We start from the raw sequence: 143,372 nt of genomic DNA, 5'->3' as shown, positions 1-143,372 counted from the left end.
GATGAGGAAATACTGTTTACTGTTGTGCATTTTAAAGGCATTAACTCAGATGAGAATTCAGGATCCGCTCTGTGTAGCATATCTTTTATCAAATGTATTTGAGAAGCCTTTCATAATCTATGGTCACATGTAATATGCAAGTCAGCTCTGGGAGTCTGGAGAGATAAACTATGGAAAATTCATGAGCCCTAAACTGGATTGCTATTCTGTCTCGTCATTTAGCAGATGAAAATATGCCAAATCCCAGAAGCTTTATACCCAAGAACAGATGTCAGCGTGCATACTGAATGGGAAACCTCCCTGTCTAATTACAGCTAGGGCAAAAACAAAATGAGAACTGAATACATCTTTTAATTATAACATTTTATACTTTGGTAATACCTGATCCCCAAGATCCCCAAGCATTTCACAAATGCTAGCTAATTAAAGATCATCATTTTCCTTTTAAGATAGGGAAATGCTGTGTTTTAATCGCAACATTTGTATCTTAAACAGCTTAAAAAGATACCATGAGAAATGTGAGCAAAGTCAGGAACAGATATAAATGATCCTGTTTCTATGCTGCTTAATAACAAAACCATCCTTCCCTAAGATAAGAAATTGGCCCTGCTAGATTTTAGTCTGATGTAACATATCCACACTGCAGCTCCCTTGATAAAGTAATACAATCAAAACAAAAATACCGCCAGAGGCAAAATAAATATTTTCCCACTTTTTCTCCTACGAAATCCTGATCTTTGAGGGGTTTTTCCCTTTACTGTCCCAAAAAGTTCCTTCTCTAAACACCTGTTTTGCATTAAATTTGAAAGGGCAACTTGGCTGAGCTCTTCCATCCCATAGAGAAAGTGAATTCAACAGAACCAGGAGAGGCACCTTCTCCTCAACAAAGGAATGAAGATCTGTGCCCGCAGCCTCAGCCACTTCACCCGTGGCACCTTGACATCGGGAGAGAGGTGGTTTCTTACGTCACCAGAGTCCAAGCTTCCCTCATGGTCTGGACCCACGAGGCAGCCAGTGAAAGTACTGGGAGCTCCTGTACCCCAAAAGTGCCGCGCACAGTCAGCACACTGCCTTATTATCAGCCTCCGACGCTATTTTGGGAGGGAGGGAGAAGGAGGTTCTCTCTCCAATCCCTTCTTCATTACCTCCCTGCGGAGGGAAGGGTAATGTAACCCTGATGTGCCACAGACATAGACATGATGAGCTCCACTCTCCATGCAAACAGGCATTACCACCGTAACAAACTTCCAGCGGCTCTTAGTCAAACACACAGTCCTTAACAGGTCCACAGGGCTGACAAACTGCAGACGTGTTATCAGAAGAACCGATAAAATCGTGGTCACATTGTTGGCCATTTCTGCTGTGTACCCACACTTGCCTAACCGTAAGGAAGGCATGCCAAGGAACCAGTTGCTTTGACATGCTGCATAATAGCACTTGACTGCGCCCTTTTCTTTAGAGGGAATGGCAGGGTTCATCCTGCATATACTTTCCCACACCCTTCTTGGTTGCCTCAGAAACACAGTTTATTATCAACCAGAAGCATTTAAGTGAAATGCGTATGAAATCCACTGGGAGAGAAACGTAATTATCCAGAACTACCTTACAAGATTTCTCCAAGGGAAAGCAGCCATTTCAAGAGCACCGACTTCTGTAAGCAGGATAACAAGGTGCTGTTGACAAAGACAGCTGCAAATACAATAAAACCATGTGGATAAATACTAATTATCTATTGCTAGAGGAAACTGTAATCATTATTGTCTGAAAGGCAAAACTAGGTTGCAGAAAGTAGTACCGAGAAGACATGTCATAAGATAAAAGCAGCCCTTTGCTCAGACAGGCTGTTGGTTGAAATCTATTATGAATCCTTTCCATCTAAGTAACAGAAAAATGTTACGAGTTATTTTCAAAAGGTTAGCAGAAGGTCTTAAAATCTAGCTGCAGAAGATACTCTACGAAAATCACAAGTGTTCTGGCTGGAAAGCTAAAAATACTATTTTGATAAAATAGCCTTAAAAAAAAGTTAAGAGTTGGTTGTGCTTTAGCTACTACCCTAGTTCTGAGAGACGGGCAAGAAAGCACTGAAAACCCACAAACAGAAGAGTGGATTTGAATAGATTCTAAATCACAGAAACATGGAACATGTTTCATGGAACAGCCCAGGTTGGAAGTAACCTCAAAAGATCACCTGGTCCAACCTTTCATGGGAAGGGGAGCCTAGATGAGATGATCTAGCACCCTGCAAATGCATCTTGAGAACCTCTAGCGATGAAGTCTACCGCGTCCCTGGGGAGATTGTCCAGTGAACAACTGTTCTTACTGTAAGAAGTTTCTGACTTAGATCAATATGAAATGAAAAAGCATGATGTGGACACAGTATATTAAGTGCTACTATGTCCTAGGGAAGAGGTAAGAGTGGTGCTTATGGTCATCATTCAAAGACAGAAATCAGATAAACCCCCTTATTTTTGTAACTTCAGAAAGTATGGATGACAGTCAGAACTACTCCTGAAGGAGGAAAAGCAAGGCTAAGGTATATTTCAATAGCAGACCCTATCTTGGTGGTAAACTTATGTAATTTGTATCTCTATCTCTAGCTTTCACTAGTTCTGTGAAAGAACATGCTCTAAAACGTGTTGTGCGTCAAAATGTAATTAGGTCACTGAATGCACAGCCTTATGGAGGAGGAGGCTTTGCTGGCTGCACTGCTCACTCCTTATTTTCTTCCCATTTATATTTTCTTGCCATTCAACATGTAAACAACCTTCGTTTGAATACTCAGTGAATACCAATGCTCATAAAATGCCAGATTAGAAGTACATCATTTTACCTCGCTTGGCTACAAATCGTTCATAGATGTCAGTTTCATCCACAGAATTTAATCTGATTCATAATCAGAGAGATTTTTGAAACTTTTCAGCAATTAAATGTTCTCATAGCGCATTAATGGTGACACATTAGAGTTCAGTAGTTCTCCACTTGCATTTAGTAAACATATACATGCCTAGCCCATGGCGAGGCTCAGCTAGAAGTTAGCACTGCTACAGACCTAGAGCTTCCATCCTTGGTATCCAAACAGCACGCATCTTATTCCTCAAAAACAAATACTTTTTAGTGGAAAGGTAGAAAACTTGGGGTAAAAACTCTTTGTTCTTAGTTGTCAAAGTGTGAGGTGTGGCCATGAAAGCTACCTGGTAAATGAGGGCTAGAAGCTTTTTTTGACACCTGAAATTCTTGAGTGAGAGGATTTAAGCAGATGGGCTTTAAAGACACTCGGTAAGCAAAACATAAGAATGCTGCTTACACAGAATTGCTTCTCAAAAATTAGGATACTAGCACACTGCTAATGGTATACACTTGAATGCATGTTCTTTTCTTTTTGATTTGCAAGAGCCCTTCAGTGTGGTCCCCAGTTCACATGGAGTACAACCAAAATCTTGTAAATATCCTCTGAACAAGTTGTACTCCTTATAACAAAATACACAAGCCCTAGTACTCAGGGCATATTACCGACTTGCATGTCAAGGCTGCTTTTTAAAAACAGTTTCTAAAATTGATTTATTACAAATAAACAGATTCTTTCAAGTATAGCGCTAGACAGTGGCTGTGGAAAAGGAAAAGCACTCTGTGCACCATGAGTACTTAAGTAGAAAAATCCTCTGAAACCAGCAACCTCGAAGAACAAGAGACTTCACCTTACCTTAACTCTGAAATAATTTATCTTCAGGCCCTGTGCTGTAAAGTTCTCCAGGTCTTCTCTCCCTCTCTCTGGTTTTACTACAGGAGTGCTGTTGCCCCCTGCACCTGCCATGTCAGGAACCTAATGAGAACACTGCTTTAAGCCTGTTCTTTCTGTGCCAGCCTTGTGACTCTTTGAAGCTGGAGTCTCCTTTCGGAAGGCTGGAGCAGTAACACTGGCTCTAGAAGAACAGGAAAGTAAAGAGGTGCAGCAAACCCAATACAACTGGGAATTGGTAAGGAGAAAATCCTTGATTGTTAGGACATGACATGGGACTAAGGGCATGGGGGAAAGGAATAAAGACTGAATAGGGATGTGAAATTCAGAAGCTTTAAAATGTGATTCTTGATTTTATTTCTTATAAATTAAGGAACCCTAGAGCTGAGAATCACCTTCAGCTGTTGCATAATCCATTTGCCTGTTCCAGTGGCCAAGTAATTACAGGCGTTTATAGATACGTAAATTAAAATAAATGTGTTGAACTTTTCTTGTTTACTAAATACACAAATCATATTTGGTAAATTCAAACACCATTTCCTTCTCTGCTTAGTCACTAGGTTATGAAATGTGTTAAACAACACAACTAGAGGTGATCATTCCTGCTCAGCTACCATTAGAGGCTGTCTTTTAATTAGTTAGGACATTCATGTCAAAGCAGCTAACATACAGACCTTTGCAAATTAATTGTTGAAGCAAGCTTCCTCATTGTCAAACAAGATGCGTTGATTTGTTCCTTCACCTTGAAATAAAGGTGGCATACAGAAACTAGTAAATAAAACCACAGCTGACTGCACTTTCCGCTGCCTAGTGTTCACACAGCTACAGAAGAGCAAACAAGAAGGCATGGCTCAATCTGTTGATCTCAGCAGAAAATCCAGGCTAAAAATCCATCTGTCTGAAATCCAGTGGATTCTTTACTGCCTCAAATGGGCAGCCACATCTGCTTGGGAAGACAAAAAGAAAAACCTTCATAAGTGGTGGAAGTGAGTTTATAGGGTGGGATTTGCAGGAGGCAGCGTTTAAGGCTTTCAGCGCAGGTCACAGTAGAAGGCTCAAGGCATCCCACTGTGTTTGAACAGACTTTAGTGAGGCAAGACATGAGAAGGTAGAAATTAGACCTGTCTTTTTTTTTTTTCTTAATTAAGTATATTGTAGTGCGACTCTGCTTCGAAAGTAGAGGAGTAAGAAATTGTTTCTGTTGGATTAACAAAGACGTGACCAAAACTTTCTTCCCAAGTGAGCTAATGTTCATATATTATTAACTACCCCCCAAAAGTACAGCAGGCATATGCTGCAGAAGCTGAATGATCCTGCAGACACGATTAACGAAGGAGAGAACTAAATCCCCACAACATCTGGATTTGCTTCTTCTGGGCACAGATGGTTTTGGTTGCTTTTTATTCCAAGTATATTCATTAAGACTAAGCCCGGGGTTTAAACACAGCCTTCCTGTTCCAAGTCTCCATTTTCTGTGGAGAAGCTTCTCATCAGGAGCTGATCCAAGAAGGCATATGTAGTGATTGAAATGGGATTTGCTAAACCATCTTGCACAGTGAATGGGCTGCAAGAGTTCAAAAGGAGATACACAAAGGAAAGCTGAATAGTTTGGAGATATTTTTTCCCCTCTCTCTCAGAAATTATTGTCTTGTCTGCTTCATTTTCTTTCTAGATAACTTTATAAAAAACCTGAGCACCCCTAGGTTTTTCACTTACAATAAATGGATCCCAAAATGTTTACAAGGTTTTCTGTTCATTAAATTTAGATGCTCAGAGCATAAATCCCTCTATCCACTCCCAGCTTCTGACATGGCAAAGCCACGCACCGATACGCCTTCACAACAAAGAACACAATGTACTAGTCATGTCAGCGGGTGTAATCCTGTTAGTCTCCTGCTCCTCTCCAGCTCATCTGCAGTCACACAAGAATTTGCCCAGACAAGAGAAGGACATCAGCTCCTCAACAGCACCAGCCCATCCAGGGGGCAGTTCTCCCATTCCAGTACGTGCTGTGTCACAGTGGGTTTGTTAACGGCGCAGGATCTGCCACAGGAATGCTGACTGGTATATACATTGCAACAAGCATCTTACGGTGAACTAGGAAGCAAGAAACTTAACTTACTGAGACTTATTTGGGTAGTGGTATCTGGACACAGAGTTTTCACTGTCCTTTAAGAGAGCAAATGTAATTAACGGGTATATTACTGACCTCTGCACTGATTTTCATATGCTTACTGTGTTGCTTTCCTATTTGTTAAAGTGGGTAACAAGTAATCTGCTTTTTTAGGTTGTTACCTGGCTTGGGGTCTCTCTAGCTAGTATCTTTACAGCAATTGCTGTATCTTGTGAAACTTATGTATGTCCATCTGTAACAAAATGGGTTGCATTAGCTTTGCTTTATTATACATTATTTGACGTTAACTAATGCTAAAAAAAAAAATAATTTAAAAAAAGAGAAAAGTAAACTCTGCAATTATTGTTGTACAACACATATACACATGTCAAGTGCCTGGCCAAGCTAGCAGCGTCTGTTACATCTCTTAAAATGGTTAACACTAATTTGTATAACATGACTAAACACCCTGGTTGGCTGTAGAAACAGCGCAAAATTCCCAGTCTGCAGAAATTAGAAACTATCCAATATCTCTTTTTGTTCTAAACTGAGCATTTTTATATAATAGTGATCTACCTAGAATTGACAAACTCTTATCAATTCACTAGGAAGTCTGGTTTTCCCAAAGCAACTTAAATGTCAGTGCTTATTTGTCTTTTATAGGAAAGCATAATGCTCACTAGAAAAATTGCTCGCTTTCATATACACATCCATCACTGCAAGTCCAGCTGTTTGCTGTACTGTATTGAACATACCGGCATGTTTACCGCATTAAAGCAGCCCTCAGCAGGAAAGAAGAGATAATTTTGTTACTTTTTTTGATGATGTTTAGCAGAAACCTGTATTCTCCTGGTTATCTATGCAGTTCAACTTTGCCAGATTGGTTTTGACTACAGTTGGCTGCAATAATGTTTGTAAGCGAAATGCAACTATTGCTTTCCTTCCTTTTCTATTTCATAATAAAGTTAGTATTTCCGTAGGCACTGGAATCCTCATTTGCCTGACATGAGAGAAAAGAACATTCTTCTCTTATACAACTTTGAAACATGACGATCAGAAGTATTATCATGGCTCACAGAAAAATCTAGGTTGGAAGGGATTTCTGGAGACCATCTGCTCCAAACTGCTGCTGGAAGCAGGACCATTGAGTTAGGTTGTCCAGGGCACTGTCAAACCAAGTCTTGACTATTTCCAGTGAGGGAAATTCTGCCACTTCCCTGGCAACCCATTCCAGCATTTAATTGTTCTCACAGTGAATTTTTTTACTTAACATCCAGACAGAATTTCTCCTTGAAGCAACTTGTTTGTATTAGCCTTAATGTGTTTTCCCTTGACGTGTTCAGATACACAAATTAGTGCTTGCCTGTCTAAATAACCAACAGAAGAAACAGCAGTGGCCTTGTTTTGTTTCTGCTGTCATGCTGGATATTTAGTAATTGAACTACCTGAAGGCTAGCTTTTGTCCAAGTTATTCATTCCCCTTTTCACAGCCTGCCTAAGTACCGGACAGAATTGGGTGATCTTTAAGTACTGTCAAGTACCAGAGAACCAAGAAATGCGGAAATGGGCAGGAGGTTGAAATCGAGGGCATTAATGTTCTAAACCAGCCACCCACCCCATGTTAAAATGAAGTTTTTCAAGGACTTTGCTTGTATAGTATGATTGAGCTGTAAAGGTCCCAGCCGCTGCCTGAAGGCCTGTATACACCCTCATTTTGTGCACATACATCACTGCTGTAGACTTAAAGCAGCACGCAAAACTAACCTTACAGTCCTGCCAACAATTACCTGTTACTTGGCGCACTGCCTAGAAAAAAATCTTGCAAAAATTTAGATGCTGGTCTCTATTTCTCTGGTATATTTCTATAGCTATTTAAACAATTGCCAAGAAAAAAGAAAAAGAAAAAAAAAGAAGAGACGATAAAAGTGTTTAGATTATGGAATAAGCATGCATAATGGTTTGGCTATGGTTCCCTTTTTTTTCCCCCAATACTTGAAAGAATAACAAGAGGAAATACTAAAAAGAACCAGCAATCTAAACAAAGATTGTGAGGTCAAACTCTCACTTGCTCCTCCTTCCTTCTCTTTATCGCTGCTAGCCACTTGGCTGCTGGCTCTCAGCTGACGGGGTTGGTTGCATTGTTAGTCCATGGACAGGAACAATAAACAACAAAAAAGATTCTGTGAGTGCCCAGTGATATATTGGGCTGTTCCAGTGCTTTTTCCCTGTGCATAATGAAAATCCTCTGAAAACAAGGAAAAACAAACTGAAGTTCACGTACATGAAGTACCAGCCTTGACTCTGGTCACCATCAATGATAGTAATTGCTAGAATGAGTTGCACAAACATCAGCTACGTCTGCTGTGTTTAGGTGCATCTGCAAAGGAGAGTGAGGAGAAGTACTGCATTACCTTGGCAGGACTGTAAATGCAGCTATTAGGTAGGCAGTGGTGGAGGAGAGACACAAAGATGAGTTATAAAGATTTTTACCAGTGGCACACAGAGGTCTTCTTGCCAGTAAGTTGCCATAGCAGTGAAACAGGTGTCAAGTTTGCATATGTGAATTTAAAGATAGCCCAGTGAAAGTTCTGCATCAAGTGGCAACCTGTAGAAATAGGTGATGGGCTGTGGAAGCCCACCAAGTGTGAAGTTGGTTCTAGGAAACACATGATGTTTGAGGATAAGATATGGGTATAAGTAGCTGCCACTCGGCGCGGTTCATGTAAATGCTGGATTGCCATTGCAAAAGAAGTCAGTAGATCCTGTCAGTGCTCCAGCATCCCATTTCCTGAACATTTCTGCTGTCAACGAAGCACAGGCACCCTGTCCTGCTACAGCCCTGAAAATAAACAGAGCCAAAGTCGCAGCCTAGTTGCATGTTGTCTAATTTAATATTCTGGAAGCACAGACAGCCAGCGTTAAGTGTATCAGTTTATAGAGTCTTTGTAAGTGAATTTTCTAGTTTAACAAGGAACTAGTTCACTGGAAAGACTGGTATCAAATGGCTGTAATTGAAGTACTAGAATGACACAATAAAAGTGAAGGAAGCTATACAGTTCCTACTGAGTCTGGTCTCACACATCTAATTATAGAGCAGCGATAAAAATCGTACTTCTAACAGATCAAAGGCTGGAGTCGCTGACATGAATGACAGGAATCAATTTTGAGTCAATATTCATAGATCCTGACTGTTGCAACCCATGTTGAATGCACTAGCTACCAAAATCATGGATGTTCAGTTGTCCCCTCTAAGTCTCGGAGGTTACGCAAAATATAACCTCAAACAAAACTTGGGCTGTTCGCTTCCGATTTTATGAAGATGTTGTCACACCAGAATTACTCCTTGCTGTCTGGCGCCCTCTCCCGCACGTCTACTCGTGTAGGCTGTTCTGGTTACGGAGAAAATCCACATCCTCCTCTTGGTAAGGCCTTTCCGCACACAAGTCCCTCCTGCCCCCGCCAACCTTACCTCCCTATTTTTCAGATACCAAGGTTGTGGCCACTCACTGTACTCTGAAAGGCTCCCAGGCAACCTCAGCTTTGTTAATGAAGAGTTATCAGGCTATTAGTTTTCTTTACAAACCAAAATTACTCCTAGCATCCTCAACTGACCCTGGTCTCTGCTGGTTGTCACTGGTTTATTGACAACAATTATCCTTGCCACAAAATGCACTGAATGGATATTAGTGCCTTTCCCTCCTCAAGGTAATCTCTCTTACCCCTTCCACCTTCCCCTTCACAGAGTTCAGCTGAGTCTCACTGTCTCCTCACCACTGTCGTACCACCTTCAGCCTTCTTGCTACTCCCTGTAGTACCGTAGCAAAAACTACATAGTAGTGACTGTCCTTGCATGCAGCAGAGGCAAGAAAAAGCAGACAGATTTTGTCATTCTGTTCCAAATCTAAGTGTTTTGTGCAGAAGGTCCACTGTATCTGCACCAAGGGAAATTCAGAGGGGTGGGATGACTTCAGCCTCCTGATGGCAGGCCCTCGGGTCACCCAGCTGAGATTGTAACAATCTCGAACGGCAGCTCTGAGACAGAAAATTTGCTCCACATGTGGACCCCTCTTCCCCTGGTGTGAGAGAGAATGAAGCCACCTCTTTATCTGGAGATGAAAACCTATGGTCCTTTTCCCACAAAAGGCAAGGAATGGGGCACAAACCCTGAGGAGTTTAGGAATTTATACAGAAGGAAACAATATGGGGCTAGCACTTAATCACCACATTTCTACATCCTCCTTTTGCAGGCTGATTGCCAAACCACTTTCTCTTCTGTTTCCTTCTGCCCTGTTGTCTTCTTTACACTCTGTCAAGTCACTCACACGGCTTCCTCATCCCTGCTCAGTGTTCCAAGACTTCCCTTTATCATATCTTCCTAGTTTATCATCAAAAAGCTGCAGGAAACTAAGAGAAATTATGTCTTAGAGAACAACACAGAGAATGCTGTGACTTTTGGCTAATGCTCTGCTGCAATATTTATGCTATTTGATCTGTACGTTTTTGAAGGCTTTTTACTTGTAGATTGAGAATGAGACGTAGATGTCTGTTTTCAGTAAAAATTCATAGATAATGGCCATTCATTTTCTATAGACACCTTTGAAAAATCTTTCTGCAGGGTGGCCTATTTAATTATTCTCTGATCAGTGGCTATACAACACTACTGTAAATTATTTCACATGGAAGTACACTAAAAACTTGTTTTCAGCTGCTATGTGGAAACAGGTTTGTACTCTATAGTTTTATTGCCCAAGAACTCTGTATCACTGACTTCTTTAGGCACAGAATTATTTATTTTTTTTCTATAGACTTCCAGGTCCAGAAGCGTCAGGGTGAAGCCTCCTAAAAATGCACTCGTCATATTTGTTTGTCTGACTAACCTACAATGCGATGTTGTATCTCCTAGGTGAACAAGATAGTGTGGCTCCAACTGTTCCTCCTGTCCTGACCAGGACACATGCTAAGCCTGGAAGTTTATAAAAGTTGTTTCTACACTTGTGCTGTGGATTTAGGTCATCCATCCATCCATCCCTCCTCCTCCTCCTCCTGACGCACATCAACCCACTAGACTTCTGCAAAATAAACCACTGAAAGTAGTAGGAAAATGAACCCATAAAAAGTTTAATGAACTGAAACCACCTACTGCATGATTTACTTCAGCATACCTGTTCCTGAAAAAGAGTAGACAGTTCTGTAAAAAATACAGAAAAATGTAACAAAGCTTCCAATGATGCCTACTCTTTTATGGTAGTAAAATTTTGGTATCTATTGGCAGTTCCCTCACACTACCTACTGATGCCTGGAACTCCTTTCAAACAATATACTTTAAGTTGTTTCCAGGGTTTGAAGTAGGCTTATTGTAATTTTTCTTAAGGAAGTGTTCTCTATTGTTGCTAAATTATTACCAAAAAAACCTACTTTCGTGGCTTGGGGGGGGAAGGGGGGAAGATGTCAACTTTCTCCCACCTGCTTCCACTAACTTCGAGGTGTTTCAAAATCTTTAGCTTTGACCTTTGAGAAAATGTAGTTTTCAAAGCGACTCGTGTTGTTTTTGAAAATAGGTATAATTTATGCATCTTAATCATGTCAATTCTATGGAATCGCTACCCAAAGAGAATCACTATGTTCTATTTTCTTCCTTCCTTTCTTCTTTCTCCCTCATTTTTTTTAATCCAAAGTTGTAATTGAAACAGTTTAAAGAAACCCAAACCAACAACAAACCCCAAACTAATGAAGATCTATTTTTAAAAACTTACTATCAGGTTTTTGTCTTGCTAATGAAATCTGTCAAATCACACCTTCCTTGTGTGTTTAGAAGTTAACTGCCTGGAAGTGAAATCCCATAGAACTGAGGTCCTATTTTAAAAGTTGTCAGAATTTTCTATCTTTAGAACAAGCAGCAGAAAGGCTACAACGTATTTAAGGCAAAGAGGGAAAAATGGAACAAGCTGATCTTTCCAGACAGAGAAAATGATGAGTATTAATGTACAGTCATTTTAAACTTTGACCAGATATAATTCCTCACAACATTTGCATTGTGTAGTTAAAAACTGGCAGTATTAATTAAAGCAAGAATTTATCTTCCTTGGCTCTCTAAGCATAACTTCAAATTGTATTGTAGCTTACTTTTACAAGTTTGGACCCGGGCAGAAATCTAGAACTTCAAGTTTAGCTCACTCTATACATTTAACTGAGGTGTGATTTAGAGGACCAAAGCTATCTTGCTAGCTTAGTCGATGTAGAGGCATGTAAGCACAGGGAGGGCAATTCAGAATACCTAAAGTAGGTGCATAGAGCACATTTTGTGGAAAAAAAATTCCCAGCATAATGTTAGGAGTACAAAAAAAAAGCTTCTTTGACCTACTAGTCACCCTTGAGCACTCTCCTGTTCTGCATTCATTGCAATGTCTCTCTCTTCTAGTCAGTCACACTGGCTACATAATAGAAGAGTTCTTTTAGGACTTCTAATTTTTATTGTCATTGTGTTTGCACTGTTATGTTAATTAGATTAAACCAGACTCCCACTGAGACTGTAACAATGGTAAACATTGTAGTAATCTGTCAGCTCTCTCTGAAACTGCTTTTGATGGCTTTGTAAATGTGCTGCCCCAACAGGCCACACCACTGTTTAATGTAAATAATTGTTTTTGATCACACTTGCTCGCATATGTTGCAACAATCAATACAGAAAAATAAATTCATAATGACTGGCAACCTGAGGCGCATTATCAATCTTTACAATTAAGTAACCACGAAGAGGGTAATGGAAACAGAATAATTTTAAACATATATTAATACTGCCAGTTTTTAACTACACAATGCAAATGTTGTGAGGAATTATCTCTGGTCAAAGTTTAAAATGACTGTACATTAATACTCATCATTTTCTCTGTCTGGAAAGATCAGCTTGTTCCATTTTTCCCTCTTTACCTTAAATACATTGTAGCCTTTCTGCTGCTTGTTCTAAAGATAGAAAATTCTGACAACTTTTAAAATAGGACCTCAGTTCTATGGGATTTCACTTCCAGGCAGTTAACTTCTAAATCCACATTCTGGCAGATTTCATCTGAGGAAAAAAGAACAATGCAAGAGGAAGTGCTGAACTGCATTTCTTACTGTATGAAGACATTCAGCCACAAGGTACTCCTCATTACCAGACTGTACTGAGAAGCAGGGCGGAATTCATAAATGCAGGTTCCACAAGTAATGTGGAAACGATTATAACAAATAGTTATGTACTTCTCACTGACCTTATGCCTCACTTAACTGAATCCAAAAGGTTTATGTCTTCTGTATGCAGCGTGCGTGCATCTGTGTGTGTGTGTGCATGTATGGACATACTTGCTGTGTTCATAAACCTGTATTACACATCTCTTTCTCCTCTTACTGCAAATTTGAACCAGATGTGTGAGGCTGTATGGAATAGGTGTAGGCTATTTTTCTCTGAGCTGTGTTCTTGCTGGTCATTTGGAAGGCAAAAATTTTCCAAATAGCAGAACCACAGACTTAAAAAGCAAGTAATGATATACAGCCAAGATCTCACTTTCCATCCCTTAGCCTGAAAATAATGAAAGAATAGTGGAGGTGGAACCCAAAAAGAGAAATTATTTCTTTTTAGACCTTTACCCTAATATAATGTCTGCCCCCAGCACCTATCAAAGTCCACCACAGATCCCTAATCCATAAGGCTGTTTAGAAAATTATCTGACAATTGTTATCTCTGTCTTCAGGTGCGGGAACTGATTCACAAACCTAAAGTGACTCCCTTAGGTTCACACAGTCAGCCTGCAGCACAAGTGGAAATTGGGCTGGACCTCCTTGGAAAGAAACTCTCTATCTGCAAGACTCTACTTAGTATGTTGGACTGAAATCTGAGTGTGTGCAATTTGCACTACCACCCCCAAATAAATTACAGCTCAGACCTATGTGCCCCAAATTCAAGGGCTCCCTAGACTATAGCAGCAGAATTGTCTTTGGGTTAAGCAACTCTTGACATTTACGAGAAAACAGCTGTGTTATAAAGAAGTGGGCAGAAGTGCTTTGGTGAGTCACATGCTGACTTGGAAGAAGAACACTGCTGGCATACACCTATTTTTCACAATTTCTTGATGTCACTACTTGAGTTCAAATAATGGAAAAACAGAGGACTTAAAAGAAAATCTCTCATAGAATCACAGAATGGTTTGGGTTGGAAGGGACCTTAAAGATCATCCAGTTCTGATGCCCCTGCCATGGGCAGGGACTCTTTGAATTACATTTGAAACACATAGCTCAGAGACAGCCTTGCAAAATTTAACCTGCCTCTGAAAAGTATGGCGCAATCATCTGTTGAGCTTCTCCAGTTATGGAAAACAGCTCACACTCAATGATACAGTCCTATGGGCACTGCATGCTTTGACCAGCTACAAAATAAGGTAGTCTGTGCTATGAGAAATCCTTTAAAATAACATATAAAAAGAGGGAAGGAGTAGTCATTAATTTGCTACAACTGATGCTTAAGCCAGGGATGACTAAAACGGTATCCTGATTTTTTTTTTCCCAGGATTTTTTTCCCCCCTTTCTTCTTCTTTTGCCTGCTTCTGTCTTTATCCTTGATTGTCTATTTAAAGATATACTCCTGTTCATCACTTTTTAAATAGTGGTATAGAGATAAACAAAACAGGCCAAGACATCCTCATGCAAGACAGCCAGGACGGATGTGGCTTTGAGCAACCTGATCTGGTGGAAGGTGTCCCTGTCCACAGCAGAGAGGTTGGAACTAGATGAACATTACGGTCCCTTCCAACCCAAACCATTCCATGACTCTATGATTATTTACTTCTTGCATTCTTTTCAGTGCAAGCCTAAACCTTCAGCAATTTCAGCAAAAGTGCTCTTGGTTGGGCCATTCACTGGCAGAAAAAAAAATATCTATTTTTGCACAACAGAAAAAAAATATCTATTTTTTGCAGGAAAAGAAGAATCTGTATTTGATTGCATCTGTTTCACCTATTTGCAATTACAAACGTAACTAAATGATGTGTGCCCTCCATTAAAGAGATCTTTGCAGAAGCTGTGAAGACAAGAGCGAGATACTGCGTTCTACTACTGTTTGATGTGGAAAGCTCCTCAAGAGGGCACCAGATGGTAATCTGAAATCCCACCCAGGCAGCTGCTGTGAAAAAGCCCAACTTCGGGCACCAAAAAGGACTGTTGTGGTTCAACCCCAGCCCACAATTAAGCCCCACGCAGCCACTTGCTTACTCCTAACTGCTGGGATGGGGAGAGAAGCGTAAGGGTAAAAGTGAAAAAATCTGTGGGTCGAGATAAAAACGGTTTAATAGGCCTCTAAAAGATTGTCATCGGTTAACCCCAGCTGGCAACTAAGTACCATGCAGTGGCTGGCTCACACACCCCCCTCCCCCGCCTCCGCTCCAGCAGGATGGGGAGGAGAATTGGGGAAAAGGTAAAACACAAGGGTTGAGATAAGAACAATTCCATAATTGAGATAAAATTATGATGATGACAATAATAATAATGTCAAGGAGAGAGAAGGGGAGAGGAACACAATCCAAAGGGAAGGGAAAAAGCCCCAAGTGACGCACAACACAACGGCTCCCCACCTGCTGACCGATGCCCAGGCCCCAGCCAACTCCCCCCAGTTTCTATACTGAGCACGATGGTCTATGGTATGGAGCACCCCTATGGCTAGTTCGGGTCAGCCATCCCGGCCGTGTCCCCTCCCCATTTCTTGTGCCCCTCCAGCCCTCCCGCTGGCAGGGCCTAAGAAACTGAAAAGTCCTTGACTTATATAAACATGACCCACAACAACTACAACATCAGTGTGCTATCAGCATTGGTCTCACACCACACCCAAAACACAGCACTGCACCAGCTAACTGAGAAGAAAATTAACTCTTATCCCAGCAGAAACCAGGACACTTGCACCTAATTAAAGATCAACAGCTGTATTAACCAACTACAAGTCAGGCCTTCAACACAGAAACATTCAGTGACAAAGCAAGTTCAGTTTCCATCTACACTCAGCTGCAAATTTGCTCCTTCTGCATCACATCCCAAGGAGAGCCTGTATGCAGGTATTGCTTCTACCTACAAACACTGCCCCATTGCTAATCTTACTGCCATGCTGTCTTGCATCACAAGCCTAAAATATTGCACACACCTAAAGTATTGCCTAGAGGTCTAGGATGAGAACAGCAATTGTTGAATTTATTTTCCAGGGCATAGAGCAATTTTTTTTTCACCACAAATGAAAAGTTCATCAGTGCAAGAGACAGCTTTATTACGGGTTAGTCTCAGTCTGTAGAGCTATTCCCCCAAACACTACCACCTTCCATACTTCAAAGGCCTTTGACCTTGTCTTTGCAATGTGTATATATAGTTAATTTTTTTAAAAAAAAACCAAACTATTTCAAAACATTGTGTACAGAATTTCCCCTATGGGAAACCACATTAGATCGGTGTTAATCAGACTTGTTTCATTACTGCAGAGGACAGGATGTTGCAAACATGTCTGCTAAATCACAAATTAAAAAGTTGTAAAAATGGTTTTATCATGTCCCTATTCCTGTTGAAATAACCTCTGCTAGGCACTGGAGCTGGAGCATTCTAAATTATTCTTTGTCCCGAGATTTAATTAGATCCTTCTAAAATTATGTGCAAAATCTCCTCATTAATTTTTAGGAAACCAGAAGGTAAAAAACCTAAAAAATTACCTCTTTCCTCTCAATCCACTTATTATAATGCAAAAGGTAAATAAAGTAATAAAAAAGAAGTTACAGGAAAAACATATGCATCTTGACACCTAGTCTGGATTCTGTCTTATTTACTGCCCCTTTTGCAGAGAAGTGTGACCACAGGAATAGCTTGTTTCACTAAAGCATTTCAAAAAGTCAACTTCTAGCAAATCTAACAAAGAAATGCTAGAAGTCTTTAAAGCAGATTTACAATGATTCAGTTGTAATTATTTTGAAAAAGCTGCTTAATCGCAGAAGCCCCTGCATATCACACAAAACTAGCCTTGACCCCTAGCCGTGATACTAGTGGGATGCATGTTATGGGATGGCAGGACTTGGTCCCTCAAGAAGAGAAGAAAGGATTAAGAATCTTTACTGCACATAGCTACAAGGGAACAGAAGGTGGTCAGTGACAGTTCGCCAGTCACACACATACTCTAATCTCCTTCAAAAGGGAACAAAAATGCTCAGTCAGAAAGTGAAGACTACTCCCAGGCTAGCAGCAGTTACTACAGAGAGTGGAGTTCCGTTTCTGTTTCTAGACATATTCTTAATTAGAAGACTCATTTGATTTAGCATTCAAAAGGAGCAATATTTTATTTCTTTTCTAGTTGCGTATAATGAGTTACCACTCTTTCGTCTTTATTTCCTGGCCCTGGATTTCTGGAAATGGAAGGGTATCCATTAGTTTATTTTTTGCAGCCTGAATTTCAAATATCCATTAGCTACACAGAAGAGGTCGTAATGCACAACATCCCACAAGCACAAGGAAACCACATGTCTTTAGTGTGTTACTCTCATCCCTTGAAATAAACTGGACAAGAATAATATTCTGTTGTCAGAGATTAAATCACTAGTGAATTCAAGCCCAAAAGTTCAGTGTACCCTGAAAATATGGCTTAGAGGGCAAGAAAGTAGGACCAGACAGCTGGCTTCACCTGTAGCAATCTACACCAGAATGTAAACCAGCAACAGCGAAGTCACAGCTATGAGAGGGTACCTGAATGGTTGTAAACACTGTCAAAAAGCTGCTGCTTTGTGCAGATAAACAGCTTCTGTCTATTCAGTTGATTTTCTTTGGCAGCACATGCCAAGAAGAAACAATTATTACCTTTGTTTTTGTTGTGGCTAAATAATATGTTCAGATAAACTGATTTAATTCTCTTGACTTACCATACTAAAAGGATAAAGGAAATGCCTATAATAAAGTTCCCACCAAAAGAAAATATTTTTAACAAGCTAATTCCCTGATTAAATAATTACACTCTTTACCTCTCTCTTCTACATCTGTTAATATATGGTCTTAAATATCAAATTCAGAATTAATACCAGCCATTAAGTGCATGCCACCTCACTCTGGAAGTCCAAATTAAGCCTGTCTTTACCAATGATACCTCTCATTATCCAGTTTTGTTAATTCAGTCAAATGTCTTGATGTGCCTTGAAGACATTTCATAAACTAAGGAGACAAGAAATGTCTACTCAAGGTATGAATATTCTGAAAACACTGTGTATTTTTAAGCACAAGTCCTAAAGCTATAGACTTTGTAAATATGTTTTCAGTCTAAGTGAGTTTGGGTCTTTGCCTTTTGAAATGTTTAGGAATCTGAATTTCATATACTAACATTTTTCATTTGTATAGCCATTTCTGTAATTCAGGGTTGAACTATTTTGAACTATCTTTAATTTTTTAAATTGGCGAAGTCCTTCATTCACTGCATGAAACTTCATTTTATGAAGCGGATAAAATTATCCTGCAGCTACTCCTGGAGTTCTTGGCTAGTTTTGACCTCTGTTTTCACTTTGCTGATATGATTACTTTCAGAACCACGCAGTTTAATGGTGTTAAGAAAACACTGCCTGGAAAATACTACATATGTCTGAATTACTCCCAGTTGCTGATACCACTGTATCACTGTTTTTCACCAGCTGTGGTTGTATGATTGTTTGGCTTGTATCTACACTGTAATGCTTCATGCCCATACAACCACCAAAGCTATTAGACTATACTGCCAGTTAAGAGTTGAGATAATTTTTTGCCTACACTCTCATCTTTGCCACCTTATAAGCAATCTGCATCAGAGAACTTGGCCTGATAGTGTTCCTATCAAAGCTGGTGAAAGATTCTATGCTCCAGCTTGCTCAAAATCTGTCACCATTCTGCACACTGCTTAGGAAGCACATTGCAGTGATGAGTTTATTAAGGCTATGTTAGGGTCAGAAACATCAACATTTTTAGGATACATTGGAGGGGAAAACTTGTCTTTGACCTTCTTAAACAAGATCCACTATGTTACTATCTGCTCCCATCTCTGCTACTCCTAGCTCATTCAGGACTTAGGAACTGCTATTTTTAGCAATATCTTTCCCTGCTGGGTCAGCATTGATCGTCCAAATGCTGACTACATACTGGCTTTCAGTAACTCTTTTGAAAGCAAAAACTGAATGGTGCAGCCTGAATACTGAAGATCCTCTAGTGTCTCATGCAAAACTTCTTTTCCAAAGGAATAAAGCTGATAAAATCCCTAATTTGTGCATTTTGATCTTTGAGTAACATGGATTCTGCTACAACTCTCATTTATTCACATTACCTTTGTGAGCAGTTAATATGCCATGACTTTCTCCTTCCCACTTACTTTTGCCTTCAAGTCTCAAAGTCACAGCCTTTTCAAAGTTATGCAGATACATATGCAGATATTATCTTACCTGATGTCCAGGAAATGAATACAGATGAGAAAAAGAACTGACTGTTTCTCACACACATTTATTTTCATCACATAAACAAACAGGCATCCAGAATGCACGACCTGCTACCGAAACAGATGATAAACCTATGTCTCCAGATGTTTATTACTGCTGAGCATAACCTACCACACCGTTCACAAGTATATCCAGAGTAATTCCTTGCACTTCAAGATGCCCATTTGAATGTTGCATAAAGGGACCTAACTTCTGCCTTGGCACAAAAGGTACCCTCTGTCACTGATTGCTTTGGGTCTAGTAAACACAGCTACAGCCACAGAGCCCTACTTCAAACGTGATGCCTTCATGAAGGTGAACTACCACTTGATGGAAGGGCTGCCTTCACCATTCCTTTTTGCAGCTCTCTCATGATCCAGAAAAGGGCTTTTCCTCTGGATTGCCACTGGATGTTTTCAGCAGATTGTTACAGCTCTAGCAAGAGGAAGAGGGACATTGCAGTCATAGCCACGCTGCAGCCATCTCACATCAACTACCTGAGCTAGTGTTGGTTCAGAAGAACAATCTCAGTGTTCTTCTCAACACTGCCTTTCCTTCTGCCTTGCTTGTATATGATTTGATCCTGAGGAAGGCTGCTCTATATACACACTTTGTAACCTCCAGGCAGAGTAAATGCCTCAGAAACATCTCTTGCTCTGTTTTTAGGCAGACAGCATGGGAAAAAAGATTGAGTATTTTACTAATGCTAGGACAGACCAGTCTCTCAGCCTACCTGGGACACAACCAATTACCCTACCTCATCTTACGAATCCACTGCCCATTTATTTTCCCCTTGCTATCATTTATTTATACACTCATCCTTCTTTACTGGAATGTACCACAGCACAGTAATGCACCAACATGGACATCTCCTACCTTCTCCCACCTTTTGTATATTATTTAAAGGTCTCTGCTTCCAGACTTTTCAAATGGGAGTACTTTATTTTCCTTTTCCCTCCCTCTATATACAGGTTTCTAAGAGGCAGCGAATGGGCAACCTTCAATCACTTTAACAGGTAATAAATATTTTACCTGGAAGGAGGACATGGAAACAGCATATCTCTGTTCTTTACAATTACTTTGCTGCTGTAAGAAGCAGAAGAAATGTTTCCATTACACCAGGAATAGTGGAAACCACAAGCTGATGAAAGCTTTTTCAGCTACCATGCTGCATGGTTTTTCTACCTGCTGCAGAGAAAGCTGCAAAGAACAAAAGTGCTCACAAACACAAAGGTTTGAAATACAATATTATCCATATCTCAGGCTTTCTTGTCTGCACTGTGAGTGCAGGATCACAAGAATGACGGGGTAACGCCAGCTGGAGGTGACCTCAGGAGGTTCCTGTCCAATGTCCTGCTCAGAGCAGGTCAGCTCTGGGGTCAAACCAGGTTGCTGAGAGCTTGAACCAGGTGGGTCTTGAAAACCTCCAAGAACGGAGATGGCACAACCTCACTGAATAAACTGTGCTGCTGTTTGAGTGTCCTCACGGAGGACAGGTTTTCCCTGCATTCAGTCCAAACCTCTCTTGTCTTAGTTTATTGTCGCCTCTCACCTTGCTCCCTTGCAACACAGAGAAAAGCCTGGCTCCCTGTTCTCAACAACCCCATAGGAAGGGGTTGGATGGTGTGGGGTCTCTGCCCCAGGCTGGGCAATCCCCACTCCCATGGCCTCTCCTCTCAGAGCGAGTGCTCCAGACCCAACCACCTTGGCGCCTCCCTGACCTTGGTCCAGTTTGCCCATGCCCTTCCCGTACTAGGAGCCAAAAACTGGACATGGTATCTGGATGTGATCTAAGACGTGCTGAGCAGAATAGACTCATCACCCCCTTGATCTCCTGGCCATGCCCCTGTTTGTGCCACCCAGGATGCCGGCCCCAGGGCCTTTGGTGTCCTGGCTCCTGCGCTGAGCAGAGTACGTGGCATGGAGCAGAACTGTGCATCTGCTCCACATTTTTCCCCTGAACAGGAAACCTTCTTTATGCTGATCTCTTGGCGGACTGACAGCCTGTGCTTGAAAAGTATTCAATGGCCTTTTTTTACATACTTAAAAGCAGCAAGAACACTACATTGCAGAGAAAATCCATAGGGCTACTATTAAATGGTAAATACAGGAAATATAAACCAAAATCAAATAACTATTCTTATAAATATGGTGAGCTGGACACCACCAGCACAACTCAACTGTGCTGAATTTCTTCTTGTATCCCTTGCAGCAAAATGTACTTAAAAATGTTTATAGGTTGTTAATTTACATGCCACTATAGTTTTGCATTTCACCAGATGCTTCCAACTCACCTTATACTCCATCCGCGTTTGGAGATTTGCCTTCCTCACAACTGCATGCTTTCATTTTGCAAGTCTTATTTTTCCAGCTTTCAATGACCTAATATTAATTTAGCTTTCTTCATCTCAAAAAAAAAGCTAATGGTACCGGTGGTACATTAATGTAGGAACTTCTTCACTCACTGCAGCACTGCAGACAATTGAAGTGAAGCAATTTTCACCAAAGCACACTTTCTGGTACAGCAATAGCTTGACAGACGACATCTTCCTTTCCTCAGCACTGATGAACAGCTGAAACATTGGGAAAATTTCAGTCATAAATTCTGACTAGCGTCATTCTAAAGAGAGGAACTTATCAGAATCTCTTTTTCTGTTCTGTACCAGCTTTGAACTTTAACATTTAAAGAGCTCAACACAACCCACTTAAGAAAAATAATTCTTTTAAAAAACCTAATCAAGAACAAAAAAGGACTGTTAAATCCTGTCCCCACTTGACTCCCTCTGAGATTTAGCTGAGACATTTGATCACACTTAGAGAACAGAGATGTTATTGCTGACTACTCTATCAAGCTCTTGTGAGGATTTAATTATATAGGCTGCGGTGTAGGTCACAAGGAATATGGGGGAGTGAAAGCTACCACATAAAAATAGTCATGTACAACCAGGAATAAACTGTCACGGGCTAGAATTTCTTAAAAATACGTCAAGTTTTGCAAAGAGGGAAAAAGTCCCAAAGCATGAGTTTGTTAATATTCCAATTATGAGAATATTAACTGTAAAACTCTAGGAATACGTAAAACAGTCCATATTGACTTGCTTTAAATACTCTATCTTGAATAATCTTAAATGATGTTGCTGCATCATAAAGACTTAAGTATTAATTCAAATTTACGCTTCACAAGGTGCTCTGTTCACTTTTTACTTGCACCAGATTTAATTACACCAAGAGCACTGCTATGTTTTTGCTATAAAACAGTTAATGACAAGACCAGTAAAGGCACCGCTGAAGACCCAAAGCTCATCAACACCATCTGACAAATTGTTATGTTGCATTACGAGCGTAGAGTGGACTGGAGACACTTGAAAACACGTGAAGTGCGTTTTTGTATCTTACATACAAGCACACCGCATCCCACTCCGGTTCCCGACGCCTGTTTGAGGAGCGTGAGGACAGTGGGACGCCGTTAGTCGGGCCTGGTGCCGCGCTGAGGGTCCAACCCTGCCCGGGGGTCCGGCCTCGCCACTGGGCCACGGGCGGCACGCGTGGCCCTCTCTTCGGAAAGGCGGCCGGAGCAAGGCCAGCAGGCGCCCCGCAGCTCCGCGGCCACCTTCGGGGACACGGGCCCGGCAAAGGCCAGCCACAGGCCACGCGCTTGGCCCGCTGGGCCCCGGGGCTGGTGGCCCCGCTCTGGCGGGAAGACAGAACCTCAGCCCATCGCTTCAGCTGGCGACGGGCCGGCAGCGGCTGCTGGGGTCACTCCGGACTCCAGGCAGGGGCACGGCCCCCGCCATCCCGCCGCCCCGCTCCTCACGGCGGTAGCCGCACCGCCGGCTCCCGGGCGGGCAGGGGGGCTGCGGCAGGCTCAGCGCCGCGGCCCCCGTCCCCGCCTCGGCGGCGCCGCCGTGGAAAACATGAGATCGCAGCGATCGCCACCGCGGCTTTACCTCAGGGCGCGCACCCCTCCCCGCCGGCGACACCGCGGGCGGCTGGAGCCGCTCCGGGCCCGCGGCGCCGGCTCGGGGCAGGGGTGAGGGCTTAGCCCCGGCGCGGGCCGTGAACGGAGAGGGATCGCGGGCTGAGTGGGGAGGGCGGCGGCGGGCAGCCCCGCCGGGCTCGGTGCCGCATCGCCCGGCGCCGGCGCCGAGGAAGGGGAGCGGGAGCGCGGGCCGGGCGCTGCCGGGCTGCGGGGAGCAGGGGGCCGCGGCGGCGGTGCGGGGAGGCGGGGACAGGAGCGAGCGGCCCCCAGCCGCCGCCGCGCCCCGGCGGGGAGGGAGCGGGAGGAGGGCGCTGGGCGGCCCGGTCTCGGTAGCCCCATCCGCGCTCCCCCTGCCCAGCCCCGGCCATGAATATGTAACTCCCCTCTATTTCCCGAGCTCCATTGCGGAGCCTGCCGCTCGCCATATTGTGCTGCTGGGGCTGCGGCTGCACCGCCGGCAAGAGAGGGCGGCGGGAGGCAGCGGCGTAGCCCGGCGCGGCGGCCTGAGGCGGGAGCCCGGCGGGCGGTGAGCGCGGGGCCGGGGCGGTCGCGGGCGCTGCCGCTGGGTCTGTCCCCCTAGCGGGACAGGGGAGGGTGCGGAGCCGCCGGCTGCGGCAGGCTGCCCCGGAGGGGTGTCTGGTGCCGGCAGCGGTGCCCGACCCCGGCGCGGGGGAGGCGGAGGAGGGGCTGCGCCTCCGTGAGGTGGTTGTTATGGCGGGGCGGGGGTGTCCCGCAGCGGGCTGCCCCCCGGGTTTGGGGGGCTGCCCGGGAGCAGGCGCCGTCGGGCTCCGCCGCCCGGGCAGTGGCCGCGCAGGTGGGTGCGCTGCCCGCCCCGGCGTGTGGCGGCTCCGCTCGCCCGGAGCCCCCCGGCGGGTCCGGGCCGGGGCCGCTCGCCCCCCGCCTGCCGGCCCCGCATGCAGGGGGCTGGGGGGCTGCGGCGGGGCCCTGGGACGAGCTCCGACCCCTTCTGGTGCCCCCCAACCCGGCGCCTTCGGCGGTGCCGCAGGGCCGCGGGGAGCCCCGCAAGCCTCAGCCCTTCCCGGGGGCCGGCGTGTGGCCGCCAGACCCGGCGGTGCGGGAATATATCTGTGTATATATAGATATATATATGGGGGGGGGGGGGGGGGCAGTATGTGCACATGCACGCGCTGGAAGCTGCAGGGAGAGGTACCACGCACAGCTGCCTGTCACAGCCGCATAGCTAACACCAGCCCGGGGAGCGAGGCATTGCCCAGTGCCTTGCTTGGGAAGGGAGAGCCGCAGAAGAGAATCACGAGCCGTTATTCTCGTTTCTGTAAATTGCCGCTGACTAAAATACAGTATTTGGTGTGATTTATTGCTCTGCGTTCCCAGTCTTTTGTTTCTCTTAAAGCCCGTGTGCATCACTGTGCTGAACAGTGTTCGCAAGGCGTGATGCTGGTAAACTGGTACTGGGAACGACCTGGCTGCTCTTGTGAAAATGTCATCGCTTCCAGCAGGGCATCAGGTGGAGAAAAACACTGTGTCGGGAGCTGTCGATGTGTCTCATCCCTTCACACTCGCTCTCACTCCTTCTGATGTGAATTTAGCACCTGTTTCTTGCCAACTTTTATACTCTGTGGTAGCTAGCTCTTCAAAATCCTTTGACTTCCTGGGACCCGCCCCATGGCATATTCTGTATATGAAATGAACACTGAGCAACATTCTGCTTCTTGGGATTTTTGTTAAGCTGTTTGTTTGTCAGACCATCTTCTATGGAAAAATAATTGGATCAAGTGCCTAAATCCATAGAAATCCAGAGGACAGCTAGTGATATGATAAATTGTAATCCAGTCCTGTTTGGAAGTGCTTGTAGCTCTCTGTAATAACTATGCATTGCACACAGGCTTTTAAGGATTAAAGGAAACTGCTTGCATTTGAAAAAAAAAATGTGACTGGTGTGTGGGGGTAATTATTTTTGCTTGGGGAAAATTCTTTAATCAAATATGCCATTCATTCAGTGACAAAGACTCAATTTGTCATAGGAGTTCCCTGCAGAGGTTCTCTCATTTGTATTCATCTGTGTTTTCATTAAAAACTTCTGTAATGAGATAATTTGACTTTTTAATACATCATGTCAAGCTCAGAGCTGGCATTCAACTTGTCAGCTAAGACAGGGGCGCTCACTTTGAAAGTAGTGGATATCGATAAGCAGCGTGTTTTGCATTAAAAGATACACTTGTTTGAAGGATTAGCTTTGTCAGTTTGGAGATGGGAGGAATTTTCACTGGACAGATGTTAGCATGAGCTGCAGTGTCAGGCAGCAAGCTTTGTGGCTGGATCTGGCACCGTTACAATACACTTCAGTGATGACAAGTTTAAAACATCTTTAGACCTCATTGACCCTGTGAATTGTATTTACAGTGTTTTAATAAATACCTCATTTCTGCATTCAACTTCATAATAATAGCGAGACACAGATTTTGCATTGGAGGAGTTTAACTTCTTCAGTGGCTAAAATTTTGACCTTTTGCTTCCAAGCTTTGAAGCACCAGCCCTGCTGTAGCTGCCAAGAAAAGCACTGCCTGTCGTGTCTTAGTTGAAATAGTACACGAGCGCTAGTGAAATAAATTGCATGGGTCTCCCTTTATCAATGACGCTGTGTTTTAAGAACGATGTATGTTGAGTATAAAGACTTGGTTGGGCATCTTGGTTGATGAGAGCAGAATTCTGACATTTTCAGGGCTGTGTTATTGTTAAATAGAAATATGATTGGTGCTTATAGGAAAGGCATCAGTCTTATATGGGAAATAGATGTTGGGATTGTGAATTTCTTCAGCTTTGAATGTTTCTCTTTCCCTTGCTTGACAAAAAGAATGCAATGCAGGGGCAAGGGGAAGGTGGGGGAAAAAGGAGTTTCAAAAAATGAGATGTAAGTTTGCAACTGCTCAGTTGTATTTTTTTTAAAAGGAGCACTGGGTCTGCTCTTAATGAAGCACCAGTTCAAAGAACATGTATGAAGTATCAGAGTAAAGGGATTCCTTCCACTTCTTTTTTTTTTTTTTGCCTAAATACCCTTTACCTATTTTTTACTGAGGAGATCAGTTTATTAATGATGCAGGAAGGAGAGAGATTGGAGAAGGGATGTTGTTGAGCCCCAGCTTGGTTCTGCTTGTTGATGAAAATAACTGGCCTTTGAAGCTGACCTTAAATTCTTAATTTTCTGAGGAATGAGCAGCGTTCAGTATTATGGAGCTGTTTAGACTTGTTGCAGTGGAGAAATATTTTAGGAATTATCCCTGTCTGCCCGCTCCCCGCTTCTGGATGTGGAGCTTTCTTGCAAACAGCTGGGAGTTAGCAGTAGTATTCAGCTAACTAATTAAAAACCTAATCCATTCTTTACTCTTCACTACTCGGGGATAACGTTAAACAATTTTGTATGATTACTGGGTTTAAACTGTGTAAGTACTGCTCCTGTAGTACTGTTTACAAAATGTACAGTTTTATTTGAGAGAGTTCTTAAAACACAATTTATTCTTAGCTGTCACCCAGCTTTAGATGAAAGCTGTCTGGCTGCCAAATTAACAATTTTGTTTCTATATGTTTATGTCCTGAAACCAGGACATAATAGCTATTAAGTCAATCATACATAAGATGACTTGAGTCTTTCTTTTTGTCTCTACAGGTGTTGCGGGGGAGTTTATTTTCTGTTTATTAATAACCAAGCCATCTTTTGTTCTCATTAAGAGAATAAAAAATGACATCACTATTGGTTGTGGCTAGCTAGCTTCACGGTGATAACTAGGTGAGAAATTTTTGTGACTATTTAACATACCTCTGGAAAAACTGAAAACCAAACATACATCTTGATCTGACGTTCTCAGAATTTCTCCCACAATATAAACTCATGAAAATATTACTGCTTACTGCCATTTATATTAATAAATGTGATGGATAGTAAGTATGTTGTATGCTGAAGAGAAGGATAATGAAGTGGCTCATTTGACGTGATCCCAGTAGCCCGAGGAGAGCAGTATACCCGAATTGCAGTATATTTGGCTTGAGCTTCTACAATGTTTCCTAAAATTTGTTTAGGAGCATCTTGGATCCTGTAGCACTGTAACAAAGCAGCCAAAGCAGTAGTCCAAGAAGCTGATGAGCAGGCTTTTATGTTTTCTGCTGGTGGAATGCAAAATAACAAACACACGTTGGGTTCCCGATGGAAGTGAAAGCAGATCTGTGCTGGCTCCTCAAGCATTGCGGTTCAGGGTCTATTGTGATCATTTCTATGTGCCTTCAGTTTTAGACTGTCTTGGCAAGCTGGGCTCAGGAGGGGCATCTGTGGGTGGGAAGAGCCACCGCAGGGCAGGGAGCAGGAGGTGCAGCCCTGAAGAGTATTCTAACAGATTAAATATGGAAGTAATGTATCCGTTCTGTAGCTCCTGTTTGTTAACATCGTGGTAATCTTCGTGTTTGCAGTCAAAGTACAGGTTTTTGATGTTGGTGGTGCCTAACACCACAGCTGCCAGGAGGGAACCTGGAAGCCTTGACTACACTTACCTCTGGCAGGAGTTTGGTTTTGTTGTTTTTGATCTGAGTGAGCACTGTGTTGTATTAAAACTGCAAAGTCCTGAAGGTGAAATTGAATCAGTGTGTTTCATTATCACCACCAAAAGTAGGTTGAGCTGTCAGGCAAAAAACAGCTGTGGGTTGTTGTTTTTTGGGTTTTTTTTTCAGTTTGGTTTGGTTTTTCCCTTGGTGTAACTGTAGCTGTAGAAGTGATTTCTGCCAGCAGTCACCAGTCAAGGACTGCGTTTCTCCACGTTTGCAGTGTAAAAACTAAAAGTAGAAGACCTGTCTTCCAGAGACCTAACCTTTGCTGCTGAACTGTTAATGGCATTTGTGGGCATGGGAAAGATAATTTGAATTGTAGTGCAAGTACTTTCATAGGATTTCTATTAAAATGTATGGCAAACTGAAAGGTTAACAACAGGGTTACTGAAGTGATCAAACTTAAGCTTGTTGATTGGAGTGGTCAATTCTTGCTTTCAGCAGCTGTTACTTCAGGGAGAGGGCAAGGAATTGGCTAGCCTCGAAAAATGTGCCAGAAGTGCTGTGAGGGTAAGAAAGTACTGTAGAAACAAAAGCACTGGTTCCCAAGCATAATTCTGTGGGGAGGGGGTGCGCTGCACAATAGCAGGGTACATGGTGTTTTGATACAGTCACACCCGTGTAAATGCAGTCTTTTACTGCGTACTGTGAGGTCCAGTGCACTATAAACATGCTACTAGAGAATGAATTTTAAAAAGGAAAAAAAAAAAAATTGTTTGATTAAGAATATCCTAAGGCAACGTGTATCATTCCTGGCCTGTTTGTATGTATTTAGTTGCTGTGACAGATTCAACTTTTCTGGTGTTTGAAGGTTTACTTTTGTTTGCTCCCAAAAGTTTTTAATCCTTTATCCTTCCTGCTCTGATCTGATACAGCACTGAAATGAATTTTAGGCAGGGTTTTAGAAAGGCATTTTTGCTTTTCTCCTTCACAGTTGGTTATTAATTCTGAAATCTAAGGTTGAAAGAGCTTAAGAACTTCATTTTTTAAAACTCACTTATACACACAGTATAAGTAGCATGCTTCATAAAACGAGAAACACTGCATAAAATTTAACAACTAACAGAGAAAATAGCAATTGTGCTCACTCTGTCAGAGTGTCAGAGTTCTGCTTAATATTGTTACTTCACAGGGCTAAATTATGGCTTGGTGATAGCTGTTTTCCTTTTCATGTGAGTTGTTGGTGCAGGTCTTCGGCACGTTTGAGGTCAAGTGCTTGCCTGATCTATTGACCCACATCAAGAGTGAAAAGGTACTGTTCCTGTAACAGATTCGTTTTGGCTGCTGGCAGAAGGCATTAATGTTTTATCGTATTTTAGCACTCACTTTTCACGAGGTATAGATGGTGTGAAAGGGTAAGTACCAGGATTTTTTAGCTTTAATAATTAAAATAATCTTACTACCTGTTGCATTAGAACAATGGGCAATGTTTGCTTTTTTTTTTTTTGGTGTTACCAAAAACTGAAGAGTTTTCTACTTAATCCCTCTGAGATTAAAAAAAACCCCGCAACCTAAGCTTTTTGATTTATAAATAGCCTGGTTTTGAAATGTGATGAGTTTGAGCATTTGTAGGTATGACAGCTAGAGGGAGGTGGATGAATTCCGGACTACCTGGAGGTAGCTAACATGATATAGAGGGAGTTCTTTGGCAACAGTATGATAATTTTATGTATTCCAGTTTTTGTAGCTGAAGAGATGCCCAGGAGGGTATGATACAAAACCGTAAATAAGATGTTGAACGCTAAGGACTGAGATTATTGACAGTAATGGAGCGATCCAGGAGGCAGTGTGAAAAGGCTATTGATGCTCATGGCATGGAATATAGAACTTGTATAGAATAAACTCAGATTTGAGCATCAACTACGTAAGAGCAATGTACTTGAACATATAGTGCTGATATGCTGTTACACTTCACTGCTATAAATATACAGAGAAGCACCAATTTAAAATCAATTACTATTGTTACATCCAATACATGACTGTTCTTAACACTGTGATTAAACACACTTGAGTATGATCAGAAGTTTAATTTGGTAGGATTTTTTTTCAATTCCTTAATGCTCTTAACTTCTAAAATGGGAGGATTTTCCCTCTTCGGTCACTTGTATTAACATTAGATTCATTAAATTGTTCCATAGATGTACATATGTATAGCAGATGGTTTGCATGAGGCCACAGCACAAAGGTTTCTAAAGGCCAGGATGAGCAGCTTGACGGCCAGATTGGAAATGCTGCCATACTCCCTGGATCAATTCATTTCAGGTCCAGTAAATTGTGAATGGCAATTAACCGCATAAAAAGATCCTATGTCTTAAGGCACCAGGCAAAAGCTTTCTTCTTGAGGAAAATAAATACAGTGAAGAAACTGTAAAAGACCATGTGCTAGCAAAAGCTAGTGGGTTTCAGAAATGCCAGTGTTACTTTCTTTCCCCTCTGTCGGATGTCATCTGTCTGGTAGCCTACTGGATGTTTGATAGTCACAGCATTAGGTGTCGTTACTTCATGTTCGAGAGAGGGTTGGGGTTTTTGTGTGTGTTGAAGAGAAATGCCGTTAAGCTTATGGGGCAGGTTGTAGGAAAATGGGGAGTTCGGGACTAGTTGTCAGGAAAATGAAAAACTCAGAACCAGTGTGATTGAGAGGGACAGTCATGTTGGGAAAGTGTCTGTAGCGTTACCGACTGTTGAGGCAGTTGAACTGCGACGATGCCTCAGATTTCTTTGCATTCCTCAGTTTTATTGGCTGCTTTGGGACATTTTTGAGGTTGTGGTCTTGAATTAATTTTGCAGCCTACACGCCCCCCACACCTGGTAGTGCTCTAGGGCAGAAATGAGGTTGTCTCTCTTTACTAACTGCTGTTCATAGACTGACAAAAAATGGATTTTTCAGTTTGACCATCTGAAAATGCAGAGCTTTATAATATTTGCTTCGGGAATAAATGCAGTTTCCCTAATTCTCATGTACTTCCAGTGCTGAGTGCCATCAAATAACTTCTCATGTAGTCACGTCCCTTCCAGATGAAAAGCTTTGTTATTGAAAGTAATGGGATAACAGGAAAAAATATTGATCTTTCTAGGGTGACCTTTACAGTGGATTTCAGTAAGCTTCACACTTTTAGAAATCTAGATTCAGTTTTAAGTGGAAAATGAGAGAATCTGACAAACAGTCTTAAAGATCATGTGCTTCCAAGCAGCCTGTAGAAATGCATACTTGAAACTTGTAATACGCATTCTGGTGACACAATACTACTAAGAAAAGGAGAATATGTTGTTTTTTCATACAGAACAGGCTGTATTTGTATTTTAAATGTAGAATTTGGCACAACCTTGAGTGTGGGGAACATCTGGCATTCATGTATGTACAAATAGTTCTGGTTTTATTATAGTTAAATTGTTTTCTCAGCCATAGTGGGGCTATATTGATATAATAGATCAAAACATATGAATGTTAATCTCTTCATTTACTTTTGTCCCTGCCCATGGCAGGGGTGTTGGAGCTAGATGATCTTTAATTTCCCTTCCAACCCAAACTATTCTATGGTTCTGTAAATAAAGCAGGAAAATAGGATGGCAAAGAACCAGAAGCAAACATTGTTAAAATGGGATTGTCAGAATGGTTATCACATTGTGTTGATTTCTCAGTGTGCATGGTGCTATCCTTCAAGTGTAACTGAAATTGGAATGACTTAAAGTAGTGAAAGGGTAGACCTGCTTTAGGTTGTTTAATCACATTAAACATCGACCGTAACATGCACCACAGTCATATGGCCTGCATTAATACACATTATTATTTACAGTAACATAGCCTCAGGCTAGTCCCAGCCATTCTTTATTTTCGTACATTTTTATTCAGATTTAGTTTCTGTTTATTTTTTTAGCTCAAAACCAGGTTTCCAGGTTTGCTCTGTAAGAATGAAATACCGAACCCCTTCAGAATAGATCTAGGGAAAAAAGACAGAGGATTAACTATATGAGTGCCTATGGCTAATGGCTATAATGCCTGCCTTCTTCACACAGTGGAAAATGTGGTCTTTGTACCCTTGTGCAGTTGTCCAGGGAAAAGTGTAAGGGCAGCAGCTGAGTCTGCGGTGGAGGCAGATGGGTTTCTGTCTGGGTTGGCATGAGTTTTGCTTTTGCAGTAGGTTTGGAGGGACATGGAGGAGCGGAGGCTTCCTGCAGCGCCTGGGAGGCTTTGGGTGGTTGCAGGGGGACAGAAGGGTGACACTGCCTTTCCTTGGGGCGTTCGGGAAGAAGCTGGAGGAGGACTGTGCTGGCATTTGTGAGGATCTGGGGGGGGGGAGTGAAGGTTGTGATTAGGGTTGTAATGATGCGGGTGGTTTTAAACACGCACAGTCAAAGCCCAGTTCAGGATCCGAGGGCGATGCCCTGCGAAGAGTCTGATCCTTATTTCTCAGCAACACTGTTGCTCCTGGAGCTGCCGGGTGCTGATTTTGTGCTTTCATGGAGCATGTAACAAGAAGCTCTAGCAAGGTTTCTTGCTCCTTGTTTGTTTGTTGGGTTTTTTTTGTTGTTGTTGTTTTTTTGTTTGTTTGTTTTTTCTTTAGTTCAGTGTTTCTGTCTCACAAATACAGTCCAAGGACATGTTTGTTTGCAAGCTGATATATTGTAAGGGTGGAAAGCATGGTGTGAATATTTTTTATCTGTTATCAGATTTGACTTCTGGAGCATGTAATTGCTGTTTGAAGTTTCAGCTTCATAGCTTCTATTAATTTGGCGTCTTTAATAGTCTTTTAATTGGCTTTGATTGTGCTTTGCAGATGATAGACTTCTAGTTAGTGTGTACAAAAGTATTTTAAACACTGGCTTTGTGTAAGTGGAGCTAACCCCTCATATTTAAATGTAGTAGGCATTTACAAAGGAGTTCACTGACAGTACTGCAGAGCATTAACTGACAGTGTTTGGTAATAATTTTGAAATTAGCCCATGAATGTACTTCTAGGTGTTCTGTGATAGTAACTGAAACTATTGCCTTGATAACATTTATTTTGTAATCTGTATCTGACCCTCATAAGTTTGCAGATTGACTAATCCGTCACCAGTTACAGCCCTATTCTAACAGCTACAAATGTTAAATTTGGGCAGATCCCTTCAGCTCTCAAGAGACCCACTTTTCAGTAGGTCGTCTAAACCCAAAGCATTTTTGCTTGCTGTTGGTCTATTTAAATGTGGGTACAGGAGAGAGAAAGTGTATTCTCAAAAAACATGTAGTGTTTTGGGCCTTATTTGTTAATTTTCCAATTTATACAAAAATACCTAGTTGTGAATTTTACTGCTGGTTCCACAAGTTCTTAGAAGATATCGAAGGAAAATGTTCTTTTTCTTAAATATGCGGTTATATCATGTGTTTACAGAAGAAACTCCCAATTTAGGCAGACCTGATGGGTATTTTCTATAACATACTAGGTATCTGAAGTTCTAATTCCGTTGTTGCTGTTTTCACACAGTTCAAACAAATGGATTCTACTTTGTATAAAGCTAGTGGTCACTGTAGTCCCTTCTGATGTTTCTTTTGGGGGTAAGGAGGATGTTTGTGTGGTCATAGTCAGCCACATAGATTGTAAAAGGTGTGTGGAGTAGATCAGGTTTCTTCAGCTTTTTATTATGGCAGTGGTTTATTCGTTGATTACTGTTAGTTGCCATCGGCTTTTCTTGGCTGTTTCACTTTCTGTACAGCAAAACTAAGTAAAAATGTTTCCGATCATGAGATAAACCCATAATTAGAATCACTGGGGTTGGAAGAGACCTCCAGAGATCATCTAATACAACTTCCTGGTAAAAGCAGGGCCAATTAAATCAGGTTGTTCGTGGCCACATCCAGTGGAGTGTGCCTGTCTCCGAGCGTGGACATCCCACAACCTGTCTGGAGAGACTTTTTATTAGTGAGTGTTTTGCTGTAGCTTTATGCTTCCAGTAGAGAATTAGTTTCTCGTGTGAATTGTACTGATCAATGCTTACTCTGTCCATATGCCTTTTGCCATGACAAATAGGTTCTCATTTTTGGTTTTGGTAGGTTATGTACTTGTTGCTTTATGTCTGGCTCATGGTATGAGTCTACAGCACAAGCTCCTAAAGATTTTAAATGGGGCTTTAATGACTGTGAGAGATAATGATGGATACCAAACCATATCTTATCTCTTAGATGTCTTCAGGACTGACAACTTGAGCCTTCCATGTTGGAGATGAGCTGCACTACAGAGGCACTGTGTTTTGATTGCAACTCTGAACGTGAATCAATGAGCTTGAATTTGTTGCTAGCATAAATCATGACTGATTGTGTCAGAAGACGATTGTACACGTGGCAAACGTAATATTGGATTCAACTTGCAAATAGAAAGAAGTGAAGATCTTCCCAGTAAGGGATGTTGTGACATTGAACTTGATATTGGGAGGACAAGGACTGATAGCTAATGAACTAAAAACACTTGAGCAAGACATTCCTCTCTCAAGTTTATCCCTTTTTGAGATCAGTATGTAATTGTAGTGAGCGCGATATAAACTTGCAAAGAGGCTGTTTGAGGAGTGGTGACGATACGAGTCAACAGGCAGGAGAGGAAGGGGAGGCATGGACAAACGCGGTGACATACTTGTTCAGGATCATCGACCAGTTAATTTCAGAGCTGGGAACAAAATCAGCTCCAGGCCAGAACCTGATTCGGCTGTCTCCCAGGGATTTTGACATCTAGGGAAGAAAAAAATAACTTCAGAAAAGAGTGAATACTAAAAGTACTAGATTGTAACCTAGCACTAGTTGTCCTAGATTGCTTAACATCCAGTTGTAATCTGAGCTGCTAGTGAACTGCAGTGAAGATTAATCCCTTCAAATAGTGTCTGTCTATTCAGAACTGTATGGGGTTTGTTGGTTGGTTGGGGTTTTTTTTCCCAAATTGAGCTCTTAGGCAGAAAGTAAAAGCAGAAAAAAAAAATATCAGAGTGCTTTAACTGAACAAATTGAAATGAATGACTGAATTGAATACTTTGTCAAAATACGCAATTTGTCCTTAATGCTAGTCACAATATCAGAGAGAGTAAAACGTAAAACTCTAATCCTGTTAAGCTTCCAAGTAACTGCACTATGATACCTCTTTTTACAAGAACTAATCCTTTGGAAAAAAAAATGGGAATGGTTGAAGGTGCTGTTGAACTTGGCATACCAAATAGAAGCCTAACTCTCTTACTGTTTTAAGTCTAAATATTTACCTTTAAAACTTTGAACAAAAATCACTTTCTAAGGATTTAATACTGTGTAGAAATGTGTGTATTATTTTTTTAAAGAGCCTGGTGCAATTTTTTTCCCTCTAAAGTGTTTTTTCATGAAAGTATTGGAGATCAGTAGGCGAGTGCGAGTTAAAAGGCAGCTGGTATGGCTGTGGCCACACCTGAGCTGTGTTTGTGGGTTAGTTGTTCCAGCTGCTTGGTACCATTCCACCGTTTCTGTGATCTCAAGGTATTCTGACACAACCACACATGCAGTTGCACTTTAGCCATTGCCTGGGCTACAATAGACACTGCAAAGCGTTTTGGAGAATAACTCCGGTTGTGTGGGATCTCTGGTGTCCAGTAGAAAGTCCCCTGCTCCCTGGTTAAAGCAGAACCGCTATCAAGTTAAGTTCCAAGCTAGAGCTAAGGAAATCTTGAATTTTCACAAATGACAAATTTTGAGAAATAAGATTAAGGAGTGATTATACATTGGTGAATCTAAGGGTGGTAGATCTCTGAAAGGGTAAAGTAGGGCAGCGCAGGAGCAGTGATGCGGCTGCTGAGCTTCTCTTTTGCTTTGTAGCCAGTACAGCCTGCCTGCCTGCAGCGCTTGACTGTTCCGAGGTGTATTTGCTGCCAGTTGGATTTTATTTTTACTGGATGGTTTCAGGAATGGGATACCCAAATACCCAGTCTACTGTGACTCACAGCTACATTTGAGCAAATAAGTGTATTTCAGTTATAAGAGCTTGTAAAGTGGATGTGGTGTGTGACAAGTGTGGATGTTGCTCTGCTGGAGTTTTGCTCTAAGCATGCTGGAAGGATGCTCCAGCATAAATTCCCCGGTCACTAAGCAGGCAGGAGGTCAGAGAGGGGCCTTTTCTGATGGAGTCCTTCATAGTGCGATTTTTTCCTATAACTGTCTGCCTGTTCTCCAGGAACAAGGCTTATTTTGTTGTAATGTTTTTAGGCCCCAGCCATTTGTCTTCAAATTTATTTTGGAAAATAGTCTACAGATGGATGAGCACGAAGAACAAGATTGCATAAGCCCTGTTTTCCAAGGAAATCAGGCTTAAATAGCAAGGCTTTCAAATGAAGTGATGCGATGCTCTTTACTGAAGCTGGCAGACTCATCTCACAGCTCTAGTTAGGGAGCTATTTAACTTGGGGATAAAGTTTGGTTTTCTAAAAGTCAATCAAAAGTTTCCGAAGCGCTTTAAGAACAGCACAGGTGTATCTTGTTTTCTTTTGGTTTTGATGCTCTGGCAATGTGGAGAACTGAGAAACATCCTGGGTACAAAGGAATAAAATTCTACATGTTCTGATAATCTTCAGCCATCTCCCTGTTTAATCTTCTGGTTTTCTTCTGTAAAAGACACAAAGCAACTAGGTAAGTTTTATGACTAAATGCTAAATGTTAGCTTGTTTCCCTCTTTTTGTATGTTTTTTGGAACTGGGGAATGACAAGGAATCAAACCTGAAAAGATTCATAACATCTCTGGTTCTCAGATTTGTCATATGTTCTTCTGGTTATATCAGGTGGCTCTTGCTTTGATAGTGACAGATGTGCGCACTCTGTAATTACAAAGTTTGCGCTGGAGTTTTACTGTGCTTGAGGACCGAGTTGGTCTGAAGGACTGCAGGTGTCCCTGTTGGTTAGGGGGCTTTTTGGTTTTTTTTTTTTAATGGCTGACAGGAGTAGCCCTCTGGCTATAGCATAATTCACAACAACTAGTACTTGTTAGTGGCTCTGGGAGAAAGATGTTTGATCTGCCTACAGGAATGTGGCTTCTCCCCTTCATACCGCCCTGTCATCATTTGACTGGTTGCTTTCCTTTTATATCCAGAGGGTATAAACAAGGCATAAAGGTAAAAAAATGATAGAAAGTATAAAGTCATGATATGTTAAAGTTTTTTGCAAAAACTTAATGATGAAAGGCTCACAGGGGTATCTGACTTCACATTGCTCCTAATGCTGGCACATGTAACCTATGAAGAGATCCCATTGTCTTTGTTTATAAAGTGGAAAAGATCTGAAATGTTGAATATGTATTAATATGTTTCAGAAGGTTTGAATTGACCATGTTTCCAGCGTTCCTCAGATTTTGACTTCATACAAACCAGGGGCAGAGGAGGTGTTTGCTAGTGATAAAGCGCACTCTGTGGATCGCTCCAGCTTTCCGCTAGCTTTAAGGCCAGTATTTTTCCTCTTAAAATCTGAGACTGCTATCACTGCAGACCTTAGGGTGAGAATAAAGCACTCAGCATCTTGGATTAGAAGCCATTAAAAATAAAGATGGTCAATTATTTATCATGACACTTGTACCCTGTCTTCTGCAGTGTAGCCTCAGGCCTGTAGGGAAGGTTGCAAAATAAATGATAGTGTTAAGACACTTGTTCTCCAGATTAATAGGTTTGCTGACAGTCTGGCATCTGGAGAGCTGCCGTTCTGTGTCAGCAAGTGTAAGCGTGCAAGTTTGGGCAAGATACTGCTTGTGCTTGCGATGATCTCTTTACCTGGGGCCGCTTTGATGGGCTCTTTACTGTGATGGAGTTGCATCATGTTGGGAGCAGGGTTCTCTTTTAAGAGAGGCTGGATTTACTGGGATTTAGTTGTCTTAATCTGCTGCAGTCTGACTGAATGCTTCAGCAGATTTTTGGGGAAGGGTGTGAATGATTAGCAGCTGTGTGAGTTTCTTCCAGTAGCTGAAATGATAGTTAAATGTGTCAGCTTTAAAAGCACTCAAGAGTAGTATCCAGTGCAGACACAGAATAATAATGTTGGGTCTCTGTTGGAACAACCCAGTGGCACCAACGCATAACAAAAGTCCTCACCCTGGGGGACTTGACTTCCCAGAATTACCTTAAATGATAGGGGAGATTAGAACACAGAGAAATACTATTTCCTTTCTTTGCCACTAGTACGCTTCTCAACATTGCTTCTCTGCTGAGATGTGTCACTTAACACCATCATTAAATTCATACCTCTGAATAATTTAAATGAAATACCTGGAATTCTAACAGGACAGTGCAATGCTTGGCCAGACTGGGAGCTGGCAGCCTGCAGCAGGGTTGTGGTGGCACGTCGCTCTTCGTGGGGAGGTGAGGTCCTAACTGGACATCTTACTTTCCTGATCCACACAGAGAAACATGTCTCTTGTGACAAGTAAACTGTATTTTTAGGGCACAATATTTATATAGTAAAAATTGGAGTTGACAGTCTGTCATCTCCTAATTATTTCTTTTGATGCCTCTTCAGATGCTTATTACTTATTAGACGTAATAGTGGACGTGGCTACTTCATGTCAGGCTTCCACCACCACCACCACCTTTTTTGGTAAAGTAAGAAAACTAATTTCTGTGCTTGGGTGAAAGTAGGTATAATAATCTTTGCTGCACTGCTTCTCTTGCTTTTCCCTCCACAATTAATTAAAGCTTATAAAGTAACCTTGTTCTCCAGAGAGGTTGACCCTTTCATGTAGAGCTTGATGAATCAAAAACTGGATTATAATGTATCTGGTAGATGACAATAGGATCTGCATTTGGCTGCTGATTTCAAGGGTCTGAAATACAAACCTAGATTTAAAAAAATGAAAGTGATAAAAAAGGAAGAAAGTGCTTCTGCTTTTCCCACCTAGTAGAAATGTCTGCAACTGCAATCTTGCCTCTTAGATGGTTCCATTCATTTTTTTAAACATAGCCCACAGTCTGGGATACATTTTCCTTCTTAACGCAGGTAGTTTTTGAGAGATGGGGAAGATTGCTCCTTCTTCCCCAGTGTGAAAACATTTTCTGTTCAGAAACATCATTTTCTTCTATCGTTTTGACCCAACTTTCTTTCACATCAATGGTGACCATGTGTGGTCATTTTGCCTCATCTCATATGATAATCCCAGAATTTGGATGGGAAAGCATGATGGTTTCTCTGTGTTGGTTTTTTTTTTTGTGTGTGTGTGTGGTTTTTTTAATGAAAAGGTGATGTGTGCCTTTGCCTGTAAGCAAATTCTGCAGCAGTGGTTGTGGAGTGTATCAGTCGTCTGTTGATGCGGTTAGTTCTAGCTCTGTCCATTTCCAGGAATGCCTGTCTACCACTACTGATTAAAAAAAAAAAAAGAAAATTGAGAAACCCCTAGTAATGTGTGTATGATTTGGGTTTCTGAAACTTAAAAACTTCTGACTTTGTCCCCCAAGTCATTGCAAATCAGGTGTACATCTGCTGAAGCCCAGCAGGACTCAGAAAAACTGAACCTCTTGGTTGAAATGACCCAGCAATAATCTTCCAGCGTTCTCTAACTTGTGCTAACCCCTAGCGATGCATTTTCAGGAGGAAAAAGAAAGGCATTATAGTGAGCTTCCAGTGAACGTGTTTAGCTGGTTTTCTGTGTGTGTGTACAATTTGGACCTTCCACTTGGTTAGGAAGTAGACTGTACTTGACCCATATGCACGTTTGTAAGTGGATGTTTTATGGATGTTTTCCGCATCAGGTGGCATTTGCAGCTTTCACATCACACAGCCAAAGTTTTATGGCCTTCAGTTCTATGTCACTTTTGTTTAACAACCTTAATTGATTTTCACAAAGTGTTCATGGCTGACTGACTGCCTTAATTTTTCTGGAGGGGTGTTGGGCATGGAGTTATCCGCATGGCATACAGTGGAGCCCGGTACTTGGATGAACAAGTGTTCCCCCTGTGCTTCTGCTTTGTTGGCACAGAGACTGCTGTGTCTGTGTAGACCTGGGGGCTCCCTGCTGGCCAGAGGAGCCTGCCTGGGAGCGGAGCTGGCTCCTGCCCCCAGATGTATGGGACTCTGCAACTTGTTTCTCTTTTTCTTCCCAGCCATGTCTCAAGCCGTGCAGACAAACGGGACGCAACCTTTAAGCAAAACATGGGAGCTCAGTTTGTACGAATTACAAAGAACACCTCAGGTAATACGTGCTTGAGAGCTGGCCTTTATGGCAGGGCTTTCTTTTATACTCTGTAGAATGTGAAGCTTGATGTTTAAGATTTTCTTTTTCCTTTAGGACTAGTGTTAAATGCCTATTCTATATGACAGAATATATAAAAGAAAAAAAAAAAGTCTTTCCAAACCAAAACCTCTCCCATAATGTTAAAAGAAAAAGTTTCATCTTTGCCTCTTTTTCCCTTTCTTTAGCAGTATGGGTATGTGTGCTTTACGTGGTTATATATGTGTCTGGGTTTGTCTTTTGTCTATGTTTCTCTTTAAAAGAATAGTACAACATGCAATCTTTGTGAGGAAGTTACTAAATTCCATTAAAGAACTTTTACGTTGTTTTACACTAGGAAGCAATCACCGATGGCTTGGAAATAGTGGTGTCGCCCAGGAGCCTGCACAGTGAACTGATGTGTCCCATTTGTTTGGATATGTTAAAAAACACCATGACGACAAAAGAATGTTTGCATCGCTTCTGTGCTGACTGCATCATTACAGCCCTCAGGAGTGGGTATGTAAATATTATTACAGGGAAAAGGGGTTTCACTTGAGATGAAAATGTGATTGAGAAAATTCTTGAAGTCCTGGGTACTGATGGGGAGCAGTTCCTTGCCTGTGCACTGCAAGTTTCTGCACATCTTCTGTATTTCACTCTTGTGTGTTCAGCCAGCTGCGGCAGATCCAGATCTGGCTTTTTCCTCATGAAAAATCATCCCATAATTTTGTTTCTTGCAAGGAGTTGAAAACCTTTTTTCTTTTTTTTTCCTTTTCTTTTTTTTTTTTTTTAAGATCCAGTAAAAGCAAAAAAACCCCACCTACATTACTTACAAAAATTAGTCTTGCCTTTTCCTAATAATAAATGTCAAATTGTGTGGCCCTTCAGCAGTAGTTCTGCTTTCAAGCTTCACTACCAAAACAGCCTATGCTAAAGGACAATTTTTTCTTGTATTCTTCAGTTACAGGTCCATATTTCCCAAAAGCTATAGAATTCTGCAGTTATCTATTTCTGATAATGGCAATTACCTGTGGTCAGAGGTCACACTTAATTTGCTGTGCCTGTGTAACTTCTGATGAGTAATTAGCAAGAATACATTAGAGGGAAACAAGAAAATTATCAGCAGTAGACATCTATGTTTCAGCTACGGAGGCCTCTTCCTCTTACAGCAAAAAAATTGGGTGAATCTGATGTTTTAGTTAAATGAGAACAAAATGGTAGGAAGGACAAGGCTTTTTAGTTTTCCCAGTAGTTAGTACTTGAACTATAGAATAGTTCCTTAATCTTTGTTTTATTCTCTGTGTGTTAGAAAGACTATGCCTTAGTATCATTTGCACTAGACATGCATTTTTTTCTTGGTGAAAATCCAGCCAGACGGTTAAGGGAAGGAGCAGTTTGCAGAGTGGGACTTTTGAACTCTTTGGTCTAAATACAGTTTAGATACATATATCTAAAAACTAGACACATGTTTGGGGTTTCTGTTTAAATATCTGTAACTACCTGATCTGTCAAAAGATAGACGCCCCATTCCAGATTTACTGTAAATATCAAGTTTTAGTGAGCACTTTGACTATGAATTGCAGCATTAGGGCAGGCTTTTGTTATTGCAGGGGAGTTAGTATTGTTTTCTTCCTTCTTGTTCATGTCCAGCAACAAAGAATGTCCCACATGTCGTAAAAAACTAGTTTCAAAACGATCACTGAGACCAGATCCAAATTTTGATGCTCTCATCAGTAAAATTTATCCAAGCCGAGATGAATATGAAGCTCATCAGGAGAGAGTGCTAGCAAGAATCAGCAAGCACAATAACCAGCAAGCTTTAAGTCACAGCATTGAGGAGGGATTAAAGATTCAGGCCATGAACAGGTACGTAATCCATGTCACTTGTCCACAGGTAACCTTGTTTGCCTTAACACTAAAAATACACTGTCTGTCCTCACTCCCTGTATAGCTTGATATTCCTCTGCTCTGAAGTCTGCCAAACTAATTTGTAACCTTGGGCAAAATAATTTTTAACCTTTTTTCTACTAATAGAAACCTTTGTATTGCTCCCTGCCACTTCTGTGGCAGCCTGACGTAGACATTTCAGCCTAGCTTTGCCAAATTATAGCTATCACGTCTTCAAAAATAAACTGTAATAGAGTGAATCCTGTACAAGCGTATTACCTTTACATGCAAATAAATGCACTTAATACCAGAGCTTAGGTTTTAGTTGTGACTTAATTCACGAGGCTGGAATATATATGGTTTTTACACAGTAGTGAAATCCAGGGGATGCATTTAAACCTAAGAGAGCCATCTGGGAAAGAAGCCCCAAACTTCATGTCATGCTGAATCATGGTGTGATTTATATTTTTAATCACCTGTGGATTCATGTTTAGATCAACGTAATGGTCTGAAGTTGCCTGAAAAATAACTGTATGAAGTTAAAAATTTTCTTACAACATGTTTAAAAGGTGTTTGAGGGATAGGAAAAAATCCATAGTTTTGTCTGTGAGTATATTTTCATAAGAAAGAACTAATTATGGTCTTTTTTAAACTTTAAATATCTCTGAAGAAACATTTAGTGCTTGTGTGTGCATATGCCTGACTTCTGGCTTGGTGGGGACCGGGAGAGGGAGGAGTTGTACGAGCCTGTGGGCCTGTGTTGGGTGAACTCTGAGTGCAATTAGTGTTTATTTGTACCTGTTTCTGACCAGGTTACAGAGGGGCAAGAAACAACAGATTGAGAATGGCAGTGGAGCGGAAGATAACGGTGACAGTTCCCACTGTAGCAATGCCTCAACACACAGCAATCAGGAAGCAGGGCCTAGTAATAAGAGGACCAAAACATCGGATGATTCTGGGCTAGAACTGGACAATAACAACGCAACTGTGGCAATAGACCCCGTAATGGATGGTGCTAGTGAAATCGAATTAGTTTTCAGGCCTCATCCAACCCTCATGGAGAATGATGACAGTGCACAGACGAGGTAAATGTCTCCTATTCCTCTTCATCTATTCTGCTGTTATTTTTTGGTGCTTTTGTTTTCTGTCGCTTCTTGGGGCTTTTTAGATTCAATTTACTTTAGTCATACCACATCATGTTTAACCATATGCACTCTTTCCCTCTTTCTGCTCCAAGTCAAGTAGATGGTACTGCTCAAGTATTACCCAAAATACAGTAACAATCTGTTTTAAGCCTTTGATCACAATAAAGATATGTTTTTAAGGGTTTTGTAGTGTTGCAGTTCACAGCAGGTGCTAGGATGATGGTATAATATCAGTCCCTTTTCTAAGATTCTTTGGGAATAAGCAAACCTTGTGTAAGTGTCAGCAGTTTTCAGAGCTTTGTGTCAGTGGGATTTCTACGCTGGAAGCTTTTCCTGGCATTTTTTTCATGATCCAGTCCAAGCACAGACTGCAGATTTTGGATTACAGCAATGAGCAGTCTCAAGGAGTTTCCTCAGGTCTCTTCCTGGTGCTCTCTCCTAATGAGACATCTCTGTAGTGTTTAGAAATACGTTATACGCTTCAGCCAGCTTTTCTTTTTTGGTTTGGAATTGCAAGGGAGTTCTGGGGGGGGGGGGGGTTATGAAAGGCAAAAGGAAGGCTAAGCTTCTGGGAGAGGCCTCTGCAGCATTTGCCAGCCTTTAATTCTTGCATGAATAATTGAAGTGAGAATGGTTAGTGAGGCAATAAGGAAAAGTAACGGGGAGCAGAGGTGCAGTGTGTCATGTTCGTAGCTTGCCCCTTAGGGTTTTCTGTCCAGGCACTTCAGACTGTATCTGTGCTTGGAAGATTTCAGCAGTCATGAGTAGTTCTCAAACCCCTTGGCAACATGTTACAGGTTTTTTGAATTTGAGCAGATGACAGTGTAGTGCTGTGCTCTCTACAAAGAGCAGGAAGGCCTGTGGGAGAAGTGTCAAAAATATGTATGGGCACTTTGGAACAATAGTTTGCAAAGTTGCTTGCGTGTCTTGGGTGAAAGCAATTAACACTGTTTGTGAACTGTCTTCAAAGGCCTTTTCACGCTTGATGCTTAATATCTGGGGGTGTTCCACATGTCTTTTTCCCATACCTGCAACTCAGACGTCTGATTATCTTTGTGGTTGTTGTCACAGGTACATCAAGACCTCAGGCAATGCCACCGTTGATCACTTGTCCAAGTACCTAGCTGTGAGACTGGCTTTGGAAGAGCTTCGTAGCAAAGGAGAATCAAACCAGATGAACCTTGACACAGCCAGTGAGAAGCAGTACACCATTTACATTGCTACCGCCAATGGGCAGTTCACTGTAAGCAGAACTTTTAACCGAGAGTAAAACTGAGCATCAGCCATCTTTGATACAGGTTCCATTAAAATCCACTCAGTTGGACTTCTCCTGAGTTGGCTTAGGTGTACAATTCATAACACCATGTTTTAGGTGTAGAATTCATAACACCATGATTTATTTAGAAGCAGAGCAATTGCTTTTTAGGAAAATTTATACAGCAAAAGTTTGGTTAGTAGAAAAGGAAGGAAATAAATTACTTGGGGGGGGGGGCGGGGGGGAAATCCAGGGATGCCAGCAACTACTAGCTGACTCATGCCATTGTTTTACAGTTAAAATGGAAGAGGAAAAATACTACTTTATCTGAGGCTCTTGTTTCAAAAGCAGATAGCTGTAGCACCAGGAGGCGTCTACTGTTAGGTGGCGTTTCTCCACGTCTGTGTAGGCTTCCAGTATTCTACTGTGTATCAGCTTAACGGAAGAATCCCTCCTCTTGGTTGCTGACTTCAGAATACACAGATAAAACAGCAAGGCAGTATCACAGTGAAATTGAACTCTGAGCCTGCTCTTGGCTGGGGCGTTTATCTGAACAAAAGTCTTCTGGTTAAAGAGACGGGCAAATGCTTTGCAGTAAAAGTCTGTTTCAAACAGCTTTCAAACGCGACTACAGATTGTCCCTTAGAAGCAGAGATGCTTTTGGTGTAAATACACTACTACTCCCTCTGTAGAGAGAGCGGAAGGAGGAAAACTGAAGTTTACTTTATTTGCAACTAATACTCACTTTGCAGTAGTGTGTTTTGGTGCTGTTTTAGTGAGATCAGCAGTTCAGAATCGCTTGCGTTGTGGGGTTTTGATGCCAAGTGGCTAGCTAGTAACTTGTGCCACATTATTGGCGACTTCTCCAAGTTCAGCACGTTTCTCCGATTTACATAGTCTGTTTCTACAGCACTACCCGTGCAAGCCATCGGTTACTTCATTTCTGTTTTGGTGTTCTCTTCTAGGTATTAAATGGGTCATTTTCCTTGGAACTGGTCAGTGAGAAGTACTGGAAAGTGAACAAACCCATGGAACTGTACTATGCACCAACAAAGGAACATAAATAAGCTGTGGTGGAAAACTGAGATGGGACTAACTCTTTTTATAGCTATGACTTCTTTAATATTAAAAAGAAGGCACCACCATTATCTTCATGGACAATACACATGATGCCTTCAGGCTCTCTCAGTATACTTATTAATATGATTAGACAGTATTCTGGGTTGTATTTAATTTAGTCTTTGGTTTGGGCTTTTGGTTTTTCCCTAGGAGACTAAATGACCTTCTCCAGTGCATTCCAGTGTTTGACATGCTTTTTTGTTCCTAATGCATGATAACTGAACGAGTGTTCCGGTTTGGAATGTCTTAATTTTGTCCAGGTAAATCTGGATTTCTAATACATTTGACACAGTTATAGTAGCCTCTGTGAAGTATTGAGCATTGGATGGCTGAGTAAGTCTATTCAATAGTAACATATGCCAAGGAATGTGTTAAATGTTGTAATTTGCTAATGGCTGTCCATATAAAAGATTGGTAGAGAATTGATTTCTGATAGTCTTGCAGCTAGAGGTAATCCGATTCCCTAGAAAAGATGTATTAATAATTTTCTTGTGAAGAGAGCTGTAGTGAGAAAGCGGACACTTTTAAAACCTTGCCGTTTACTGGGCTTAACACTTCAGTGCAAGGTGATTTATGAGATTGGTTTGCTTTTTAACAAATATTTCAGTCGAGAAAACTCCCAACAACCTAACCCCGTAACTCCTCCCTGTGTCGAACACACCAATCTTGATGCATTCTGCAGTTTCCCGTCTGGCCCTGTTGCAGTGTTACCCTGTCCTCGCAGGCTTCATTGAAGATGATCTCTTGGAAGTTCTCTGCTCCCTAGAATAACAAATTTGCATTGTGAATGTATTGGAATGTTCTCTAAAGAACTGTCCTGAAAACTTTTTTTTTTTTTTTTTTTTTTAAAGCAAATCCCCAAAATTCCAGCACACAGACTTAATGCAACATTGAAATGCTTTGCTTTGTGGAATTTCTGCTACCCCAGCTGTGAACTTACCTGGGCTTCAGTTTGAGTAGGGAGGACTTCAACTGTAAGCTGCTCAAAGATTTTAGGTTTCTGTTTTGTTTCTTTTCTTTTTTCTTTTTTTTTTTTCCCCCCATAGCTTTAACAAATGTGGCTTAGCACTTTGGAAGATGATTTTAGTACTTGACAAAGTTTACCGTTTAGTGTCTTAAATTTAGGTTCAAGTTTTAAAAAACTTGGCAGTAGGCTGTTGTGTAAAAGTCCAGTAGCTACTTTTTATTTGCATGTTAAATTCCTCTCCCCTTGCTCTGGACCTTGCTGTCACTTACTGGGGGTTGCTTTACCTATTGGCATTGTGTCCTAAGGGAAATGACGCCACCATGAGATTCCCTTTGCTGTAAGACTTGCTGATGAAGCCTTCACCCATTTGCACCTGAAGCTAGCAGGAAAAGTTGCTATGATAGGTGGGAATATACTTTAAACCGTACGGTTGTGCTCCTTCTTTGTCTTGCCTGTAGTTAAGACTGGTTTTGGCATGTGGTACGTAAGTATTCAGATGCTTGGGGATTCTCTGGGGAGGGAAATGCCCTTCCATCACTTCTGTCTTTCAAGCTTAGCACTTGTAAAAATGTGTCCATTCCAACTGATGTTTCAGATCAGCTTTATCCCAATGTGAAAACTGCACAGGCTTCTTTGAGTAACTTTTATAATTTCCTTTTACTGGAAACTTTTTTTGTGTGTGACATGAAATGGCAGTTTCCAGGCCCCAGAATGCCGAGGGGGCAGCTTTCAATGACATGCGTTATTCATGACTTTCTGGTGAAATGTTGCATTGTATAGACTAGTAGTGCATGTCCACTAAGTATAATCTGGGGGGTGGGGGATTATAAACGCTTTAAAATTTATGGGGAAACTTCTAGATTAGTTGCAGCATACCTTCCCATTGTGATAGCTAAGGTAATGTCCAGTCCCTTAAGCAAGAGAGGTGTTTGTGAAGCTGAGCAGTCTGTCTAGGAGCTGTCTGTCACTTTGTCCCCAGTTCTTTAAAAAGCGTGGGAGAATGTGAAGCTTTTATTTTCATGTTGTAGTGAATTTACTGAATATTTATGTTCTTTAAATATTATATATATATAATGTAGTTGTTTGATTAAACCATTGATTGCACTGTGACTCTTAGTGCTATAAACTATTTTATTTTCAAAATGACTTTACTCTTCCACCTTTTAAAGCCATGCTATGTTAGGTATGGGTTAGCCTAATAGCTCTAGTAGCCAACTAACTCATTCTCAAATTGACAATAAAAGCAAAAATGTTATCAACAACCTGTTGGAACTTCCAGTGTTGCTTCCTCTTACAGTTCATAAAGCAAGCCCTTTGGACAGCTTTTGTTTGCTAATGCTGCTGTGGTTGTGGTGGCCAGAAGGAAGGGCGAGCAGGCACAGCTGACCTCCACCAGCATGGATGCAAGGCGTCTGGCCGGAGCACTGTTAAAAGTCCCTTGAAAATGACTGAACTCCCCTGGGCATCACATGCTTTGAATGAGACAGAGGCGCAGAGAAGACAGCGGCTCTTCCAGTCATAGGTGCTGGTGTGCCAGTGGGAGCCTGTAGCCCGAGCAGCGGCGTCAAGGGGTTTCACAGCACTCGGGTTAACCCCAGCAACTCTGGCTGCCTTGAACTTGTTAAGCAGCTTCAGCAGAAAACAGTGTAGGGTAACTAACAAATCGCTCGGGCTAAGGTACTTTGTTAAAAAAAGTCATGTTCTGTTCCTTTCCTTGTTTTATTTCTACAGCTACTACAACTTTTAACCAGAAGGATGCACCTCGAGTTAAGAGGCAATGCTTGTGTACAGTAAGCATAGGGTTTCTTGAGATGTACTGAACGTAAGCCATCTCTGATTGCAGGAGGTTCCTCTCTCTGCCTGTACTCCCGCTGCTCGCTGTGCTGACACTGATCTTCAGAGCCTCCTCTGAACAGCTTTAACTCTCTTAGAAAGCTTCCCTCAATCACAGCTAAACAGAAAACACCCAGAGCGCTCACGGGCAGTGGCTCAGCGCTGTATGCAGCGGGTAGGTAAACGTGCTCCTCGGCTAAAAAGCATCAGAGGTGCCACTGTACTACCCATACCGGTAACTAGATCATATCCCAAAACTTCATTTTCCATCATTCTCTGGTGTTTGTCTTCCAGCATGCTGGTCAGCTGATAACCTAACACTGATTTCAGTACCCTAATGGTTCCAGCATTTACTCAGTTCTGATTTTCTGTTGAGCACAAGCCACTTGCAGTTAACACCTCGGTGCAACAAAGATTTGTGGCATGCTGAGGGTTTGTCATTAGTGATGGTGGCACAGCATGCATGGCAAAGTACTATGCCAAGTATCAGCTCAAGCTCCGTGCTACAACATCGGCCAGCTCTAAGAATTTCAAGAGAATCAGCAGGAACCTTGGCCACCAACACCTGCATTATTCTGATTTTTCTTCTCCTGTATTTACTTCTTAGCAGCCAACCATGGCAATATGGATTGCTGATCGCAACAGCTTTGGGTCATGCTGCTGGGCACAGAGCGCTCTGCACTGCTGTGCTGTTAGTGACTTGTTTTGAGATGCAGCCAAGCAGACTGCTGTGCTCCCCAAACCCCATTTCCATGCAGCATGAGAACAATGTAGTAGTCATACCGTCTAATAGAATCAAGAAATAACAAGGAGAAGCCCTTAAACAACAGCCTTGAACCAATGCTACTGTTCTGTTAACTCATTAATGCAGGGCTGACCCTACCTGATGGGAAACTGAGACAACTAATTGAACAGAAGAATTCTCATAGGCCTGAGTAACAAAACACTCTGCCTGCTGGCCACTTAAACCAGGCAAAACTCCCTGTCCCAGATTGTAATGGCTCCTGCCCATCTGACAGAAGAATCAGAATTGTATGGCCAAGCCCGAACTTTGCTTTCTCTGCTCCTCCTGCTCTGCTACAACCACCAAGGAATAGTTGCTTTGACTTGGAAAAGCTGCACAGTACCTTCTGTTACTTGGGAGGAGCTGTAGAAGTAATTGAAAATATTTCCCATAACAGGCTTCAGTTAAACTTTTGTTTTAGCCTACTTTACTATTATACTTTATCATTACTACTATAATTGGAACACCATCTTTTGTTCCACTTAACTGACTTCATGACTGATTCTATCCCACTTAAATTGACACTGAAGTGAGCAGTGTGACATCTGCAAGCAAAACTTTCCAATAGTGTCTCTGCTTAAAAAAAATAAATGCTTAGTTCAGAACTAGGGAACACTAACTTTTCTTTCTCCTTCTATGTCTTTTTCCAATTTGATCCCAAGTTATCTTTGGAAAAGAACCATAAACACCGAATTTCTGAAGGAAGCTTAGATTGTTGCTGTATCACTGCTGAAGTACATTCTGTTATCCCTTTAGTGGTAATTTTATTTTTATTTTTTAATTAGGGCAGAATGAAAATAACTCATTACCAAAGCAGTCCTGAATTTAAGATGGTATAAGAGGCAGTAACTTAATTCTGGCCTGATGGGAGCTTAGGAAGTTTTGCTTAATAAGGAGTGTATCGGTCATGTTACTCTTGGTTGGCACTCAGATGAGAGGCAATACTCTTACTGTGACATTTCAGAGATGGGCAAGAGTAATAACCCCTCATATCCTGCTCTTAGATAGCCTGGCCCCCACCGTGCTAAGTTTGAGCACCAGATCTGTGAAAAACTGCATCAACTACTTCGATTGTGATAGCTATTCCCACTTCAAGTGAAATAGACAGAGGTGTCTGAACAAAGTTTGGGAGAAAGGAAGGACAAAGTCAAGCTTATTTGGCTGGAATGCTGCCGTATATTTAAGGAAACCAGAACCAACTACCAACACACAGCACCTTTGCTCGTTTGCAGACAAGATCTTTTTAACAGCTAAGATTGTATTATTGACAGATCAGAGCAAAACTTCACCTAGAATTTCAGCTTGTGGAGCCTTGTCACTGTACCTTTTTACAGCACATGACCAACTGTAATCCCCGAACTAACAACTACTTAGGGTGACTAACACAATTCATTAAAGTTCGGTTATAAACTGAAGTGTCAGTTAAGTTGTGTAACCATTCCTTTCCGTTCTCACTCCAGTTAGGTCCTTGATGGTAGGCAGAACTATGAAAACAGAATTGCATGCCAAATTACATGGGCAACTGGAGTTACAGTCCTCGCGTGGTGCACTCCTCTGCCTTGCTTAAACTCGGATCGCATTTTATGCTCTTTTATTATCTTAACACGACCTTCCTCTGAATTGTAAGCAGTAAGGTTTTAGGAATGATTCGTTTTAGGAGTATCTGTTTCACATTAACCTCATGTTCAGAAACACTTTTGGCCCCATCCACCCTCCTGTATTCCGTGCTAGCGGTAAGGCTTTAACAAAGACTCAGGAGCAGCCACAGTGCCTCAGGGTGAAAGTGGATGTGAGCATAAAAGCAAGTAACTAGTCCTGGAGACCTCCTCACAGTAACAGCGCCTTGACCGCACATGCTGCGGTCAGGGGTAAGTTCTGCTACATAATTCTAAAACGTCTTTTCAAATCAAAATAGCAGGCAACTCAAATTTTAAAAATCCAGTTTGGTAAGAAGTACTGGCTTACTTGAACAGGGTGTGCTTGCAAGTCTGTAACACCCTCACGTATGAACCAAATTACTTGCTTTAATCAGCTGCACAGTGAGTAGGGTAGTCGTTCGGGAACATGGTGGCAGCAACATCTTCCAGAAAATCAGCATCCTCTGCCTTGATATCTGCAACAGCTTGAACCTGCTCTGCTGCCTGGAGCCCTTCAGTGAGATGGACAGGGCCGTCTGCCTGCCCGGCCGTGTACGTGGGAGTGCTGTACTTCATAAGAATAGTCTTAAATTGTGCCAAGGGCGCATTCGTGCGAACTCCCATAGGATCAAAGTGGGTTCTACTCACTCTGTATCCAGCTTCAGAGAGATAGTTTAAGAACTTATTTAACCTGAAAAAGACCCAAACCGTTTAAAAAGGAGTTAATGTTAACAAGGCCGATTCAATACAAGCTATGTATCGGTCGTCACAGCAATGTAAGACTGGAACGAAAACCTTACTTTGGCATGTTCATTCCTTTAATACTGTGTCTGTGGATATTGTAGTAGAACGCAGGGTGCTCAGCGCTGCTCTCAGATTTTTGCCGCTTGGCTGCATTTCGAATCACTTCATCACTTTTTCTTTTTCCTGGACCACAAAAAATGCCAGTGAAGCCAAAGACAGTAGGATCATAGGATTAATTTAGGCTGGAAAGGGCCTTTTAAGATCATCAGGTCCAACCATTAACTCACGATTGCCAAGTCCAGCACTAAACCATTCTGAAGCGCTGCATCTATATATTTAAACACCTCCAGGGATGGTGATTCTACCACCTCCCTGGGCAGCCTGTTCCAAGGCTTGACAACCCTTTCAGTGAAGAAACTTTTTCCTAGTATCCAGTCTAAACCTCCCCGGGCACAACTTGAGGCCATTTCCTCTTAACCTATACCTTTCTGTCTGCTTTTGTAAGCAGTATTCTGCCAAGCTAACATCTAGCCTGATTTTAATTAACGTGCCATTTTTAGTAGTAACAAATGAAGTCAAGTAGGCTTTATGGAGTATTTAGCATTCTACTTTTATCAGTAAGTATGATTGTGTGTAAAATCAGTAATTCAGTGGGAAACAATCTGAGTACCAGTAATTAAACATAAAAAAAAATACATGAACGGTAGGTTGTCTTAGCCATCACTTAAGCTGTAGTTTACTTTGAAAACTGCTGCATCTACACTAAAATGATCTACTTACCATGTACCAAGGAGGATTCTGCAGAAGCATTTGGTGTTTTAATATATACGCCGCACTCTTCTAGAATACAATTTGACAAACATTAATTCTACTGTTAAGACAGCAGAATGGCAAAATACATTTGTTAAAAAGAAGGAAATAATCCCACACTCTGGCCTGAAGAAGGAAGGGTAGTAAGAAGCATACATATGCATAACTTTTACATATTAGCTCAGAACTTGAGTTTAGAGGGGATATTCAAAATATGATTTCATTTAATGAGCAGAACAGCGTTTCTGTACAGAAAGCCATTGCTTTTAGCACGCTGATTTGCAATCCCTGCAGAGTATGCAGAGCGTGACGGCTGGAGTCTTCTCTTCCCAACAGCACATACTCTCAGGTCAGGGTTGGAATACACCAGAGAACTAGCAGACACTTCGTATTTCCATCTCCTTCAGGGAGCATACTGGATTTCCTAGCAGTCAGCCTGCCTGCATTATGTTTATTTCATTTAGGATCTGCCATACTCATTAAAGATGTGTAAATTCAGTGCTCTGCCTCTGACTGCAGCACCAGAGGCTATCTGACGAGAAACGATCAGTCCCATGCTACCTTCAATTTTATGAATACAGTGCTGTTAATAGTAAGTTATCCAAGAGCAGCATCTCTAAATTGCCACAAAGCCAGTCCTGTCCTTTTTGCGAACAGTATTCTTACCTTGCTTGTTCTCATCATAAGGACTATGAGTAGAAAAATGTTTTAAAGTTGTGCACTCTGCTTCGCAAACTAACGTCTTCAGAAGCGGCTGAGCTTCATCCAAACCATACTGAACAGCCTCAAACAGCATTCTTCTGATGAATCCAGTGTTAAAGAGGGCTCCTGACCTATGAAATGCAAGACAAGTGAAAAGTTACATCTTAATGAAAGCAGAAAAGTTGCTCGAAAAACCTCCTGCCCAAATTGATCAGCAATTACAATGAAGTGCTGCATCAGGCTGTGTTCATAACTTAATGATACCGAATTGCTTTGTTTGGAATGACAGTAACATTGGTCTTGTATTAAAAAAAAATAAAAAATCAAGATCTCAAGAATGGTAATTTTAATTCTGCCCTGCTATGTTGAGAAAGTGAATTAACTCCAAAAAGAAAGGTACTGTCAATTGTCAACCACTTCTAATAGTGCTTTGAAATGGTTAACAAAAGACTTTATTCTTGTTTCTCACAAGAGAAAATTTTAAGTATTAATTATCAAGCAGTGCATCATTTACTACTGTCAGCACGTGTAAGGATTTACTAAATAAATTCTCCATTTGGCAGCTACAGCAACATGCAGCCAAGTTCTCCTATGCAGGATGTACTACCTAAGTTGCACCGAATGTGAAATTCAAAGCAAGTTTGTTAGTATTTATGAGCAAAAGCAAAACCTGAATACCCTATTAAATCCAGATCAACCAAATGTTTCCTGAATTCCAACTGCCATACGTCCTTTTGTAGCACTAAAATATCCAGCAGGCTTGTATTTTTATTCTGTGACTGAACAGCTGACCTCCACAGGTCCCTCTAAATTATTCCCCAATCCTGTATTGTGTTCTGAACTTACCAGAGAGGACCAAGAACCACTGCCGTCTTCCCAGGCATACTGCCATGGCAGTCACAAGGCAGCTGCTGGTACGGGTTTTCTGTAATGGAAAAATGGGATTTAAGTTGTTTTGAAATAGAAGCAACACCTGCTTTACCAGAGAGAGGTGACACAGATGGGAAGTAGCAGATTACTTCAGTGGAGGTATCTGGAAGGGCAAGCAACAGCAGAAGTGTAACACCATCCTGGTTTCTGCCGAGCAGTGCTTATGAGAACTTAGTGATGAGCAGTGCTTATGAGAACTTAGTGATTCGTAACTTCATCTTTAAAACTAGGGTTTTCCTTTTATATTCGTTTAAACTACCCTCTGACCAATAGCTACCTTGTAGCTTAATTTTTGTCTCCTGCATCTGCTGATTGTGCATAGAGACAGCCCACAAGCAGTGAACTTGTAACCTAGAGTCTGCCTTCATCTAGCAGCAGCTGCTAGATGGTTGACAGGAACGGTGCACACCTTTCCTCCAGCGCCAGCTGAGCGGCAATACCCGTCAGATACTGCCTGAAGCCAGGCACAACACGGCCTCGGCGGCGGGGAAAGTCCGCTACATCTTAAAGTAACCGAAATGAACAGCAGAAAAGCAATCTGACATGGAGATCTATCAAGCTGCCACTGCACGGGGGAACCAAACGGTAGCAAAGACTGTCCCACTCTTCATGCCCTCTGCTGAAAAGGCGTATTTGGCATCCTGGCAGCTTCAGCAGCGGAGTATGTCCTGCCTAGGAACAAATCCAACACACTTACAGCAAAATCCATGCAGACAACCGATGTGACCCACTGCCATACAGCACTGTACCTTCTCCACCTCACACAACCAGGTGGAGATACCTTCTCTACCTCATACGATACACTCATTGTTACATTAAAGGGAATTATTACTTTACTAAAGGGACGTAAATATAAACAAGCACAAAAAGGAGATAAAGGAAATCAAGACTTTCTAGAAAGTGCAAAAGAAAAGCCATTTACCTTCTACCATATTACCCTCTTTCTGAAAAATTCTCTCTTCGCACCACTGGCAGTGGATGAGGTATCTTATTTTCTTAGCCGAATCATCTGCAGGGGATGGTCCCCTCAGAACTCTGACCACTACTAGAACAAAATGTTCTAGCGCTACTGCAAGTAAAACTTCAATGCCTTTGTTACAGCGAGCTGCAGCTCTGCGAAGGAAAAACAAACACAAACCCAAACTGCATTGAATTGCCACAGACACCTGAGCCTTCTGAAACATTCCTGAGCTCATCCACTTTCTAGAGATACTAAGGATCTGAGAAACTGATCAAGAGAAATTCTTGTTTCTAAAGGGCCTAGTTTTGTCTGCTACCTGTAAGGCTAAGTCAAGTTTGTTCTCCTTCCTTTTATCACGTCTAGAAATATCCATCTGCCACCTGCATCATCTTTCTATCCAAATACCTATCTATTGCCAGGATATTGTAATAACAACCCTCCCCCGCCCCGCCCCCCCCCCCCCCCCCAATTAAAGGAAAATCAAAGTAGAACTGTAGAGGGGCACACATGATGGTAAATCATGGAATGTTAATTGAGTAAGGACTGTGGAAAGGCAGGTGAGCAGTTCCTGAATAGGTAAGTGTTGAGAAGGAAGAAATGTTTAGGGAGCTGGAGCGTGTAACCCAGAACACAATTAAAACTTTGTTCAAGCAGCATGTTTGTACCTAAGTAATTTCTGCAGGGAGAGAAGGAAAATCTACATGTATTCACGTCAGTATTTGCGCTCTGGCATTCTGAAGACTTCTGTGTGCTTAATTTCGTCCCCATCTTTCCTGAGCAGCTGTCCCATCCTCTTGCCTGTATCTTTTTTTTTCCGCCCAATTAGGAACCAGGTTATTTAACGGACTGAATTTACTGAGAATATCTACATGCAGACGACTACTGTCACAAGTTAGTAATTACATGTATCTTTATAACCTCAAGCATGAGGATCTGAAGTGAACATCAGTTTCCACTGAAGCAAGTTTAACTCTAATGCTTGGCTAGAAGCCATTCAAAGCAGCTTAATTAATATTTACAAAGTCCTGTGCAACACTAAAATGACAAAATTGACAGAGGAATAAAGAGTTTGCAGATAGAAAAAGTAACACTCAGACTTGCCCGTTACCATCCCTCCCCACCACCAAAAAAACTCCCTGCCATAGCAAACCCGTACCCTTATTTATTCATTTTCACCTTGCTCCGTCTTTTAGTTAAAAATTTACATCATCCCACACCAGCACACATAAAATATGAAACATTAATTTTGTATCCAGAAGTCTGGGTTTTAGAATTAGGGAATTCTAGAAACTAAACATACACAACCTGCAGCAGTCTTAAGTTTTTTATCACTAGTAATTTTTTTACAATAATTTGAGCTCAATTAGTGGTACCTTGTCACAGCAGCAATTACTATTCTGGCTGCCAGTTCCCTGTAGTACTCTGTTCTGACAATATTACATCCGTAATGACGCAGGGCAACGTGTCGAGCCTTTGCATACAGAGAGCTGATGTCTGTGGATGTCAATGACACAATTCCAAGATTTCTCACATTTCTAAAGGCAGAGTCCAGGTAATTCACAGAAGTTCCGAAGGGGTCCAAATGGCTGAAAAGTAAGGAAGTAGCACTCAGTATCTACGAATGCTCAGGAGTTTAGCTTTAGACTGAGGAAAACACTTTATAATCTTCACCTATGGTCATATTTAACACAAAAGGAGGAAACAGGAAAAAAATTTACAGCACACCTCTTGTGAATTACTCTGGAATACCCAAGTGTCAAACTGCAAAAGCCAGGGAGGCACAGTGCTGGAAAAGACACATCACCACAAAGTCAGCAAGTGCTTTTTTCTGCATCCTGACCCACCGACTAACTCAAGTTACAAGAGTATTGGCCTGATACTTATCTTCATCCTCCAAACAAAGCGAAACTTCCAAAACCAACGGTATCTTCACATGTATGCATTCCAGTTTATGTACTAAATAACTGGCCTAATTTTCAGCCTGAATACCTGCTGCTTAGATCTGGATGTTAATCAATACAAAAAAAATCCAAACACTTATTTTGATGTCTGTATAGGTTTTCCATGTATGCATCTATAAACCCAACTTGGAAGAATTAGCCTACTTTAACTCAAAATGAATACGCTGCAAAATGGATTAAAACGAGATGCAATAAAGTCCTACACAGAAACATGCAAAGGTATGAATTTTAAACTAATTAAAAGTTTTAAGAAAAAAAACACTAATATGACATTTCATCAAACAGACAAGGAAGTTAAAAAGAAATAGTCTGGCTTAACATTTTCATGTACATTTATAGCCCTTTTTGGATGTCACAAGGGCTTAGTATTTTTCCAGCGATTTCTAAAACACTGAAGAGTAAAATTCTGTTCCTCCACCATTTCTGGAACAACAGAATTACGTTTAAAACACCCAAGTGACTGTTGGCTGATTCTTTCATTCCAACTTTCCCAAATAATCATATACTGGGGGATGGTGTGGGATGCATCATATCAAACCAGAAAACTATGAACAGAAACATTCAATACTTACATAAAATCAAATGATCTCAAATGCATTATGACATTTGCATCCATTTTTGTCACCTCAATGGTGTCAGTATTTTCTTCTCCATCTCCCAGAGCTTCCTCATTGTCTTCTTCCTTAGTATTCAGTTTCACCTTCATTTTGTTTAAATGGCAGTTTTCCCGAATCATCGTCACAGAATTTTCATTACAATCGTTAATAGTAACTTTCACAGAACTTCTGAGATGCTTTGCCCATTGTAATCCCATTATACCTAAGGAAAAATAGAATTGTAATTCCGTGACAAACAGAGTTGGTTTCTGGATCACTGAAATTGCCAAGAAAAATATTAATCCTTTTAAATGCTTGTAACACAGAGGTATGTGGGATGCAAATTTTGTCATGTTCCTACAAAAATGCGTTGGTGACCTTCTGCCTCAGCACAGAGTGACAATGGGGTATGTAAAGGGACAGCCTATCTGTCACCTCTGTATATGATAATGGGGGCTACAGACCCAAGGACCTGTGATTTTTGCAGCCAGCTGGACCCACAGTCTGCAGGAAAGCCCCTTGGCTTGTTTAATGCTCCAGCATAGCAGGCGGACTCCAGAGGTAGCGGGAAGCTTTTCAGGCTGCCTCCAAGCGTTTGTTGCTGCCTTTTGTAGTAAAGTCTATGACTACACTGTAGAAATGCAGGACAGGATGTACACCTGAAGACTGGCCTAGTTCAGAACGGTTATAAACCCATTAGCAGGAATTTTTATGCAAAATGCTAAGCAGTTACTGTTCTTCTCAACTATGAACTTAAGTTTACAGCAGCTGGCTGATCATGAGGCAGCGATCCAGATCTCTTCAGAGCTTTGCTGCAGATGGATAATAGACACTGGTAACTACATTACATTCTTGCAATCGATTAAGAGACAATTCTGATAAAGAAGCTTGGATTCATCACCATTTTTAAACCACAAGTTGATTTTACAGCCAAATTCTACAGCCACAGAATCACAGGACATTTGTGACCTTGGATGCAAGTTTAGGAAGATGCTACTTCGTGGACATTAAGGCAACTGATTTCAAGGAGACCACTAAACATTGATTTAGTATTATTTACAGTCTTTTTAAAAGGGCTAACAGCAGGCTCTTGACAGCTGGTTGGTTTTGTACAGAAGCTAACTGCCTGCCTGCCTAAGGAGAATTATTGTGTACCTCACATTATTTCTGAATACGTGATGTCAGTTACTATTGATTTCTGCAGCTTCATACTATTGAATATTAGCCAAATGATTAAAGAAATTGACTTTACCGGTGGCTCCAAAAGCATCCAAACATTCTATCGGTTTACGTTCCTCGGCTAGAACGGCTAGTGCACAGAATATCAACTGCCTTGAAAATAAAAAAGAATGGTCACGGTAAGTAAGTTGAGAGAATACTTTTCCTTCCTTTTCATTATTTATTTCCCTTGAACATAATGCTAGAACATGTAAGCTAAACTCTACCTTTTACACGCAACAATTGTAAATCAAAAACCTCAACTACCTTTAAAAGTTTAACTCTTCAGCAGGATATTCGTAAGGTAAGATCCTGAATCAACTTAGTTACTCTAACACCAGAAAAAGCGGCTGACATTCAAAAGTAAAGAGTGTTTCTTTCACTTTCCTAGCCCAACCTGATACTGCCCTACTAACAGCTATGTTTAATAAGATGTTCGAAATTGCTGCAGAGCACCGAAATTCCGCTGTGTTGAGGAACAGGCCTTGTTCTTTTAGACGCGGCCCTAAGGCGAGTTGCAATGGCCTGCTCCAGAGGCATGCCTTAGCCTGCACAGACGTACCCGAGCCAACTGCAAACCTGGCAGCTCAAATATTACAGCACTGAGACCGTGAAGGGTCAGCATGGGCTGAAGCACAGTCCCACGTGTTGGTGTCGACGCTCACACCTTTCAGTTGTGGTACAGACACCATTTATGACTCCTTAAAAAAAGACAATACTCCCTCCTTCACTTTTTTTAATGCAAATAAGGAGAAGACACCTAAGAGGATCTGAGTCCCAAGAGAAAAAGGCCTAGAATATGGAAACTAATTTACAGGTACACTGCTGCTGTTCAGTTAGGAGAGAGCAAGCAGCAACTATCCATTGTATCTTATGGATACAATGAAATGTATCACAGAAAAACATCTTCGGTGTATACAATAGAGTGAGTTTTCAGGTGCGCTCCTTTCAAATCCTGTTCTCCATAACCTACTCATTACAGAACACTTAATTGTTTCAGAATTGACAATATTCCCCACATCGTGTTCTTGGGTTTAAATATTATTTGTCAAGAAGCGTTTTCTGATGAAAACTATTTCTCCTGCCCTCTGAACAAAAGTTTTGCAGGGTTTGCTTTTCAAAACACATAAGTATTTTTCACTGCAAACTCCCCACGCCTCTGGTGCATCCTTCCACTCCCTGTTCTCTTACCTGTTGAGTTTCATTTTAGGATTAAAATAGGAATCTGTTTTATGAGGTGTGGAGTAGTTGGGAAGAACCTGCACGTCTGTGGCTGACTCTTTCAGCACTCTGTAAGAGGACCTGGGAGAAGGAGCTAAAAGACAGTAATTGAGGGAAAGAAAGAGTGAGAATTGAAATTATCATCAGCATATTTGATAAATTAAACTGAAAATTTGCTCCCATATAGCAAGAAGTCTGGGTTATGCTGTAATCCAACGAGCACATGGGTGAGTTAACAAGTATGTAGGGGAAAAAAAAGCAGGGAACAATTTATCTTCTGGTCCTAAGCCTGGCTGATAAGAATCAAACTCTACCACAATTTTCTTCTCATAAAACATCATTTTTTTTCTCAGTTGGCCTCCTATGTATCCACTCAAATTTATGAAACCAGCCTCTGAGCCTGAGTCTTAGCACATTTGTTTTGCGTGTCCAAACATAATACATTGCTAATTAATTAAATCCCTATTAACATAGTCCTGAATGTATATCAATGAGCTTCAAAAACCCCTCAACATCCTTGATCTCTGTAAGTTCGCAAACAGCTTCATGAAACATGTCTAGACAGCACAAGCATAGGGACAATTTCAGCACTTAAGCTCTGTATAAAATACAGTCTGTGGCAAAATAAACTTTCTGTTTTGACAGCTGTAAACACATGCTGTCCATTCCTCTAAGCAATTTATCGCCAGTCTTCAAGTAGCAAAATTTATCCAGGAATGACCAGGAAAACCCTGTTAGCTATCAACTAGACACCTTGCAGTGCTCAGCCTGCCTCTCTCTCCATGCTTTCAAACACACAAATTGTGAATCTGTGAACCATGCTCTCCATGTGCGCTACCATGCGCTCCACAGTCATAGCACCCACGTGCTGCTGAAGCGCCTACAAAGCATGAAATACCCCACCTCTCAATTTCTCCTCTCCCCATGAGGAAAACCAGACACATGCATTTTGTTAAAAAAATGACAAATGGGTCATCCTTTTCTAACAGCTCCGAAGAGAACCATGCAGAGATTTACGTATTTCACAACAGAAACTCTATTCAAGTTGAAGTTAAGGAATATGGATAGATGGAACCACCATCACTTCTCAGACACGTGAGCTGAAGCCCAACGTTAAACGATTATTCCTAAAGCACATATGGGTAACAGAAAGAAGTGTGAACCTCACAGCCCCCAGGACTGCCCTTACTATACTGTACCTAAATAAAATCCATACATCTACACAGAGACAGAGAAAAAGAAGTCAGGCTAATTTTCAACAGGAACAGTCTGGGCTGTAACAAAAAAACCCTCAATTTTTACACACCAGCTAATCAATTATATCCTTTCTACTCAACAGCTGTAGAGATCAGACAACTTGCAAAAATAAAGGAAATTAAATTAATTTTCAAGATTTGGCATTCCAATTATTTACATTTTTTTCAATCTAGCTTATCCAATTTTAGAGATAAAGTCTAAATCTGGAAGATGTCAGGATTGTAATTTATCAAAGAACTACTGACACCTCCGTCATGACTGTCCAGGGCTGAAAAAACATCATCTTGTTTTGTGAATGACATGCTGATGTAGTTTGGCTAAAAACCAAAGGATTTTTATATTGCAGAAAGATTTTCTCTAGACTGTTTAAACAAGACAGACAGCAAAACACAGACACATTAAATTCTCTATACAGACTTTGTTTTATGGCTGCCGTGTTCCCCATTCCTTTGGAGACACAGAAACCTGTGTTTACAGTATTAAACTGATTGTGAAGGGAGTATTATTGATCAGTAAGGACAGAGTAACTGGTCAATGCAGAGACTAAATCACAACATTGCTACATCTTTGAGGAAAACGAAAAATTCCGAAATATTAAGGGCATATTTCTCATTAGTAAAGCTAAATCTGTTTTGGAATTTTTCCTCATGCCTCTCACCCACATAGCACAGTTATTGCATGTGCTACATACGATAAAACGATTGAATGTTTTATGTAAGAAAGAACCTACCTGTAATGAACCTTGATTCGGTTTCTCCCTTATTCACATGACGATTAATATGACCTATCATGTCTGTTCTTCGCATGATGGTTGCTGAACAGATGATACAATGGTAATGGGCTCCCATCTTTGAAAATGCCTGTAAAATATAATGTGTGGTGTCAGAATGCATACACGTGGTTAAAGCAGCACTATACCCGAACACTGTTACCTCTAGCGCATACAAAATATTTTCAACCTACAGCCAGAGACTGTAAGCAACCTGCAAGCGCAGCTCTCCAGCCCCAGCACCACAACCAGTTAAACTCTGCCAGTACTCCCTGTCCTCTGCACACAGGGGAGGAACTGAGGAGCAGCCCCTGCCTGGCCTAACGAACCTTCATCTCTTCTGCACAAAGCTGCCATCTGCTCCAAACTGTGACGAGTGCTTTACATGACCTAGGCAGCTACCCACCAAAGTAAGAGAGATACAACTATGTCCAGCTACCCAAGGGTTGTATCAAGTACATATATTCTGGACCAATGGGCTTTTGGCATCCCACACTGCAGGGCCACATGTATTTGGCAACTAGGCAGATTGCAGAAGGTCCCCTACATCACCCATTTCCCCCGCTTCGTAGGGTAACGAATAGTTCTGTGATTCAGCAGTTTTACCTGGTCTCCAATGAGGTTTGGTTTTACTGGGCGACAAGGTAAGTGACAGATGCACATTCTGTACCCTGGAAAACAAATTGTCACATCACAGTACAGTCAGTAAACAAAAGGTATACGTCCTATATCACACGGTCTCATTTAAGACTCTCAAATATTGCCACAAGATAGCAGTAAAAGAACATCACCAATTAGTTGGTATATCCACCCTCTGTACAGGGAAATTTATCAGCCAACTATACATGTTAAATTTTAAAATGCACAAGAATTACATACAGACAATTAATTTTAGTAAGTCTGTTAGCATCCTACAAAGCTACGTTGAGTCTTCAGGCTATACTTTCTTTACTTTTCTTCAGTCACAACTTTCCAAAATACTTGTATTCTACAGAAGTGGTGTTACCTGGCTACAAGACTTGTGTGAAGACTCCCATAGAACCTATCTTCCAATTAAAGAAAAACAAAAAAACCCCAACAGAGATACCTACTAATGCATGCAAAACCAGAACTCTAGTCAGAGCATTTTTTATTTTAATCTTGTTCATCTTCTAATTAGTCATTTTATTTCCTGCAAACCCAAACACCTAGTTCTTTAAAAAAACCACACACTGTTCACTTTCTTTTCCTTTTGAAGTTCTTGCAGGGAATTTAATGCATCTTAAAAGCAGATCGGTTTATTAAAAAACAGATAAGGCTACCAAATACTGATACTAAATAAACATTTTTAAGTATTCATCTGAAACCATGGAATCTTTACAGTGAGCCAAAAATGACCGCACATGTGTGTGATTATGAACAACATAACAAAAAATTTTATTGAAGTAACTTTCATTATATACATACTTTATATTTTACAGTAAATTTCATTACATGCCAAGCAATTACTATCATTTTGTTTTAAAACAAGTAATGCACAGCTGTAACTATTTTGGCATGTAAAAGAACAGAGCTATTTCACATTTCCATTTTACATCCCAGGTCAAAACTCATTACATCAAAATGAGTTTCTAATTCAGAGCTGGTAACGAGATACTTAAGAGAAATTTACCAAGATGAAACACAGATCAATGTCCTACGTGTCCACCATTTCTTCTAGTATTTACCATTCAAATATGATTGCCATTACCTTCAAATTCAACAGAAACTTTCCAGTGCAAATTCTGAAGGTGACGATGGAGCTTATAACTATAGCAAGCTTTTAGTTTCTCCTCAGGACACAATGGACAAGGCTTCCTTTCATCTGAAAACACGGACAAACAAAAAGCATGAGGAACACATGAGATGGAGTTACCACTCGTGTTAACAGAGATGCATGCTAAGAGAAAAAGAGAAGGAAGGTACTATCAATGGGAGTCAAAGATTAATTCCCCAGGGTATATTCTATTTCGGGCACGCACAAACTTTAAATTTGTGGGTTGCCTCTTTCTACCCCATAGAATATAGACAAGAATCACTATTACTTTAAAGATCATTAACTTCTACAACTTCATTTTCTAGTACTTTTTAGTCCAGCAACATGAGGCTAATGCAACTTCTGAAGAGTACTGCAGAATAACAGACTTTTATAGATGAAGTCTAGAGACTTGCACTGTTTCGAAAAAAAACCCAACTGAAGAGGTTAGAACAAGAATCTGTCCTTCCTGCTCTTGAATCTTTTAGATAAAACAAGCACCTGGTATCTTTTTAAGCCACCAAAAAAGGTAACATACTCTTTTAATATTTTTTCTTGGAAATCCTGCATAAAAGACAAAGGCAAGATTACCTGACATCAAAGGTGCTGAAGCACTTGTAGTAACCTAAGTAAGAACTAGCTATTGGGAGATGTATGTTGTAGAGCTGTACACAGGAGTTACATATCAGAGCATCTGCTGCTGGGTCTTAAGACTGCTGAATGTCAAACCACCTCCCATGCAGAGCTTAGCAGAAAGGCTTCTACGTGTTAGAACAGTACGGGATCAATACTGAAACATGCCACACAACATTGGTATCTAGAATAATAATTACTGATTTTAGGCTTGCACAACAGCAAAATTCCCCTTTTATGACTTTACGAGTCGATTACTTATGTCCATGCCGAGTCCCACGCCACAGAAGGCAACAGAGGCAGCCTACAAATTAATCACCAGTGCTCTCTAATGCTGATCAGCCTCTTTCATTGACTAATGAATTGCTGAGTATCAAATATATGAGGTGATGGTAATACAAGTCAGTCCATAAACATATATAGCAGGAAAATGCTACATCCGTAGCAGAAGAAAAAAAATCACTATCGAGAACAGGGAAAGGAATAATGAGTTTATCACTACCACGTAACTCAGCTCAGCAACAGCTACAACTTCAGGGCTTACAAGGTACTTACGATCTATTACTTATGATCTATCTCCTCACTGAAATGAACTTCTTTATAGAAGTTTTTGGCATATTTTTTAGTCAAATTAAACAGACATGGAGGTAGGCTATTAATTCCATCAGTGGCCACTCTAAAAGATGATAAAGGCGCAAGAGCTGTATGATGCAAAGCCTCTGTGGACCCTGATGTTTTTCTTGATCTGTGAATAAAAACTACCTTCAGTTGCAAGGGCTGCCACTACCAGCACTAAATACATACATGTAATCAGAGAAAGTTGTAATAAAAACACTTTGCAGTCTTAAAGCAATCCTCCAATATACATCTAGATCAAAAATGAATACAGAGCGGGGAAAAAAACCCCCAAGAACATCCAAAACAGAATACATTTTAATTTAAACTGCACTGCAAAGACAACATTAGCTTCCCTGTTACCGTGGCACTTGAAGTACAATAAAAGTGAGACTAAGCTGCTGATGTACAGCTACAATTAACATTTTGCTGTTCCATGCATGCTGCCAACATTAGAAATGCTACAATGCAGAGGAAGACTGAAAGGAATCATTAAGGCCTTAAATTTACTGAAGGAATTACAACATTCACTAAGCAAGGGAACAAATCATTAAGCTATTTTTAATGAAAACCCTAGTTTTTAAGCATTATAAATGTATGTCGTGTGTTGAAATAATAACTAAGAAAACCCGTAAATACCTGTAACATGAAGATCTGTGTTCTGGGATACTGCCATGGTAAACTCACCTTCTTTCAGGTCAGCTAGTTTCTCTAGATCAGCAAGATGTCTTTGAATTGAAATATGTTTCTCTAAAAAGCAGAGATATTTAGAAGTTAAACACTCAGTTAAAATATTATTTTTAGTTTAGTGCTATTTTTCTGTGTGTCACTTCAAATCCAACACTATTAGAGAATGACTATAGTACCAATTGAAATACTTGTTTGTATCCTTCAGCTTCCATGGTAGAAGGAATGACTGCAAAATTAATCCCCTGAATGGTTCTTTAGTAGGATCCATATATTTCTACTTGCTTTTTAATGCTGACACACATCAAATTTCTCCAACTGGAAAGACCTTAATTTAAAAAAACAAGCTGAAAAGATCAGGCCCCATTCCATGTACTCCTGATTTTACTGCTCAGCATCATCAGTGAATTATGCACAAAGAAGTATAAAAACTTCCTATGAACTGTCTGGAAAAACTAAAATACCAGCTAGAAATGAACAAATTATAAGCAACAATTATTCACTGTACAGCCAGGACACATTAAATTCTACCCTATTTTTCTTCCTTAGAAGACTGTTTAACCTTTAAATTTACCTCCTCATTTTTCAGTCAATGGGAACAGCGGAGAATTAGCTAAAACCAAGAAGATTACCCCTTATCCAATAAATTAGTTTTATTGGTTTCAGCACACAGAACACTCAGTTTACAGTAATATTGATTCTGTAACGATTGTAAACCTTTATGATGTTTTTATAAGATCAGTTTTCAGGTTTTCTTATGTGAAACAAAGATAGCAATTGACCAATGTGCTCTAGATACAGAGGTGAGTTTTAAAACAAAGGTTAAAAGCAATTCCTAGTTTTTAATCTCTGCACTTAGATACAATAGATTTTCTCTGCTTTCATCAGTGCTTTTAGAACCAGAGCCTAACAGAGGTCATACCTCATCTAACCCCGACTTCTGTCACTGCGTATATGTGTATTTCTGCAGGGACTTCTAGAAATTTAAGGGGAAAATGGCATCTATCAGATGTATGGGAAATGAGATTTCACGCATTCCTCTTATCTCTCTTCTATCTATTTCTACCTTTTCTTCTCTTTTCCTCAAGCACACAACACAAATATTCTTAAGAGTTTATCAGCAAACCTCTTGGATAATCCGAGGACACATCCAAAATGTTGCTGTCCGATTCCTTCGTGGAATCTTCCTCCATTTCTTTTTCTTCAGTTTTCAGTTCTAGTTCAGTAACTTTCACATCCAGGTTGTTGGTTTTTACTTTTCCAGAGGCAACCACACCATCTTTAACAAAATCAAACCAACAAAAAACAGTAACAGCATTATTGATATAGCTGAATTATACAAATATATTTGTTTCCAATAATTTGGTGCTTCTAACAGGCAAAAATGACTACAAGTGTGAAGGAAAACAAAAAACAAACCCTGTATGATGAAGAATAATACGAGACTCATTATTGCTTATCCTTGGAAACTACTGTGAAATAATGCCATCCTGGACAGACAAAACTACTTGCCAATCTGTATCACCAGATGTTTAAACTTAACAGAGTAATATTTACGCCTTATTTTCTGGCAAAACCAGTGCTAGCAAGAAAAAAGCAGGCAAGGAGGAGGTCCAAATGCTCATTATAATACACTAACAGCTAAGAAAATTTGGAAAGGGAAATTTAGAACTGGTTATGACTGGTTGAACGATTCGAAAAAAGGAGGGGAGGGAGTAAGGGATTTGCTACCACCAGGGGCTATGAGGTGGGTTAAGTGCTGGTGCCACCAAGCATCTGCAAATGAATGACTTCTCTGGGGTAGCAGAAATGGGCCCACTCAAGAACTTCAAAAGGACTGAAAAGGCTGAGTGATTGGGCAATAATCTGACAAAAACCAGCCAACACTTAGGAAAAGTAATTTTGATTTCACCTAGGAATGCAAGGACTGAGAGCTGAGCATCACGTCAGGACTACCACCTTGGGATTTTAAAGAAGTTTTGAGCAAAGGGAGAGGTATAAATCCTCAGGAGCAGCAGGTCCCTCTCCCCAGCCACAGACACCCGGAAGCACTGGGGAAGGATGCAGAAAGCCATGCCTAGACTGCACACTGAATGCCCCTGCGCCCCCCCCCCCCCTTCAAAGGGACACCAGAACTAGGGAAGTTTCAAAAAAGGGCGACAAGAAATAACAAAGCTATGGGATCACTTCTGAGCTACTGAGAAGCAACAAGTTCTCAGCCTGGCTATGACAGATGTCTGTAAGATAAGGAGATGCAGAGAGAGCACTGAAGTCAACCACTCATTGTCTATTCCGACACAAAAACTGGGATGCACCACATGGAGATAGCAGCTGGAAATTCAGAGAAGAATGTTCTCCACACCACCTGGCCACTGCAGACCTCCCCACCACAGGCTGCTCCACGTCCACAAGTGCCACAGTGAGAATTTTATGGAAAAGAAATCCACTACGGGCTTTTAAATGCAAAAAGGCAACCTTAGGCTCAAGGAAATCAGGAATAAGGAACTGTGTTGTGTTTGCAGACACTTCCAGAGGATGCATTACTGTATGGTTGCTCCACTCTGCTGGTCCTCACTAGTCATCTACTCCTGGCCGCTACTGAAGGTACAAGAAAGGCTGGAAGGATCTTAACAGCAGTTCTTACCATTTCCCTGGGATTTTTTGCTTGTTTGCTTTTAAACACCGCCGTTGGATATGAAACTTTTGCTATTATAAAACAAAAACAACAAACAACAAAACAGAAAGAGGAAATGGAAGGAATACCTCAATCCAGGCGTTCGAGAAATTGTTTCGAAAAACAGAAACACAGAGTAAATTTATTCCGCCTTCCTTGCGATACATCCAGGGCAGCACTGCTGCTCAGCTGCTGGATTTCTCGCACATCTATTTTGAAGCTGATATAATTCACCTGAGACACACGTATTTCCTTCTCAAATGAGAAAGATGCCTGGGGATAGTTTCTCAATAGAAAAACAGATGGAAAACAAAGAAGTCGAGGGATTTTTGGTAAGAAATCCGTAAGAACCATGATTATGACTGCACGTGCTGTGAGAAAAACTGATTTAACACTTACAAAACCGTACAGTGAGAGCACAGCAGGAGCCAAGCCCCCCGCACTGGGGCTGTGCATCTTCAGAGCAAGTGTAGAGTTTAAAAAGGTTGAAAAAGACTATGCACATATGTACATAGAGCTTCTCCACACACCTACGGGGAGCGGGGTAAACTTCTGCACTAAAGGATTAAGCAAATCGGGCTGCTACCTAAACAAGACGGTAGGATTTTTAAACGCCCATCAGGAATCACGGATGAGGTAGAAACGTAATAATGCTTCAAAGAGCTGAAGTAATAGTATTTTTAAAATAAAAAATGAAAACAATAGAGGAGTCCATTTCAACCGTAAGCCTGCAGCAAGTGACTGGCATCGACGCCACACCTGGCACGGCTGGAAAACTGGCACAACCAGCGTAAACGCATTTGGAGAGAAAATACGAGGCGAAAACTCGGAGGGGCGGGCGGCACGGCGACCGCGTGGGCCGCGGCACACACCGGGGGCCCGTCCCCGCCAGCCCCCCCCGCCGGCTGCAGGGGCGCCCCGGCCCCCCGCCCCCCCCCGCCCCGGCCCCGGCCCCCAGCCCCCCCGCCGGCTGCAGGGGCGCCCCTGGGCGGGGCGGGAGCCGCAGCCGCCGGGCCGGGCCGGCGCGGGCACCACGTGCGCTCCCGCCGCCCGGCCCGCGCTACACAAAGGCGGGAAACAGGGGGGCCCCAGGCGCGCGGGGGCGGCTCCGGCTGCACATTCACCCCCCCCCGCGGGGCTCCCGCATGGCGCCGGCCCGCGGCTCCCGGGCACGGCGCGGTCTGCACCGCCGGGAAGCGGAGCAGCAGCCGGGCACCGCGCCGCTGCCCTCGGCGGGGTCGGAGGGCCCAGCTCCCAGCGCGCCGCCCGGCTCTCAGCGCTCCCCCCCGCTCCCCGGCCCGGCCCGGCCCTCACTGAGCGCCGCGGTCTCGTCGCCGCCGCCGCCTTCGGCGCTCTCCTCTTCATCGTCTTCCCGCCCCGGCTGCCTCCGCTCCGGGGACAGAGCTGCCAGCGAGGCCTCCGCAGCCTCCGCTGCCATCGCCTCCAGGGGTAGCCCGGCGGTGGGCGCAGGGAGGTGAGGCGAGGCGAGGGGCCGCGCCGCTATCGCCGCACGCCGGTGGCTCGGGAGGGGGCGGCGCTGCGGGAGGCGGCGCGGAGGCCGGCGCTGGCGGCCCGGCACGTAGGGCGGGAGGGGGCGGGCCCGCGCCGCCTACATCTCCCAGAGGCCTCGGGGCTGTAGGGCCCGGCCTGGCCCAGCGCGCCCCGCGGCGGGGGGTGGCAGCGAGCGGCGCCGCCCGGCAGACAGGGTCGTTGCCGGCCCGGGAACGGGGCTACGCTCCGCGTTCCTCCCGAGGCCCCTCCGCCGGGACCGTGCCTCCCGAGGCCGCCTGGCGTGACGCGACGCGGTGCGGGGCACGGAGCCGCTCTCCACCTCGGTTTCGTCTTCGCTTCGACAGGAGGGTGTGTCCGAGCTGTCCGGCCTGCGGCGGGGCCGCCCCTGTACCCTGCAGCCGGGGTGGGGCGGGCCGGGCCCCGGGGGCTCGCCCTGTTCTTCATGCGCGGCGCTGGGGGCCCTGCAGCCCTTCCCCGAGCCCGCCCGTGCCGTGGCGGCGGGGGGAGCCGGGTGTTTACCTCAGCTTCCCGCCTGCGCCGCTCCGGTGGCCGGGCACTTCAGGGAGCTGATCCTCTGGAAACCCGCCTGGAGCTCTGGGAGCTTCTGGCGAAGCTTCCTTAGGCCCTTCTCAGCGCCGTCTTGTTCGCGAGGCTAGTTGTGTCGAGAATGGTGTAGCTGCAGGGACACGTCGCGATATTACCACCCCACCTCCCCCCAGCGGGGTGTGTGCGTGTGGCGCCCTGGGGTGTGTTACATGATTGGAACTGCTTTAAAACTTGACGCTCGTACGACTAAATGTTAAAGGATGTATGCCTGTATTGCTCTGGTATGTTTGCTGGTACAAAATATGCCTCTCTGGACCAGATGGCAGAGTAATTGCCATCTTTTTTTTTTTTCTGTGAAGTTCTCTCAGTCACAAGATGTGAGTAATTAACCCTGTTGAAATCTGCTGTGGCTCTGTAATGAGAAAACAAGAGTATTTTTTTTCTCCATGTAGTTAAAATTTTAGGGTTTATACCATCTGGAAATGAAGACTTGAAATAAATAATAATGGCAACACTGTTTTTTCTAGGTTTTGAAGATGTCTAAAAAGAAACTGAAGAAATTAATGGGAAAGGAAGACTGTTTGGATGGCTGGGATGACAAAGTAGGAACAGCTGTATTATTATCACTATTTTAATTCAACCCACCCCACCCACCCCCTATTGAAGAGAAGACCAGGAATTGTTTAGTGGTCTTATGATTCAAGGATGAATCAAACTCAAAGGTGTGGTCATAAAGAACAGCAGAAAGGTTGAATTGGTCAGATAAGTGCAAGTGCTGGCCAGATGACTATCATCTGTTTTTCTCCAGAGGCTGTGAGTAGTGTGGGTATCAGAAAATAAGAAGTTCTTTTACTTCAATGTATTTTCCTGGTTGAGGAAGTTTGAGCTTGAAATTGTTATCAAAATCACTACTGTTTTCCTGAATTGTTCTTTATCTTGGATCATGTATCCTAACTTCCTGATTAATCACAAATCATACTTTGCAGCATTGTTGGGAAGCAACTCTCCAATGTTTCCTTTTAATCACTGAGATTATATCAACAACCAAAATTCTTAGTATACTCTGGTATATATTTGTATCTAATGAGGAAATTTTCACTAAGTTGCTTGTAAAGTGCAGGTGCTGCAGGGATGATAATCTTTCTGGTCATGCTTTTATGCTGCTTTTTAAAATGTTTTTTTAACGTGTTTCTTAATCCCTTTCTGGGAAGTTAATTTCTGCCAGTTGTATAATATATATCCAGTAAATCAGTAGTTTAATAAATCCACACTTAAGTTTGCCAGGTTTTTTTCCTTTAAATTTTGCAAGGCATATATGAAATAAGAGCTTTTAACTGTCTTACTGTAAATGTCTCAAAAAATGTTTGGAAGTGTTTGTAAATGAGCATACTATTATGGCCTTATAAACCAAAATATGCATGTTAGAAGGCTTTTGCTTGTAGATATTTTTCAAAGACGAATGTTTGTAACTGGCTTTCCTCCTGAATTCCTTATTATTCAAGTTGTCTTTTAACATTAACTTATCCTAAAGTGGTGGGTTGTTTGGGGTTTTTTTGACTCCTGTAATACAGAGGTTAAAAACACGGCTTAAAACCTCGTATGATAGCTGTATTGCCACTGCTAATGCCTATACCCTATATATATATTATATACTATAGTTTTGACTGTTGCATGACTTCAGTCTGAGACTGCATGAAATACTGCTGCTATATGCAGACATTGACCAGCACAAGTGGCAGTGAGAACCCAAACTAATAATACCAAAAAAAAAAAAGAAACGTCTTGATAGTACCAAGTGTTTTTTCAGTGATCACAATATGGATAAGAGGTATCTTCAGCTCTTAAGGTGAGAGTAAGCCATTTAAGTAGAGTCATAGTTAGGCATGATTGTGCAGGGGCTTTGTGCTTTTTTGTGTGGTGTAGGCATGACTACAGATTACAGAAAATTTTATGCCTGTTGGCTTTAGTTTGGCATATAATTCCATAAATATGAGTGAAAGGACATTTGTCACAGTATAAATTGGAACAGCTTTACACAGAGCTGTCTGGAGGAGAACAGCACAGCTGCCTCTTGGTAACATGGCCTGGATCGCAGCAGGTGATAAGGTAGTCATGGGACTGTAAACAGAACGCCTAAACCAGTCTGCTCCAATGGGGCCTCATGCTAAGAGGAAAGTAACAGTAAGAAAGCTTGCTTAAGGTTACCAAATTAAGTGAAAACCAGAGGATTATCAACAGACATGAGAAAAGGAGCTAGATTGAAAAGAAATACTAAAAACACCATGAAAACTTGTGGTTCTAGGGGAATAGGCATTGAGAGAAAGCAGTAACTGAGCAGCAGTCAAACTGGGCTTGGTATGTCCCACTAGCATCGTGACCCCCACCTGCCCTGATAGGCTATTGACAGTGTCTGGCAGTCAAGGTGCTCTGCATTCCAGCTGGTGGAGCGACAATATGGGGGTACATTCTGTAGCATCCCACGTGTTGCGTGTGTGTACATGACTTTGTGGGGGGCCTTTCTTACCAGCATGGGCGATAGCAGGTTGTAGGAAGCGTTACAGCTGCCTACATGACTGGAGCACCCATGTCTTCAACCGTATGAGCATCCGTGCCAAAGTGTATACCGTAGGGGTGTGAGATTAAAACTTCCTGGTACCAAGTCATCTGATCAGGTATCATTTTGTAACTGTCTGTTATACTTTTTCTGCTGGCGTTGTTCCTGAGTGTGTAGTTCACTGGTTGCCAGTTGAGTTGTTAATAAAACACTTTGATTCCTATTTAATTATAATTGTGCGAGTTGAACAAGTCTTCCTACAGCAGGTTGTGTTGATATGATTCTCAGTGGCAGCAGCCTTTGACAGCCTTCTAGGTTACTATTTCATTAGTTTTGCTGCTGTTACAACTCTGGAACCAACCACAGGCAGAAGTTCTCAAAACTTACTTAATTCATTAGGACTCCACTGCTTTCTGTAACCTTTTAAAAAAAAATAATAAAAAACCCCCAATACCAAAATGCTTTCTGATGTGAAAGTAAAATAGCAATAACTATTGCAAAATAGCAGGCCTTTCTAGTTAGGAAAATCTCTGCTGCAGTGACCTAAAGGTCTCTCTGAGTCAGCATGACCCAATTATTGAAGAAGTGAACTATTTGTAAAAGGCTCTACTGTCTGGAGCTTCCTTATCTGAAGTAATCCATATGTTACTATTCCATGTTGTAACTCCCTACACCCTGCTGCTGTTTTGGGAAAACTGAGTCATATAACCCAAAGGTATATAAAAATTAACTGCCTCATGGGGCAGAGTTCATGTCAGCAATCTGTCATTTTGCTGCTTTCTGTCTTCTCCCGTAGCTGCAATAGTAAACTGTGTTCTGTTCTTACCTGATCAAAGTTACCTTCCAGTTATTCCACAATACAAATGCTACACAGCTTGTGATATAGATCTGTCAAACAGTGATATAACTGCTTTCTAAACAAGGACTGTTCAAGTTATTTGTCTGGGGACTGTCTTTACTCTTAACCATGCATAACTGCAGTTTCACACTGTTCTACCTAAGTAGTAAATCTGATGAGAGTTAATTACACATCTTTTCTGCACAAAAACATCCCATAGGAATTTCCTCTCTTTGGCCTTACATAGTGGGTAGCTGGAAGCAGTCTTCAGGTGACTTCCTTTTCCCTAATAGTTTTTATAAATATATATTCTACATACTGATATATTTGCAGAGTATATGAAACACATTAGTCTTAAATGTGTTCTGATTAGTTGAGTTTCCTCTGTAACCCAGGACTGTGTGCCACATTCAATTTTTCCTCTTGTGGTGTTCTTAAATATGAGAAAATCAGAGTACTAAATTATAGCAAGTTATGTGGCTGCCTTTTCCAAGGTTAACCTATCTAAAATCAGTGAATCTAGTATGGAATAATAGTTTGTTCCATTGTACAAAGGTGGATTTTTAACTGTGGTTTCCTCTGCAAGCCCTTGGATTTTTTTCTTCTTTCAGAACTCTGAAGAAACAAGATCTTACAACTGTACTATGAAAGGAGAGACAGAATTTCAGAGGTAAATTCCTGTTCTCTCATTAAATGGAACTACTTAAAAATAAGACACGGACTTAAAGCTTACTGAATTTAGGAGTTTTGTTCGACTTGTTCACCGAATAAAATACAGTATTTTTAACTGATGAGGTGTTGGCATTGCATTAGTGAGTAGATTCTAAGCTGGGCAGTTTGAGATAGTTGAAGAAAACGGGGTTCAGAATTACTTTTTTAAACTCTTGATGTATGCCTCTACCTTTCAGATAAGGTAGGAATTATATCCTTCCAACACTGCTGTCCTAGAGAGGTGGGGTGTTGTGTGTGTTTGGTTTTTTTTTTCTCTTGAGCACTACCTTGTTGGTTTATATTGCATATGACACATTTTGTTAGCAAAAAAAGGCTCTAATGGAGTCTGGAGGATAGTTCTGCGGTGAACTTAATACCTTTACCAGATTCCTGTACTCCTGAAATCATTGATTTCTCCTGATGCTTGAAGTAATTGATTCCAAGACAAAGAAAGCAAATGTAAACAGTGTTTGAAAGCTACTCCATATAAGGTGAGAATGTTCTCATGGATCCTGAGCTTTGGATTGTTTCTTAATTATGGCAAAATGTTGTTGCAGTTTCTCTGTTAGACCGGAGTTAAGTCATAGGATACTCAGCTGCATGCATACGTGCTGTTAAGCACTGTTTGTTGGTACAGTATGATAAAACCATAAAACAGTAACTATGTTCATGTCAAAACTCTGTCCAGTCCAGTCCCCCATCCCTGGCAGTGGCCAGCAGGACGTGCATAGGGCTTACAACACATGAAACAAGACAAGTGCAAAACTTTTCCTGTTGTACACCCATCCAGCTTCTAAGAACCATTGAGGGGTCTCCTAAGTCAGAAGTTGCATCTCAATCAGTGCGTTTAAGTTGCCTGTCCTACACGAGTTTGTCAAATGGCCTTTACCTCCCCAATGTTTTTAGCAATACGGTTAACAGAGTAGGCTAGAAACTTTTTTGGATATTTTAAACCTAGTATATGATAAATTTATTGAGTATTTGCTCTTACAAGAAAATTTCCTATTAATTTTTCATATAATTAATGATTTCTGTAGAATGTTGGTTTATTCCCACCAACCGTTCCTTTTCCAAGTTCTCCAGTCTGTTTATCCTGTAATGTTTTAAAGCTGTGTGGTGCTTGGCACTGTGCAACCAAGCTGAACTGCAGCACACTTGAATTTTAGGATGACATACTTCATATATCATTAAACTGCTATTAAAATTTATCTGTGTGCTAAGATAAAACTAAACTTTGTAGGGCATCTCTCAAAGCAATAGATAGTGAATGGGGAAGAAGCTTTTTCTCAATCTTGTAAGCTAAAATAGCTGTACAGCTAGGAAAAATACAAAACGTAAAAATGCTGTGTCAGACTGTTTTAAAGGACAGATGCTGCTGCAGGTTCATTTTTAAGAATGTACCAAACTGGTACTTAAAAATACTTGGCTGTAACTGCCTAAATCAAGTACAAGCTTTTTTCTTTTGTTTGTTTTTACATTAACCAAGCTAATTAGATTACTTTTCTTGTAATGTTTCTATAGATCCAAAGTGGAGAAAGATGGGCAAGAGAAGAAGCAAGACCAAAGGTCTGGTATTTCTCATGGTAATGATGGAAGATCCCAAGGAAAATCTGCAAATAGAAGCAAAACCACAGACAATTCTTTACTGCAAACTGGAAGGCAAAAGAAAATAGTTATCCAGTTTAAAGCCAAAGAAATTAAACATGGTAAAAGTACACTCACTCCTGACATAGTGAGTACTACTAGCAAGGGAAGTTTTAAAAAAAGTCGTTTTGATGGAACAGAAGGAAAAAGACTCTGGCATAGCTTTGCAGTTCAGAGGGACAAGGCACTGAGGAAAAAGGCAGAGAAAGGTAAACTTTGCAAACTAAAGGCAAAAGTGGAACAAACTATGTTGGAAAAATTTAAGTCTTCTGTGTATGATTTAGATGTACCACATAAAACAGGAGATGGATCAAAAAAGCAGAGTGAAGATGTCAGAGTTCAAAAAAAGCCATCCAGTACTTCTACAGGGACTGTGCGGGATGATAGACCTTTCACTAAGAAACCAAACGTATTATCTAGGACTTGGGAAGAAGAGTATGTAGAAGAATATAAGGAGTTTTCCAAGACAAAGCAGCATGTGACTAAACATATGCCATCACACTATTTGACTGAAACATCACAACGATGGGACTCTTGTAAATGGAAAAAACAGGATGCTGATTCTGATAAAGCTGCTGGTAATTCAAGGACTGAAGAAAGGGACTTCGAGGCTACAGCATCATGTTCTAAGCAGGTAATGAGGACCCAGTTCTTTGTATTACACAGGTAGATGTTTCAGGCTAGTTTCTGAATGGCAGCCAGTTCTTACATGAGCTGTCATCTTACAGATTTCAGACAGGATTTCATAGCTAACTAGATAGATTTTTCTGATCCCAGTGCAAGCCGTGTTAAAATGTCCCTCTGCTAAATGCTTAAACAAACTGGAAGAAAGGTCTTATGTATTGGGACTGTGTCTGCACATATGCTTTCATAGCTTTACTTGGCTGCTGGGGGTATGAAATACTCCTGTTTGGGTTTAAGTCAACATAATTTTTTTTGGAGCTGGCATGTTTATATCATTTATTGCATGACAGTTGCTCATAGCTGACAAAGTGATGTCAAGAGAACTTTGTTGCAGATCTAGGATTAAATTTATGTTTCCTGCAGAACTTTGTGTTTGACTGTGATCAGTTTGTTTCTGAGTTCTAGTTTGTGTTTGGCTCTGCACCTCAACTTTGTCTTGAGCATGGTTACTTTTTTTGTTGTTCTCATTTAACATGCCTAGTGGTTTTGGAACTTTCAGTTCATGTTATGGTGGCATGATTATTTTGTGTGTATGCAAAGATAGTAATTATGTGCAGAATCATGGAATCATTGAGGTTGGAAGGCACCTCTGGACACCATCTAGTCCAGCCCACTTGCTCAAGCAGGGCCAGCTAGAGCAGGTTGCCCAGGACTGTGTCCAGTGTGGTTTTGAATATTTCTAAGGATGGAGATTCCACGACCTCTCTGGGTAGTCTGTTAAACCACTTTCACCATAAAAAAAAAAAAAGTGGGATATTCAGTGTTCAGATGGAGCTTGCCGTGTTTCAGTTTGTGCCCCTTGCCTCTTGTCCTAGCACTGGGCATTGCTAGGAGTCTGGTTCCATCTTCTTTACACCCTCCCATCAGATATTTATAAACATTGATGAGTCCCTCTTCTATTGAGGCCAAACAGTCCCAGCTCTTACAGCCTCTTGTATGATGTGCCCCAGTCATTTAATCATTTTAGTGACCTTTTGCTCAATTTACTCTTATTAAATTCATGTCTGTGTGAATTCATGTGGGAAGTCCAGAGCAAGAATAACATAGTCACAAACCCACAAGAGATTGGGAAAATGGGCTTACGGTGTAATCCACTATAGTTATTTTAAAATAAAGCCATCTTCTAAGCCCTTTTGAAATGATACGTAGATGCTTCGTCATGGATATTGAAAATAGGTTTTACGTTACCTGTTTAATTCACTTCAGAATATTCATTGTTCTCTAACAAGCACTCTAAAAGACTGACGCATGTTCTACTTCCATTCCTACTTGCTTTTAGAATTTTGAGGTCCTGTGCATGTCTGACTCCTACCAAGAAGGTGAGGACAAAAAGTCTGTCCAAAAGGTTGGTGATGTACTTGTTTAGCACTACAGAGGTATATTTCAAAACTCTTTGACATGGGCATCACTTTCCTCAGTATTCCTTTATATTCTGTGGTGTTCGTATGGTTTTTTTTCAATTCTTCCTACAGAGCTTCGAAGCCTTTCCACCAACTCAAGACAGCCAGAACCCGGAAACAGACCAGGAGGTTAGTAATGCTTTAATTTAACACTTCAAAGTGGTATTAAAAACTCAAGGCACCAAGGTTGAGTATCTGGACAATTCCATGCCCTTTCCTAGTATTTTGCATTGTTGGCTTACGAGCTACACTTCAAAAAATGTGGAGGTGTTTTTTTTTTTTTTTTCAAATACTAAACAGACTTGCTCAAGTATTGCTGATTAGGAACTTTCTGAAGGTAGATTGCGTTTCTGTTATTCTCTGTCACACAGGGAGTCTTCATAGTTGCTTACATATTCCAGCTATCTCATTTTCCATCCTCTAACTTCCAAGTTGGAAAAGATACTTTTTAAGAAACACCTGTCAGGAAACTTGCTGTCTGTGTAGCAAAAAATGAAACAAATTATTTGGGGACCAGGTAGAAAGGTTATAAGTCTTCATTCTAGGCTGTATTTTGGACATTTTTTGTGGACTTCTTATAGTGGAGGATGTGCAGAAGGTTCTCATGGCTTTACGTTTGCTGCACCAACTTAAAAGTTTTCATGCTTCATTTTTGGTCCGTTTTAACTCAACAGCATTAATGTGAAAGTATCTTTTTGGGGAACAATTCATAAGTGATTACTTACAATGGATTTCATACATGCAATTTTTTTTGTTGTAGATGCAGATAGTTGAAGATTTGCATGTTGCTCGTCTTCAGAAGAGGATGGCACTCTCCGTTGTACAGACTTGTGGAGAACTTACAAGTATGGAAATAGATCTTCCAGAACAGGATTTAAATATTTCTGCTGGTAAGTCATGATTTGATTTCTTTGATATGTACTTGCAACTAGTTATTACAGTCAATGGTCTTAGTAGAGAGTATGCAACTGATTTTTTTCACACTTTGATTTTTTCTTTTTCCCTCCTCAGGGACTTTTACTTCTGGACTAAACATGTTAGTGGTGATTGACACAAATATAATGATTAGTCACCTTGAGTTTGTCAAGTCCCTGAAATCTGAGGATATACCAGGTATGTGAATACATGGTGATCAATAAGGCATTTTAAGAAAAAACATGATGCAAGACCTTCAGGCTACGTGAAGAATAACAAACCTGGGCTGCTTAAAAGGGCAGCAGGTTTCATATAAAGGCAGAAGGCTCACACTTAGTAAGAGGCTGGTTCTGTGAACCCAGATAGGTTCTTGCCTCTTAAGGAAAGTTCAGCTCTGAAATCAGAATCTACTGTGCTATAGCTGTGTACCTACAGAGAGTCATAGTCAGCATTCCCAGAATGTGCATGAATTCTTAGAGGTAAGTAAGTCTTACCCACTGTAAGAATGTACTTTTAAGCATTTAATCCATTACTAGTGGTAATTATGATTTCTACTCTTTTTAGCATATTTTTTTTTCTGGAAATCTAAAACCATTTAAAGTCTGATAAGCAGTCAGTCAGTACTTTATAGCTGTCTTTGTAAAGGTCACTGAATTCACAAAATGAGCGAACAATTTCTCAGGTATTTAGAATGCAGACCCTGGCTTTAATGTGTTGTGAAGGTTGTAGTGATTTAATGTTAGCAGGATTAGAATCGTGATGTCACTTGGTGGCAGACATATTTGGAGTCTATCAGAATACTTAAGAGTGCTTTGATGCTTTCTGCTAATGAACACATTTATTCCAGCCACCTGGAAAATAACTTTAATAAGGGCCTGAGTAATTTTCAAGAGTGTCAGACTGCATTTCTCTGTCCCATATTAGGAATGGTGTCGCATTGTGTACACTGGGATGCCTTTTTGAGACTATTGCAGCTTCCAATTTCTGGTCCTGCTCCAGACCCCTTATGTTCAGAAGGCTGGTGATTCCTGACCTGTTTGTTACAAAGCAGATATATATTAATGTATTTTTTCAAAATTGTATTCTTATAATGTGAATGAGAAAGAAAACCACTGAAGTATTTGTTGTGGGTAGACCAGTGGAACAGTCAATTAAATTTCTGATTTACCATATATTTCATACATGAGAGTTTTAAAGTTCAGACCATACTTACATACAAATGAAACCATGGTCCAATATCCATATTTCTCATTCCTGGCTTAGGAGTGCTAGTTGGCAATTAGCACAAACCATTGCTCCTTCTGTTTGATGATTGTTTTGGCACAGGGACTGTTGTGGTCATTCAGTTATTTTCAGGCCATTATTTCAGCTGCTGTCACCTTGAACATCTTCCAGTGAGTGTGTCACAAGATGGTAATTGCTACAAATGTATTTTATAATATTGCTACATGCTGTTGTCACAGTACTCGGTTGATTAAAATTGTGTCTCTCGTTTGTTTGCCTAATGTAATTTTTAAATGTAACCAATGTAGTGCTAGTTTGAGCTTAGATTAGGAAGAAGGAACTTGGCCTTTTTCAGTTTTTCATTTTTTAATGCTAGATATTCTTGAGCATGGAATATGAAAATTACTGGCAAAAAGATGTGTGGACTTACATGAAGATGATGTTTGAATTAAAAGTTATCTGTAGTAGTTTGCTCTTCAAAATGTCTTTGCTTTTTGGTTGTGTGTGTTTTGTTTTTTTTTTTCTTGCAGGTGTTGGCAGACTTGCATTAATAATTCCCTGGGTTGTTCTACAAGAGTTGGACAACTTGAAGAAGGGGAAAATGTTGCAGCACGTTCGGGATAAAGCTATCCCTGCAGTCCAGTTCATCTACATGTGTCTCAAAAACCAAGATTCAAAATTGTGGGGGCAATCCATGCAGCTTGCTTCTCAAAAAATATGTAATATATGTGCAATCAATTTGTTTTGGGTACTTAATCCTTGCAGTTCACCTAGTGTGAACCTTAGCACTAAATTCTGAGTTTAACACAATCTTCACTCTGCAGTTTGCTAATTAAAATTAGCTAATAGCTTACAGCAGCCTTAAGAGCGTATCCAAGGCTATAGTATGCAAATACCTTATTAGTGCTTTGTTCACTAGTTTTTTAATCAGTTGCTTCTCACTTTTAGCTACATCTGTTAGTAAGTAGGGGATTAGTTAATGAAAATTCATCTAGTTACTTTTACCTGTGAGCTGATGACATGTTGTACGGTTTTGCTTTTTACTCTGTCATCACAAAATCTAACATACTCAAATTTATATGTGGCTCACTCATTGTATTTTGGCAAAACCTTAGCATTTTTAAGTGGAGTAGTAGTTAAGAATGCAGAGCTCAGATTTGTGTTTAGATTTGGACTTCTCTGTCATTGTTTGGGGAGTATTAAATTTAAAATCAGTGCCATGACTGCACGGAAGTATTTCTTATGTTGAGTTACTTCTAAACATGTCAGGACTGTCTTCACTAAATTTGCAGATGGCCTGAGTGACGAGAACAATGACGATCGTGTTTTACAGTGTTGTCTGCAGTATCAGAACCTCTTTCCTCAGGCTGTTGTCATACTCTGCACGTGAGTTCCTGTGTGGTTTACACCTCCTGAGAGACCTAAAGTCTCATGCCAAACACACTATTTTCCAGTCATATCTTAAAATAAAGAGCTGTTTCTGAATGCCGTCCTAAAAGCTAGAATAGAAGGATATAATAAAACACAAAGACTGTAGAATTAATTGCCTTCACGTGCCTGAAGTAGATTTAAGTTTACTCAGTATTGAATTTTAAAACTTCTGAAGCATAGCTTTCTCAGATGTTACTCTGATTTCTCATTAGAAAATATCACTGGAGTTACAAAATAGAAAAAAGTTGTTTGTATTAATGACTGAGAGCCAGTTAGATACCTTGTTTCTGCTCACCTGGTTGGGAACAGTGATGAACATTGTCAGGGGTTAATCTTAGAGGGAAGATGGTGATACGTTTGCATCTGTTCTTGTTTTGTGAGGGTAACAGCTGACTTTCTGGGTATTGATGCTCAGTTTTATACAAGTCACATGAAGCTAATTTTTAAAGTGCTCATATTCCTTGGCAGGTACTGTAAACAGCTTGCTTTCTGGTCTTTGCTAGGACCATTTCCTGCATGGTTTTAGTAAGGGAGGTTAAGACGCTGTTGGTTTGTTTTAAGCAGACATGTGGATTGGGTTGCAGATGGAATTCACTGTATTGGTAGGGCTATTGATAATGATTTTGGGTTTCTGAGTGAAGAACAAGAGGTGACTTCAGAAGTGCTTTACATCTGAAAATCCCTTTATCAATATAAGCCATGGGAATCTTTAAGAAAGTATTAGGATTGAACTTCATACTGCTTCTTTATAGTAGTACTGCTGGAGCAGCATACACTTCAGGGAAGCATCTGGAACAATGCTGTGGCCAATAGAACAGTAAACCGTATGAATTTATTGTAGCAATTGAGTAAGATAATACTGTTTAAGAATTATTGCCTTGTTTGCATTCCAAGATCATAGCAGCTAGACACCATTGCTATGGTGTTTATAGTTGTTTTTTTCTTAAAGCAAACCTAGATCCTGAAACATCTTTCAGTTTGCTTCTGATTTTTTTCAGAGTAGATGCTTTAGTTAATTTTCTGGTTTAATTTTTTCTACTGCTTCTAACTGCTTGAGAAAGCAAGCTTCATATATAGTGAAGCTCATAAAATAACCTTACTAAAGACAATTTTTTCAGTGTGTCTATTTTTATTACTTGATAGACTTTTATTACTTACTTTGTAGTTGTCCTGGTTTTGGCTAGGGTAGAGTTAATTTTCTTCCCAGTAGCTGGTACAGTGCTGTGTTTTGGATTTAGTTTGGCTTTAGGATGAGAATAATGTTGATGACACATTGATGGACAGTGGTAATGTCAGTTTTATGTCAACAATTAATTCTCTTCTCCTAGGGATGATAAAAATTTATGTAATAAAGCCATTGTGAGTGAGGTCAAGGCATTCTGCAAAGCTGATTTGGTTACTGCTCTACAGAATCTGAATGTAAACAGGCACCACCAGAGCTGTGTTGAGCTGCAACAGTCAAAACATGGTAAGTTTGTTTAATGTACACATATAGGTATGCTGGCTTTTGAGACATGTAATAATCAGTGTAGGAGAGAGAGAATAGTTTCTACTATAATTTCAGTTTTCATATACGTCAAATCTTTAGGAATGCTTTTTACTTCGGGCAGGTTTTTTATTTTCAAAGGTAAGTGGGTTTCTGAAGGTTTGAGACCTTTATTAAAACATCTGTCTCTTAGAGTTCTGGCAAATTCAAATGTGACGTATTCTTGTTTTATAGAAAAAACACAGCATGAATTTCCTGTGTTTATAGTAATTCGAAAGGTGTCATGAACTTTTTAGGACTGAAAAGAGGTTTTTCCAGTGTAGCCAGGTTGTGTCCTATTCTTGGTAGTTGTAAAGTTCAGTATGCTAAGATCATGCCTTATATTTTATACTTACACTTTTACCTGCATCCCAAATAGCAGAACTTGATTCTTCGGTTGCTTGTTCATTTTTCCAAAGATACAAATAGATCTTACAATATTAAAAAGTGATCTTCTTATACTTGCTGATATAGAGCCAGTGGGGTTACAGTCTTCAGTTATTTAAGAAAAAAAGAAATGTGGAGTAAGATCACAAAGGAATAATGCTCTGGGGAAATTAATCTTGGTTAGTAGCTCATAATTAAAAATACCCACAGTACAAGTGGGTATAACTAGAAATACTTGAAACCTAATTAGATGTAGCCCATCTGCTTTATGAAGAAATATAAAGTGCAGTCTGTCTTTGTTTATGGGAACAAGTTATTTGTGTACTATCAACATAAATTAGATATAGAAACAGTTGCAATAAGTACCTTTTATTATCATTGGTTTGACAGGTACAGAGTATCAGAAAACAGGAAGAGCTGATGCTAGTCTTACTGCACGATTCCCAAATATACTTCCAGACCTTGAAAAGAACTTGGGAGAAGCTTTATCTTGTATTTTGGAGACAGAAATGAAAATTGCATTTGGAAACCTATGGATGGAGGTGGTTTCTTATGTCATCTTGCTTGGTATTTGAAGTGTTAAGAGGGTGTAAATATACTTGGTATTTTAATGATATTAGTACCTGTGCTAAGCCAAACAGCTAAGTCCTCTAGTTCATTAACATAACAGTTCATGGACAGTGAACAGTTCAGTGTTCAGTTTTATTATTTCATTTTGTAACAAGATTATTCCATTTGACCAGTAATGACTGTGCAGTATTTTAATTCTTTTAATAATACGGTAACAGAAATGTTGGCTGTTCAGTGTGAATTTTCAGAACTCTTTTTTATTGGTTGCATTAAAATTTATATTTTGAGTTTTCTAGCGTGGTTGAATCACTGCATTGTAAATGCATCTTTTTAAGAAATTATTCCATCATTTTTTTATCTTGCATAGAGGCACTGTTGTTGCAGACGCTTCTTCCCCATCTGAACAGATGTTTTTAGATACCATGTGGATAAAATTGTTCACAGCTAAAATGGTTACAACGCAGACGGAGAACTCCAAGGGTGTTAACAAGAACTTCCAAAACCTCACTTTTATCAAAAGTATTGATGACAGAAAAGAAATACTCATGTACAAGGCACTTTAATCCATGCTTTGGTTTAGATTGTATTTTATAGCTGGTAGGGGTTAGTTAGAAATTTACATTTATTGCAGATAAGCCTCTGTGGCTTTAAAAAAAGAAAATCATTTGCATGGGATGATTGTTGTTCCAAAAGATAGGGCTTTGATTAGCTGTTAAGCATTTAGGCACTTCTGATTAACTTAGTTGATTTCTGTTAACATGTTTTCAAACTCTGGTTTCACTTGGTAGTAACAAATTCCAATTTTATTGCTATATGCATATATTACTTTGTGTATTTATAGTCACAGTTAGGAAAAGTGTGTTTATTTTTACTTTTTTAACAATATTAGAGAAAGGCATATTTACCATTCTGGCTTTTTGTACACAAGTAACACATTAAAACACTAAGAGATAACTTGAGTATTTGGAGTGTTTGAGGAAAGGGGAACCAAAAATCATGAAAATTACTGTACATTGAATGCTTCTACATGAGCATCACTCTTTAACCCATGCTGCTGCTGTATCAAATCTTTTTTAATAAACTTGTTAGATCTGAATTTAGCCTTGTTTCTGAGAAATCATTGAGATTCTACCTCAGCAAGTACAAATCATAACATTATTGAAGAATAGGGCAGTTGTGAAATGTATGGGAAAATGTCTACATGAAAATCAGCCTTTGAGTTTATAACATATCTTTCAGATACTGTATCTGAAGCCACCATGGACATTAGGAAACTTGCTGAAGTGTTATAAAAAACACTGGATGGCTGTTTTTGGTTATGTTGTGCCAAGGAGTTTACTTTCAACCATTGAATGTCTCTATGAACACCTTTGTACAGGTAAGAATCTCTGAGAACATTTATTGTAAATTTGTAAAAAAACCTCACTGTTCCAGCTTTAGCAGGTACAGAAGTAGGTACTTTGAAAAGGCTCGTACTCTGTATGTTTAAATAGTAATGTGTTCCATCCTTCTCTGCTCTTTTGTTTTTTTTCCAATTTATGATTATCCAAATGGAGCCATACCTTGGACAGTTTTACTTACTTTTGTATTGATCCATAATCCATTCCCTGGATGGGTGACAAAATCCCAACACTGTTTTTGTAGCCTTAAAGGCAGAGTTGAACTGAAATTGATGAGCCATGAATTACATACAAAAAAAAAAAGAACAAAAAACAAAAAAAAACCACCCCACACAAAGGAAAACAGAAAGCTTGTGCCAAGATCAAGTCTGCCCAAACTCTGGTCACAGGTGGTTTAAATATCACCTGCAAAAATCACAAAAATTATTTCTGAAATGCTTCGCTCTCACTTGTTTTTTTTTCCTTTTTGTAATTCAGCATTCTGCTGGCTTTTTTCTTTCTACTTTTTATACAAAGATAGTAAAAGCAAATATATTGACACTATCAGACATGTAAGAATTCATTTCACATATCTTGCATACCTGCAAAAATCAGGGGAAAAACATTTTAATGAATTTATATACTAATGGTCAACAAAGTCTCTGAACCATTTTCAAAAAGCAAATAATCTTTCTCCCTCCTTAGCCACCATGTTATGTGTGGCCAAATGATCTGCATTTGCCAAATAAATTATGAAGGAGCAAAGGCTACTTAATGTGGTAGATGATGAGGTCAGGGTGGTGGGGTTTTTTTGGTTGGTTTGTTTGAGTTTTTTAAACAACAACAAAAAAACCCCACCACTGTTTCATTTTATTTTAAAATGTCTCTAAGAATTCGATTGTAACAGATACACCTCTTCTGGGATATTGCTGTTCTGCAGAATTATTTTAGTTGTGCCAGTTGATCCTCTTACCAAATCCTGAGGTAAATCTGAAAGACTTCATTAAGTAGTAAGAAATCTTCACCTCTCACGTTTCTCTTGAAAATGGTTCAGAAGCACTAGATCCAACAGTCTCAAGGCTTTTTAGGTGCTTCAGTTAATCCAGATATTTGAGTATAAAATTTGCCTCCTACAATTGATGATGCCTAACATCTAATATTTTTTATTATTTTCCCATATTAATTTCTAAATACCAGATAAACCAGTTGACTCCTCAACAGTGCGTATCTTGCTCCAGGAATCCAAAAAATTATTCCATGCTTTCAGTTCAAGGTCAGACTACAATGGTGTACTTCCCCAGGCTTATGCTGAAGTGAATAGGCTATACCAAACACTTACGGAGGTAAGGGGAGCTTTAGGAGTACCTAAGGGCTTATGAACTCGCTCCATGTTCCTATTACAAATCTGCTTGGATTTCTAAATTATTCCCATAATTTTAACAAATTATTGCAGGCAATGTTGTTTTCAAAATTAAGAGCTCCTAAATTTAACATATTTTCATGTAGCAATTATCTGCCTTTACATATATGCTTGGTAGTCGCTCCCCCCCGCTTTTTTTTTTTCCTAATATAAATGTGTTAGTATTGGGAGGGTGACTGAAAAACATTATTTAGCTGATTTCAGGAAGAAATCTTCATTTTCTACTGCTTTTATAGCTGATGGAAAAGAGCCTTAAGATTACAATTAAAATCATCATTCATACTTCTGACATTGATCCAATACTACTGTTCCTAGGTGTGCAGTTTCAGCTTTCATTGTCTTGGTAGCTCTGGTGCTACACATGGAGGGAGTTACTTATATCATGTGCTTTGTGATAGTTAATGGGGTTGTCCTGACACTTTCTTGTGTTCCAAGAAATATGTCTTCCCGCTCATCTCTTGAGTTGCTGTGGAAGAAGTTTCAGTGCCTTCGTTTATGGTTATTGTTAATTCCATATGAAATGGCATAAAAAATGGAATAATGAGCATGGATGACTTGAAATATTTCTCTGTATGGGAAAGAATACAGGTCAGAATATCTGTAACAAGTTCTTTTCAGTTTTGGAGAAAGTTGAAGGGGAAAGGAGGAAAAGAAGGTCAAGGAGAGGAAAGATGATCTGGGGAACCTTGGTTGTCTACTGTGCTGTAACCTCTGCGTGCATTGCTGTTCGCCACTTAGCCCGTGGTTTTGCGAATGGTGCTGCCGTAAGAAGCAGGCTTTCTGTCTGAAAACTTGCTTCCTCCTCTCCTTGTCCTGACAGGTGTTTGACTTCACCAAGAGCTGCCCTTATACAGACTAGTTTGTGCCAGATCCATTTCAGTTTAACCTGAACAAATTTTCTGAACCAGTTTACCGAATGAGTAGATGAATACTTTGTGCTGTTGCAGAGGAAAATATGCCATCAGTCATGGGATAGGGAGTAAGAGTAAGAAGTGGTTCTTGTTTATAGCAGCTCACCATGCTGGGAAGTTTGGCCTAGGGTTTCCCTTTGCTTTGGTTTCCTGTCTGTAGATATACCAACGTATACGTATAGAAGAAAGACTTGGTGACCAAGACCGAGAGATGCTTTAGATGCAGAGTCTGTAATAAAGATGGTTATGACTAGAAGAGTTCAGCCTTGCTTTTTTGAGCATTGCTTTAAAAACATGTAGAAGCGTTCAAGCTTTTTTAAGTTAGGAACCAAATACATTCATTATTTGTTTCCTAAACTGTTTTATAAGGTGAGGTCAGACAGTGAGCAGAATTTATCAGAAGACATTGCTGTTCATTCAGAAAACCCTGTATGTGAAAAAATGGAAGCAGTGACACCAAATCTACAAAACTCTGAAGAAAAAAAGTTACATCCAAGCTTTCATGTGGCTCAAGAAAACAGGCACCAGGAAATCTGGTCAGTCCTTGAAGGTGTATGGAATACAATAAACTTGTACAGGTATGGTATGCTAAGTTCAGAACTTCTACATAACCTTACATAATTTTCAAACACTTTTCCCCCCCTATTTTACAGAAGAACATATTAGTAATTATTCAAAGTTGACCCAAAAAGAAATAAAATCACACAACTTGTCAACAAAGAAGGTAGGAGCATGCAAATTTTTATGTGGATGCAGTCAGTGATATGTCCAGTCTGCTGCTCTATTTCTGGACAGTGGCTGAAATAAGTTGCCTTGGAGAATGGTGTTGAAAGCCCTGTAAGAGCCACACATGTGAGACACCCATGGAAATCTCATCTCTATCCATAAAAAGAGAGGCATTCAAGCTCTTATATTTTCTTGTGGTTATTTTCTTTCCAAATCCTTTGGAGGTATACTAGCTTATGCAAAATTTTAAACTTTTTTTTTAACTTCAATGAATTTTGTTATTAAGCAAAATCCTTCACTCTATAAAATCCAAATACAGAATCTAGTGATGAATTTTCTTTGTCATAAAACCTCAAAATTACAGGAAATTAAACTCCCTTCCATCTAGATGTTTTACCATTGTTTTTAGTTTGTTTATTTTTTGAAAAACTGCTTGAAAATCACAGATGCCATACATTTGGATACTACCACAAAATCTGAATAGATACTGTGTTTTCTTTTTGTAGTCTTAACTGAAATATTTTCAAAGGAAGGGCTCTTTGAGTTATGTCAAGTACAGAGGAACCCCCCCATTTTTTTGGTGATCCGTTAAGGATTCACCGAATAAACAGTGATAATAACTCTACCAATGCCATTTCTGCCCTGGCATTTGAATGCACTATAGAGCTGCTCCAGCATACTCCTCTTGGCTTACACCAGTGCAGATTAATTGGAATTGCAGCTGATTAGGAGTTGGCTTGGTGTGGTGGTCAGGTCAGCCAAAGATATGCACCAGAGAACAGTCTCAGTGTGTTCTCTCACTGCGATAGTAGTCCTGATCTTGAAGGTTTCACACAGGCATCAAGGAAAAACCAAGTTTACCGCTTGATAATGAAAATGCATCTGAACTGTTGGCGTTTGCCACCTGTTAGGGACCATGCTTTGAAAGGAGAATAACATTTTAGAATCAAAGGTCACTTCACATTCTTCTTGCTCGTGTCCAGAAAATACTACTCAGCTTGCATCTGTGGGGATAACGATTCATGAGTGCACTGCACTCATTGTCCTGATGCAACCATTGCAGGAAAGGTGTCAAGCCCATTCCAGTAAATCTGGAAAATCAAGCTGCTTAGAAAATTGATGGAAAGCATATTATTTTGCTTATTTAACCTAACAATTTGCTTCCAAGAGAGACTTACTCACGTGTACTCAGGTCATGCATGAAGAGACTGTTTCATTCTCAAGTGAAGTTTATTGTTAAATCTATTTAAGTCAAAGGTAATATACTGTTTTAGAATACAGTTGCCAAGGAAAACTTTAAGCAGAAAAGTACAATGGTAGGGCATGATCTTTGTACCATTTATCCTAGGACTGTTTTAGATAATGTGGTTTTAATATAGGTTTACATTTGACCTTGGTTGTTTGTTTTTTTAGTAGTCAAAATATAGCCATACAGTGAGTTTCTCTGAATTCTGAAGATTTTTATTAACTTCTTTTCAATGTCTCTTCTTTGCTTCTTTTTAATGTTAGTATTGAAATTTTCCAAAAGTTGGACCCCAGCACAGTAACTGTGACTACAAAGTCTTCGTTTGAAGAAGCTTTTTTAGGTCTGCAGAAACTGTTGGTAGCGGTGATTGATATCCGTGAAGGAATTAGTAGGTAAGCATTTAAGGTAGTTACAAAAGCTAGTAACAGTCACCTAAAGTCAGAAGAGTCACTGAAATCTTTTGGTGCCAAAGTACAATTTATTATGTGTGCTTAGTTACATGATTCTTGGTAGCAAAAGAATAAGAAATTACTGCAGACATTCATATCTCCTGTAGTGAATGTTCTTTTTTATGACTTGGGATTTGTCTTCCAATATTTGATGATGAGCCGCTTGCCTCCGCTCAGAGTGTAACTGGAGCTATGACATGATTAACTAATACATTAGCTCTGATGGCAAGAACTTTGAATAATTCAGAAGTTGGTTTTTTTTCAAATGCAAGACCCACCAGATTTGGTGCAAATTTCTGATCTAGTGAAGGGCATAGAATTTTGGTCAAAAACTATATGGCAGCCGTAATGTCATGTGAAGGGGCAGGGGGAGATTCCCTCAGCCCCAGGTGTTTGATCTGTCTTATCAGTGCCCCAGGAAAGCAGAGACCCTTGTGCCCAACCAGTCTGTTAGTGTCCCGTTACAGGGACCCTTCACTGAACAGTCCTGGACAAGGGCAATTTGACTGACTTGTTCAGGGAAACATGCCAGCAGCATCAGGGGGACCCCTCAGGGGCACTTCCCACTTTATCTGGGTGTGTTACCTGCTGCTGGCAACTGCTCACGCCCATGAAGGATTAATACTAACGGAGTAACGCTCTTCATTAATATAAAATCATGACAATATTAAAGTTCGTGATTGCTGGTGGTAGAGACTGCAAAAGCAAGCTTTAAATGATATACAGCCAAACTACGTATAACTAAACTATCATCACTGACAACACCTAGTGTGAGTTAGTTAGTAAGCATGCCCAAGGCAAAGTTCTTACCCAGCAGGCGTCCCAGTGAGGGGAGGGGGCAGGTTCCGTCCGTCGACTGATCCCAGAAGTTAGGATGGAGTCTTGCCCTAACTTCTCCCCTCATCTGTCCACTTTTTACACTTTACAGTATATTGCATATTTATTCATTGTGCATAGGTTTGGTTACAAGTTTCTGGCTTCTAATGCAAATTACTACGCATCCTCAGAGCGCACTGCTGAAGTTCTCCACTAACTACGCATGCTCCTCAAGCGGGGTTTTGCCCTCGTTCGCAGGGGCTGTTTGAGTTGGAGGTTGTGATCTCCCACTATTATCTTTGTCCTATTTTCAACTAGTTTTCTGTTGATGTCAGTGGATTGCAACACCTTATCATCCTGTTTCCTCTTATAGCCAGAACTTTCCTCACTTGAAGGCTTCTTTCTGCATAACTTAGATAATGGTGTTCTTTTCACAGTCTGTTCTGTGTTTCTCATGCTCCCCAGGGCTGAGCACTGTGATGAGAAGTCCCTTCATTCGTAACAGCTTTAGAGTGGGTCATCTTGACCTAGCTTTGTGAACACTGAATCAGAGTTGGGTAATTCAGAGTTTAGATGACAATCCCCCCCTGCCCTGGACTTATTTCAATCCAGGACCAGTCCACTTCCATCACGTTTAGGTGGAGCTTGAGTGACTGTAATCACACATATCATTGCTACCAACTGCTCCCGTGTGCCCAGTGAGGGGCAGTACTACCCTGGAGGCAGGTAACTTTGAGGTGGAGGTGTGCATTAGTATTACAGTGAGATTATTTCATCTGAGGCAAGTCGTTTCACCACAATGGCTGGCGCAGCCACGGACATCTCATGGATTCTTCATGAGACAACTGGTGTGCAGCTTATCAGCTGGGTGGTGCCATCAAGCTCCCGTTCCTGCAGGGAGCACAACAGAGCATGGCCGTGGTGTCTCCTCTCTGCTGCATCCTCTGTCACTCCTATCAGCACGTGCTGAGCTGGCAGGATGTGTTGGTTAGGGAATTGTGGTGATGTAGACTTCATGCATGCCAACCATCCTGAAGGCGAGAGCTATATTTTACTCTAAAAAAGCTTTCTGTAATACTATGCTTCTATTAGGACCCAATTTTTCTCTAATTCCCCCCCTCAAGGTGATTTTACCACTAGTAACAATGACAATCAGCTGAAGTCTCAGTTTAGGAAGGACAATAATTCCCTCTGTCTTCCTTCTGCCTTTTTTTTTCTTAAGAGTACAGAATAATAAAAATGAAGCTTCAGAAAGAATAAGCTATCTCCTGTGTAGTCTTTAGCTTCGTCCTTTTGTTATAGTGATGAAGTTTATTCACTGGCAGGAACAGCTAGGAAGGTTGCTTTACATTGTCACTCTTGCAGTTGTGGAGTTCCTCAGTTTTTGAGGCGTATTTGTAGGAACTGGTTTGTAATTGTGGTTAAAGTTCCAGTAACTGCCGTAAGCATCCTAAAGTGCTAGAGGCCATGACTCTTGAGTGGCTGGAGCTATCTGATTTGGAAAAAAACACCACCACTTGGCACACTTTGAGTGTGTGGTACCGCTGCAGATAGGTTAGAAAGCTGTGAAATAGGTGCATCCAGATGCTGGGCCTTGCCTTGCACATTAACAATCTGCCTTTTAAGTAAACATTGAAGTGTGTTACATTTCTGTTGTAGGCTGTTACGGCTTTGTTAGAGGTTATCTAATCAGCATATAATTTGTTTCAAGAAGTGTTTTTTCTATCTTTCTGCTGTAGTGGTGAACTTTTAAACTTGGCAATGTTCATTACAACGTTTTATGAAGGATCACAGTCCTTACCCTATAGTCACAACAGTCCTGCCAAGCATGGATGTATGGTTATCCCTGTTGTAAAGTGTGAGTTCTGACCTGTCAAGGCACTTCAGAAGTCTGGAGCTCTGTCACTTGGGACTTGAGCTAGTTTCTATCTGTAACTGGTAGAATACCTTTTTTTTTTAATGATAGAATCATGCAGACATTTGCTTCACCTGTGACCACTCCCAAACAAGTTTTCATTGCTATTTTTTTTAAATGAAGGTCAGAAGAATATTTCTTTAATTAAAGGTCTTCAGTAAATGTGTTCTGTATTCCCAAACAAGCTTCAAGGTACACTCATGAGAAATAGCATGTTCACGTGAGCATAAAAGACCATCCCTGCATCAGTAGTATTATAGCTAAAGTTCTAGGTCTGATATTTTTCTGCACAGCACACTAATAGCAGGATAAATCCATTCAGAGAATCATTGTGCATCTTCCAAAATTAAATGGTCTAAATATGAATGTAGAAACAGAAAAATATAGGTAGAAGGGTGAGCTAGAGCAGCTTGGTGGTAATCAATTAATTTTCATTGCTGATTATTTTTTTCTCTAAAGTTGTTTTAATAAAGCAAGTTACTGCTAAACTTGGATTTTTCTTTCCAGTCCTAAAGTTTTTGCAAGAAATCCTGTGGTATTATTTTATATATGTGGTGGATGAGATTTAGCAGGCATATGATGCTTCAAGATCATTATTTCTGTTAGAGTTGATAATTAAAACATTTTGGCGATAACAGAAGACATTTTGTATTTCTTTTTGTGAAACATACTTACCTCACATATTTCCCACTACGGCAGAACTCTTTAAAAATAAAAATGTGTCTAACATTGTAACAGAGAAATCTAATTTGCAAAAGATGTACTTTCCTGATTAGAGCCATTGGAGTATCTGAAGCAAAGAAACAGGATTCTGTCATTTGACTGTTTGAAACACAGAAGCTATTTTCTATTCCAGGTGATTACCGTGACACTCAATAACACTGATGAAACGCTTTAAAAATGTCTTTCATACTTTTTAAGTTTTTTTTTCTACCACAAAACTGAAATACGCTATGTAGGCACCCAGGGTGAGCTTGGAGTGGAGTAATCTTCCCGCACGGTTGCATTTGGAAACTTGCCTGCTCTGAGTTTGTGCTGCACATCTGCAGCAGGTGGCATTGTGGAGCAAGAAATGCAGAGAGACTGGCCCATCAGCTCTTCTGGTTTAGTCTGGAGTGTGGGAATTTCAGTTAGTTTGAGACTTCTGAGTCGGAAGCCATATTTATGAATCATTATAGGTTTATGTGTGTTACAGATCATTAAAACAAAAAGTCTGAAGTGTTCAAAGGTGAGAGGGAGGCTCATTTTGCCTAGGTTGCTCAGCCTTTCTAAAACTGAATTTTAGAGTACATTTCTTTTTCTTGATTTTTGAAAAAATACCTTTCAGTGACTTACAGTTAATCCAATGGTATGGTTGCAGAAAAGGAGACATCTGGAGAAATAGTGAAAAAGTTTTAGCTTGAATATTTGGAAGTAATACACCTTTTAGTGATAAAATACAAGTGTTTTCCATGTTACTTTCTATTCCTTGCTGTCCAGAACAAAGAAGAGAGAGTGTCTTATGATAAAAGTTTGGAAGGTTTACAAGTAAGTTATATTGAAAGTTGAACCACATTAACAGTTCAGATTTTCAGATTGTTAAAAACAATTATAAAAGCACCGTCACACTTCTTGAGATAAAACGTGTGTAATGATACCCTTCCTCATCAAAAAAACAAAAACAAAACCCCAAAACAAAAACTACGTTAGTGGCACCACTACAGCTGTTCAGGCTTGGTGACCAGAACATGTTTATGACAAATATAGGCGTTAAAAAAAGGAAAAAAAGCCTAAAATATCCCCAAACCAAAAAGAGCTGTTTCATGGAAGAGGTCTTACTAACAGCTTTTTGCATCTTACCCTATCTTTGTAATTTTTGCCAGACTATACAGATTTTTAATTTTATCTTTGCTTCTTCCTCTAACAACATTCATAGCGGAATGCATGCCATAAATGTTTAACAGCACTTCAGCTCTAAAATGAAGACAGTAACAAGTATGATTAGCAGCTGTGGACAACATACCTCCTCCTTTTGGCAGCAGGAATGTGTTTAAGCACATATGTGTTAGTTGTCTCATCAAATATAATTGATTCTTGCAGCAACTGATGTATCAGTGCATTCTTGAGATACTCACTTAAAAAATGAGCATGAAACACCTTTCCACTTTTGACAGCAGTTTATTATATATGTTGATGTATGTTACATTGACTAGCAATGAACGAAGATTATTAAACCTCTGAAATTTATACTTCAGGTAAAATTCTAAAACCATGCTGGCTTAAAATAATTTTGGATTGAATAATATTTCTGACAGTTTTGAGTGGTCGTCTACATTTATGTTGTGTATTATTCATGTTGGGTATTATTTGGAACCAGTAAATTAGGGGACCTAATTTAAGGTCTTCTAAATCTTTATAATAAATTATCTTTAAAAATATTTAAAATAATTTCTTGGGTTTCAAGTGGCTCTTTGAGGCAACAGAAGTATTTCTACAGCTCAGGGTTTTCAAGTTTGTGCCAAATCTTTCACCAGTTAGAAATTCTTCACTGATTCTGCTGGAAGATGTTCGGGCCCTTTGAAAGATCTTTGGTGAGAAGAGAGGTTTAAGTACTCACCACAGATAATTAACGCTTACAGATCTAAGAAGTGCGGAATGCCTTTCAAAGTATTACTGCTGGAGGGGTATATATACTTGAGGTATATGACTCTATACTTAAGTTACATCATAACTTGTCTCCACTTTCTGCATGCAGGATGTGTTTCTTTCTTAACCTGTTGAAATTACTGTGTGCACTGATGCCAGCAGGAGGCTGGAAGTACTTGTAGGTTTTCATGATCAGTCATCAGCTTATTTTGTGTCTTGCTGCTCTTCTATCTCCCTGTGAACACACTGATTGGAATATTGGATACAGATAGTTTTCTTACCCTTTCAAAGACTTCAGCAGCAGCATTTAAATGTATCTGTAGGGGTTTACATTAGCCAACATTTTCCTTTGGCTAAATATAACTTCCGATTCAAAGGTTTACAGGCATCCCTAGATAATTTTTCATGTCTTCATGTTTCCTGCCCATGTTACTTTTAGATAAGAAATCCTTCTGAACAGAAAAGAACAAGAAAGTTTAGCCTTTGGTGAATTGATAGATGAAAAATCAACCTAGAAACAGCTGTTCATTAAGAAATAATTGTTTTGTTCGCATGCCAACTTTAGAATCACTCACAACTTACAGCATATACTTTTAGATACAGTACTCATAAATATTTATAGCAATATAGTATCAGCTGTAAAAATATCTGTTACTTATTGCAGTAAGGAACTCGAATTCTGCTTTTCTATTATTTTACCTAAATGGAATTTCTCTCAAATTCCCAGTGATTTTGTTTGTTTGGAAAGTACCGATTTAGACAAGGTCTCCATAAACATTTGCAAATTAAAAGTATAGTTTTTAAAAATCTCAGTAGTGCAGGAGAGCATTACTGTATTAGAACTGATCATTGAATTTAATATTTTGGGATTAAACAATTTAAAATCACTTCTATAGTTTTACTAATTTAAAACCAGAATTCTACAGATGTAAAGAAACTGTTTCCACTTTATTCATCTGGTCAGTGGAGGAACTGAGATTTCTTTTACTTGGTGTTTTGTTAGAAAATTGTCTCCCTTCTCTTAGACTGCCATGGCATTTACTGATTTCTAATATTACTGATCATAAAATCTCTAGATTGAGCTTTACTTTTAATCTTCCTCCACATGAAGTCTCCTTCCACAAATAAAATGGAGATGAACTCCCAGTTCAAAAAGTGTCGGACTTCCCTATTGCTAGTTGCTTGATTTTTATTTTTTTATTTATTTAGGTGAAACCTCCTATGTTCTTGATCCACTGAAGGAGAACAGTTAAATTACTTTAAATGTAAATTTCAGCCTCAGAGTGCTGGATGTTTTGCTGTTTTCCAAGGTAAACAGAATTTACTATGAATGAGAAACTGGTGTTGGAAATGCCACATTGAAACATTACACAACACGAGGGCATGGTGCCCTCTTCTTAGCGGCCGATCTGGGTGATGGTGCTACCCATCGGCTGTCTTTTGATCTCTGAGCAAGGTGTGTAACATAATTAGCCTAACTCACTGATTGTGAGCAAGAGGAGGATTTTAGAACCTCCATGAAGCCTTTTGACCACGCACAGTCAGACTGGTGCAGCTGGGAGCAGGCTTACAGTTGGATGAGCTGTAAGGCATCTTGTGGGGAGGTGTTGTGTGGAGGAACGTCCCTCCCATGGGGTCCACACTAATGTGGAAACATCCCCTTGTCACTAAGAAAACAACCACTTTATGTCAGTAATAGCATTTCCAAAGCTCATCTTTTTGTAGTATGGTATCCTTTAGTTTAATTATCATGTCTAATATCGTTGAAAATGTGCAGTATCTGACAAAAGGTTTTCTTCTAGTTCTAGCAGTTCCTTTCCTACATGGATTCTTTGCTATCTTGTCTTACATCTGAACTATCTGCAGACTTCTCTGCTGCCAAGGTCCAAATTTGTCCTTTACCCTCTGCCTATTTTCATGAGAGCTGTAAGAAATTAAGAGAGTTTTGAGACCTCTGTCTCTGTCAAATACTGCTGAAATTGGCCAGCACTTAATAAGGTGCTGGGCAGAGGTGGTGCTGTGGGTGCTGCTTAGGCCCTGTTGCTTTTAAACCAGCCTAAAAAAGCAGAAAAGTTTGAATAAATGAGTTAGTGCTGTAAAAGCCACGGTCCTTTCTGACCTTGTAAAGCTAGAGAATAGTCGTCTAGACAAACTGGCACTAGGATCTGACATCTGAAGTACTTCCACAATAGAAAAAAGCATGAACTTGACTTTGGTTTGGGAAAAATCCCCTTAATTTCCCAATATTGATGGTGAACAGAACTCTGGCGTGTGTTGATCATTGTAATACCAGTTTGAGCCCCTTGCTGCAGTGCACTGGAATGAGGCATTGTTAATAAACTGCATTCCATTTCTCATATTTTTCCTTCCCTGATATTCTGACAGTGAGGTCAAATGGGGCTTTTTAGTGGATTAAGTTGACTTACATAAAATCAAGTGTTATATGCCTTTTGGATGAAGCACGTGAACTTATGAATTGGTTAATGCTTTATGACAGTCTTACCCATCTTATGCCACAAGCAATTACACAGAACTGTTAAAAGAGGAATGGCTCAGTGTGATAAATACAGAGGTTTGGCCAGATTTGGGAGTGATTACCACGTAGTCTCGTATGACTTTTATCCGTATGCTTTACTTGTCATTGCCCAGGATTTTAGTGTCTGTGAGCAGCTGGCAGGCTGACCTGCTTTCACTGCCAGATTGTCTTGTGGGTTGTTTGGGTGTTTTTCCTTCTATTTGATAAGTTAATTTTCTGATCCTTTCCAAGCAGCATTCCTTGTTGCCCGCATCTTCTCTATGTGCAAATGAGGAACCACATCATGAGCTATTTCCTATGCATTTCCAGTTTTGATTATTGTATCTTACATTCTGTGCATGCATTTTGCATCAGATGAGTGACAGGACAGTAGGTAAAGAGATGTTCTGAGGGGTTTGGGAAGCCCTATTGCTTATGAAATAAGAATCATTAAGTCTGACTCTTCTCCTTTCTCCCTTCTGCCCCAAGAACAGCTCACCTCTGTTTTGTAGCTGGTACCCATAGTCACTTTTTGTGTCTTTCGATGACGTGCTCTTCTCTACCTCATGTACTAAATATTTTCAGAAAACTGCATAGAACCATACTATAGCTTTTAGCTTGATCAATAAACTGCATTTTAGTGGCAATCCAGCTTTCCTGTCACCCAGCACGCTTGCCAACACCTCCTTAGAGCATGTTTGGATTAACTAAAAGTTGAAGTACCTAACGTGGGGTTGTTTGTTGTTTGGTTTTGCATGGCTGTGCTGATAGGAAAGGCAAAGTGATTCAGTGGATTTCCACCCTCTGCTTTTGAAATACATTTGATGTCATGTTGAGAGAGGAGAAGAAGCAGTGGTTAATAATGCAGTGCTCATGATACTGAGATTCAGATTGCTTGTTAGAGGAGTTTTATGTAAGAGTCCGTTTGCTTCATGTATTATTTATTTAGAGGGTGTTCTGTAGCTGGGGCAGACTCTTTTTCACTGAGGGACTTTGATGAAAAGGAGATCAGCTTGATTTAATGGAGTAATAGATGCAGAGTGAATGTGCATACAAACATGTCCAGATTTCCCAATGCACATCATCTCTTAAAATGTCTGTTTTCTGTCACACAGAATGGTGGCTACAGGAGATGAAAGGAACGTAAAGTGGTGACAGTAGCAGTGGTGTGAAATAACTTCTCTGCAGACAGGAATGTGTTACAGTTTTCTGCAGTAAAATATATTCCAAGGCTGGAGCTTGTATTCCAGTTCGTATTTAGTTGAAAACAGCAGTAAGCTTGTTTTATGAATGCTGACCTGTTAAGAATTTGTGGGGGAGGTTACGGTGCAAGCTCTTCTCTCACCAACTTCTCAGTACTCCGTGTGTAGCAATGGTTCTTGCTTGAAAATAACAAATGTCTTTTATTTGAAGATATTGTAAAGCTTTGAGCCAAATGTCAGACTTTTCCTTTTGTGTTATGAACGCAGAAGCAATTGTTGTCATAATCCAAGCAAGCACCATAAAATAAGTTACAGGATTTAACGTTAAGTTACTTGTATGCTTATTTACACATTTTACTTGTAGTGAGCTAAACCAATAGTGGTAGCTGTTCGCTAGTATGCTTTGGTCACCAGTAAAAAAATAAATATATTTTCCAATTTGATCCTGACAACTGAACACGGAGAGTGGTGAGGGTTATCTTATTGATTGCCTGAAGTGTGCAGTCTGGGAAGCATCAATGGAATAATTTGTAAGTCTGCAGCATCCTAACTGGTGTCAAGATTCAGATTCTCTAGTAATAGTTGAAAAGTGTGCCCTTCCGTAAGAAGAGACCTAATAACTGTGTATGTGGTGCTGGTGCTTTCTTGCTTATGTTTGTGGAGGGAAAGGAAATGTGGGTGGCGTGTTGGCTGCTTTCATACTCATAGTACAATTAAAGATCCATGCAAAACCAGGAGTTTAAAAATGACTGTGAAATTACAATCTAATGTGCTTTGAAAATAGGACTTTCCAACTGGTTTTCTTTAGACATAGCCTTGCTAAGAAGGGTGGAGTGAAACGTGAAGTTTCTAGCCACTTCTCTGCCCTGGGAAGTTGGGACTCTGGTGGACAGCAGTAGCCATGTGGAGATGTGGTATAGTCAAAGGGAAAGGCAGCACCACTTAGTCCTGCCTTCTGCTCTGCTCTCGGGCTTTTCCTTCACCTTCTGTAGCTCATACATATATTTATCTTCCACAAAATCCAGGAGGCCATAATTACTGCAGGTCTTTCTCTCAGCAGCTGCCCTTTCCCCCCACCCTCTGTCCTTCTTCCAGAAAGCTTACCTGGCTGGCTTTTCCGCCAGCAGCTCAACTGTGGCAGCCGTCTCACTTAGCCAGCACCCTTGTGTATGTGTCCTGGGCACAGTAGGAAAAACAGTGATGAACATACTTTGCCCCAACGTACTGTGTAGCAACACGTAATGGCCTTCAGGTGAAGTTACCAGTGACATCTTTCCTTTTATGTTTTGTATGGTTCTGCATTCAGTTTTATGAAAACAGACATGGAAACTTTCCTCCTTTTTCCATGAAATAAAAGACAGAGTGGTACAAAATTCATCAGCAATAGAAATCACACTTTCCCAGGCTTGAGTATACTCTATTTATGTTGCAGATGACTGATGCGATAGCTAAAGCTGATGTATTGTCCCATGCAGACAGGGTTGCTGGCTAATGGCTACATGGAGCTGGTCGGTGGGAATCTTAGCTGTGATGCAATTCAGGCTGCCAAGATTCCCAGCGTTTCCGAGGATGCTTGCCAAATTGTCTCTGCTGGGGTTTTACGCTGTCAAAGCTGATAGCTTTCTCACTGAGGTAGCAGCTGAAGGCTTTGAGGTATTTTTAGGAGAACTAGCCAACTGGTTCTCTTGCTGACTTTTAGTTGGCAGGTTAACAGTTTTAGTTTAAGAAGAAAATTCTGCATGCGTCTTCTTACGAAGGGGGAAAGAGTGTGTGACTAATTTTTGTAACAGTAATAATTCCCGTGTAGAATCATGATGAAAATAAGCAGTGGACTTACTAGTTACAATAAATCCTGTGGTGTGCCAAGGTCTCCTAGCCTGTTGAAAGTACAGGGTCTTTTTTAACTGAGATTTTTAACTTACTGTTAGTTTTCTGTTTTTTTCAATTCCTAATTAATTCATTTATAAAGGCTTACAGCTTGCAAGGGGAGGGAGGGGAGAATTTGGGCACTTTCCCATGGGAAAATAAATAGAGCTTCCCAAAAAAGATGGGTGTTTTCAATTTTTTTTTCCCTAAACCCAGTCATTTTCTTAATAGTTATTTCCATACTTAAACTATAACATAAGGCAGAATTTTATCAGCACTTTTTAATGTGTGTAAAGTGTTATATGGTTTTTAATGTAGATTTTAATGTACATTTTCCAGTGTTTATAGGGTTCCATTTTTCCCTAGTGAATGCAAATTAAGTTACACTGAGACATAACTGAATTATATCTGCTTAAACAGATTAGGATAATTAATGTTTTGAGAGAATCACTTCCTTATTGCATTATTTCTGGAGCTTTGTGGGAAAGGGTGTACATCTCTCAGAACTTTATGACACCTTACAGAGACCAAAGCTCATGCTTTCTTCCGCGGAAGGTATCTCCACTTGTAACGTGGAGAACAAGGACTAGATTTTGGGAAGACTGAAATGTCACTGGCTGCTGCATGCATTTCTGTCTGAATAAAATACCACTATTTCACATGATACTAGGTTCTTCATAAAGACACCTCTCTTCAGCTGTCAAATCCCATTTTCACTTCACAGTATTGGGTGGGAATTCATTATTATTACAAGTAGCAAAAATGGTATGTAAATTGTAGCATTTGAGCTGTACATTAGCATATTGGAGGGAATAAAAAAAGTTAAAACTTTAGCTAGTGTGGGAAAATTTTGTATTGCATGTCACTTTTCTGTTGCTCTGCATTAATACATCAGGCTTTGCTTATGTGAAACAAAAGGCTTTTAATTATTACTGGGTTTCTTCCTGTCTGTGTAGTGAAGTTGCTCATAAAAACATCAGTTGAATTTTTAATGAGGAAAAACCTTCATAGAAAGTCCTTACAGAAATAATAAGCTCATTTAATTCTTTCAGAGGAGTGGAAGGGAAAATTCTTCAAAGATCATAATTTCCTTTTTGTTTAAAGAATGTAATTATATTTTTTTTTCCCCATGGAGCATTTCTGACTTCTTTTAAATTTAACTTTTCCATAGAATCCTTTTATACTTGATTAAAAAAAATCCAAAACTTTTCTTTTTCAGAATTTTGACCCCAACTAGTAGTTTCCAAGATATTTGGACCCTCTATAACTTCCTCATAAGCAACGAGGTATGAAGTTTTCTTTAATGTTTTGGCAGAAACACTTCAGAAACAGTTTTTTATTTGAAGTAGTTACGAGGTTAGCCATCTCGTCATTGTGTTTCCACTAAGCTAGAATTTTGAAGATTTATTCATTAGGCTTTGGACATAAAAATGTGTATTTTTGGCTGGCATCTACCAAAAGTTACTAGAATCTCTACTGGTATTTGAGTTGCTTGCATGACTTTCTGACCGCTCGTTTGTTGTGAATGACTCGCTGTCAGGAGTATAAAGGCTTGAAGCTGAGGTGACCAAAACATTCCTAATCTAGTTATTTTAAGAAGAGGGAGAGTACGTTGCATTACGTAGTTCTATGGGGAATTTTGACTGCAGTTTGAGAAAAAAAGATAAATTGAAATTACCAGTTACTCATGGAGTTTTAACTAATTTGTGCTGAAAGGTTTTAAGAAGAGAAATTGCATTGTATGTTTGTAGTAAAAGAGCAGTATTTTTCCATTTAGTATGTTACGTGTTTCAGAGTTGCAGTCCCCTCCTGTACAGGAAAATATATTTGGGTTTGGGGCTTGTACATGTATTTATGGAATTAACACAAGTCAGAACTTCATTTGCTATAGAACTTTAGGGTAAATGAAGAGGGGAGAAAGAACTATACAAAGTATTTTAGAGTTGTGCAGAAATGGTTAGAAAATGGAGTGATGCCTATCACTCCCATTATATAAAATCATGATTATTAATTTGTAATATTTAATTTTATAATACATAGCATGACTTGTGTATATATCAACTTGAGAGCCTCTTAGGTAATACATTAGCCGTATCTGTTACACTAGCTCTATAATTTTAATTGGGGTGTGATACTTGATAAATTACTGTGTTAATTCTTTGCTCTTTGTTTTAGATGAACAACAGTATAAAATTCACTGCTGAGGAGCTTTATGAGTGTGTTTCGCAGAAGATATACCGGTAAGCCAATTACTGACCACATCAGATGGGTTTTGAGACAGCATTTTAGCATGTACTGTATTAACCAAAGGTGCCATAAGAGAAATAGTTTGGATAAATAAAAAATTGTCATTTGTAAGAGGGGCATAGGGAAGATGAATGGGAATGTTTCCTTCCCCCCCTCCCCTCAGCTTTTTTAATGACCTACCATTCCAGCAGAGTAGGAGAGGACAGAAATTAAATTAGAGATGAGCCATTAGCATCTCCACAGTGATTTTCAGCTGTTTGAGGCAAGATGTTGGTTCCTCTGTCCTCTACTGGTTTTGAATTCATGGCTTAGTGGCAGACAGAGCTGGTATAGGTCAGCATTCATTGTAAGGTAGGTTAGAGCATGCAACTGTATTTAAATGAATTTGATTATAACTGAAATTCTGTTCTGGTGAGGTATTTCTTGTAACAGAACTTGTTATTATGAGAACTTCGCTTAAATCAGCAGAGGAAAAAACCCTGCAATTCTCAAGGTGATTCAAGTGACTGAACTGTAGCATGAAAGCTGGGCACATCTGCAGTTACTGTGCTACATCGTGGCCTTCCTTATTAAAGTCATAAATTAAGCCATTGTATGTTACTAAGCCTTTTTAAAGTACAGTTAGAAAAAAAGAGAAAAAAAATGTTAAGATTCCAAGTACCTGTTCACATTTTCAGAGGTTTTTTACAGTTTGGTCACAGGAAAAAAATGTTCTCTTGTACAGCTGAGGTAAAGGCCTTGAAAACATTGATCTAAAAATGAGTGTCATGCAAGCCTTACAGTTCTTCACGGTAAAGTTTCTGGTTCATAAAAGGTTTATTTCTGAATTTGTGTAATTGAGGGCTTGTAAACCCAGGTTCTGTGAGGTTTTTAAAATGCCATAATGTTTTTAATAGATCTTAGGTGCGTAATAAGACATGTAATTTTTTTTTTTTTTTATGTTGCTGTTATATGGGTATGGATTAACTGTAAAACTTGCCAGGATACGAAGCGTGGTTCCATCAGCTGTGGAAAAGGCTTGCAGGTTATTTTAATCTGAGTACGTAGACTATTCTAAAAAGCTTTCCTTTGCCTGGATTGATACTGGTTTCCTAAATCTCTGAGTTTGAAAGTGCACATTGCTAGGTCGGGAGAAAAGTTATGCAGGGAGGGAGAGATTCAGTCTATGTAACAGCAGAGAAAAGTAGTTTTGAAACTTAACTGTCTTGAGTTGATGGCCAGCATTTCTGTGGTTCTCACACTTTCAGACATTTCTGGACATCTCCATCATTGTATGAAATCTACAGCGTACGTACAGCCTTTGGTACTGTGCTAAGGGTAGCAGGGGAACTGCTGCTTCTTGGTGTTTGAAAGATGTGCCTAGGTCCATATTTTATCAGAAAGCCTGAGAACTTGGACCATTTTTGTGAATTCTGTATGCCACGGTAGATTTCATGGACAAAACCAATGTTCTCGCCAGAACTTTGATTTTGCTGGGTGAGCAATGCAGGGGGAGGGTGACATCTTTGTTGCATCTAAGTTATGTCCTTTGAAAACATACAAAGCAAACGAAGCAAAGATTAAGATCTGTTGCTATAAATTCAATCCACAGGTTTTCAAAGTACTGCTTAGGTCTAATTGTTGTTCGTAGTTATTACAACAATGAAACTATTTGGTATTTCAGAAGTGAAATAAAATATGACTCCACCCAGTAAAGTAGAGATGCTAAATGAGGTTTTAAAAGCACTCAATTAAAAAGAGATGTACCAAGAGCGAAGGCATAGAGAAGGAGACTGCTTTAAGGCAGGCTGAATTACTTGTGCTTTGGCAGAAACACGCTGAACAAAATGTTTCCCTTTGCTTCAATTACCAGCGAACGTTTTTGCTTCAACCTGCCTTCTGAATTCTTTGGGAGATAAATTCCTGTCTAGAACATTTGTACTCTGACTGTTCCTTTTTCAGGATGCACCAAAGATACTCTTGTCTTCAATTTTTGATCCAAAGGGTTTCTTCTTATTTGAGGAAAGAAAAGGACTACTTGGAGTCAAGGCTACAGGCACGATTCTCACTGCTTTTGTATCCCTAAGTGGTACTATAGGCTTTGGTATCACAGTAGTATTTAGAAGATGCCAACCAAGGACGAGGCTCAAGATCTTTAGGAGTATAAACGGAACAAAAAGATTGACCCTGCCCCAGAGATCTGCTGTGACAATTTCTTGCATCTTCAACAAATTCACAAAATAAGTTTTTTCCATTAGAAACGCTTACGTGACTTTTGTAAATTTATTTTTTTTCCCTGAACTTGCCTGCATAGTCACCTGGTAGATTCCAGTCTTCCTCTCTTAGATTGGAGAAGTGTTGACCTAAGACCTCTGCTTTTTCGGTGGGGTTCCCCCCCTCGTTGCTTCCACATATCCCCTGTCTTTGTATTGGTAGAGCCTGAGATGTTGTGAGAGCGAAGCCCTGAAACAAGGCACAAAATGTCCATCGTACTGAGCCAGATCTGTCACAGTAACGTCCCTGTTAGGATGCAAGGGAGGGAACGGGATTACAGAAAGGGCAGGCCTGGCTGCTCGTTTCTTCCTTCGTATGGATTCTTCAGGCTTCATGAAGCAGTTTTATGAAAATCCTAGCCTGGTGGGGGGGTTTCTTAATTGATAGGAAGTTTTCTGCCTTCTGAACAGTGGGAACACACCCCAGCCCTGAGCCGCTTCAGCGGAATTAGGTGGATTGAGGGAGGGTTAGCTCGAGGGAGGGTTAGCTCAAGGCCTTGTTTCTTCCTCCCTCCCTCCCCATTCGAGCGCGCGCTGTGGGCAGCAGGGCTGCTGGCTTGCAGGAAGAGTTTCAGAGAGGTCACTGTAGTTTTTATGGCAAGCAGCTAATGTGAGGTTACCTGTTGAGTACTTTTCAAGGCTTTTCAGTTTTCCCTGTTGAGTGGTGAAGAGTTGTTATCATTTAATAAATGACAATTTGATGTAAAGGGTAAGTAGTAGAAAGAATTTTTCAGGCTTTGGTTTGCAATCCTGTGATCTTGTCTGAACTAAGAAAATATGTTGTTTGGAGGCCTGGGCATCTAAGTAGATCACTTGAAAGTTATGTGTGACTTTCACACCCTTTTTTTGCTGTTCCACCTGGTCCATCTACTTTACAGTAAACTAGCGAAGGAGGTGGGGGTCACTGTGTTAGCAGGGGTTGGGAAGACGCCAATGCCTTGGGGTCAGAACGGGCACTGGCCCAGCGGTACCGGCGTGCTCCGTCCCTGCGGGCAGGCATTCCCGGGCCAGCCAGGGAGGGCAGACCTGCCAGCCGTGGGGCCGTGTCGTGTGTGGGGTGGTCAGAGCAACAGCTTGGTTTATCGTCCTGACACAGGCTGTAGAGATGAAGCCTGGCGGCCACCCTCCCTGAGTACCATGCGTGGTTTGCAACCCTTACCCCTTTTCCTGCTCATCGCCAGTCCTTCTCAGTGCCTGTGTCCATCCCTTTCTGCTGGCCTGGCGCAGCGTGCTGTCCCACACTGGTCCCACATTTCAGTGGAAGTTACCTGCAATCCAGTATGCACCAGTGTGTTTTTGAGGGCGCAGAAACAGTCTCTTTTGACCTGTAACATTATTTCTAGTTACTGTAGTAACTACATTTGAATTAACCTGTTGCATTGTTGTGAGGTATAAAACTGTGTGCTGTACCATGCTATTTACCATTTTAACCATCACTCAGTGGCCACTAGCATGATACAGGGAAAATTTTAATTGAGATAAAGATAATGAAATATTCATGTCTCAAACAAGATACTTTTCTGCACTAGTTTTTAAGAGCTCTTCTTGGAAACTGTCAAGGCACTCACTGATGCAGAGGTTTGATAGTTTGTATTGCTGAGGTGTCCCCATGTTCACTCTTGTCCCGTACGCAGACCGACAGCCCGAGTGGGCACACTGTGCGCTTACTACTGGCTGCCCAGTAGCGCCGAACTCTGCCGTGTCGAAACTGAGTCGAGGCACAGTTGTCGCTGATGAATGGCACTCATTCATCGGGAGAATGGATGTTTGTTCGTCAGGGTAGCTGTGCCAGTGCTATAGGTTATTGCTGGAGAAACGTTACACGTTTAGACTGCTTTTGGTGATAGGATTCATCTCCTGCTCTCTTGGGCTGATCTGCCAAGCTTTTGGTGGCTGTGAGAGCAAAAAACACTGGGGGAAGGTATGGTGTGTGTCCTTTTAAAGGCATCCCTTGGTTTGAATTCTATTTAAAAAATACATATTGTATTGGGTTTGTGTGGCAATGGTAGCAGGGGGTACAGGGGTGGCTTCTGAGAGAAGATTCCAGAAGCTTCCCCCGTGCCCAGTGGAGCCCATGCCGGCCGGCTCCCAGACAGACCCGCGGCTGGCCCAGGCCGAGCCCCTCGGTGCCGGTGGACAATGGCTGATTGAGGCAGAGAGTGCCAACAGCTGAGAGCAGCAGCGCTGGCACCCGGGGCGGGGGGGCCGGGGGGCTCCAGGCCCGGAGCAGAGATGCCCCCAGCCCTTGGGGTGAGGAGCTGGGGACTAGGGCCGTGCCCATGGGGAGAGGAGCCCGTGCCGGGGGCTGGGGGCAGTTCTGACCCCACGGGGGCCCAGGCTGGAGCTGGCTGTGCCCGGGGGGCTGCACCCCGCGGGGGGGACCCAGGCTGGGGCAGCGTGTGATGAGCCCCCCGAGGGGTAGCAGTGGCAGGGACAGCGGGAGGGGGTGTGTGTGTGTGTAACAAATTAAGCTGATTTCCCCAAGTCTGTTTTGTCCCCGACAGCAACTGCTGAGTGATCTCCCTGCCCCCCCTGCACCCCACCAGCCTTTCCTTACATTTCCCCTCCCCCGGCCCAGCTGAGGAGGGGGGGGATGGAGCAGGTTTGGTGGGGACCTGGCATCCAGCCTGGGTCAGGCCACCACCTATACATATTAAAAGAAACTGATCAAGGGGGGGAACCCAACCCAACCTAACAAATCCAGCTGCTGAGTATAGATCGGTATCAATACAGGTGTAAAGAAAATAATGTGTGTAAATTTGTGCTCAGCATAGTTAAAAAAACTAAAAATTACTTCAGAGGCTGGTCTGGTAGCCCTCAGGCTGCACTCATGTCACTTAACCCTGCATTTTTTTTCCTGGTTTGGAGGAGTATCTTTCCAAAGGCCTTTTGCGAAAGGATCTTTTGGAAAAGCAAAGTTACAGGATGTTTTCTGTGTAATCAGCTGTAGATTCCTCTTCTGAAACAAAAGTCTAAATAATACATCATTGTAGTCAAGAGATGTATTTTTGTGTGTAAATACATTATATGTAACTATATGAAAGACAGCTTGAAATGAACCTTCCCTATTCTGTTAAGAAAGCTGATGTAAGTGACTTTTCAATGCCGATTTTTTTTTAAAAAACTACCTTTACAGAATACAACGGAAAGCAAAGAGGAGCTCTGCCTGTTTGCCGGGTTGCAGGTTGGCCGTTTGAAAGTGTTCATATGAAATCCTTGGGGTTTGCAGCTTTGGAGCGGAAGTCACTGCTACTTCTTGAATTTTATGGAAATTGCCTTTCTGATTACACCATAACTGCATAGTTTATCTTCTGTGATATCCCTTTTTAGTTCAGAATTGTGTTGCGTTGTATTTTGAGTCAGGACCACTGGGTTCAAGTTTTGTAGCCACTTTCCTAACAGAAAAGCACCGAATAATGCCTAGTAGCTGCTGGTTCTCAGAGGTTACGTTTGGTTGCAAATACCAGAGAAGAGCCTGCAGGAAGGACCCACGGGTAATGTGTGGGGCAGTTGCTGTTCCATCGGGGCGGGGCGGTCCCTTGTGCGCAGAGGGGCCGCTGTGAGGGTGCGAGCAGACGGGAGGGATGTGTAATGCCGGGCAGAGTGCGTGCGCCTTTGCCCCCAGGCGGGTGAAGAGGAATATTTGCCTCTTGCACATCATGCTCATATGAGCAAGAACATAAAAAATTGTGCTAATTATTTAAAATAACAATTTTTACATATGCACGAGGTCATTTTTTAAACTCTTAAAATTCAACTGCCTTATCCGTGGTTGATTTTTTTTTTCCCCTCTCTTCCCAAGTGCAACAGCAAATGTGCTTGCCAAATACTCAAGTACAGGATTGAGGGTTTTGGTATTTTTCTTGCCGTTTACCATTTAACCAATTTTATCATCTAATTCCAAGTTCAAACAGAAAAACAAGAGCAGGTATTTTGGCAATTTTACAGCTGGGAAAAAGGCAAACTGCGCAGGGAAGACGGGTCACACTGTGAGCAAATAAAACTGCAGCAGACTTGCAGTGGTTCAGTGTCTGCATGGGGTTTTTATTTAACGAGACATGGGGAAACAACATCCTGGATCTGGCCACGTTGCCAACATTTATGAAGGCACTCTGAGGGATGGAGGCTTTGTTTCGCTTGCTTTCAGAACACTGAAATTGGAAAGGCTTTTCATGTGTTGAACTAGAGTGGCTGCAATTTAAACATTCAACACCGTTTGCCAGCCTGCCATATGTTCCAGAACAGGAATCACAGTGGTTACTGTAAATGCATGCTTAGGGGCCTTCTTATTTCCAAAAAAATGTTTCTTCCAGTGTTTTTTTTTTCTCAGCGCAGGTGTCCCATATCGAATGTGTGACTGTACGGCCCTTTATGACTAGCTAATTCAAACAATATTTAACTTGTCTGAGCATATACTTGTAAAATGTTTTCTCTGGTGACACTGCACAGATTATTAGAAGAATTACAGATGTTGGGCAAGCCGGGAGGAACAGGGCTAGCTGCAACTGGTAAAGGTTGAAGTGAGATTATCCCAGAAGCCTAAAATCAGTCTCTGACTGTGTTGTAACTGTGGATGGAACTTGTTTCTATCTGCAGCACATAAACCTGTAGGAAACGTATAGTTGACTTGCAGCTTAAACACATTCAGTAAAAAACAGTAATGTTTTATATCTGAAGGCTTGGTTCTGGGTTGAGAAGACTTGAGTCATGCCTGCTGTGGGGCTTTTAGATTGTTTCTTTTTAAAGATTTAATTGCAGGATGCAGCTGGGAACACATAATGGTTAGCCAGCTCTGGCATAAACTTGATCTTTTGCTGTAATAAAGATAAAAATGTGCCTGAATTTCCAGAGGTACTGAGTACTCTCTGGTTTTGAGAGTTAAAGTGTGGTGTTAGAATCCCTTTGAATTTTGTTTTAAAAGAATATTCAGAAAGATTCCCGTCTATAAAATGGGTCCATTGTGTCTTGATAACCTCTGTATCTTCTGTTCCCCAGGGAAAGGTTGGAAGTTGGATGTTGCCAGCTGGCCCAGCTGGAGCACACAATTAAGCAGTGTCATGCATCAGTTCACATGGAGGCCAAGAACAGGGGCTGGCTGTGACTTCTGGGTCAAGGTTTGGAGCTGCGGTGTTCATCCCCTGCATTCTCCTTGTCTAAGCGGAGCCGAACTCCTCTGGGGTCTGTCATGTGAGAAGCCAAAAAAACCTTCCAAAATATTTTTCTCAATGGTGCTGTTTTCATATTTGAGTTGAAGGAAAAAAAACCCAACTGGTTACCTATGTGCATTAATGTCAGGATGTCTGCGAAGAATTGCAAGGGACTAGAACTTGTTGTCTCAAGTGAGGGACTCTGGATGGATCCAGCTGGTTTGGTGCACAGCAGATGTGCTGGGCTGGTGGTGTCAATTCCAGCTGTTGACGTGAGGAGCTAGATCTGGCGATGGTGGTGAGGGAAGATCCATGTAAAGCATTTGTTTCGCTGATACTTTAGAAGTGACAAGCGAGGTGGGGAAAAAAACAACGTATATAGTGACACCCAGGGGTCTGAAAGGACAGAAGGGCAGGCAGATGCCCGGTATGCTTGCTGCCCCTATGGGCGTGGAGGACTGCAGTGCAGGTGCAATGTGTGTATCCTGTGTAGTGAACTGTAAGGCTTAAGAGAGGAAATAGAACTGGGGGAGAAATGGATTGATGCTCTTTTTTAGTAACAAAACAAAAAACCACCACATTGTGCAGGTGTCTTTGTCCTGGGCCTCTTTTCAGACAAAAAGGATCTTTCTCCTTTGTTACAACACCTACTGAATCCCCATGCTGTGGCAGCCGGTGAGCAGCACTCTTGAAGAACTCCTCACCCTTCTCTTCTGCTACCTGCCCTTGTAAAGGCACAAGCGGTTGTCCTCTTTGGGTTACACAGTGACTTTTCTCGCCTTTGCTCTCCAGGCAGCATCTCTGTGTGAGCATCCTCTTTGTTGCTTTCCCAAACTGCTTTTAAGTCCGTGACACTTCCTAAAAGCCATTTTCAGTGCTGCTGTGGCCTTTAAAGCTACCTCTTCTATGTATGTATTTGTACAGAGCTGAGATGACTGGCAAAGGTCTAGAAGTGTTTTATTTTCGTATTAACTTTTGGATGTATTTGTAAAAATCTTTCTTGTAAAAATGCAATTTATTATTATGGTAAACAGCAGTTAATTCTACATGGCAGTTTCTTTGAAGAGCTGTGTTTCCGCGTGGCCCGGTTGCAGGGGGTGCGAGCTTGGTGCAGTTCTTGCTCCCAGACGCTTGAAAGGCAGGGAAGGGGCTGGGGGGTTTGCTGGGGCAGAGCTCGCGTGATGGGCTGTGTCCGTTCGTGCTGTTACCCCCCAGGCGTGGGGCAAGCACCTGCACTTGCTTAGGTGCTTGCTAAGGTAACCTTACGGTGGCAGGGAGTCTTTCCCTGTTGGAATGCTCCCAGCTTTACAGCTGGGAATCACCCTTCATTCCTCTGGCCTGGCCTGGGGTTCCTGCCCCCTCAGCGGGACGGCCTGGGGCTGTGGGCCACAACTCCAGCAGAGGCCTGCTGCCGGGGCGGTGGGACAGCCCTAGGGAGCACAGAGGAGGACGCGCCCTGGCCCTGGCACCATCGCTGGTGTGCCTGCGTTTCCTGAAGCTGCTTGATGAATGCTGCAGACCACAGCTGGACAGGCACAATGAAGCTCCTTACAGCAGGAGCAGCTGGTTTGTTGCAGCGGCGTTGTGCGCTTTTTTTCTTCCCCTTTCCTCAGCGTGCCCTTGGAGCGCCACACTCCAGTTTGCACAGAGCCTTTAGTAAACTGATCCTGAGAGCAGCCTGGAAGTAGGTAAATCTCCCCGAGGGAACAGCAGTGGTTCCCTAGGAGCCCGCACTGGCTGCATGCTGCAGGCCCTTCCCCCTCCAGAAATGTGTAACTCTCAAACTGCAGGAGCTGGACGCAGCCCTTCCCCCTCCCTGTTCCTGCCCCCGGGGAGGCAGTTAGCCACCCTACCTCCGTTGTCTGGTGGCTTCATCCATTCCCAATGTTTGTTTTAATATTACAAATGCCTGTTTGTAACCTGTCTCGTTAAAGAAGAGGACACAGACACGTCACCGCCATGCTGTGGTACACGGGTTTCCCACAAGGTACCTTTAATGTGTTTGCGGCGGCAGCAAGCAGGCAGTGCGCGTTTGGCACCAGCAGTTAATGTGCAGCACTACACATGAGACACCAAGTCATCCTAACCAGTGTTTAGCCATATGAATAGAGAAAGTGAACTAAAACATAGTACTATGAGCACATACAAAATCAAGTTATTTGTGTTCTATCACACTTCCAAGTGGTAGTATTAGAAAAATAAACTTAAGACAGTTACTAACCAGATGAATACATTTTTGTTGCCAACGGGCAAGAGTTTAAAAACCATGAGAAAACCCCCACACTGAAGTTTTTGTTTTACAAAGGTTAGCTCGCCCATAGTAACAAAACTGCTGTACAGAAAGCACCCTCCGCTTTTTTTGTCAAAATATGTGGAGCCAAAATCATTTTCCCATCCTAGAAAGTCACAGCTATGTTATGTTCAGAAACTCCATTCAGCTCGAGCACAGATGTTGCATACTAAGTGACGAGAGTGCAGCAGAGGCAGAAGCCCAGCAGCTCACACACAGTGGGCAGGCAGTTGGCCCGCTCGGTCTCCATGAACTCCAAGGTTGTCTCTTTGCTTCAATAACCATTTCTCTGCCATCTTCATGTCAACAGGTAAAATACTCTGCTGAGTATATAAAAACTGTTATAAAAAGGCAATCATAAAAGATAAGGTATTGGCAGGCATGTCAGCTTCTTTTAATAAAAAAAATAGCCATTATATCTATTTAAATAAGGCTTCTTGTTACAGATTGTTCCAGTTACTGAAGGAAAACAAGGCCTGATGAAAAAAAACTATCCCCTGTAACCCTTACACTTCCCGCCCCAAGAACACATCCTACAGGAGAAGTCATTTAATGTGCAGTGACAAAACGAACACTGGGGGAAGCTCCTGAAATGATATGCCAGGTCGAGTTTCTCTTGCATTATCTTCAAAATCTTTTTTAAAAAAAAAAACAAACCCTAACCCAAAGTTCTAGAATACACAAAAACCCCTTCATCTCTATATTCTTTCCAAAACAAATATGTACAGCACATTAATATGCAATATGCAAAAGCTCTGTGTTGCTGTCGGCAACATCTATGCCCTCCCCAACCCTATTCACATGTGTACCTCTACTGAAACACAATTACATCACTAAGCCTGTTAGTTTGAAAAAGGAATTTAATTCACTTAAAACTTGTAAATTTTTGTGTAGGGGCTCCATTCATTTGACTCTGGGTTGTAGACTTCAACTGTGTTTAAGAATTCGTTGCCATCAAATCCCCCAACTGCATAAATGGTGTTTGCCACTGTCGTAATCCCGGCGTTGCTCCTCGGCGTAGTCATACTTCCCATCATCTTCCACTCGTTCTTCGCAGGGTCGTACATCTCCACGCAGCTCACCGCGTGAGAGCCATCAAAGCCTCCACCGACAAAGAGTTTTCCTATCAAAAGGAAAGAAAGTGAATGAATGCTTCACTGCTGAGCACCAGCCCCGCTGCCAAGCGCAGCTGCCTGTCCGGGGAGAGAAGCTACGCCAAAACGGAGGAAGTGCGGGTTTTCCATCAGAAACCTTTGCCTCATTCAAGGTCTGAAGTTACAGCACTGACCTGCTTTCGGTCTCTTGATCGTTAGAGCTGGCTGGAAGTTATTTCAGAGTAAGCACAAAGTCCTTCAAAGAGATGCAGCTCTACAAGCTGCATGGTGATGTTTTGAAAAGAAAGAAGTGAGGGTGAATGCCCCAAAACAAAACCAAAGAGGTTTCTTTGGTTTTCTGGTTACAGCTTTTAATTAAAATTGGAGGCATAGCCAGGTTCTTACTGTATTGTCTCCTCCCTGAGGAACACAGCTTGGTATTCTACTCGTATTGTAGCTTAACATGAACAATTCATCAAGCGCAAGAGGTTACTTCAGCCCGCGGAAGCCTACCGTCGTGAACAGCCACTCCAGCTCCTCGCCGAGCCACGTTCATGGGCGCAATCAGGGTCCAGGTGTTGTTCTCAGGGTTGTAACGCTCCACGCTGTTCAGGCAGTTCCAGGACTCTGCTCCTCCGATGATGTATAAATACCCGCCCAGCTCACACACCGCAGACTGATGCCTCCCTACAACCAAACGCCAGGAGTTACAGCCCAGCCCAAGTCACGCACTAACAATTTGCCACAGCAGTGGAAATTTAACCCGATTTTCTTTTTTTGTTCGGGTTGGTTTTGAGCCTGCAGTTTTGCAATTGCCCTTTCCCCTCCTCCCTCCTGAACTGCACAACACGCTTACGGATATTAAGGGGAGCGCAGCTTGTCCAAGACTTCGTTACAGGATCAAACACATCACAGTTCTTAAGTCCCTTCTGGCCATAAGGATCTGAACCACCAACAATGTACAGTTTTCCATTCAGGGCACAGACTCCTATTCATATCAGAAAGAATAATAAGTAAGCTAATAAATGAATAAATTAGGAAAAACCCACCAGCAATCAAACAACTGCAGACATGTTACCTGCATTGCAGCGATTGGTTCTCAGTTCTGGAACAGGAGTCCAGTCATCTATTTCTGGCTCATACATTTCTCCACAGCTCAAGTCATCCGAGTGACCGTTGGACCCACCCACAACATAGAGCTGCCCCTAAATGGAAAAAAATACATACCTGCTTCACATCCCAGCACGCAACAACCCGAATCATCAGCACTGTAGTAACCGTGTAACTGCAGTTAAGCCACTTCTGTTACCGTTCTGTCAAGTTTGCTCTGTTTGTCCCACCTACGTTTACGTAAGGTCCCACTGCACCTGACCCACACCCACCACACACCATTAGGACTGCCATCTGGAACCGAGCTCTCGGCGTTCTCATCGGCGCGATGAAAGTCCAAGTGTCCTTCTGCGGATCGTAGCACTCCACGGTGCGCAAACACTCCTCCCTGTTATATCCACCTAAAACCAAAAGGTTAGATGGTGGCGCGTTTCCAAAGGCCAACCGCTTTGACGCTGAAGAACCCGACCGCAATATATAGCGTACATATGTCGCTGTCCCCCCTGCCCCCAGCTGAGCAAGCTTTTTTTAAAGACTTATCGCTATTTCTTTTACCTGCAGCGATCAGTTTGCTGTTAAGTTCCGCTGTGCCCAGCCCAGACCGAGCATACTGCATCGGAGACATGGGCTTCTCTATGATATCGTTTGGTTGCAGCTCGAAACTGAGACTCTTCAGCAGTCGCGGCGTGCTCGTGGGAGAGCTCTGAGGGCTGTTACGGCCGTGCAGGAATATCACACACAGCACACCATCCAGCACCGCCAGACACAGGTAGGTGTTACCTGTCATCAGGAAAACAGGAGAGACCACCGATATAGTGAAATTTCAGGTGCTAAATTTAGGTGAATGCCAACTAGGGTCTTCTGATCATGCTTCTCCCCTTCTAAGTGTGAAAACTTCATTTTTTCTGGTTACTGGTTCCAAGTGTTAGGCTAGTTACTGAAAAATACGAGTTTTAGATTCTTAATACAGTGCTCAAGGGACATTAAGACAGCAATCTGAAGACATTTGAGGAGAAAGTCTCCTCCTGCACACACACAGCAGATAGCTCTGTTAATTAATTAGAGACTGCCTGTCTCCTTAGGACTTGTGTAAGTTACACACACCACGGGATTTGGGACAGCCCTGTCAATACGGAATTGAGATGGAAGTGTTCCCTGTTTGGCCCCAGTTATGTTAGAAACTTCGCACGAATTACTCAGCCAATTACTGGATTTGCATCATCGGTAAGAAAAAGCACTTCTGCGTTCCCTACAGATGTTGAAGGAAATGCCCAGGGAGCGGGAGGTAGGTGCACAATACCGGATGCGGCTGTGAGACAAACCCTGCCCCAGTTACTCACTTGAAGTCTTCTCTGAAGCAATGATTTTCCACTCGTGTTTAGGACTCTGAACAGTAGCATTTGGAGAAAGGCTTCCAGAGGAGCTGCTACTAATCTGCTTGTGATCATTCTCACGTGGTGGCTTCTTCTGCAAAATCAAAAGGCAGCTACAGAAACCTAGCCAGAGACTACACCTCCTTCTACCTTTGCTTCTCTGAGCTAATACATAACTATTCCAGAGAACACTTCATCTACCACCTCCGCAGAGCAACATTTATAGCACACCTATATTTTCAACAGAACATCTTGCCTACTCAGCAACAGCGGCCAAAAACCAGCCTACATCTTATCCTGCTGCTCATTTCATCCTGCAGCTGCAGCTTTACACTGCTGCTGTCTGTCTAGGAACGATTTCAGGTTCCTAGAAGAGCATTGGAGTTACTAGCAGGATTTTCAAATGTAAGGAAAAACCTGCATCCACTTGGAGAGAACCAATCTACAAACTAGAAGCCTCACTCAAGCTCTGCTTCTGGAACTGGAGTTAATTATGTAATGCTATTTGGAAGTGAATTAACTATGCTCTTCAGTTCCTGAAGACGTATTAATTTCGCCTCAGTTCCTCTCTGTGCTTAGATTAGCTGTTTCTTGGATTTTACTCCCTTGATGATTCCCAATGACAGGAGACTTCTGCTTTCTTTTCTTCTTCAATTACATTTATACTGTAGCTTACATTATTTCACTCAATTAAGAAAAACCCGCAAATTTCACATTTTAAATTACACAGCAGTTGGCTGGGTTGTTCAGGCTTTTTCGGAATCCTAGCAGCCAAACACAGAAAGTTAACTTTCTGTCTGTTCTGCTCAGCCGCAAAGTTTCGGACCACGGTACCAAGTCTGCAGTGCTTGCCCAGTTCCCAGGAGCCTGACCTCTATGGAAACTGTCACAAGACTTCTGAAATACATCATCTAACTCACAGACAGAAGAGTTTGATTGCTATACTCCACTCACCATGAAAATCAATTCATTTGTGGATAGCATTTTTGTTATTTCTGCATCTTCATCCAATTACAGCTTATTCTCTTATGCTTAAACTGCCTCAGCAGTTACAGAAATTACAAACTTTTTTAATTCAACAATTTAAAAGTTACAGTTTTTCCAGGACTGTCGTCTGTGGGTTTTCTGGGCTTGGTTCTCTCAAATGTTTACAATGTCTGAAGTGGGCTGTTCTTATTATCAGAAAGGATTTAAGAAAAAAATTTCAGAACTCTTGGCCTTATTTCTGGAAGTGAACTTTCTGAATGTGCACCTCTCAGCTTCTAAGTATTACAAGTAGTATCCAGAGGTGGAAAAGTCTGCGAAGGCTTACTAAAAACAATTAAGATACTAGAAAATTAGCTGGCTTTTCATTTTCCTCTCTTTTCACTTCTAAAGTCCATGTTCTGGGATGAGATCTTTACATTAGCTAAAATTTTCAAGAAATACACTTTTGTACCAGCACATTCCACTGTTAGGAATTAAAATCCTACAATATATTTACTTCTAACTCAGTGAATTTAAACAACCTTGATTTGTATAAAGCAACTGATAATTTACATCTATTAGCCCTTTTTTATTCTTTGTTTCTTAAACAGCCCCATGTTGCTAAACTGTGTTTTTCAGGAATTGAGAATGACTGTATCTGGCTGGAACATACTAAAAAAAAAAAATTATCTCAAAAAGCCCAAGACTGATTTGTGCAGTTCAAAGCATCAGTTATCTCTAGATCAGAAGTTATCTACAGTTCCTTTTTAAAATTGCTCTTGCACATTACCAGTGCAGCTGAACAACAGAAATGGATGCTGACAGCTGAAGGTTTAGGACTTGTATCTGGAATCTTTTTCTGTGCCCAAATTTAACAGACACATTCTCCACTGGAAGCCATGTAGTCTGCAATTCTTTACAGTCTCTTGAGTATCTTTACAAAGCCACAGCTGACTTGCTACAGCTGAGTGCTTTCCTACCTCTTCTTTCTTCTAACAGCCTAGGATTTATTTTGAAGTCAAACCTAAAGCACTTTGCAAAGGCTTAGGGTCAGTCTGCTGAAAAAACAGAAGCAGAGACTAAATCATCGCCTCCAGCAATTTCGAGAAAGATACTTTCGTGCTGTATATTTTTGCAGTAAAGCCACTCCTGCTTTCTCTGCTAACAGAACACAGGACTTCAGGTGTGCTGTAAACTGCTCCAGTCTATCTGGGGTTACCTGAGACTGTCTGCAATTTGTACCTGCACAAACTGAATGTGGTCATCATCACTGCCATACACCTCAGCCTGTCCATCTAGCAGATTTCCATCAAGCAGCTTGTGATCAGCTGAGTAGTACAGCGTTTGAACCTGCAAAAACAACAACAGAATACCCATGTGGCTACTGTCTCCACCGCCCCTTAGCTACAGGCAGATTACAAAAGGCAGTCGCCAGCATACTTCTCGTCATCTCATCTCAATCTAGCAGAATGACAAAACTAAAAGGAAGCAGATGTCATGGTGGCAATCTTCAAACATGGGATGAAGGTTCCTTACTTTCTCAGCTTGAGAGAAATCTTCGTTTTCCAAGGACGTCTACTGTTTGTCCAGCACAGAAACATTAGACAAGCAAAAGGCACATTAATTTGCAGAATTACACAAATTGACAATCCCATGCAAGCATTTTCGTTACTCCCGCAAACAAGTTTTCTGCTTTGAAAAATACACATACTTATCTCGAGCAGAAAAAGGTAAGAGAGGCCAACAGTGAACTCTAAAAGAAAGGTATGGGAATGAGGGAAGACAACACAAATTTAAGTTCTGGAGGAAACTGTTGTCCACAATTAGACATCAGGTGCGACTGTTTCAGTGAAATGCATCTGAATTTCAACATGATCAAAGCTTTTAAAATGAGTTTTTCCATGAGGAAATACACACTTGAGAATATATACAACAGTATCAACATGTACTTTTGCCTATACAAGTGCTTCCGAAGATCTATCGTGCTTGTAATAACAAACTTGGAAAATTTTGATGTTTCATGGGTTTTTGTAAAGTCCATTTTCTCTAGCCAATTAAAAATTTAGACTCCCCGCTAATTTTTCCATTAAACACTGCCCAGGCTACATCTAGTATTAGTATTCATGAGTAAAGCCATTTAATAACACACAACTTTCAAAAGAATGTATCCTGTAAAGGAGTAAGTAAACACCATTAAATCATCATCATCGTTCTCTGCCCACAGCGGATTTTCTTAGGAGAACTGGGGCAGGACTGCTGCTTCTGTACGTGTCAATACACTTGAGGTTTCTTCTTGGTTCTTCAGCCTTGGTATCCTAGTTTTGTTAATAAACCTATGGGGAGATAAATCAATGGGGAGGAACAACCATTAGAAGCTTTTACCTACTTCGCATTTACAAGCAAAGCCTGCAAAGGAAAACATCAAGAATCTACAGCAAGTTTCAGTACCACCTCCCCAATTCTACAGCAAGATACATGCCACTTTCAGGTTACTATACAGCACATAGTGAGCAAAAAAGGAAAGCGGAAGACCAGACTGAACAGTTCATTCAGCTCACCTGAACACCCCCCCAGTTTCTCAGCTTAGGGGTACCTACAGTAAAATTTAAATTCTTTAGGGTCACAGTTAAAAAAGTGAAAAAAATTTAAAAAAATAAAAGAAAAAGGGATCATCCTTCATATTAAATTTTTTTAAGGGAAAAAAAAAAAAAAGAAAAAAAGACGTTTACTCCCATTTTCTTAAAGACTAACCTCTTCCATGAGATCTTCCAGGCTGTCTCCATTCTCCCAGATGCTGCGCTGTACCCAGTTGATTACCTTTGTGTACAATTTGCCGTTGCTGGGTAGGCCAACATTGTCTTCCAGCATTACTTCAAGCTTGAATGAGAACAGAAAAGGATGATTTACTCTATAGGTATTACCCTTGTATTTGTAGCATACTGGACTTCACGTAGTGAGCATTACTCTCACTTTACCACAGAGCTAGAAAACTTCACCTACGAGGAGCTTTCAGCCAATGCCACTGAAACTAGGAAGCACATTTAAGTACCACTGCAGTTTTTATGCTTAGAGGGGATGACAGTATGTATGCTCGACAGTTAAGGTTCATGGTGTATGAACATTATAGAGATCCAGGATTCGCACATTGTCAGTAAAGTCAGTACGCCAAGTTTTCGTACTCCCAAAAAAGAAGCTGTAACAGTTGCTCCTTAGGTTGCTTTTTGGCAATCACATACCAGAAGGAAACCTACAAACTTAAGCTAACCTTTAACCGTGGAAGTTTGAGAAATTCTTCCTGTTCTGAGATCTGTAAAAGATGTTCCTGAATGTAGCCATCGATCTTGTTCAACAAACGTGAGTCTCCCATACAACTTGCAAAGTTTCGGTAAGAGATGCAACTCTGAACATCCATCTTGGAGAGCAAATAGTCGCCACAAACCTGTTAAGAAAAAAGGTTACATCTTAGTTTACAAGTAGACAAATTTTTAATATATTTACATTATCTGTCCCAACACACAGCAACAGCTGTTTTCTAACTGCAGAATAGTGACTGTTGTCATCCCGCCCTCCCTGTGCTTACAGCTGTAAATGAAACATTGCTTTCCATACAAATATGCATATATGAAAAAAATCATACACATCTGAAAGCTACTCACGTATACATCGACCCCGTGCTTTTCTGTTGATCACCTATTCAAAACTACTTATCTGCAGTCAAGCGAAGATAAGAATCCCAGTTCCCTTGTCAAAGGTAGCCCCGTTTGGGGCAAAAGTAAGCACGTGTGAAGCCAAGCGCTACAAAACTTATGTTCAGGAGCATGTGGATTTTCTTCCCACGTAACACTGCCACAGATTTACAGGTTTAATTACACCTCCCAATGCAACAAAGCACACCACCGCTTCCATGAACATGAAAGTAAGCAACCGGCTATGATTCAGAAGCTGTTTTGCTTATACAGGTGCACAAATACAGAACCTAACTCCAGAGAACCCTTCAGCACAAAGATAACACGAGTGGAAGCCAATACAAACTGATGTCACTCAAATCAATACAATGCTAATGAACATCTAAAGAAGCTTATCTGCCAAGTACTTTTCCCACAGAATCATCATTTTCTGTCTCATTAACACCAAAAACCATAAAGCTGTCAGCCTGAGAAAAAGGAATGGAATAATGGAAGAGCTGAGAACTGCACCTGCTTAACTCTCTCCATCTTCAACTTCTTTGCTGCAGAGTATACATCTTTCACCAGTTCTTTATCAGCTTTCAACCTGTTAAAGAAAGAAAATTCTCTTTGTTATTTTGATTTTTTAAATTCAAGTCTACTCTCTCTGGTTTCTGTGAAAACTACTTACTGAGCAGTATAGGCATAGTTCAACAGAACTTCAACAGCTTCTGGATTGAGATCATCGAATTTAACATGGGAAATTCCATGACAATCACTATCACTATTGAAGATTTCAAACAGGTAGGGACTGCAGCAAGCTAGCACAGCTCGGTGCGCCAACATCTCATGTCCACATACCTTTATTTAAAACACAAATAAGAAACGCACACACTGGTAAGATTTTTATTTTAAGCACACTTGTATAATAATAGTATAAAAGCCTACCCGAGTGAACGTCACAGTTCAAATCAATTTTTCAAATCAATATGGTCTTCAATTTATGTCAGCTGAAAAAAAATGTTAGCATTGCCTCTCTCAAAGTATATCTGATTATTTTTTTAAGTGTTCATTTTTCAGAAAAATCAGATTCTAAACCCATGCCTCACAATCAATGAGGTACACAGCATAGTGTAACAAAACCCCCACCGTATTCAACCATCATACTCAGACAGAAAAAAGGTACCTGGAGACGGACATCACAGAACTGACCACTTTTACGTAAGGCATTTAGTTTGGCAACAGAAGACTCGATGAAGTTTTCATCTTCAAACATCAAATATCCATTAGGAATCATTTTGGTGTTGGTCTGGCTAAAAACAGAATATATGAAGTTTATAGACACAACATTTTCCTTCAGTATAGAAGTACTATTAACACATTGCTTGCAAACAAACATTCATGGGAAGTTTTAAAAAAATAAACAAAACCCATCTCAAAAAAAGCCTGGAAGACTACTACTGCTGATGAGTACATGTTGACAACAGTCAACATTTGGATTGACTGGATTAATTATTTTCAGAGATTGAGGCCCTAACTTTTAATTTAGCCACATCACTTCGGTAGGTACCAACTTCAAAACTCCATGCTCAACCTGTGGTACCTCGGGGGGGGGGGGGCAAGTTGGAAACCACCGAATTACAAAAGCAGCTTCATTTTCCCCTCGGTAAAGATCAGATTTGGTGGATTCATCGCTGTTTTCTGCTCACTGCATGAAATCTGTCATACTGGTCAGCATCATTTTTTGCACAGACCCAAGAATTTTAAGTAACTAGTGAAGCAGATTAAAATATTCAAGTCATCACTCAAAATGAGACAAAATTATTTCCATAGCTAGAGTAGCTGGAAGTCATGAAAGAACATTAGCACCAACAGAACAGAATTAAATATATTCTGAACCACCATCATGTATTTTAAGCCACCACAAAACTAAAATAACTTCTGCTGAAGGTCTTACCCATACCATATACAAACACACCACCTCAGGTAAATTGGACCAAGACTGGAAAAATAACTTCAAGAAACTTAACTTTTGAATTTGGAAGCTATTTTATAGCTCATTTAATTGATTCTTTTTTTAGTTAAGCACTTTTAGGAAAAGTCCACTTCCCAAATAGGAAGCTAATTAAGAAGACTAAAACATGACCCAGAGGTGAACTAATGAACTTGAAATAGCAACTCAAAAAACAACCACATAAATCAAATTTGTAAGTTTGAGCTGCTAACATATGCAAAAGTATACACTTTCCTCTTAAGATTTTAAAGGAAGGTATGTGGGATATGCTACTAATGTTACCAGCAATAATTCATATTTCTATCTGAAGCTTAAGAAAATTCTGAAGATCAGACTAAACAAGGAACTCCCCAAAATAGAAAAAGTGGATAGCAAAAATCAGTAATAAAGATAGCAAGCGCCACACAAAATAATTCTAGTATTAATCCATTTATTTTAAATTCACTTACTACTGAAAGCATTTGACCCTAAACTGGCAACGCTAATCTTACTTACAAAGATCATTATCAATTTGTATACAGTTTCATTCGTTTCCTTTTATTAAAAAAAGGACAGCAAAGTTTTAAAGTCACAGAATTTCAACAAAAGTATTAACTATTGCATATGCAGCTAACAGTATCAACTTACCTAGCAAATCTATTACTGTGAATTTTTAACTGGGAGATCTTAAAATAATCCAATGGTATTACTGTGTTAAAACAGAGCACTTCAGTTTCAGTATCTTCTGACAGGGAAGATGTTTGTTGAAATGCAAAAGCAGATGTGTCCCTGCAGCTGCAATACGGGTTCCAAAACTATCAGGCTTGAAGATGATGTAATAAAGTCCTTAACAGCTATAGACATGAATTTCTTCTGTGATAATCATGCATCATAATCTGAAATAAAGGAGAAGTTATCAAATAAGGACAAGAAATAGTACTACCATGTATCAGATGAAAGTTTAATGGTGTCTTAAAGTAGAAGTTCCTGACTCAAATGAGTATTTCTTCCCAACAGCCTGAAAAATTCCATAATGACACCAATACATTCTCATGCCTAACAAGAGGTCAACCACGTCAATTTTTATACCCGTGGAGACAAGAAAGTGGCTAAATTAGAGCTTAAAGAAAAAGTCAGAACAGCTGAATTCCATTTTCAGACAATCCCTTACCAACTCTAACCTTCAGCCCTTCCTAGATCTAGACCAGTACTGCTTGCTTACACAAGTAGGTAACTCTTAAGTAACAGAACAAAAATTACTACATTTCAAAAAAGAAACCAATCCACATGCCTCCTACCTTCTGCTTTTCCTGTAGTCATCTACTTATATCCTTCTTCTACTGAATGCCTAAAATGGACTGAAGGTGGATTAAGGACATGTCTGAAATGACTGGGCATGTCTTCAGTTGCTGGTACTTCCAGAAAGAAATTATAAGGTCAGAAATCACTAACTTAGTGACAGGTTTCTTTGATAAAGAGTCTCTTTGCTACCCCGCAGACAGAATCTGTAAGTTCTGACCAAGTTCTGCACTGGCAGTGCAGACTGGGGTAGCTTTGTTGGGATTCTGCATGCGGGTGGGCTGTTTATGCCAGGGGTTTTCAGGGAGGGGAGAAGAGGAGGAGCAGCAGCGGGGAGGGAACAGGCAATAAACACCCACTCTGGAACTTTCCATGACCCTGATGCCACCTCAGGAAAACATTGATCACTTCATCCACTTGAGTTGCCCTCTGCAGTTCCAAAACTATATTTGTATCCACAGAATAAATGCCACATCAGGAATCAGGTTTCCTAAAAATAGGTGCAGCTCATTTCTCCTCGTCAAAAAGTAGCAGTCACCTATGTTGTAGGCAAGAGAGCCTCGCGAACCCATGGCACGGGATCATTTTGGCTGGAACTGTACCTCCCGTGGTCTCTAGCAGATCAGCAGCTCAAGTGCAAGGCCTGTTCCCCAGAGCCACTGGGGGCATTATCCCCGCCCCCCCCCCCCCCCCCCCCCCCAGCTCCACAGGAAAACTGCATCCTTCACAGCTTCTTGCAACTGTGAAGACAGGACATTTCAGCCAGCAGATAACAGTGTCAAAAGAATTCATGTGAATTAAGTTTGGCTACTAGAACAGACACAAACGCATACACCTCAAGAAGGAAACAACTGCTCCAGAGCAGCAGCGCTGCCCCTCTGTAACACAGCATCCCTGAATGCAGGGAGGGCTACAGGAACGCTGCCCTGGGGACTCCAGCCTTCTCCAGCCTATTTGTATAGCTGCCCATCCACAGCTTCAACGTCAGCATGCTTTGCTGGGGAAAAAAAAAAAAATCTCAAAGATGAAATGTATGTTCTTTTTATAATCCTACAGGCAAGTTATGAAACTGCACCCAAGCTCTATTTGCCAAATACTATTTAACTAAGCGTTTGGAAGGCAACACTTCTCTTGTTGGTACAACTGGTATAAATGCTTCAGTTTCTAAAGCAATCAACACGTTTCACTTCTCAAAAACAGAAGCAAACCAGTCTGATGTCCACACTTTCCCCAAAGATTCACCTCGACTGAAACATTCTGTTGTTCAAGGATGCAGAGGTATGAGTTCAACAGAAGTGTTGCAATGAATTACCTTGTAAGGTTATAAGAATTTATTAGAAGTTAGGCTTTACCAAGACCATCCACAAACGTACAAAAGAATTACCACCAAGAGACCTCCAACTTTATCATTTCAGGTTTTAAACCTTCCATTACTGTTTGTAGGAATTACCCAGACACAACAGCTACACTCACCTAGCCAAATGCAAACTACAGGAGCCATCTAAACAGGAGTGCAATGGATGATTGGTGCAGCATCAGACAATTTTGGTGAAAAGGCTTGGACCAACCCAGCCACCACTTGCTAGATTCTGAGCAGAAAGCCACACATCAGATTATCCACTGTGCTCACGCTGGTCTTAAACCAGCTTCTTCTCAACTGACAGATCTCTTAAAGAAGTTTTGTTGTTAACCAAGCAGAGGTACACAACTCCCAAAGCAAATTAAATGTATATTGGTACCACAGCTCAGACAGTGTCTGCTCACACATAACATTATGCATTCCCCCATTCAATATTAATCAGGATTGCTGTTAATTACCAGTACTGAGGCTTTGGGGGGTGGGATTTTGAGTTACACGACAACTATTCAAACAATTTCAACTAAATTCCAGGATCATCCTCACTCAGTTTACATCTCTGGGTACGTTTTGTCACATTCTGCTGTAACGGAAGAACTTTCTTTCAAGTGCAGTGTTTTAACTTTGCCTGACGTACTTGCTTATGACCTTCAAGACCTAAACAGGACATCCCAAATAATTCTGCATTGAAACAGAAGGCTTGTCTTTTAAGGTCCCCCTTTGTGCATGAGGTGAAAACCTATACATTTTGCATTTATGCACCTAATAGTATTGTCCAATCTGAGTATCTAGGAATTTGTATGTCTTAATTATTGCCAGAAGGTTTCAACACTGCTGAGTGCGAACCATAGCTAATATTACTACTCAAAATGACATTAAATAGCACAAGCATATTCATTACTTTCCACATTCCTTTTGGTTTGGTATACTACTGCTAAAACAAAAGCCAAACAGCCAAAATTCAACAAAAAGCCAAGAATGCAGCATTTTCTGCATTAAAGGTTATAAACAGATACAGCAAACAAATTCCTTTTTTAAATTATTTAAAAAAACTAAATCACTTTGTCATTACCTTTCCCCCCTTGCTTATACTCTTATAGTTCATCAGATCAAGGACTATCAGTGGCTTTTTTAATAATTTTCCAGGATTCTGTATTTTTTAAAACCAAGTGTGATGTTCACAGATCACTGTCAGCCAGGTAAAGCATGAATGGCTTTGTTTACTTTTCAGCTTTTTGATTACTTGAAAATGATTACTTTTCAGCTCCATCAAAATGCACTTATTTAAACACATTAAACCTAAAGAATTAGCATTCCAGAATAAGAATACCACATTCCACTGAGAAAATTCTTACTTGAGAGCAAGCCTATTTCCTGCAGTTATCTTTATGATGAAGCAAAAAATAAGAGTGATATATAAACTCTGGATTTCCATTCTAGTTTTGCTCTTAAAGATTGATACTGGTGTTGAGCCTGGAGACACCACCTTCAATCAAGAGTCGTTCACACTAGGTGTAATACTGCAGAGGACCAAGACAGGCCAGAAGCCATGAAGCATTCACACGGTGCATTTGAATGACAGGGCTGTACCAAGGCAGAGGAATGTCGGTCTCAAATGTCAGCCCAGTTGCTCGATGTAAGCATAATTGTGTTGTAATAATTGTGTTTCCTAAACACTTATTGTCATGCACAGACTGAGATTCTCATTTGCTACATACATCTACCACTGGACCATGGAAGAGTCACAGCTCATAATACACTCTGAGAGATTCACTGCACTGAACTCCAGGAGAGAAATTTCCCCCTTTAAACTCATCTTTCCATTTCACTGTATACGTGTTTAAAGGTGCATTTAAGACTACTCACCTAAATAATGTCTTCTCATCCTTCACTACACTATCCTCTCACATTTATCTTGCAACTACTACGGAAATAGTTCAGTTACGAGAGCAAAAAACGTCGTAGAGTAATACACTTGAAATAGTTACTTGTGTTCAGGATTTAGGATCTGTTCATGCCCCTCCCCCCCCCCCCCCCTTTTTTTTTTACACAGTTGTTCACTGCAGAAAACATTCCAACATTTAAAAAACATGCTGCAAAACACTTGGTGTTCAAATTTCTCTGAGATCTAAAAACCATTATGGTGCCCCAGGACTCTTCACTGCAGAGCCACTTTCAGGGCACGTATGAACTGTGGTCTCAGGTGAAGTACCAAGACAACAGGTCCCAGAGCCACCTACTGAGGCAAAAGTCACCTTACCCATGACCTAACAACACAGGCAGTATTTATTTTTCCTCCCGTCTAAGAACTCTCATCTTTAGTACAGTCCGTTGGTACTTTCCATGTGCAGTATTTAATTTTAAAAAGTAAACAAAGCCCTTACTTTGTGCAAATTTTGTACAAGCTTTTTTTGTCAGATTGAGGTATTACCTCTTCTACTCACAAGTAAACCGCTAACTTGGGGGAGATACTTTTTACTTTTTTGATTAGAAGTCAATACTTGTTGATATAATAATGGACACTTGATTGACACTCATGGGAAACAGTGAAACAAAAATGAAATTTAACACCACAGTTGATGCTTTTTAGTTGCTAAGGGCTTTCTGGCTTTTCACAGCCCAGTTCAGAAGAAATGTAGGTCACAGCTGCAACTACTCGTAGTTCCATTACCTGTATCAGCAGATAAAACCAGACGTCCACAAAGATTTTCTTTCATACATTAGCATTTATTTATGGTAAAAAATAACTTCATCTTTTCATGTCTGAGTTTGCATTTGGGCAAAACATCATGGACCAGGACCTACAGCAACATACTTTACACCACTACACAGGCTCAACTTCTCTATACCAGTGATTTAAAATAAGACTCATAGAATTCATATTACTTTCATTTTGCATATTCACTTTTCAGTAACTTTCTACCAAAGATTTAGTCTCATTGATAACAATGACTTGTAAACAAAATTGCTCTACTTCACTGCAAAGCAGCCTCAGTTGTGCTCCCACCCCCACAGTGAAGGGAGAGGGAAAGAATATTTGCTGTCACCGGTTAAGAATTGAAGGGGAAGGAAAAAGTACTACAGTCATTTTCCAAAATATTTTACATGCAGTCCAAGAAGATGTAATACTTGGACTGTCCTCTATAGAGAGCAAGCCTAGAGGGCTCTTTCAAACACACATTTATGTATGTAGACTTTAAAAATTTATGAGAAGTAGGTTTTATGCTTGAATGTTACTGCTGTTTCAACTACAACTCAGCTGTAACACACCAGCTGCCCATTTAGTACTGGCTTCCAATGCCATCCCCCCACGCTTCTGATACACTGTTTCACTGTCTTAGCACTCCCCATTACATCCCCTTGCATACTGGTTCTCCGTTTCCTCTTCTCCACCGTTACACTTTTTTGTTGTAACAGTCTTTATCTACACCTCTTTCTCTACCTTCTGCCTCACATGACTCTTAAAATCTGAGCTCTTTCCTTTTATTTTTTTTCCCTCTCCATATGGGTTTTTTTTTCTGCTAACACACCCTTCCCACAGGTTTTCAAACATCTGTCACAAAAACAGCAAACTGGTGGGGTTTTTTTGTTTGTGTGTTGTCATTGTCTCCCCCCCCCCCCCCCTCCCCTCCAAGCTGTTTTTGTCTTTCTTGCCGTCTCCTGCTCCTCAAGGACTCAAGCTAAGGAAAACAAAATTAGATCTATTTAAGGTAGCTAACCCATCATTTCCTAACTGGAAAGGATTCCCTGACTGTTACATCCTGTGATCCAGGAATGAGGCTTGTGGCTACAAAATCTGCTTTCTAAAGTTAAACCAATCTCACCATCAAAGCACCACATCCGGCTTGGTTTCTTATTTTGTAGGTCCCAGACAGAAGAGAATAAGTGTGGTGTCTACACACCCATCGCTGAACACATAAAAAACCCTCCCCTTTGCAAACCATGACAAACAAGGAGAGCGACATGATACTGAATTTCCACTAGTCTGTCACCACTCGGCCGCCTTGTGCCCCAGTTCGTCAACATTTTTCCAACATGCACGAAACTGTAAACCAATTCAGGTTTTAAGTCTATGGGAATCCAGAGTGAAGAAACAGCGACGCTGTAACGCAAAAGTATTTTCTTTCTACCTTGACGCACCTCTGAAAAATTCTAAAAAGCTGCTGGAAATTTGTGCAGGCAGGCAGGAGGCACTGTATTTGTCCCTCCCGCTGCAAAAATGAAACCCCCAAACCTTCTGGTCATTCACACTCATCACCTTTCTCCAGAAGCACTGATGCGGACTGACAACCGCTCTTTTCACTGTGTTATCGCCTATTTCCCAGAACCGGTACAGATGACAGGGTGGGCCACGACATTAGCACCCAGCTGTCAGCACACGTTCCTTCAGCCCGACGTGGCTAATTGCTTTAAAGTCCAGCATTCCTGCGCTCCCCCGGTTACCCCCGCGCTCCGGCAGGGTGCCGCGCTGGGGAGGGCGCGCAGGCACCGCCTGACCTTGGCACAGCACCCGCCCGGGCAGCGCCGGGGCCGCCGGGCTGGGGGGGGCCGCCGGGCTGGGGGCTCCTCCACGTCCCCCCGGCCGCGGGGGCCCGGGGGCCACGGCAACGCCGCCGCCCCCCCCCCCCCCCCCCCCCCCGCGGGACGAGGCTCGGCCGCCGTGAGGGAACGGGGCTCAGGCCATTCAGGCCCTTCACACAACTTGGCCGCGGCGCGCACGGCAACTCGGCGATGCGGCCGCCGCCGAGGAGCGGGCCCCACACAAGCAACAAAACGCCGCGGAGCCAGAGGGGCTCCGTCCTCCCGCCGAGGGCGCGGGGAGGGCACGGCGCCACGGGCCGGGCCGCCCCCAGCCCCCGCGCCAGCGCCCAGCGGCGAACAAAGAGCCGCGGGGCCGCAGCGCCCGACCGCCCCCGGCCTCGTGGTCGCTGCCCGCCCCCCGCCACGCCGCCGCCCTTCCCCTCACCGCCGGCGCGGACCGCGCCTGGGCCCGCCCGGGACGTCCCGCGGGGGCCCCGCCGTACCTGGTGCCTCTCAGCGCAGACGACGCTGTACATATTGGGAGCCTCCAGACTGAGGGGGAAGCGGCCGCGGAGACGGAGAGGCGGCCCCAGCCCGCCGGGGAGAGGCAGCGGACGGCGCAGGGAGAGCGGGGCGAGGCGCTGCCGAGGGGGACGGCGAGAGCGGGACCGGGAGGCGCGGGCGCGGTGCCGCCAGATCGGCCGCCAGCTGGAGCAGCGCGCACCACCCCTGCGCGGGCGCGGCACTGCGCACGTAACCCTCCGCCTCCAGCGGGGCGGGCGGGAGGCGGCCGGCATCGCTCCGCCGAGAAACGAGTCCGGCCGCGCCCCTCCCTCCGCTGCCCAGGCGGGTCGGGGGGGCGCGGCGGGGCCCTGCCGCCGGCGGCTGGAGGGGCTGGGGGCGGCCGAAGGCAGTGCGCGGGCCCAGGGGCAGCCGCCGCCGCCCCGCCATGTTTCGATGAGGTGCCGCCGGCGCGCTCGGTGCCCGTAGCTCTCGGCCACAAGCCCACCTGGCTTAATAATTTTGTTTTTCAAAACCGAGGTCACTTTTTGGCCTCAGCGATGACTTCCCCCCCATCGCTGGGATCTGTACTGCAGGGCGCCATACCTGCTTAAACAAAAAAATACCGTATTTAATGCTGGAAACTCCCTGGCAGCCTGCCCTGCGCGTGGGGCCACCTCAGGCTCCGGCACCCCGAGCCACTCTGGCATGGGTGTTTTCCCAGCTGGGTGACAAATATTCCCCCCACACACACATTTTTCACAATAAATCCTATCTTGCTAGGCAAAGGAGCTTCAAAACATCCCTGCTGGTGAACCGGGGTGTTCGAAGTCCGGCCCGTGTTAGGTGTTCCCCCGCTGGTGTGAAGGGCTCCTGGCACAGGCCTGGCCTCGGGAGGCTCATGGCAACAGGCCGCAGTGCGGGCTGAGCTCATGGCCCTCGCTTGCTTCCTGATCCAAAGCACCAAGGTCACCTGGAAGCAGGGACAGGCTTCCCCCCGGCTCCTTTCTACTGACTCGGAGGCCGCCTGGGTCAGAAGCTGGGAAACCTGCAGGAGGTGGTGCTGGGTGCGGCTTCAGCGCCTCGCCTGTCAAATGCATATGACACATACGATAATTTTTACCCATTTCTCTTAACGTTCTTCAAGAATCTTGGCGGAGAAGCACTGGAGAAGTATTTCAAAACACTGAAGTTGGACAATTCTGAGGGTTTGAGCAGAAAGTGCTTCAAAATACTGAAAATTATGGCCTTGTCTCATCAGACACAGGCAGAGGCATTAAGCTGTAGGTATATTCCTTGCCTACATAAATCCTTCTAACTCTGGAAATATATACGATAGCACAGCACCCATGCTGCAGCTGAGCCTCTTCAGCTTCTCGTTTTACCGGCAGCAAACTGGACCATCTCGACTCCTTACCTCTATAATACATTCCCACTCCCTCTCAGTTTTCAAATCACCAGCCACACCTCAGTGCCTGCCTGCCCACTCTCTGCTTTCTTCTTGAATGAAACTTCTTATTAGGGCTGGGCTAATCAAAGCCACTTGTGCTAAAGCTGGAAGGGAGAGGGAGGTGAAGACAGGAACCATAATCAAACAAAACAGTGCTGGGGATGTTCCTTGATTAAGTAAACCTCAGTATTACACAAGCTGCTATTCCAGTATTCTTAGGAAAGGAGATGTCTTTATGAATCACCGTCAGTTTTCACTATCAGCCACAGCAAGTGATGTCAAAGAGTGAGTGTAGCATCTTCCCAACAGCTCAGAGTTAACAGATGGGTGTTTCCAGTTCTTGTCACACAGATCCCCATGACAGGGGGACACATTTGGGATCTTGCAGACCGTGGCTAGGCTGGGAGCTCAGGCAGCATCTCCCTTGGGCAGGTTGCATTCGGATACCCAAACTCACCTCCCACTGAAAGAAAAAAAAAAAGGAGGGTTCTCTGCTTTGTAATCAACATGAAATTAGTTTACTTCATTAAAACACCATTGTTCCAGCTGAGATGTGACTATCTTTCTTACAATGATGGAAAAAGACTTCTATAACATGCAAATACCTTAATTTTGATTTGCCTAGATACTTTGCAATCCTTTCCAATGAAACTTATGTTAAATCTTAATTGACTTCTGAAGAAGAACCCTTTATTCAAAGGGACCAGTGGAATCACGTTGATACCAGACAATTGACTTCCCAGGAGCTGATCCAGAACTTTGTCAGCACACATGCAGCCACCAGAGCAGTGATGTTCATTATGGTCTTAGATGCCCTGGTTTGACAACCGTCCTTCCCTGTAACGGTGTTTGTCAGACATCAAGAACACTTCTTTAATAAAACCACTTCTCTGTTAACACTGTGTTTTTAAAAAAATAAATAAAGTTATGCTTGTGGAGACTCTGGATGTTCTACATACCTGTTGTCTCCCATCACAGGAGATATAATCTTCCTAGTAAATGGATGGAAAACCCTCTTGGTTTTCTTCCAAATGATGCATTACTCCCAAGTCAGGTGATTTGTAGGTGTCCCTGGTCCTGGTCATGTTATAAGGGACTCCACATGTCTCATCTAAAGAGATGTCTAAAGGAAACGCTGAATTTGTTATACTGGATATTGCAAGGGCTTAATGTTGTAACATTAAACTCTGCTTCTGCCAACGGCTTAATCCTGAAGGTCACCTGAGAGGGGAAAATACTGTATTTGGTGAGAGCAAAATATGTGGCTTGGATTGCTAGTCTAACAATGGAGAAAATGTAGAAAAAATCTGTTACCTCTAGAAGTAGAACAAGACCTTTTTTCATATAAGCTGCTCTACAATATGTCTTTAAATCATCATTTAGCCTTTCTGTTTGGACACAGCTTTGTACCTGTCAGTGAAGTATACCTCCTGAGCAAGGTATGCTACTAATCAAGGATCTGGTCCATGGTTTTCTTTTAAAGAGAAAATTGTTTTTATGAACGAACAAAATGTTTTTGACTCCAAATACAACTTAGCAGAACATCACTTATTATGTATATATTTAAAATATAGAGATATGTATTGAAATTGAAGGTTACTTTTTTTCTTCATCATTATCACATGCACCGATCTATTCATTCTGTAACTTTTCCTTGCTGCATTTTGGAAGGGTTTTCAGTAATTCATTTTGGTTGCAGAAATCCTTGTGTAGAACATGTTTAGTTGCTGCCTTGGCTCTCAGAGTCCTTAGCAGTGACATTTTAATGGTGTTCGGGGTGTAGAGGCTCTGTTTGAATTAATGATCTGCATTGGACTCTTTCCTGTAGATTCTGGCACATCATTTGCCAGCTGGCTGGCTGATAACGGCTAATCCAAGGAGGGCAGTTTGTCTCCTTTCCTTTTCCTATTCTTAGGCAGAGCAATGATGATCTTGGATGAATTCTTTACTTAGGAGCAAAGACTGTAGGAAATTTAGATGAAGTATGGAAGACCTGGTTTTAATAGCTGTGGCCTTAAATTTTGAACTGAGGTTCTCTATCAAGTCTCTGCTCATCTTTTTTAAACAATGTAAACAACTTTCCTTCTTCATTTCAGGAGACACCGTTCTTCCACCACGGTGACTTCCTTGATTTCAAATAGTTTTGTGTTGGACGGAAAGCTAGAGACTGTCTTCCACACCAAGGTTATAAATTAAGTCTTGTCTCATTTCCATTAAGCAAACAGAAGTCTTTTTAATTAATTCTATTGGATTAAGTCCATAAGAAACGTACAGAGGATTTGGACAGAGCTGCTAGTTAATGTCTTAAAAAAAAAAAAAAGTCCTTCTTCTGAATACCTGTCCTTGAAGGATCAGTCCTGCAATCTCAAAAGCATAGCTTTTAGGATGAAGCATCATGGGAGCTCCCAGCTGCAAATATGTCTTGCGTGGAGAAAATAGCTACAATTTTTGAAAAAAATATGGCTTTTATAACTCCTTCAAGACAATTCTCACCAGGCGACTGTCAGCAGATCCATTCTGTGCATGGAGATACTACCTTTATTTATGTTACAAGTTATTTTTATTTGGTCAGGGACAGTTCTAACAGTGTTTAACCCAGATGTAACACCAATTTGAAAGTATGGAGGTGTGTATGTAAGCTGCATAAGGGTGTTCACAAAGCATTATTGGTCCTGTCATCGTGCTCTGAGCAAACAAACCAGGGATTGATATTCAGATCTGATTCCCCAGCAAATGTGGGAGACAAAATTTAAGGAGACTTGCCTGAAGTCTGATCCTTTGGACTATGCATGCTGAAGAGCTTCTGATCAGGAATCAGCTATTAAAAAATCTGTAGTTTATGGCTTTCCTGTAGAACTTGGTCTTTTGTTATTGCTTCTTTACGACTGGAAGCCTAGTTAAAATTAAATGAACTCTCCCATGCTTTCTGACTGTATTAATTTATGCTTGCTGGGTGGTGATATTTGCAAATATATTCTACTTGTTCATTATAAAAATGCTGACTTGTTCCATACACCTGTATGTCTTTCTTGCTTCCATAAGGACAATAGTATCTTTGGCAGAAACATCCTGTTCAGAGCATTACAATAAAAGGCTGTAAAACAGTTTGCTCTTAAATTGTTTGCCTTCGTGACCCTTAAGCCTTGTGCCAGCTTCTGACTGTGCATGCAAGTAAGAGCTTTGTACTATTTGTCCTTGGTGTTGCATTCACAAAATATATTTGTTGGCTGTACTGCAGTCTAGTAGATCCTAATTTGCTTTTTTTTCTCCCCACCCCCCCTGCCCTGAAACTACATCATTACTTTTACTCATGATCTCAATGACAAATTAGAATGTAAAGAAAAATAATTTAGAAAGTTTCCATGACGAGAATATTTCTTCAGATATTAAGAATGGCAGCACTGGGAAATCTCTGGAAAACAAACAACAACCAAACACCTAATTGCCTCTAACAGAAAGAAAAGCTACGTTAGCATGGGGTTAGGCAGGTGAAAGAAAGGGAGCTGTATAAATCCCAGCAGCTGCCTCTTGTGCCAAAGAATCGGTCACTCCTGTTACGCCACTGCAACTGGAAAAGGCTGCTTCTCGCCAGTGGTGTGTCACTTACGGGCGTTCAGACTTTTACATCCCTAATCTGGTTGTTAAGTGATGACTGTAATTAGAAACACTAGAATACAACATTGGTAGCAGGCACAGCGCCATCCTAACAGATTGGGAGATGATGTCTGCTCTCCGAGACAGAGAATTTTCATTCCTGTGGCTGTGAGGAATATACTGTCTGTCGTCTCCATCTCTGAGACAGGTTAGCTTTTAAAATAACATAAAGGCTGTGAGTGCAGGAATTACTAGGTAGTGATTTATCTGCTTTTCTGGGAAAATAAAAGAGAATTAAACATCCTGTTCTATCATGAGGTCAGAAAATGTTCCAGGCAATGACCAAAGATTTGCACAACTAAGTCCAAAGCTCCTGTTTCGGTGCTTGTTTTTTTTCAAGAAAGCTCTTTTTTCAGCTTTTGCAAAAGAACGCAGTGCCCTTCAATTGTATTTTTTTTTAATTCATACTAACATCTAAAGATAATGAGAACAAAATTGATTTAAGAGTTGGACTATGCATTTGTAATCTCTGCACAAGCGGAAGAGTAGCATTATTTCTAAAGTTGCTTTAACTCTGCTTATATGTTTTAGCTACAATAATGCCATGCCATTAATTTTAAAAAAAGGAGAAGAAAAATGTAGAAAAACTTTTATGTCCTGTGAAGAGGAAGCTATTCCCATTGTATATCCACACTAGTAAGAAGCCTCCTTTAGGGCTGTTTTTCAAGCCAAAGATGAGCTATATTGTTTCTTGATCAAGAGCACTGAATGAATATTAAAACCCCATAATTTATTCCAAAGAACACAGAAGTTTATTATAAGTGTGCCCTCAGACTGCATGATGCTGCAGCTCGACAGTTTCTGGAAAAGATAACCCTGTTATACACAGATCCTTTGGATTCCAGCAGTGTCATGAGTTCACTCAACACGGGGGTTGTTTGTTTAATGTTTGGGACAGGTCTCTTGTGTTGGTATGATCTGTTTCCAAAAACACTGGTAAGTGCTACAACCAGCCTGCCACAGATTGTAGGTTTTGATAGGGCTGAGGAATGCTTCCAGGGAAATGCAATCTCTTTGAGGCCACAGCAGAGTTCAGCCTTCAGACTTTGTGTTGAAATGATTTTTTCACATGACTCATGATATTTGCAATTCTGCAATAATCCTTTCTGGTTAAAGACCCCAGAACTGTATGTAAATTCATACAGCGACATAGAAATGCATAGAGGGAGATAAATATTTTATATTTCTGCTTTGCTTTTTGTTCTTGTTTGTTTGTTTTCACAGATGAGTGGACTGGAGGACGAGAACTGTCTGATTTGCCTGAGATCACAAAAGAGCAAGAACTGGCAACTGACAGAAAATATTTCCCAGCTCTTGAATCTAGAGAGAATACAACCAAATGAAAATTGGGGCAGTCCGCACTCTGCAGAAGTTTTGCGGACTTCTGCAGATGCAGCGTGTGGTGTGTGCCTGATGCGTGGCGCGCTGTTCTAGGGATGAGCCGAAACACCTGGCAGGGAATGAGGAGAGGGAGCTGCAGCGGGGAGCAAAGTACTGAAGAGCAGGCTGGAGAGCTGCCTGTGATTTTACCAGCTGGTTGTGCTGACCCTGCCCAGCTGCTTCCAGCGCAGCCCCGGCTGTAGCACTGGTAACTCCGGGGTATCAGCCCCAGTGCTCCCTCCTGAGACCTGCCTGGGGGCTGGATCTCTGCTGCCTGGAGCTCCCAGGTTCTGCAGGGGAGAGGACTACCTGTGTCTCGAGTGGCTCTCTCTGCTTCTTGGAGCCTTGAAGAGGTTAGGGCTCCCCGGAAGGGATGGGGGGGACCGGGGCTGTCTGAGGAATGCTGCGCTACCTTGGGGCTGGAAGGGCTTCATTATACTCCTTCATGCAGTGGGATTCGCTTGAATGGTTGGCCTTGAACGATAACTGAGGCAGCTGAGGCCCATCTGCTTGCATGCTTCTTTTGAAAACCTGAGCAGGTCACTGTTTACAGCTTTTATTTTTTTCATATTCGGCTGGTAACTTCTGATGGCAGTGCTAATACAAGCAAACCTCTGACAATTTAAATGGGAGATGTTCTTATTGTAATATCTGTAGTGTGACCTGTTTATATTTAAGGTAATTGCCACCATTAAAATAAAAGGGCACAGGTAACTGCAAGTTTCTCCTTAAGGGAAATATTCAATTTAAATATAAGTAAACAGGAACAAAGTAGTCTTATTTTAGAGCTAGTCAGCCCACATATTGATTTGACCAGGAATCAGTTCATACACAGAAGTAACCTTAGGTTGCCAGCACCTTGTAATAAAGTCACAGAAAATGTGCATAATCAAAATACCATGCACTTTGAAGACATAAACGCAAATAGGGTGAGCACTGAAAGGTTTCTGGAAGATGGAGCAGCAGGGGGGGAATTATAAAGGAGCACATTTGGAACAAGAAATATTTTTCCTGCAGCACCAGTGTCCCTTCAAAGAATCTGAATTACCACACAGCCTCGAGAGGAGACAAAAAAGCTGCGGAGATTTAAAATTCCAGCATGATGGCTGCCCATGGGAATGAATTAAATGCAACAAGAGTATGTAATGTACACTCAGTGTCACGTATATCTGCTCTCCCGAGGACTGCAAATTCCATTATAAGGTCACACATCTCATTCTTTGGCTCCGTCCTTTTAGCACAGAGAATGAGAACTGCTACAGGCTGCCTCGTGTTACACTAGAGTATTAATAGTGTTGATATCTGGCCAAACACTCTCATGAAATGAGCATTTATTTCTTTAAAAATATATATGTATATGTACGTGACATGGTGCCATTCTTATGTGTTGTATATTAACATACCAGGACACTCAGGAGAGAAAGGTAAACATTAAACTGCACATTTATTAAGATGAAATAATATATTTTGGCCCACATGTCAAGGACTCAGTTATTTTATTGTCATATGTAAGATGAAGAGTTTGTCATGCTGATATATAAATGTTTATGGTGCCAAGATAATTACTGATGCGTGATAGCCACGTGTGTTTTGTTCCAGCTTCACAGCTCTTCAGCCATCCCTACCAGTCAACATCAAGCTCCTACTCCTATTATAGTTAAAAGCATGTTTATCTTTGACCTCTGTGGGAACAAGAACGGGCCCCTTGGGTAATTGTGTGAAATAATAGACTTTAGTAACATTTGCTTCACTCATCTGAGCAGCCCTGTGAGTTGATTTGAACCAAATTACTCAGGTAGTTGCAGCATGGTTTACTTACAGGTTAACATTTTTAATTATCATGCAAGTCTCTAACATTCAGAGTGATATGTATTTAGGAAAAAGAGAAAAAGGGATTGGTGGTTTTCTACAAGTGGCATTCAGACTATACACACAGACCAACAAAACATACAGCCACTGCAAAATATACAGTGTGTTCAGCTTTTGTGATTCCTAGTAGTTACTAGAGCAAACAAAACAGATACTCGTACCGGTCCAAAGAAATGGTTTCACTTTGTATTGCTGAAAAGGATTCTGAGTCTGAATTCACAGCTCTGAAAAGAAACTGAGAATGTTGTCTTGCTTTTCCCAAAAGTAAGTTAACTGATAATCTATCTTCATCTCTTAATTTTTTTTCCTTGTTAGTTTCTCTTGACTTCTCTTGTTCCTTTATGCTCTGTCTTCTTGATGTCCCTGCTTCTACAATTTTCATTGTCAGCTTTTATACCACTTGTCAAAACCCAAGGTGGTAAATTACAGACTCCTCATTAGAGAGAGCAATCGCCAGTGGCTTTACTCTTGTAGTACTTTTATGGGATCCCTTATGTTTTCCTTTTGCTTATAAATGAATGAGATCTGAAATGTGTTTGATGGGAAGGGGGAAGTGGCATAACCATTTATAAAGTCACAGCCACAATGTTGAGAAGGAAACCATGGTTAAAATCTGTGAGAGCTGGATCCATTTCGGTTTTGCAGTCATTCCCTTTTTATGAGCGAATCAGGATTATGCCCCATCATTATTTGGAATTTACTGTATTTAAATTTCTTGAAGTTTTCCACATTGTAATATCTGATCCCGTCACCGAGATTAATGATTGTGGTCCCACAACAACTCAGAGAGACCTATAGACCTTATTTTATAGCTTAAGAAACTGAGGGTCAAAAAGGTTAAGTCATCGGCTCAAGTTACTAAGGAAAAATGTAGCAAAATTGTGAGTTAAGTTTGGATCACCTGAGTCCTATGTCAACACTTTCACCCTAAAGCTATTGTTCCGTTGTGATGCAAAGAACAATATATGACTCATGCATTTATGTTTCCATTTTATATAGCCATTTAGAAGAAGACTGCCTTATGACTGTGAATAACCCAGCATGATTTTAAGGAGGAAATAGCCAGAAAGATGTATTATCATTTGGGTAAGATTAAAAACTTGAGATTTTTTAAGTCACGAGTGAAGGCTGATGGCCAAAATAACTGGCTAGCTGCAGGTATTGCTGTAGTATTTTCCTATACTTCTTAGCCACATCTCTGAAAAACTAAACATTGTGACTGTGAACCTGTGTATTTGGTGAAAGAATGGGTAATGGCATGATCATAGTGAAAAGTCTGGTGGAGGAAATAAATGAAACAACACTCTCAAGCTTTCCAGTATTGCTGAATTTCAGAATTAAAAAACCAAACCAAACGGGCAGAATGAAGGAGATATTATTTGACATTTTGTGACAATCTTTCCATTCAGTTGTAGCCCTCCCATGATTTTCCTCTACCCTTCTCCACCTACAGACTCAGTTCATCTTCATACACAAACTAACTCTCTTGGCAAATTTGACTTTGCCAGTCCTGACTCCTCCTTACCTTAGGACTTGCTTCGCTCATTATTATCCACATCCACTTTTCCCAGCCTCCATTCACATTCCTAGGCACACCTTTAGCTCCACTGCCTGAAACTCCTTCAATTATTACCAAACCTCTCCACACTGCTTGCTTCTGAGCTCTCTCTGCATGCTCCCAAGCTCCTTGCTACCTCCCTCCCTTACTCAGAGTTTAGGTCAGAGAAGCAGCTGGTGTAGTTAGATGTTATTCCTCCACAAACCCACTGACAGATGCAGAAACACTTACTCTACTGTCTCAGACCACCTGCTCTGTGCATGCAGCTGCTGCCATATGTAGAGGAACAGGAGATCAGACAGCAAGAAAATTATTCCTAGATATGGAAAATGCATGTTCTGAGTCTGTGTGGTTGAAGAAAGTCAGCTCTGCAGAATGATCCTGCATCCTTCACCTTCTGCCTCCTCTTGGTGCTGTGGGACTGGGAGTACTGGATGAGAATCAGATGCACTGCGGATTTCAGGGGCTGGCAGGGCATTGCCGTGTGCTTTTGGATAGGTGCTGTGTTTCACTCTCAGGGCACTATAATTTTGGTGGTGGATGCATGATTCAAATGGATGAAATACAGAAGATGAGCTATAGCTGCGCTGGGCTAACTTTCCCTTCAGGAGAATGGGAAAGGATGACAATATCAGCTGTCAGAAGAAGGGATCACTTTCTTGCTGCTGTACAGAACTCTACTGCACAATGGCAGAGATAAACACAATAGCTTAATTGCACAGCCTGTTGGATTACTTTTTATTTTTCAGGAGCAAATCCAAAAACTGCAGTAACTTTGGGAGGCTGATAGGACAAGCACTTCAGCTCATACCTCTGTTAGACACGGAGTTATGTGGTTCTGCAAATCAGGGCTAAAAAAAAGGAGCAAAGGGGATGTATTCTGCAGTTATCTGTACTTCCATTCATAATGAAGAAAGGAGGGAGTTTTTTCATGATGATCTGGATCTGTTTCTACCAAAATAGAAATATGGCAAAGGTTTTCCTTCATTATATGTTACAACCTTTGCTGTAGTTCTGCAAATCCAGCTGAAGAAACAGTGGGGAAGAGCAACCCTGTGGCTTCAGCACTGCTTTTTATCACACACACACACCCATTACACCAGTGCAATTATTTGCTGGGACACGCTGTAACGCAGGAGAATTAAATTACCTAAGCTAAGATTTTTTTTTCTGAGGAGTTTCTTCTGTTTTTCAACCTGAATCATTCAACAGATTGAGTTTACATGGGAACGGGCAGCTGCCTGGCAAGTCTTACACCTACTTTTTGCTACTACAGCCAATGTATGATGGGCCACAGTGTCAGCATAGCAGTACCACGTACAGCGTATCCCTAGGTATGACTGGCTTGATATTTAAGAAGACCAGGAGAAGGCACAAGATGCCAGGTACATAAATAGCTACTACAGGGAGTAGGCAGAGATGCATCCTCTTACATCTCTAACCAGCTGTGGGGCTTGAGCAGCAGGAGGGACCACAGAAAGTGGTCAGGCTCATGGGCTCTCCCAAAACAGTATTTTCTGTGGCCACCGTTGGAGGCAGAAACCTGGGCAGGATGGGCCATTGGCCTAAGGGCGTTTCTTATACCCACTATATAAATAGGCCTGAGGTTGCTTAAATATATATCTCAGATATTTGGATTTGCTTTAGTTTTGAGTAGTACAGTACCCAATAGTATGAGAATGGAATACTGTAACGATAAACACAGGATAAAACATTGTTAGGGGTATTGGGAAACAAACTACAGCCAGCCACAAAAATAACCATTTCAAACATGGACTGACGAAGAGATTACTCTTTCATGGTCCAACATTTTTGGTCTCCAGTAGAATTTGTGCCTGGGAGAGACAGCCAGCATTCCTGCTTCGGTTTCCTTAGTGCTTTGAAGGTGTGGAAATGAGCAGTTGTGACAGATCTCTGGCGACTGAATTCCAGGGGAATTCCAGGTAGCTGCAGTATAGAGCCAGTTGTACCATACAGCCGTTTTTATCTCCCATGATGATTACCTGCAGTTAGGCTGGGTGCAACTGGGAGTTTTGGCATTTTTTAGTTGACAAACGTACTCTTGATGTTGTTAAACATGATACGGCAGTGATTAACTTTGAGGCTGTTGTGATTCACGCTGTTCCCAAGTGACCCAGTCTACTGCAAACACATCACTCATCCTTTTTTCAGAATGTGACAAAAAGATGTTTGGAGGGACAAAGAACCCCCATTTAAAGACAGAAGATGAGACACCTTGTATTATTTTTTAAAATCGTGGGTCAGATTCCTTTCTGGCTTGGTACATTTGCTGCATATTGATTTTCCTGAAGTTACATAAGGCATAAACCCAGTCCTTTGTCACCAAAAGCAGTACAGCTGTTTCCAGGACCGTGAGTCATGTGTATGACTTCTCTTTTTAACTTCCCACTGGCTTTTTAAAAATA

The 143,372-nt window shown here is 41.4% G+C and overlaps 4 protein-coding genes across 11 annotated transcripts; 2 read left to right on the top strand and 2 right to left on the bottom strand.

The window, feature by feature from the left end:
• Window positions 1-23,229: 23,229 nt before the first annotated feature.
• Window positions 23,230-47,513, top strand: RNF2 (ring finger protein 2). Of its 3 annotated transcripts, none has more exons than XM_055815319.1 (7): window positions 23,230-23,351; window positions 39,921-40,009; window positions 40,386-40,546; window positions 41,681-41,896; window positions 42,730-43,002; window positions 44,134-44,305; window positions 45,283-47,513. In XM_055815319.1, exons 2-7 carry the CDS (start codon window positions 39,923-39,925, stop codon window positions 45,382-45,384), a joined length of 1,011 nt encoding a protein of 336 aa, XP_055671294.1. In that variant the 5' UTR covers window positions 23,230-23,351; window positions 39,921-39,922; the 3' UTR covers window positions 45,385-47,513. The 3 variants fall into 3 exon arrangements, with proteins under 3 accessions (XP_055671294.1, XP_055671293.1, XP_005232791.1); XM_055815318.1 differs by lacking the exon at window positions 23,230-23,351 and adding an exon at window positions 23,627-23,826; XM_005232734.4 differs by lacking the exon at window positions 23,230-23,351 and adding an exon at window positions 36,112-36,474.
• A 2,659-nt stretch (window positions 47,514-50,172) lies between these two features.
• On the bottom strand, window positions 50,173-70,343 carry TRMT1L (tRNA methyltransferase 1 like). 3 transcript variants are annotated; one of them, XM_005232740.4, is made up of 16 exons: window positions 70,241-70,343; window positions 66,662-66,814; window positions 65,488-65,598; window positions 63,556-63,669; window positions 62,433-62,497; window positions 61,788-61,917; window positions 59,771-59,894; window positions 58,614-58,693; window positions 57,338-57,584; window positions 56,178-56,390; window positions 54,766-54,956; window positions 53,760-53,838; window positions 52,878-53,044; window positions 52,182-52,241; window positions 51,458-51,584; window positions 50,173-51,348 (listed from the first exon to the last, which is right to left on the bottom strand). In XM_005232740.4, the coding sequence occupies exons 2-16, from the start codon at window positions 66,726-66,728 to the stop codon at window positions 51,045-51,047; spliced, it is 2,079 nt and encodes a 692-aa protein (XP_005232797.1). In that variant the 5' UTR covers window positions 66,729-66,814; window positions 70,241-70,343; the 3' UTR covers window positions 50,173-51,044. The 3 variants fall into 3 exon arrangements, with proteins under 3 accessions (XP_005232797.1, XP_055671291.1, XP_055671292.1); XM_055815316.1 differs by lacking the exon at window positions 70,241-70,343 and adding an exon at window positions 69,524-69,787; XM_055815317.1 differs by lacking the exon at window positions 70,241-70,343 and adding an exon at window positions 69,524-69,787 and having other exon boundaries at window positions 65,536-65,598.
• Window positions 69,889-111,912, top strand: SWT1 (SWT1 RNA endoribonuclease homolog). 4 transcript variants are annotated; one of them, XM_013295448.3, is made up of 19 exons: window positions 69,889-70,069; window positions 70,795-70,869; window positions 74,271-74,329; window positions 75,892-76,648; window positions 77,978-78,043; window positions 78,171-78,227; window positions 78,859-78,988; window positions 79,110-79,211; window positions 80,768-80,956; window positions 81,530-81,623; window positions 82,997-83,136; window positions 83,971-84,122; window positions 85,390-85,528; window positions 86,727-86,872; window positions 88,230-88,438; window positions 90,096-90,224; window positions 102,440-102,506; window positions 103,396-103,460; window positions 110,715-111,912. In XM_013295448.3, the coding sequence occupies exons 2-19, from the start codon at window positions 70,804-70,806 to the stop codon at window positions 110,818-110,820; spliced, it is 2,673 nt and encodes an 890-aa protein (XP_013150902.2). In that variant the 5' UTR covers window positions 69,889-70,069; window positions 70,795-70,803; the 3' UTR covers window positions 110,821-111,912. The 4 variants fall into 4 exon arrangements, with proteins under 4 accessions (XP_013150902.2, XP_005232792.3, XP_027635978.2 ...); XM_005232735.4 differs by lacking the exon at window positions 69,889-70,069 and adding an exon at window positions 70,333-70,548; XM_027780177.2 differs by lacking the exons at window positions 69,889-70,069; window positions 110,715-111,912 and adding exons at window positions 70,333-70,548; window positions 108,856-110,708.
• Window positions 111,913-112,821: 909 nt separating this feature from the next.
• IVNS1ABP (influenza virus NS1A binding protein) lies at window positions 112,822-124,158 on the bottom strand. The gene is made up of 14 exons (XM_005232736.4): window positions 124,006-124,158; window positions 122,551-122,677; window positions 122,056-122,225; window positions 121,896-121,971; window positions 120,965-121,138; window positions 120,451-120,576; window positions 118,942-119,049; window positions 116,701-116,827; window positions 115,916-116,140; window positions 115,640-115,761; window positions 115,329-115,455; window positions 115,107-115,238; window positions 114,764-114,937; window positions 112,822-114,279 (listed from the first exon to the last, which is right to left on the bottom strand). The coding sequence occupies exons 2-14, from the start codon at window positions 122,659-122,661 to the stop codon at window positions 114,026-114,028; spliced, it is 1,926 nt and encodes a 641-aa protein (XP_005232793.1). The 5' UTR covers window positions 122,662-122,677; window positions 124,006-124,158; the 3' UTR covers window positions 112,822-114,025.
• Between the last annotated feature and the right edge of the window lie 19,214 nt (window positions 124,159-143,372).

Source organism: Falco peregrinus, chromosome 10 (genome assembly GCF_023634155.1).
Source record: "Falco peregrinus isolate bFalPer1 chromosome 10, bFalPer1.pri, whole genome shotgun sequence".
Lineage (NCBI taxonomy): Eukaryota > Metazoa > Chordata > Aves > Falconiformes > Falconidae > Falco > Falco peregrinus.
The sequence above is the reverse complement of the archived record's forward strand: the minus strand, read 5'-3'. Positions and strand labels throughout refer to the sequence as shown.

Excerpts from the sequence above, each read along its gene's own strand:
- RNF2 (XM_055815319.1), top strand. The coding sequence starts at position 39,923 with ATGTCTCAAGCCGTGCAGACAAACGGGACGCAACCTTTAAGCAAAACA. Across the intron at positions 41,897-42,729 it reads AAGATTCAGGCCATGAACAG|GTTACAGAGGGGCAAGAAAC; the intron begins GTACGTAATCCA and ends GTTTCTGACCAG. Across the intron at positions 43,003-44,133 it reads GATGACAGTGCACAGACGAG|GTACATCAAGACCTCAGGCA; the intron begins GTAAATGTCTCC and ends TTGTTGTCACAG.
- TRMT1L (XM_055815316.1), bottom strand. The coding sequence starts at position 69,647 with ATGGCAGCGGAGGCTGCGGAGGCCTCGCTGGCAGCTCTGTCCCCGGAG. Across the intron at positions 61,918-62,432 it reads CAAACCTCATTGGAGACCAG|GCATTTTCAAAGATGGGAGC; the intron begins GTAAAACTGCTG and ends TATATTTTACAG. Across the intron at positions 54,957-56,177 it reads GTAATTGCTGCTGTGACAAG|AGCTGCAGCTCGCTGTAACA; the intron begins GTACCACTAATT and ends TTTCCTTCGCAG.
- SWT1 (XM_005232735.4), top strand. The coding sequence starts at position 70,528 with ATGTATGCCTGTATTGCTCTG. Across the intron at positions 85,529-86,726 it reads CTATGAACACCTTTGTACAG|ATAAACCAGTTGACTCCTCA; the intron begins GTAAGAATCTCT and ends TCTAAATACCAG. Across the intron at positions 86,873-88,229 it reads TATACCAAACACTTACGGAG|GTGAGGTCAGACAGTGAGCA; the intron begins GTAAGGGGAGCT and ends CTGTTTTATAAG.
- IVNS1ABP (XM_005232736.4), bottom strand. The coding sequence starts at position 122,661 with ATGATTCCTAATGGATATTTGATGTTTGAAGATGAAAACTTCATCGAG. Across the intron at positions 121,972-122,055 it reads AACTATGCCTATACTGCTCA|GTTGAAAGCTGATAAAGAAC; the intron begins GTAAGTAGTTTT and ends TTTCTTTAACAG. Across the intron at positions 119,050-120,450 it reads TGGAAGATCTCATGGAAGAG|GTTCAAACGCTGTACTACTC; the intron begins GTTAGTCTTTAA and ends TTGTTTTTGCAG.